Source organism: Pseudonaja textilis, chromosome 10, assembly GCF_049901715.1.
Source record: "Pseudonaja textilis isolate UNSWEBS1 chromosome 10, rPseTex1.2, whole genome shotgun sequence".
Lineage (NCBI taxonomy): Eukaryota > Metazoa > Chordata > Lepidosauria > Squamata > Elapidae > Pseudonaja > Pseudonaja textilis.
The window spans coordinates 22,163,229-22,304,584 of NC_141999.1; the positions used below are offsets into that span (position 1 = coordinate 22,163,229).

At 46.7% G+C, this 141,356-nt stretch overlaps 4 protein-coding genes and 1 long non-coding RNA gene across 6 annotated transcripts; 4 read left to right on the forward strand and 1 right to left on the reverse strand.

Moving 5' to 3' along the window:
* The first annotated feature begins 14,553 nt into the window (after nt 1-14,553).
* Nucleotides 14,554-92,995, forward strand: NECTIN2 (nectin cell adhesion molecule 2). Of its 2 annotated transcripts, XM_087940177.1 has the most exons (9): nt 14,560-14,922; nt 55,971-56,324; nt 61,478-61,771; nt 63,608-63,725; nt 65,697-65,845; nt 86,495-86,639; nt 87,867-87,930; nt 89,179-89,283; nt 90,954-92,995. In XM_087940177.1, the coding sequence occupies exons 1-9, from the start codon at nt 14,865-14,867 to the stop codon at nt 91,155-91,157; spliced, it is 1,491 nt and encodes a 496-aa protein (XP_087796303.1). In that variant the 5' UTR covers nt 14,560-14,864; the 3' UTR covers nt 91,158-92,995. The 2 variants fall into 2 exon arrangements, with proteins under 2 accessions (XP_087796304.1, XP_087796303.1); XM_087940178.1 differs by lacking the exons at nt 86,495-86,639; nt 87,867-87,930; nt 89,179-89,283; nt 90,954-92,995 and adding an exon at nt 66,541-68,083 and having other exon boundaries at nt 14,554-14,922.
* On the forward strand, nt 69,015-73,662 carry LOC148124976 (uncharacterized). Its single transcript, XR_015744709.1, has 2 exons — nt 69,015-71,152; nt 71,191-73,662. It is a non-coding gene; the product is annotated as an uncharacterized LOC148124976 (long non-coding RNA).
* Nucleotides 92,996-94,708: 1,713 nt separating the features above from the next.
* Nucleotides 94,709-112,857, forward strand: TOMM40 (translocase of outer mitochondrial membrane 40). The gene is made up of 10 exons (XM_026715442.2): nt 94,709-94,858; nt 98,882-99,094; nt 100,068-100,135; nt 101,793-101,885; nt 103,191-103,292; nt 105,721-105,826; nt 106,016-106,138; nt 107,563-107,639; nt 110,162-110,264; nt 110,857-112,857. Exons 2-10 carry the CDS (start codon nt 98,890-98,892, stop codon nt 110,994-110,996), a joined length of 1,017 nt encoding a protein of 338 aa, XP_026571227.1. The 5' UTR covers nt 94,709-94,858; nt 98,882-98,889; the 3' UTR covers nt 110,997-112,857.
* A 5,471-nt stretch (nt 112,858-118,328) lies between these two features.
* Nucleotides 118,329-125,977, forward strand: LOC148124977 (uncharacterized). Its single transcript, XM_087939407.1, has 3 exons — nt 118,329-118,431; nt 123,053-123,200; nt 125,469-125,977. Exons 1-3 carry the CDS (start codon nt 118,389-118,391, stop codon nt 125,797-125,799), a joined length of 522 nt encoding a protein of 173 aa, XP_087795533.1. The 5' UTR covers nt 118,329-118,388; the 3' UTR covers nt 125,800-125,977.
* Nucleotides 125,978-128,077: 2,100 nt separating this feature from the next.
* Nucleotides 128,078-132,081, reverse strand: LOC113445966 (uncharacterized). The gene is made up of 3 exons (XM_026715373.2): nt 132,014-132,081; nt 130,127-130,274; nt 128,078-129,211 (listed from the first exon to the last, which is right to left on the reverse strand). The coding sequence occupies exons 1-3, from the start codon at nt 132,048-132,050 to the stop codon at nt 128,671-128,673; spliced, it is 726 nt and encodes a 241-aa protein (XP_026571158.1). The 5' UTR covers nt 132,051-132,081; the 3' UTR covers nt 128,078-128,670.
* Nucleotides 132,082-141,356: the final 9,275 nt, after the last annotated feature.

A 141,356-nucleotide genomic window follows, 5' to 3' on the forward strand; every position in this document is an offset into this window, starting at 1 on the left:
ATTGGCCAGTTCTCCGAACTACTCAAAATGTCCACTACTGGTTCTCCAAGAACTGGTCAGAACCGGCTGAATAACCACCTCTGCAACCCACCCACATGCTTCAGGCTGTCCTCGATTTACAACCATTTCATTTAGGGACCGTTTGAAGTTACAACGGCGTTGAAAAAAGTGGCTTATGTTATGGCTGTTTTTCAGACTTATGACCGTTGCAGCAGCCCTCAGGGTCACGACAACAAAATTCAGACGCTTGAAAACCGGCTGCTGTTTATGACGGTCGCCGTGTCCCAAGGTCATGCGATCCCTTTGGGACCGTCTCACAAGAAGAGTCAATGCGGGAAGCCAGATTCATTTAATAACCGTGTTACTAACTTAGCAAATGCAGCAATTCATCTAACAACTGTGGCAAGAAAGGCCGTGAAATGAGGCAAGACTCACTTAACAACTGACTCGCTTAGCAGCAGAAATGTTGGGCTCAGATGGGCTCCTAAGTTAAGAGAGAGAGACGGGGGGGAGACAGAAAGGAAGGACGGGAGAGGAGGAAGGAAGGAAGGAAGGAAGAGGAAGGGAGGAAGGGAGGGAGGGAGGAAGAAGGGAGGAAGGAAGGAGGGAAGAAGGAAGGAAGGAGGGGAAGGAAGAAGGGAGGAAGGAAGGAAGAAGGAAGGAAGAAGGGAGAGAGGGAGGAAGTGAGGAAGGAAGGAAGGAAGGAAGGAAGGAAGGAAGGAAGGAAGGAAGGAAGGAAGGAAGAGAAAAGGAAGAAGGAAGGAGGGAAGGAAGAAGGGAGGAAGGAAGAAAGAAGAAGAAGGAAGGAAGAAGGGAGGACGGAGGACAGAATAAGGAAGGAAGAAGGGAGGAATAAGGGAGGGAGGGAACGAGGAAGGAAGGAAGAGGATGGGAGGAAGGAAGAGGAAGGGAGGGAGGGAAGGAGGGAGAAAGAAGGGGAGGAAGGAAGGAAGCGTTGCTTAGCAAGAGGAGTTTTGGGCTCAGTTGTGGTCGTAAGAGGAGGACTATGCAACTATCTGGGGAAGGTATGTCTATGCCAGATCCTTTGTCCGTTCCTGCCCAGGAAAGGAATGCCTGATATTTGGGCAGAGACCCATTTGTATATCTGGGGAGGAGGGGACATGTGGGCAAGACGTGTGCTGGGGTTATGGGCAGAGTGGCTGGCACGCTGCCAATCCTTAGCGGGTCCTCCAAAAGAATTTCCCCTCCCTGGGCACGCTTTTCTCAATACCAGTGTCCCTCCTCCTCCTCCTCCTCCTCCTCCTCCATTCCTCCAGTGTCCGTAAACTGAATTGGAGGTTTTGCCCATGCTCAGGGCCTGGCCCTGCCCTATTCTTGGTCACAGGGACTAGCGCCTTGAAACAGGCGCGATGCATGATCAGAAAGGCTCAGGCAGAGGCAATCCAAGTTCTACCTGTTTTTTTTTTCCCTTGCGGGTGGCAGAGTTTCCGCTGTGCACAGGAGCCCGTGGCCATTTTGACTTTTTTGACCACCCTGGAGCCAGGCCACCAGGAAGATCCAGCACCGGTCACCCCAAACCACCGAGGGAGCGTGGGGGTGGCGCAGGAGAGAGGCCGGGAACGAAAGCAGGCCTGTTCTGAGAAAACGCAACCTGCGGTTGTGTTTGTGCAAGAGGTGAGTTTGTGCAACCTGTATATTCTACACTGTGTGTGTGTGTGTGTGTGTGTGTGTGTGTGTGTGCAAGGGCAACAAAAACAGGATTCAGGGAAAATAAAAGGAAGCACTTTCTCAATACACCCAGGGTTCTCCTCGCAACTCGGCTGGAAGAAAAATGGGAGTTGTAATCCGATGTGCCCATAGTGCACCACCGGGTCAGAACAGCCAACAAGAGGACCTGGGCGTGGAGTTTTAAATGATGGGGGACTCCTTTGGAAGAAAGACCCCGAAGTATCCATGCTTGCTTTAGTCGGGGATCTCAAAGTGGCTGATCAATTTTCCCAATAAGTCCGACCGAGGCTGTTGAGTCCCGGAGTTAAAAGTGGCACACTAGAAACAAGGAGATGGTGAGTTCCAGTCCTACCTTACACATGGACACCTGACTGGCTGACTTCGGGCCAATCAGCAGGCGGAAGTGAGTTCCAATCCCACCTTAGGCATGAAAGCTGACTGGGTGACTCTTTGGGCCAATCACCAGGAGACGGTGAGTTCTAGTCCCACCTTAGTCATGAGAGCCCGTTAGGTGACTTTGGTCCAATCACCAGGAGACGGTGAGTTCTAGTCCCACCTTAGTCATGAGAGCCAGTTAGGTGACTTTGGTCCAATCACCAGGAGACGGTGAGTTCTAGTCCCACCTTAGTCATGAGAGCCAGTTAGGTGACTTTGGTCCAATCACCAGGAGACGGTGAGTTCTAGTTCCACCTTAGTCATGAGAGCCAGTTAGGTGACTTTGGTCCAATCACCAGGAGACGGTGAGTTCTAGTTCCACCTTAGTCATGAGAGCCAGTTAGGTGACTTTGGTCCAATCACCAGGAGACGGTGAGTTCTAGTCCCACCTTAGGTACAAAAGCTAGCTAGGGGACCTTGAGCTAGTCATTCTCTCCCTCAGCCCAACTCACCTCACAGGGTTGTGGTTGTGAGGAAAACTCAGAGGAGGAAGGAGTATTAGCAATGCTCACTGCCTCGAGTCATTTATAAAAAAAATAATAAAAGGCAGGATTAAAAAGCGTAAAAAACAAAAACAAAAAAAAACCACCCCACAGGCACAGGGTGTATCAAGGCCTTACCTCCCCCCTCCCCCCCCCATACACACCCACCCAGAAACCAGCATTATGCGTCACTTGTGGTTTCTAATTCTTGGAGAGCACCGAATGTGTGTGTGTGTGTGTGTGTGTGTGTGACACTGTTGCTCACTGAGCTGCCCGGCAGCCGGAGAAGCCTTGTGCAAACACACCCACTTCATTTCACTTAATTGGCGTGCCCATCGTCCAACCTGGCCCGGAGGCAACCAGTCTCTATTTCTCTCTCTGTCTCTGTCTCTCTGTCTCTCTCCCCGACCGCAGACCTGATCTGCCTGGTATCCACCTTCCGCTCAGAGCCAGGCCTGTCAGCAGCTGCCGGCTGTGCCGTGAGCCAGACCAGGTTCCCGGGGTTGATGGATGGAACGTAGTGGCCGCCTGTCAGCTCCACCACATTCCACACCTTGGATTGGGCAAGAAGTCAGGTGCAGGAACGAGACCTGGTGGGTTTCTCACGGCGAGAGATACAGCAACCTTCCAATATTTTCAGGGGTTGCACAAAGAAGACGGGGTCAAATTCAGAGGTGGGATTTAGCTGGTTCAGACCGGTTCTATAGAACCGGTAGTGGAAATTTTGAGTTGTTCGGAGAACCGAACAAATCCCACCTCTGACTGGACCCACCAACTCCATCTCTCCTCTGGGGATTGTACAGTATCCTTCCCCTGCCAAGCCTGCCAAGCCATGCCCACCAAGCCACGCCCACCAAGCCACACCCACCAAGCCACACCCACAGGACCGGTAGTAAAAAAAAAATGGAATCCCACCACTGGACGGAAGAGAGGAAAGAAAGGAGATGGAAGAGAGGAAGGAAGAGAAGGAAGCAGAGGTGGTGTTCAGCTGGTTCGGACCGGTTCTGGAGAACCGGTAGCGGAAATTTTGAGTAGTTTGGAGAACCGGCAAATATCACCTCTGACTGGCCCCGCCCCCATCTATGCTCTGCCTCTCGTTGAGTCCCAGCTGATTGGCTGGGTCTCCTTTGGTTGCCCTGCACAGGAGAACGGAGCTGGAAAGCAGGTTAGTGGGGTAGGGAGGGAAGGGGGATGGCATCAAATCAGAAGTATTTTAGATTAGATTAGATTAACAGAGTTGGAAGGGACTTTATAAAGGTCATCTAGTCCAACCCCCTGCCCAAGCAGGAGACCCTACACCATTTCTGACAAATGGCAGTCCAATCGCTTCTTGAAAGTCTCAAGTGATGAAGCTCCCACAACTTCCGAGGGCAACTTCTGTTCCATGGGTTGATTGTTCTCACTGTCAGAAAGTTTCTCCTTATTTCCAGGTTGAATCTCTCCTTGTTCAGTTTCCATCCATTGTTTCTTGTCTGGCCTTCAGGTGCTTTGGAAAATAGCTTGACCTCCTCCTCTCTGTGTCAGCCCCTCAAATATTGGAACACTGCTATCCTGTCTCCCCTGGTCCTTCTCTTTACTAGACTAGCCGTGCCCAGTTCCTGTATAACAGTTCTTCATATGTTTTAGTCTCCAGTCCCTGGTTGTTCCTGGTTGTTCTTCTCTGCACTTTTTCTAGAGTCTCAGCATCTTTTTTATAGTGTGGTGACCAAAACTGGATGAAGTGCTCTAAGGTGTGGTCTTACTAAGGCTGTATAGAGTGGTATAAATACATCATTTTCTTTGCTCATTTTCTTTCTTTTTCATTTTCTTTGCTCATAAAATCTTTCAACGCTGGCAGGAGAATCCCAAAATTCTGGCCCAGGAAGTACATTTTGAGTTGGTTCCTTCTTTGCAATTCATTCTGTTGAGAGTAGGCCGGATGTTTTTCAATAATAATAATGACAATAATGCTTGCATCCTACAATAATACTTTTCATGCCATCGAATAATGCTGCTTATCCCAGGTCCTTGGAAGGACTAAAAAAAAAAAGGTAGATAAAGATGCCAAATGCAGTCTGAACATCTGGATGGCTGTGCAATAAACCGTAATATTAATAATAATCCCTTTGCATCCCATCAGAGGGAACGCAAAGCATCTGTGAAAAATTGCAAAGGAGAGGAGGCAGGTACCAGAAAGGCCAAAATCCTTTTAAAAAGGTAAAAAGATAACCCCCCCCTTCCAACCCCCCCCAACCCAGACCAAACATCTTCGATGTGCTTTTGACACAGACACCAAAGTGGCAACCGAGACAATTTGCATTTTATACCCTTAAATGGATGGATTTTCTTCAAAACCTGAAGCTGCAAAATGACAGTTATTGGAAACTTGATTCCCCAAAAGAGATCGTTGGGATTTCATGTCTCTGGCTGAAGTGCTACGTCCAGACGTATAAATCTGATCCATAATTTGTTTTCTGAGAAAATCTTTGCCTTCCTTCACCCCCCACCTTCATTTATGACTTAACTAGCTCGATACTTGTGCTTCCTACGAAACTATGTGGTGGGGCTTAGTTTTGGGGGAGGAAAATAAGGGGGAAAATTCTGCCTCTGCCTACCAGCATCCAGCGGTATTCATCTGGCTAGCGTCCTGTCAGTGTGTGAGACAATTGAGGGCTGTTTGGAAACTGAAACAGTACTTGCTGTGTGAGCAAGAAGGAGACAGCAAGGAGCCTGGGTGTGGCTTAGCTCAACTGTTCTGTACTAAAGCTGCTTGGTGCTGTGAAACTGAAGCTCCTCTGCTTGTCTTTTGTATTTGGAAGAGATTTCTTTCCAGGTGGGGAGGGGGAGTAGAACTCCTTAGCATCAGAGCATGTTAATAATAATAATATACGAAATATTAATGCTCTGATAGTCATTTTGAAACATCCTTTCTTAGCGAGCACCTAGAAGCCAAGAATAACATACATGCCAAATTTCAAGTTTGTAGGCTTTACGGTTCTGGAGATTTTGAGATGATGCATAAGTGGTATTTTGCTTTAAATATATATATATAGAGAGAGATTAGCTGTCCATAGGCTTGGCGGGTAGGAGACCAAGCACTGAATTTTTCTGATCAAGAACTGGATTAATATGAATGGTAGCTAGTTAAATTTGTTCATGTATAATAGAGAATTGTTTAGATTGAACAAAGATAGAGATGAAGATAGAATAACAAAGGAAGGAATAAGGAAGGAAAGTAGAAAAAGGAAAAAGAAAGAAAAAGAAAGAGAGAGAGAAAAAAAGAGGTGGCAATTGTGTTTATAATTTGTTTTTGTCCTTTGCATTGATTCTTCAGTAACACAGCATTCCAGATTAGGCCAGAATCGTTCAATGAGACGTTGGTAGCCCAACCTGTTGAGCAAACCAGGTTTTCACCTTGAGCTAAAATATGGGGTTGGAATAAAAATCCTTCTGGGTTCAGTTCCAAGTGGTGAAAAAGACACTGGAACCATGGAGGCTGTTTGGAAGGTTTAATGGTGGACAGGACCACATGGCTTGAAGCTCCAGAGTGAAAAGGAAGGATGATCACATGCTTCAAGGTGAAGGAAGAGATCAAGAAAGAGCTAAGGTGCTGGGAGTGCCTGGGTTTTATAACCTTTGTTGGGATTTGAATTGGAGCTTGTATTCTGATTGGTTGTCAGACTCCCATGAGGCCATGCAGGGGCAACTCTGTAGGCTGTCCTGAGTTCCAGGCTTGGTTGAGCCTTGCTGGATAATGATGCAATGAAAAGGGCTTTGGGCAATTGCTATATAGCTCTACCTGGAGTAGATCTTCGTTATGTAAAATAGACTGTCCCAGGCCTTAATAGCCCACCCATTAACAAAGGCGGGGGTGAGTGTCTGCTCTTGAGTTTCAACTCTTTTTTAGGGGAAATATTCTGCCTTTTTAATATTTCCCAGGATATTTCATTTTTCTAGGAGAAGGGTGGTTGCTAACTTCCTACAATGGTTTATTCACGTTCGGACGTAAAACCCGTGGAATTGCCGATGTTCCTTATTTTCTTGGCTTCTCGAGAGGATCCCGGGCTGGGAACAGCCTGCGGTAAATGGGGCCGCCTTTCACAGAACAGCCTGTGATATGTTGACGGGAAAAAAAATATATCAACATGTCTCTTGGGGTAGAAAAACAAATCCCACCGGATCCCTCTAGCCTTTCGTTCTCCAAAGTGACTCTCTGGATTCCCGCCACGGATTTTCATAACTTTGGCACCTGTTCTTTGGGAATCCATGCTGAGAAAGCCTACAGTTACAGATGTGCGTGTGGAGGCGGGGCGGGAATTCACCCATTCCTTTAAAAAAAAAGGGGAAGAATTTGACTTGGGTGGAGTGGAAAAATGGGGTGGGCTTAGAGCGAAACTTTGGACATGGTGCAAAGTTAGTGGTACAATTCTGAAGAAATGGATCAGTGTTTCTCAACCTTGGCCCCTTTAAGAGCGGTGGACTTCAACTCCCAGAATTCCCCAGCCAGCCATGCTGGCTGGGGAATTCTGGGAGTTGAAGTCCACCGCACAGAGGATGCCAAAATCTCACACAGGGGTGCGACATAACTGGCTGTGTATTTGCCATCAAGTCTCTAGATTTGAGAAGCGAAGTCTTCTTTTGCGCTCCGTTCTCACCCCTTTGCACAAGGGTGGAGGGAGGGTCTCCTTCAGGTGCCTGGTGAGAATTGAGGAAGGGATGATAGGTGGTGGTGGGGTTTGTAACTGTCTAGTAAGCTGGCCGTGGCTTTTGTGGAATGGCAGTTTCTCAGGGACGTTGGCTGTGGTTGGCAAAGGAAGATCGGAGGGAGAAAACACGACGGCGACGAGGTTTCTAAACTTCCTGTGATCAAAGCAGTGTGTCTTTTGTTTTTCTTTCTTTCCTTCTTTCTTTCCTTTTCTCTTTTCTCTCTTTTCTTTTCCTCCCTCCCTCACCTCCCTCCTTCCTTCCCTCTTCCAAATAGTCCTTCCTTTTTCTTTCTTTCTTTTTCTTTCTCTTCTCTCCCTGTCTCCTCTTCCTTCCTTTTCCTTTTTCTCTTTTCTTTCTTTTCTTTCTTACCTACCCATCTCCTTTCCTCTCTGCCTTCTTTTTCTCCTCCCTCCCTCTGCTTTCTTTCTTTCTTTCTTTCTTTTCTTTCTTTCTTTCTTTCTTTCTTTCTTTCTTTCTTTCTCTTCTTCCTTTCTCTTTCATTCTCTCCTTTCTCTTCCTTCTTTCCTCTCTCTGTTTCTCTTTTTCCTCCCTCCCTCCCACCCCTTTCACTCTCTCTCCCTCTCCTCCTCTCCCTCTTTCGTTCTCTCTCTTATCTGTCTCTCCTTCCTTCCCTTTCTCCTTCCTTTTTCTTTTCTCTTTCTTTTCTTTCTTGTCCGTCTCTTTCCTTCTCTCCTTTTTCTCTTTTTCCTTCCTTTCTCTCTCTTTCTCTCTCCTTCCTTCCTTTCTCTTCCTTTCCCTCTTTTTCTCCCTCCCTCCCACCTTTCACTCTCTCCCCTCTCCTCCTCTCCCTCTTTCGTTCTCTCTCTTATCTGTCTCTCCTTCCTTCCCTTTCTCCTTCCTTTTTCCTTTTCTCTTTCTTTTCTTTCTTGTCCGTCTCTTTTCTTCTCTCCCTCCTTTTTCTCTTTTTTCCTTCCTTCCTTCCTTTCTCTCTTTCTCTCTCCTTCCTTCCTTTCTCTGTCTTTCCCTCCTTTCTTTCTCCCACCCCTTTCACTCTCCCTCTCCCCTCCTCTCTCTCTCTCTCATTCTCTCTCTTTCCCCCAATCCTGCGTCAAAAACAGTTGAAACCCATCTGAGCAATAGAAAAGGACAACAGGCACCCAGGAAGAGGAAGCAAGAGAGGTATAACCTTCCATGCCACCTGTCCCCAAAGGGGATGCAACACACTCCCTTAGCTCTGGTGGGCCTGTGGGGCGGGGAGGAGCCAGACTTTCAAGATTTCTCTAATCAAGGTTAGGACAAGGGCCTGTTTGGATTTCAGAACTGGTCTATGAGACCCTGGCCGATAGAAAACCATAAACGCTGAGCCAGCAATTGCACACAGCACTGGAGGCGAGCATCAAAACATTGCAAGGAGAGGTGTTCGGAGCAGTGGTGGGATTCAGATTTCTTTTTTACTTCCGGTTGTGTGGGCATGGCTCAGTGGGCATAGCAGGGGAAGGATACTGCAGAATCCCACTCCCTCCCCACCCATCTAACCTGCTTTCCAGCTCCGTTCTCCTGTGCAGGGCAACCAAAGGAGACCCAGCCGATCAGCTGGGACTCCATGGGAGGCAGAGAAGAGATGGGGTTGGCGGGGCCAGACAGAGGCGGTATTGGCCGGTTCTCCGAACTACTCGAAATTTCCGCTACCGGTTCTCCAGAACTGATCCGAACCGGCTGAATTCCACCTCTGCTTTGGAGGCAGCTGGGTTGATCTACAGCAGATGCCTTTCACCCAGTTGGGGTTATAAGTCAAGGACTATCTATACACTAAATACAGCTCCTATGATTGACTTATCACTACCGCTAAGAAGGGGAAGATAAGGAACAAAAACCAATGCAACATTTATATTTTGGGCAATTGCGTCCTCGTGTGGTCAGCATGCAGACTGCCAAGCTGACCTGCCAATAAGCCATTTTTAGAATTTTTGCACCCATGCTGAATTCCACCCCATTTTTCCTGGAAAAATGTTCCCACTTCATGCTCTTAAGAACACTTAAAATACTCTCCGAATGAAGTCCTCCAGCGTCAGTGGGTGGGAGGGGTAATAAACATGGCAAATTGCACGGAAGGTCTTCACCGTTTTTAATCTACTACAGGTAGTCCTAACTGAGCCCAATTTTTTCGGTTGCTAAGCGAGACTAGTTGTTAAGTGAGTTTTTGCCCCCATTTTACGAAGTTTCTTGCCACGGCTGTTAAGTGACTCACTGCACCTGTGTTTCCCCATTGACTCAGAAGGTCGCAAAAGGAGATTGCCTAACCGTCCGTCATAAACACGAGGCGATTGCCAAGCGTCTGAATTTTGATCATGTGACCAAAGGGATGGTACACCGGTCATAAGTATGAAAAACGGTAATAGCTCACTTTTTTCCAGCGCTCTTGTAATTTCAAATGGTCACTAGGTGAACTTGCAAATGGAGGATTATCTGTTATTTCGGATGTTTTCCTGGATCCAAACAAATTCCAGGGGATTTATGCGTATTTTATTCATCTTTTCTTCTGATTCAAGGATGGAAAAATTCCTCTGAACCCAGACAAAAATGAAATGCAGTGAAGATGAGACAGCACAATAGAGAAATTAACAGTGAAAAACATTATGCACTTGAGCATGGAAATCTCTCAAATAATATAATTATTTGTAACCTAAAAATCATTTTTCTTTCTAAGATTATGTTTCTCAATTTTGGCCATTTTAAGATGTGTGGATGTGATGACCCGGGGCGTGGCACAAGGGCAACACAGTCAGATAAGCAATAAGAATCGCTTTATTATCTCCAACTTTGCCCCCAATGTCCAGGTTATCTTCTGGCTGGAGGAAAACTCTCCCAGGAACAGCCTTTGACTGCAGAGAATTCAGTCTAAAACATGGTCAACACAAACTGTAACTTAAAGTCCAAACAAGCCAAACTGAAGCAATTAGTTTGGCAGGGCAGGAGCAAGAATTTCAAATTTGAAGGCACGGCAAAACTCACACAGTTGGGAAGACGCCAGGAACACAGATAAGCCATGACAACACAGGATAAAGTCATGTTTGCTCCCAGCAGCCTGCCAGACTCAGCTTGCATCTCTTTTAAACTCTATTCCCAGCTGTGGCTAATGAAGGGAATCAGGGCCCTTTCCTCTCCCGTAAGCCATGCAACCCACATTGCTCTCTTCTCCATTTGTCCCTGCATGCTCTAGGATGAAAAGGAGTTGGGCTGGTCTTCCTTTGAACTCCCTCTCCTTTGTTCTACCTCTCCCTTGTTCTACCTCTTCCCTGCTCTGCCCAGATGGACTTTTCCCTTCCCGTTTCCTCTGCAGCCAACGGAGCCACACTCCCACTCCCTGTCAGCTGTTCGTCTTCCTCCTCGGATTCAGACTCCAACAGGGCCATGACAGTGGACTTCAACTCCCAGAATTCCCTCATATACAGTCCTTGATTTATGACCACAATTGAGCCCAAAATTTCTGCTGTGAAGTGAGACATTTGTTAAGTGACTTAGGTCCCATTTTATGACTTTTGTCACCATTGTTAAGTGAATCACTGCAGTTGATAAGTTAGTAACAATGTTGTTAAGTGAATCTGGTTTGCCCATGGATTTTGCTTGTCAAAAGGTTGCAAAAAGAGATCGCGACTTTCGGACGCTGCCACGGTCATAAGTATGAACCAGCTGCCCAAGCTTCTAAAATTTGATCACATAAACTACAGTCGTAAGTGTGAAAACTGGCCATGTCCATTTTTTTCAGTGCCATCGTAACTTTGAACTGTCATGAAATGACTGTTGTAAGTTGAGGATTACCTGTACATGCGAAAATGAACCATCGCTAGGTAGCCAGGTTTGAAATTCAAATTAAAAATTGAATCAAAACTGAGAATCTTTGTTAGTAATATACCCTAGGCCATCATTTTATGTGATCGTACTTCCTTGATCACATTTGTAGGTATTTTTACTGGCTTAAAGCTTAAATGAGGATTTGAGACACTTAAAGCAACCTGTTGCATTTAATCATTCATAATAATTTATCATGCATCGGAAAAACTCCTTGATTTATTTTTGAACTTTTGTTTACTCATTTCTGCTTTATTCTTTTAATGTTTTCCAATTTCTATTTATGTGTGATTATATACTTTACCTATAGAATTAAATTAAGAGACAGTTTGCTCTCGTGGTGAAAGTACCAGGGTAGAAACCCGGAGAGTGTGAATTGTAGTTCTACCTCATGCATGAAAGCCAGCTAGGTGACTTTGAGCCAACCACCACGAGACGGTGAGTTCTAGTCCCGCCTTGGGCATGAAAACCGACTGGGTGACTTTGGGCCAGTCATTGTCCCTCAGCCCAACCCACCTCACAGGGTTGTTGTTGTGGGGAAAATAGGAAGGAGTATTAGATCTGTCTGGAGTGATTAACAAAAAATAAAGGCAGGGTGGAATTAATAAGTAAAAGTTAAAAAGTAAAAGGATCTCTTTCTTCAACCGGCAGCCCTGGTTGTTCCCCTGTAATTGTAATGGGGGGGTTTCAGAGAGGGGAGGCCAGGTGAATGGAAGGAACTGGTGACTGAGCCTGAAAAAGGGGAGGTGGGGGGGGGGGAACAGCCTGATTTTGAGGAAGTGAAAGGAATGTGAGGTTTTGAATTGCACACGAATAGCATCTGGAATAAGAGACTCGCGCCCGCAAAACATGCCAGCCAGCTTCATTCTACATTATTCATGTGGGTGCCTGCTGTTTGGAGAGATTCCAATTTCCATGAGGCTGGGCGATCAGTAGGAACAGGGGAATTGACAACCAGCATGCTGGGGTGGGTGGGTGGGGGGAGAGAGAGACAGAGAGGAGAGAGAAGAGAGAGAGAGAGAGAGAGACACCAAGAGGAGAGAGACACAGAGACAGAGGAGAGGGAGAAAGACAGAGAGATGTGAGACAGAGAGAAGTGAGACAGAGGAGAGGAAGAGACAGAGAGAGAGAGACAGAGAGGAGAGAGAGAGAGAGAGAGACACCAAGAGGAGAGAGACAAAGAGACAGAGGAGAGGGAGAAAGACAGAGAGAGAGGAGACGGAGAGAAGTGAGACAGAGAGGAGAGGAAGAGACAGAGAGAGAGAGACAGAGAGGAGAGAGAGAGAGAGACACCAAGAGGAGAGGAGACACAGAGACAGAGGAGAGGGAGAAAGACAGAGAGAGATGAGACAGAGAGGAGAGGAGAGAGACAGTGAGAGAGAGAGGAGAGAGAGGCAGTCATATACAACCCACCATGACGTCATTGTGGAAGTGGCAAGAAAAAAAAACGCGCCCCTAAATTATTCTGATTTTAATGTGAATTTTATTGTTTATTGATTGCATCTGAAGGAGAAGGGCTGTTTAGAAATAAGAAATATAAATAAAAATGATTGGCAACACCTAGAGGATCATTTCTCAACACACACACACACACACAAAAACACAAACACACGTCACTTGCCCCCCCACCACCACCTTTGCAGTTTGTATGGAAACTCCCTCCTCCGAAGAGCAACAGGTGGAGGAAAGCAATTCTAAAAATAGAATAGGATGTAATTATTTTCCAACTGGGTGTTTGTATGCATGCATGCATGCATGCAAAGACAGACCACTAGAGGGCGTTGGATGATTGTAAAATCAGCTAGATGTCTCCAGAGTGACCAAAAGAGGTGGAAAAATGAATTTTATTCAGATTCCAGAAATAAAAATTAATACTCTAAGAAAATGACCTGCAGACCTCTTGAGACAACCGTTTCCCTCCCTCAACTAGCATTTCTGAAGATTGCCCTGGGTTGAAAACCAGTCCCAGTGTGGAAATCTAGCTTATCAGGGAGAACACGTATCGGTCACCCAGCTTCCTTGCTGTGCTAGTTTTTCTACTTGCAGGGAAATGGAAACAGCGATGTGAGAGTGTTAGAAAATGCTACTCTCCGTAGTAAATAACTAGGGCAACTTGGTCTATCCTGTAGGAACGTTGTCAGGAGACTAAATCTTGGAAATGTTCCTTGGTGCCTGGCAGGTAAATTTTACACTTGTGTGCCTCAGGTTTTCTCAACTTTACCAACTTGAAGATGTCTGGACTCCAACTCCCAGAATTCCCCAGCCAGCTGTGCTTCGAAGCTCGCTAAACGGTCCTAAATCAAGGACAATCTGTATAATTCATTGTTGCAAACGCATTCCTTTGGCCCGGTAAACCACGACAGAGCGTGGCTTAGCATGCAAACCCAGGCAGATTGTTGGGGGCAAGAGGCCAACTCTGTAAATCACTTAGGGAGGACTCTAAAAGCACTGTGAAGTGGTATATAAGTCTAAATGTTATTGCTGTTCCTTTCCTTCCTTCCCTCCCGTTGTGCACAATGATTAGAAAGCAGCATTGCAAGCTAACTCTGTCCACTGCCAGCAGTTTGATCCTGACCGGCTCAAGGTTGACTCAGTCCACTTAGAGAGGGCTGTAAAAGCACTGTGAAGTGGTCTATAAGACTAAGTGCTAATCCTTTTTCCTTCCTTCCTTCCGAGGTGGATAAAATGAGGACCCAGATTGTTGGGGGCAAGAGGCTGACTCTGTAAATTGCTTAGAAAGGGCTATAAAGCGCCGTAAAGCCGTATGCAAGACTTATTGCGCTTCCTTCCTTCCTTCCCTCCTTCCTTCCTGTTAGAATGCAGTATTGGAGGCTAACTCTGCCAACTGCCAGCAGTTCGATTCTCACCAGGCTGAAGGTTGCCCTCAGCCTCCCATCCTTCTGAGGTCGGTAAAAAACACGAGGGCCCAGATTGTTGGGGCCAGAGGCCGACTCGGTCTATAAAGCAGTCTATAAGTCAAAGCCCTGTTGCTACCCACCTACCCAACCCCTGAACAAGGCCAGGTGCCTCAAACACCGCGGCCGGGTCCCCGCAGCCGGCCAACAAGCTCACCTGCCGGCTGCCCAGGTGGACTGGCGCTGCTCCGCAAAGAGGGAGGATATATATGTGTGTGTGTGTGTGTGTGTGTGTGTGTGTGTATGTGCGTATGTATATATATATATTATATATATATAATCACTCTGAAAAGCAAGAGCCAAAGACAGAGGCCTGATGATGATGAATGAGACTTCATCGAAACGTTGCCTAGATACTTTGAATCTTCGCGGGAGAAAACCGAACAACCAAAGATCCACATATATATATATACATATACATATATATATATATATATATATACATATACATATACATATACATATATATATATATATATATATATATATATATATATATATATATATATATATATATACACACACACACACACACACACACACACACACACACACCCAGCGTGCGGAGGGGTGGGGGGGTGGCACCTGGGGTGGGCGTGGCCTCCGCTCCGCCCCGCCCCCCTCCCCACGGAGGGGTGCCCGAGGCGCCCTGAGCGGCCAGAGTTGCTCGCGAGGCAGAAGCGGCGGAAGCGGCAACCCAGCTGGGAAGAAGAAGCCGAAGCAGAAGCGGCCGCTCCGGAGCCGAAAAGACGCGGCGCAGCTCAGCCTCGCCTCGGACCCGGCCGCAGAGGACCCGCCGCCCGCTCGCCGCCTTCTCCTCCTCCTCCTCCTCCTCCGCCGCCGCCCCATGGGCTCGCCGCGGCGGCCGTGCGCTTGGGCGAGCCTCCTCTGGGGCTGCCTTTCCGGTGAGTGAGCGGGCGGGGGTGGGCGAGCGGGTGGGTTCGGGGGGCTCCGCCAAGGCTTCCTTCGGCTGCTGCCCGCCCGACGGAGGGAGAGACGGACGGAGGGACGGACTGACCGTCTCTCTCTCGGTCTGTCTGTCCGTCTCTTCTCTCCCGCTGGCGGCTTCGCCCTCTCCCCGAAATGGCCGGCCGAAGTTTCCCCCTCGCCGTCCCCCCGCCAAGATGGCCGAGGGCCCAAGAACCTGTTTCCCTGGACGGCCGCCCTGAGCTGGACTTGCTGGGCGGGTGGCGACGCCCTGCGCGGCTCTCACCTGGCCGGGCGCTCCCCGCCGCCGCCGCCGCCGCCGCCGGACCCCGCTGGGAGGGAGGGAGGGAGGGAAAGGAGGAAGACGGGGGGAGAGAGAGTTTCAGGCGAAACTGGGGGGGGAAGGGGAGGGCGGGCAGGGGAGGGGCCGCCGGGGATCAGGGAAGCGGAGAGCCGGCTGGCGGGGGGTTGGATCTCTTTGCGGTCCTTTTCCCGAGGGAGCTGCGGCCGGGGTTGCCTCCCCTTCTCCCGCTGGCTGCCTTGGCCGAGCGGCGGAAAATAAAAAGAGGAAGGGGGAGGAGGAGGAGGAGGGGGAGATCTTGCTTCGGAATGCCCAGGATCGGGAGGAAGGATGGATAGGATTTCCCCGCGGGTTTTCTTCTCGTTTTCTTATTCGGAGAAGTTTAACAAGCAGTTGTTTCAAAAATAATAATAATAATAATAAGGGGGGGTGGGGACTCTTTTGAGACCGGATCCCGGGCCCTGAACAAGCCACGATCTTCCAGTGGGGCGCCTAAAATCCATTCGTTTCACATCGGATCCCTGGCACTTACGAACACCACGATCTAGCTAGGCACCTAAACTCCATTCATTCCAGGACGGATCCCTGGCACTTAACAAGCCACGATAACACGGGCACCTAAAATCCATTCATTTCGGACTAGATCCCTGGCACCTACAAGCCACGATCACCCAGTGGAGCACCTAAAATCCATTCCAGGCCAGATCCCTGGCACCTACAAGCCACGATTTTACAGTACAGCACCTAATATTTATTTCAGACCAGATCCCTGGCACCTACAAGCCACGATCACCCAGTAGAGCACCTAAATTCCATTCCAGGCCAGATCCCTGGCACCTGCAAGCCACAGTTTTACAGTACAGCACCCAATATTTATTTCAGACCAGATCCCTAGCACCTACAAGCCACGATCACCCAGTAGAGCACCTAAAATCTATTCCAGGCCAGATCCCTGATACCTACAAGCTACGATCACCCAGGTGGGCACCTAAATTCCATTCCAGGCCAGATCCTGATACCTACAAGCCACGATTTTACAGTACAGCACCCAATATTTATTTCAGACCAGATCCCTAGCACCTACAAGCCACGATCACCCAGTAGAGCACCTAAAATCTATTCCAGGCCAGATCCCTGATACCTACAAGCCACGATCACCCAGGTGGGCACCTAAATTCCATTCCAGGCCAGATCCCTGATACCTACAAGCCACGATCACCCAGGTGGGCACCTAAATTCCATTCCAGGCCAGATCCCTGGCACCTACAAGCCACGATTTTACAGTACAGCACCTAATATTTATTTCAGACCAGATCCCTGGCACCTACAAGCCACGATCACCCAGGTGGGCACCTAAATTCCATTCCAGGCCAGATCCCTGGCACCTGCAAGCCACAGTTTTACAGTACAGCACCCAATATTTATTTCAGACCAGATCCCTAGCACCTACAAGCCACGATCACCCAGTAGAGCACCTAAAATCTATTCCAGGCCAGATCCCTGATACCTACAAGCTACGATCACCCAGGTGGGCACCTAAATTCCATTCCAGGCCAGATCCCTGATACCTACAAGCCACGATTTTACAGTACAGCACCCAATATTTATTTCAGACCAGATCCCTAGCACCTACAAGCCATGATCACCCAGTAGAGCACCTAAAATCTATTCCAGGCCAGATCCCTGATACCTACAAGCCACGATCACCCAGGTGGGCACCTAAATTCCATTCCAGGCCAGATCCCTGATACCTACAAGCCACGATCACCCAGGTGGGCACCTAAATTCCATTCCAGGCCAGATCCCTGGCACCTACAAGCCACAGTTTTACAGTACAGCACCTAATATTTATTTCAGACCAGATCCCTGGCACCTACAAGCCACGATCATCCAGTAGAGCACCTAAATTCCATTCCAGGCCAGATCCCTGGCACTTAATAAGCCTCGATCACCCAGTGGGGTACCACCTAAAATCCATTCATTTCTAAAATATCCCCCCTCCCACAAAGAGTTCATCCTATATGTTTTTCTCCTCCTTCTCTCCCCACCCCCCCCTCCCAGCTCAAATGTTTAGGGCTACCTTCCACCTTTCTCCTTCCCCAACAGCATTTATTCCACGCACACAGTCAGACAGCCCTCCTGGGCGATGTGGCCTAGAATTGTGTCTCCAGAAATGACGAGGTTTACTTCCTTCTGCCTTGTGGGGTTGAGGATCAAAAAGGCAGCCGAGATTCTCCCCCCGCCCCCCCTTGTGTTTCTCAGCCTCTGGACTAAGTAGTTGCTAAGCTGCCCCTTCTTGCATCTGTCAAAAGGAGGGAAGATGCCCTTGCGAAGCCCCCACCGCCTGTTCACTCGCTCCGGCTTTTGAATCCAGACCTTCTGGGTCACCACAGCCCTGGAGGCTCTCCCGTTCACACCACCTGCTAACTCCCAGGGGCACCGGTATTATGGGAAACCCGTCCTCCCATTGCAGGTTGCCCGAGCATGGCAGCGGCCTTCCGTTAACCCTGGTTTAGCAGCTAACCACTGTTAGGTGTCTAGGCCAGGGGTCCTTGGACAGGGGTGGAGAATCAGAGAAGGAATCTGGCGCCACCTTTTCAGTCGAAAGTATTTTATTAAAAGGTAAAACAGGCTTTGGCGAGCTGGGGTGCTCTTCCTTGGCACGCCAGTGGGGCTTTTTCAAAAGGCGGCTGGGCTTTGTTTTTCCTTGAAGGCTTTTCGCTTGTCGTCCAAGAAGCTTCATCAGTTCAGGAAGAATTGCCTTACATGTAGTAAGAAATCCTCAAGCCGCACTGGGACTTGCTTGACTATTAAGGGGGAAAAAAGGGGGACTGCTTTTAAATAGTCTAAAGTCACCTGTTTGAATTCCTGCAGGTGACCCTTCCTTCCTTCCTTCCTTCCTTCCTTCCTTCCTTCCTTCCTTCCTTCCTTCCTTCCTCTCCCTTCTCCTTCCTTCCTTCCTTCCTTCCTTCCTTCCTTCCTTCCTTCCTTCCTTCCTTCCCCTTTCTTTCTCTCTCTCTATTCTTCCTTGCCCTTTCTTTCTCTCCCTTCTTCCTTCCCCCTTTCTTTCTCTCCTTTCTCCTTCCTTCTTTCTTTCCACCCTCCCTTCTTCCTTCCCTTCCTTCCTCTCTCTCTCTCTTCCTTCCCCCTCTCCCTCTCTCCCTCCCTCCTTCCTTCTTCCCTCCCTCCCTCCCTCTCTCTCCCTTCCCATTCCTTCCCTCCCTCCCTGTATCCTGAATGGGTTGAACCAGATGACCTCTAAAGATCCTTTCCAACTCTTTCTTTCCACGATTAAAAGCTGTCCTGTTTTCTCCCACCTGTCCCACCATATCCTAGCAGAGAATCTTGGGGTGCTTTCTCGGGTGTGGAAATGCAATGCGTCTGAAAGGTTCTAGATTCGAATCCTTAGCTTCAGGATATCCGCCCCCATTTTCTTCTTTATGGGGAAAGTGGGTCACGGAAGCTAAACTACATCCCATAGGGGACCGTTATGAGAGAGGATGGGATCGTGGAATGGTATGTTCTCCAAAAAAAAATTCCAAAAAACCCCCCAGTATTTCTCAACCGTGCCAACTTTTAAAGGCAGGTGGACTTCAGCTCCCAGAATTCCCCATCCCGGACACCTCTCTTCAAGTCGCCAAGGTTGAGAAATATTGTTCTAGACCCTAATCTCGGTTCCCTTGCAACCTTTTCAAGGGAGTTAATTTCTGGAACATTCTCTTCTCATATTGTTGCAAGTCTACATAGCTGAGCTGCTGATTTTTCTTAAAAGCTGGCATTTGATAACCGTTCGTGTTATGTACGGAATTTGTTTTTCTGGAAGGAAACTTATTTTTGGCCTGGCTCACGGCATCATGCTGAGCCCTCAGTATCTGGTTCTTCCTGAGCAAGAGCCCAGGTGTAGAGAGGCGTAGAGTCTATAAACCATGGCTTATAGTTAGCCATTATGCGCCAACTCTGCTGGTTGTGGTACAGGTTGCGAGTTTGCACTTTCCTTTGTGATTTCCTGCGAGGTCCAGTTGCATCACTGTATTTTGTTAGGAAGTGCCTGAGGCTAGGTGGATTTAATTCACTAAGGAAACTTGGAATTGCTAATTAAAACAATTGGACATGTTAATCTGTTTGTTTTGCATTCCATCCCGTTGTCCTTTAAAAAACCGGATATAAGTATTTAGTGGTACTTGCTGCCTTATCAAAAGCAGAAGCAGAATTTTTAAAGCTTGCCTTCCTAAATAAACTTAAACTACACAAAAATTGGAATCTCCTTTGTGAATTACACTTTCCATGCTCTCAATGCTTGGTTTACAAGGGAAGGAAGGGGGGAAGAGGGAATGGAAGTAGAAGAGAGAAGAAAGAATGAGAAGGTAAGGAAGGACGAGAGGGAAAGAAGGAAAGTAGAAAGGAAAGAAAGTAAGAAGAAGGAAGAGAGAAAGAAGGGAAGGAAAAGAGGAAGGGAGGTGAGAGGGAGAGAAGGAAGAAAGAATAGAAAGGAAAGGGAGGAGAAGGGAGAGAAAGAAGGAGAGGTAAGAAAGGAAAGGAGGGAGGAAAAAAAGAAAGAAAGGGAGAAAGGAGAAGGGGCGAAAGAATAGGAAAGTAAGGCACAGGGAACGAAGAAGGGAGAAGGAAGAGAGAAAGGGAGAGAGAAGGGAGAATAGGAAGGAGGAAGCAAGGAAGGAAGGAAGGAAGGAGAAGGGAGAGAAAGAAAGGGAGAAGGAAGGAAGATCACCTGCAGGAATTCATACAGGTGACCTTTTAGACTTTTCAGAAGTTGGCTCTTTCTTTCCCTACAAGTCCTACAGTACAGCCGTGAGGATTTCTTACTCCATGGGATATAAGATAATTCCCAACTTCTGGAAATGCAGGGATTTTAGGCAAAGCCAAGGCCCGAGGCTCCCTTAAGGTTCAGCCAAGGAATTCTCCTTCGCTTCCCATCTAAGAACCAGTAACTTAAAGATGGAATTTTCTCCTGTAACATTTTCAACTCCCCCAGTAAGGAAGAACAGCCATCCGAAATGCCCTTTCCTGCGGAAATAGATAAATTGGGAGCAGGAGTGCAAGGTGAGCTATACCTGTTTGGCATTTTAGGCAGTGGTATCATTATGGGATATCCTGTGCAGGCGCCTCTCTCTTTTTTTTGTGTGGAGATAATTGTGGGGTGACAGCGTGGTTCTCTGAAGGGAAAAGGTGCTTTGTTTTTGGATCCCTCATCCGGTTTTGGGATCCCTGCAGGCCCTTCCCTTGACACCAGGAAGCGTTGCAGGGTGGCCACAAATCCTACTTCGAAGGGAGGGTTTTTTATTTTGCCCGCCCTGCTTGGTTGTTTTGGAAATTTGGAGAGCTGTGGTGGATTTGCTCCCAACACTGGAAGTTTTGAAGAAGAGATTGGACAGCCGTTTGCCTGAAATGGGATAGAGCCGTGATGGTGAACCTGTGGTGCACGTACCAGAGGTGGCACAGAGAACCCACTCAGTGGGTTTGCCCGCCATCGCCAGCTGGTCTTCTGGTTTCTGGCGCACACGTGCGCGCCGGCCAGCTGGTCTTCGTGGGCACCAGAGCAGCAGAAAACAGCCCGAAAATCTCCCAAAAAAAACAGGGCATTTTTCAGGGCATTTTCTGGCCCCAAAATTGACCAAAAATGACCAAAAAACAGGCATGCGCACACCGTCCAGCTGGTCTTTGGTTTTCCAATGCTCCAGCATGTGTACATGCGTACACATCCATGTCTGTTCTGGTTTGGGCATTCGTTGCCAAAAAGGTTTGCCATCACTTGTATAGGGTTTCCTGCCTAAGGAGAGGGTTGGACTAGAAGACCTCCAAAGGTCCCTTCCCACTCTGTTTTTCTATTCTATTTCCGGTGGCTGAAAAGTCATGGTTATTATCCTTTCACCGGCCCAGCCCTTTTGGAAGAAGCTTAGCTGCGCCTTGGCAAATAAAGTCAACGCTGATGGATGTTGGCATCTACCTATTTAAAACCTCTGCTTGTCAGATAGCAATTAAGATCCTGGTTTCGGATGTGAGCGTTTGCTGGCGTTGCTCGTTTTTACGTGGTCTATTTTATTTTTTATTTTATTTTATTTTTATATTTGTGGGGCACAGGTGTTCCTCAGCTTACGACCACAGTCGAGCCGAAAGTTTCTTTTTTTTATTTATTTTTTCATATGTGTTTTATTAATACATTTTTTAAAAAAATCTATCACCTAAAAAAATTCCATATCTATCTGAACAACGTGATGTCTGAGCCCAATTAGTTTGAAGTAAGAAATGCAACATTAATCAATACTCAACACCATCATAAGCATCCTAAAACATCTCAGCAAATAGCCGCAAAATAGTAATACGATAGTTTTACATCTTACAAACTTTTCAGTACACACATTTTTTTATTATCCTTTTTGCTCTTCGATTCTAATCTCTTGATTCTGTTAGTTAACCATTGGTTAAAAAAAAAAAAAACCAACCCAAGTCCCGTGTTAAAAAGTTCCTGTTGTATTACAGGCAGGGCTGGGCATGGCTATGGTGTGGGCGTGGCCTAGTCAGCCTCCTGCACCACGGTTTTTGCCCTCCCCGGGCTCCTGAGGCTTCCCTTGAGCCTCCATGAGGGCGAAAACGGCCTCCCTGGGCTCCGGAGGCTCTCTGGAAGCCAGAAACAGGCCCATTTCCGGCCTTCCCAAACTTCCGTGAGGGCCATTATTTCACCCTCCCTGAGATTCCACACGCGCCCTGCACATACTTGCCTCCCAAACGGGCCATGTGGGGACTCCGGGGAGGGGAGGGGTGGGGCGCGGTCATCCAGGAGTGGGATTTTGGGGTTTTCTGAACTGCACAGAATCTTAGCTAGGGGATCTCCCGAACCCCTGTGAACCCCCAGCAGCCCCACCCCTGGTTACATGTATTTTGCCTCGTTTTACAACCTTCCTCGCCAGAGTGGCAAAGGGAATCCCAGCAGTTGTGAGTATCACACAATTGCGAAGTGAATCTGGCTCCCCTCTCCCCCCCCCTTTTTTTTTGAACTATTACCATCTGGCAGACGGTACAGGAGAATAATAAAAACAAGGACAAATAATCTGAAAAACAGCTTCTGTCCCACAGCAGTAACTTTATTGAATCCTGCTGCATAGGGCAATATTAATGCAATATCAGGGGTTTGCAATAGCCAAGAGGAAAATACGTGCCAAATTTCAATTTGTAGGTTCTGGAGATTTTGTGATGATGCATGCGTGGCATTTTGCTTTTATATAAATAGCTGTATAATGTACATTGAAGATAGCATTTAATTTCGTTGCATGAGGTGCAATGACAATAAACTGAACTAAAACATTGGGTGTCAGATGGCATATACATTTAATAACCTAATTCTTTTCCCTTCACATTAAAATATTCTGATGTGACAATTATTGGGAAGCAAACTCAACCCCAGATAGTTATCAACTTACCACCATTTATTTAAGAATTCCTTTAGGGGAATTCTGGGAGCTGAAATCTACACATCTTATAAAGTTGCCAAGTTTGAGAAAGACTGATATAGTCCGTGCTTTTGCCATCATGGAACGCTCAGAAATTATTATTTACGGGGCTGTGCGTGTGAAAATGTTTTTAATTTTCATTTGAGTGTCCTTTTCCCCTTTGTGAAATTGGATGATGTCACCCAGAATATATTTTTCCCCCCAGAGGGAGATGATGTGTTGGTTTTAAAGGGAAGCCCAGAGATAAGATGTCAACAACGCCGAATGATGTTTTAGTAAGATGCTCTTCCTGTTGAAATTTAAAATTCGCTTCCCTCCCAAAAAGAAAACAGCCTCTCGAAAAAGTTAACCTCTCTCTTTTTTTTAAATATCCCTTTGAAATCAGTTAGGACACAATGCCTGCCAAAGAGTAGAGAAATCTGTTCTGTGCATGCTCAGAGGTGCTATAAAAAAGAAGGTGATATGATAGCAGGGTTTCAATATTTGAGGGGCTGCCACAAAGAAGAGGGGGTCAACTTATTTTCCAAAGAGAAGGCTGGACAAAAAGAAATGGATGGAGACGAGAAGCAATTTAGCACTAAGGAGAAATTTCCTGACTGTTAGAACAATTAATCAGTGGAACAACTCGCCTCCAGAAGTTGTAAATGCTCCAACACTGGAGGTTTTTAAGAAGAAATTGGACAAGCATTCATCTAGAATGGTATAGGATTTCCTGCCTGAACAAGAGGGTTGGACTAGAAGACCTCCAAGGCCAGTTCCAACTCAGTTATTCTGTTATACTAATTTCAAAGGAAAATACCTTGTTGACCAATCTAGCTGAAAAATAAGCAATTTACTTCTTTTCTTTGAAAACCTTAGCTTGGTCAGGCTGGTCAGACTTCCAACCTCTCCTTGGTACTTTAAACTGCTTTTAAGGGTTAACTGTGTGGGTGTGGAGCTTTCTTGTTTGCCAAATTTTGCCCGCCCTTGTAGTTCTTCTGAGCTGCAGGGAAATAACCAAATTCGGATAGTTTGTGAACTTTTTCAAGGCTGCGCTGACAAGGATCTTTATTCCCCCTTTCCATGAATAGTGCTTTTATGAAAGAAAACACAAAGATCGCTGTGGCATTCCCTGAGTCAACAACCTCCTTATTTGCACTTGGTTAGTGCTCTTATTTGAACTCCAAAAAAAAAAAAAAAAAACCACCCAAAAACCTATCACAAAAGTTTTTGGGAACTCTCACAGATAGAAGTAGCGAGGAAACCTCAAATACCTGGTTTTTAGAGCTTCCTGCTTGCTTTTATTTTTTATTTTTTGCAGCTTCCTTGTTTTCTTCCTCACCATCACAGTCCTAACTGAAATACAGTCCAAACTCTGCATTTCAGACTCACTTTAATATCTCTGTAGAGCAGAACCCCTCTTGGTCCTGCTACATCAATCAGTCATAAGACAAACTTTTAAAACAGAAAGCTGAATTTTAATGTGAGTCCCTGGCTAAACAGCTTGCTTCTTTTTGTACATGGCGACAAAGATTGTGTGCTCACCGTGCATAACTTTAGAAAGTCTCCAAGGTGCACTGATTATGTGCAAATAACGCTCCGAGCTGGCTGTCTAGTAAATTTTATAAGCTATTCACAGGCTGCCCCGTTCCCAAGTAGTAAAAGAAGTTTATTAATAGCCCTCTTCTTTTTTTTTAAAAAAAAGAAAGAAAATCAATTTCCCTGGAAATCCATTGTCCCTGTGGGCTTCTTGGTGTCAGCTAACTTGAAACATTACAGAAAAAAAATAATGGTGAAAAGTTCTGGCTTTCTTTCTCCAAAGAAAACTTTTACAGCTGGTCCTCAGCTTAGAGATCTCCAAACTTGTCGGCTTTAAGACTTGTGGACTTCAACTCCCAGCTGGCTGGAGAATTCTGGGAGTTGAAGTCCACAAGTCTTAAAGTTGACAAGTTTGGGGACCCCTTAGGATGACAATGGAGCCCAAAATTACTCTGTGGCTAAGTGAGACATCTGTTAAGTGAGCTTTGCCTCTTTTTATGACCTTCCCTGCCGGAGGCGTGAAGTGAACCACTGCAGTTTTTAAGTTAGGAACACAGTTGCTAAGCGAATCTTGGTCTTCCCCGTTGACTTTGTTGGTTGGAAGGTGGCAAAGGGGGAATCATATGACACACACCCCTCCGGGACGTTGCATCCATCATAAATACGAGTCGGTTGCCAAGCTTCTGAATTTTGTTCCTGGGACTGTGGGATGGCTGTAAGTATGAAAAACAATCATAAATCGATATTTTTTTCAGTGCCGTAACTTTGAAACCGTCCCCGAGGGAACTGTTGTTAAGTCAAGGAATTGCAGGACCTCTTGGAAAAATGATTCTGAATTGCAGACCGTATTTTTCCCACAATCAAAATTAATTTGAGGTGATCCCAGAGGTTTGTGCTTCTTGCAGCTTCTTCCCCCTGGGGTGTAAATGGGTGGGCGCTAAATTTAAATACTCTTTCCCTGCCTCCCCCCCCCCAAAAGGAACATTGGACAGGACTTTCCCCTCCTAACTCCCATTACCCTACTCTCAGCCTATTTCCAGAAGACCCTGCCCCTGTTCAAGGAAACTATTTGAGAGGGAGAGGTGCTTAAATCTTCCTTGGAGGATAAATAGAGTCAAACTGTCTGCATTCCAGACTCCTGGCTTCATCTATTAATGGTGCATGCCTGCATGGCAAGGGAGCAGCAGCCCCCCCCTCTTTCTCCCTCCTCCTTCCCCTCCCTCTATCTAATCTGTCTCTATCTATCTATCTATCTATCTATCTATCTATCTATCTATCTATCTATCTATCTATCCCGTTTCTCCAACAATACGGCCTCCCCCAATAGGAAGTCCCAGCATGTTTTATAGGCATGAAATGAAATTAAGCCCCTCCCCCAAAATTAATTAAATGTTTATTAATTAAACATGCGAAATGGGGGGGGAATGGCGGGGGGGCTTGCCGTTAGGAAATACTTTTGTTGCACACCCGGATATGGTACTGACTGCGTTGACCCCGATACGAAGTGCCCCACCAACGCCGAGGTCAACATCCAAGCTGTTGCCACCCGCCCGAAGACGCAAGGGGGGGGAGGAATTAAGTTGCCCCGAAAAGACGGCCTAGCCATTTTGGGGGGGGCTCAAAAAAAAATAAGACCCGGCCTTATTATATGAGAAACACGGTATCTATCTATCTAATCTCTATCTATCTGTCTGTCTGTCTGTCTATCTGTCTATCTAATATCTATCTATCTATCTATCTGTCTGTCTATCTGTCTATCTAATATCTATCTATCTGTCTGTCTGTCTGTCTGTCTATCTGTCTATCTAATATCTATCTATCTATCTATCTATCTATCTATCTGTCTATCTGTCTATCTGTCTATCTGTCTATCTAATATCTATATCTATCTGTCTGTCTGTCTGTCTGTCTGTCTAATGTCTCTATCTATCTATCTATCTATCTATCTATCTATCTATCTATCTATCTATCTATCTATCTGTCTATCTAATATCTATATCTATCTATCTATCTTTCTATCTATCTAATATCTATCTATCTAATCTCTCTCTCTCTCTCTCTCTCTATCACTCTCTCTCTCTATCTAAACAAGACTGATAAATCTTTCTCCTTGGACACCCCCCCCCCTCCATTCTTCCTGTCTAGTCCTTCTCTCTCCTCCCCCCCCCCGCCCCCAGCAAATGTGGTTGGACATATATATGCTTATTTCCAAATCTGTCTGATTGCATCTCTCCCACCCAGCCCTCCCCAGCCTAGCTGCGTCTGCCTAGGAGCCAGGATCTGACATTAGCATAAGAAAGGCTGTCTGCAAACCACTGCCGGAATTAACCCTTTCTGCCCCCGGATGGGCTAGTTGGTTAACTCTCCCTGGCAAAGCTTCAAAGAGAGTAGGAGGTCTGTTGGACTATGAGAAACTCAAAGACACTCTCGGGACTTAAGTTCTGTCAGACAGACGGATTAACAGAGTGGAAAGGGACCTTGTAGGTCATCTAGTCCAACCCCTGCCCAAGCAGGGGATCCTACCCCATTTCTGGCAAATGGCAGTCCAGTCTCTTCTTGAAAGCCTCAAGTGATGAAGCTCCCGCAACTTCTGAGGGCAACTTCTGTTCCGTGGGTTGATTGTTCTCCCTGTCAGAAAGTTTCTCCTTATTTCCAGGTTGAATCTCTCCTTGTTCAGTTTCCATCCATTATTCCTTGTCTGGCCTTCGGGTGCTTTGGAGAATAGCTTGACCCCTTCCTCTCTCTGGCAGCCCCTCAAATATCGGAAGATGCTCTCCTGTCTCCCCTGGTCCTTCTCTTCCCTAGACTTGCCAGGCCCAGTTCCTGCAACCGTTCTTCGTAGGTTTTAGCCTCCAGTCTCCTCATCATCCTAGTTGGAGGGCATCTGCCATCTGTCCATTTTGCTCTTCTTCTCCCCGGATGGCTCTAGGGCTGAGGATTGAGATTTTTAGTTATTTATTTACGGGCAGGCAAAACACAGGGCATCCTCCACGTACGACTAGCGTTGTCTCAACATTTCTACTGCTGAGGGAGATAATTGTTCCGTGAATTTTGCCCCCATTTTAGCAAGAGCCCTTAGACTCGCATACCGCGTCACAAGTGTTTTTACAGCCCTCTCTAAGCGGTCTGCAAAGTCAGCCTCTCGCCCCACCAACCATCTCGGTCCTCATTTTACCAACCACAGAAGGAGGGAAGGCTGAGTCGACCTAGAGAGCCGGTCAGGATCAAACTATGGACAGTGGGCAGAATTTTGCCTGCGATGCTGCATTCCAATCACGCCCCCCGGCTCCTCATACGATCTTTCTTGCCGCTGTTAAGTTAGTCACGTGGTTGCTAAGCGAATCTGGCTTCCCCACGGACATTGCAACCGTCATAAACAGGAATCAATTGCCCAAACATCTGGATTTTGATCATGTGACCCACAGGGATGCTGCAATGGTCATAAGTATCTGGGGGGGGGGGGAAGGTCATAAGTCACTTTTTGCAGTGTCGTTGTAACTTAATGGTCACTAAATGAACTGTGGTAGCTCGAGGACTATCTGTAAAAACACACAAGAGACTCTGAGTGAGTGAGTGATGCCCCACCTCCTAAGTTTTGTGTATAATTTCTTGGATTGTGTGTCTGTGTTTACTTGTCATGTCCTTGTTATAGGCTAAATAATAAGGATGGATGGATGGATGGATGGATGGATGGATGGACGGATGGATAACAGATAATCAGAGTTGGAAGGGACTTTATAGGTCATCTAGTCCAAGCCCCCGCCCAAGCAGGAGACCCTACACCATTTCTGACAAATGGCAGCCCATAGATAGATAGATAGATAGATAGATAGATAGATAGATAGATAGATAGATATGAAAAAAGAACATCCAGAGGTTAGATTTTACTAGCTCAATACCCATGCTTCGCTATGAAACTATGTGGTCGGGCTTAGTTTTTGAGGAGGAAAATAAGGGAGGGAAATTCTGCCTCTGCCTACCAGCATCCATCGGTATTCATCTGGCTAGCATCCTGTCAGTATATGAGAGTTGAGGGCTGTTTGGAAACTGAAGCAGTATTTGCTGTGTGAGCAAGAAGGTGACAGCGAGGAGCCTGGGCAGTGGCTTAGCTCAACTGTTCTGTACTAAAGTTGCTTGGTGCTGTGAAACTGAAACCTAGACTGAAACTCCTCTGTTGTGCTTGTCTTTTGCATTTGGAAGAGATTTCTTTTCAGGTGGGGAGGGGGAGTAGAACTCCTTAGCATCAGAGCATGTTAATAATAATAATAATATACGAAATACTAATGCTCTGGATGGTCATTTTGAAAAATCCTTTCGTAGTGAGCCCCTAGAAGCCAAGAGGATCAGACATGCCAAATTTCAAGTTTGTAGGTTTTACAGTTCTGGAGATTTTGTGATGATGCATGAGTGGTATTTCGCTTTTAGATATATAGATTGATGGATGGATGGATATGAAAACTAAAAAAAAAAAACACTCAAGATTTAATTGATTGATGGGTATCCTGGATGGTATAAGAACTGCCTTGGGCAGTGGGGGGGGGTTGACTAGAAGACCTCCAAGGTCCCTTCCAGCCGTGTGTGATTCCATGACTAATTTCTACTGCCAAGCAAGGCAGTCAATTTGCACCTTTCTTGCTACGGTTGTTTAAGTGAATCATTGCAGTTCTTTAAGTGAACCACCCTTGAGCGAATCTTGGCTTCCCCCCTGCTGGTTGAAAGCTAGCTGGGAAAGTCCATAAGTGGCATTTGTGTGACCGCGAAGACACTGAGATGGTCATAACTGCGAGGACCGGTCGTAAGTCACTGTTTTCTTGTGCCGTTGTGACTTCAGTCGGTTAAATGAATGGTTTTAAAGTAGATAACAGTGCAAACTCAGCAGACGACAGCATGGCTAAAACGCGATGCGCGATTCCTTTGGAAACAGAATTTTTTTCTGCATTTGTATGCTGACAAGTGAGTTACATCAATTTTGTCGTGGGAAACGGGCCGTCTGCTTTCATCTTCCCATCACTATGGTAACCGGGAACCTCTTCTAGGGCTTTTCCTACATCTCTCTCTCTCTCTCTCTCTCTCTCTTTTTCTTGCAATTAGGAGCTTCCCTTTGTGTCCCACCTGGGGTGCAACTGTCTCCAAATTTTAAGAAATTTATGGAGGCAGGAGAGGAAAAAAAAAATAACAATAATCCAGAAACTCTTTTTAAGATGGATATGGAAGAGTTATGTAGTCTCTCATCTCGTGCTGGCTAGGGAATTCTGGGAGTTGAAGTCCACAGGTCTGAAAAGTGGCCAGGATTGGACCTTCCTGATCTATATTTTTTTTTTCATCAGAATCCTGAGATCCACAAAGCCAGATCCTTTGCCCCAAAAAACATGCTCAAGAATCATGATTTAATTGAAGCGATCGCTGGAATTCTGACACGGGCATTTAGAAGTGAACAAATTTGTTTGGTGCAATTAGAGAATGGGATGGATACAGATAATCAGAGTTGGAAGGGACCTTGTAGGTCATCTAGTCCAACCCCCTGCCCAAGCAGGAGACCCTACACCATTCCCGACAAATGGCAGTCCAATCTGTTCTTGAAAGCCTCCAGTGATGACTCTCCCACAACTTCCGAGGGCAACTTCTGTTCCATGGGTTGATTGTTCTCCCTGTCAGAAAGTTCCTCCTTATTTCCAGGTTGAATCTCTCCTTGTTCAGTTTCCATCCATCATTCCTTGTCTGGCCTTCGGGTGCTTTGGAGAATAGCTTGACCTCCTCCTCCTCTCTGGGGCAGCCCCTCAAATATTGGAAGGCTGCTCTCCTGTCTCCCCTGGTCCTTCTCTTCCCTAGACTAGCCAAGCCCCAGTTCCTGCGACCGTCCATTGTATGTTTTAACTTCCAGTCCCCTCATCATCCTGGTTGCTCTTCTCTGTACTTTTTTCTAGAGTCTCAACATCTTTTTTTATAATGTGGTGACCAAAACCGGATGTTTTTTGTGGGGTGGGGAGGCAGATGTACTCCAGAAAGTGGAAAGGCCAGGACAGCCTTTAAAGTTGATTTTAACTTAATTGCTTCTGTCTGTTCATGGGATTATGACCTGGTGCATTTAAGAATTAAAAGTAGAATGGCGTTTTCTGAAGGGGCCCACACCCCAGCTTAGTGACGGGCAACAGAAGGAATTCATTTAATCCGTTGAAAAATTGAACCTTGATACCCTTCTGTGCACACCCCCGTTGAGTGGGAAGTAAGAGAGAGGACTATAAGTATGCAAGAAACGCTATTTGCAAAACTGCATAAAAGAGGTGCTAGATTAGGAGTTGCTTTCTTGATCCGTTTCTTTTGTGGCTTGGCACCAATATTGGCTAAACCTTACAGGTAACTCCTCGGTCTGCGATGATGTATCCTTACCCCACCCCAAGAATTTATAATCCAATTTTGAAGTTACAGTGACTGCATGTGCACGGACGCGGACACACACACACACACACACACACGCACGCACGCACCGTGGTCATATGATTATATTTTGGGTACTTCCTGTCAAGCGGAGGAAATCAGGAATCCGGGCAGTTCAATTGAATACAGATAGCATTCATTGGGTATCATGGATTCATTTAGCGACCGTCACATTCATTTAACGGCGGCCACATTTGCTTAACGACCGACACAAAAAAAAAGTGCCAAGAAATCGTGTCCCGGTCACAGGGTACCTTGATTTGCTTTCAGAAGTTGTGGGAGTTTCATCCCTGGAAGCTTTCACAAGAAGAGACTGGATTGCCATTTGTCAGAAATAGTGTAGGGTCTCCTGCTTGGGCGGGGGGTTGGACTAGATGACCTACAAGGTCCCTTCTGACTCTGTTAATCTGTATCTGACTTACAACTGCCACAACTCGGAACCATAATTCCAGGTTCAATTATGGTCATATATCTAGGACTAGTTGTATGGGCAAGTCCCCACTTACAACAGTTCATTTAGTGGCTGACGGCGCTGAAAAAGTAACTTATGACCATTGCAGCCTCCCCACAGTCACACAATTTACATTTGGATGCTTGACCAGTGGTTCGTATTTATGATGGTTTCAATGCTCCAAGGCCATTTAATCAAAATCCAGATGCTGGCCAATTGACTCGTATTTACAACGGTTGCAGCGTCCGGGGGGGGGGGGTGAGTCATCTGATCCCTTTTTGTGACCTTCTGACAAAAGCAACATCAATAGAGGGAAGTCGGATTTGCTTAATGGCGGTGTTCCTCATTCAACCACGGCAGTTGGTTCACTCAACAAAGGTGTCCAGAGAAGTTGTGCAGTGGGGGTGCTCAGAGTCTTGCTTAGCGATGTAAATGTTGGGGCTCAGTTGTGGCTGTAAGTCGAGGACTACCTGTGGTTGTGCACACAACGAGATTTCTTGCAACTGGTTGTAAAACGAGGATCAACCTGTGGTCGTTGACACGAGATTTCTTGCAGGCGGGTCGTAAAACGAGGACTAACCTGTGGTCATCCACACGAGATTTCTTGCAGGCGGGTCGTAAAATGAGGACTAACCTGTGGTCGTCCACACAATGAGATTTCTTGCAGGCGGGTCGTAAAATGAGGACTAACCTGTGGTCGTCCGCACAACTAGATTTCTTGCGAGCGGGTCGTAAAACGACTGACCTGCGGTCATCCACACAAGGAGTTTTCTTGCGAGTGGGTCGTAAAACGAGGAATAACCTGCGGTCATCCACACAACGAGTTTTCTTGCGAGCGGGTCGTAAAACGAGGACTAACCTGTGGTCATCCACACGACGAGATTTCTTGCGAGCGAAAAGTATTGTCAGGTTGAGAAACCGGCATTCACGGGCGGCAGTGAATGTAACGCACAAAACCTTTTCCCTCTGTAGCAGTTCGAACTGGCCAGCTGCTGTGAATTCGACTCGGTGACGTGAGGCAATTCCAAGAACGCTAAACTATAATTTAAAACCGGCTTGTCCAGCCGGGCTGCTGCCAGTTTGGTAAAACGCTTGGGTGGAGATTTGGCTCTTATAACGTGTCTTCCCTTCCCCTGTGCATAGGGACCCAAACCCAAACAATCCTCGTTTTACAACCTGCAATTGAGCTCAAAAATGCCTGTTGCCAAGTGAGACTGTTGTCGAGATGAGTTTGGCTTCCTTTTTGCCACCTTCCTTGCTGGTAGTTTTTTTTAAAAAAATAAATAAATATTTTATTTTTAATGCAAAGAATCCATCCTCCATTAAACATCCTCGTCTGGGTGCAAATACCTTGTGCAATAACGAAGTTTACAGCCCTATTTGTTATATTAGCATGAATTCTCTACTCTTAATGTAATACTGGTAATATATCTAATTATTATAACAACCCTCACCTTAATTATTGAATTCTACTATACTATTTTCTGTACTTCATTCGTCTTTCATTGCTTGCAGTTGCTACGGGTGGGGCAGAAAGTAACGTGGTCATTATGTAGTTGTTAAGGACAGTTGTTTATAGCAAGTAGCTGGGTTGTTAAAGGGAATCTGGGGTGTCACCTTTGCCTTTTGCTTCCTGGAAGGTCACAAAAAATCACACGACCCTGGGATACAGCGACCGTCGTAAATATGAACCAGTTGCTAGGCATCTGAATTTTAAATCACGCAACCACAGGGATGCTGCAATGGTTGTAAGTGTGGAAAAACTGGTCATCGTTCACTTTTTTCCAGGGCTGTTGTAACTTCAAACCCTCACTAAATAAGCGGTTGGAAGTCAAGGACTGGCTGTGCATGAAACTGGTGTCCTGGTACACAATGCACAATGGTGCACAATGCAGATCTTTCTTGAGTCAGGTGTGTGTTTGTGTGTGTTTGTGTGATGGAATCACACCGGAGGTTTTTAAAGAAGAGATTGGGCAGCCATTTGTCTGGAATATGGTGTAAGGCGGTGATGCCTAACCTTTCCCATGTTGTGTGGCCAAAAGTGCGTGTGCATGCCTGCACCCATGATGCAATGCACGCGTGACTCCCCCTGCCCTCCCTGTGCATGCACGCATGACCTCCCCCACACCGCACACCTCTGCATGTGTGCACGCAACCCCGCCGCATGTCTGTCTGCGCATGCACTCACGTCTCCCTCTGCGCATACGCAGCAGATACCTGACAATCGGCTGGTGCAGTGGGGCTCTTCCGGGCAATCTCTTGCGTGCCAGAAGAAGACTTCCGCCATGCATACCATAGGTTTGCCATCATGGGTGTAAGGTCTCCTGCCTGAGTCGGGGGGGGTTGGACTAGAAGACCTCCAAGGTCCCTTCCAACTCTATTCTCTTATTTTGTTATTCTGTTGTGGGTGCGCCATCCCTGGAGGTTTTCAAAGAAGAGATTGGGCAGCCATTTGTCTGGAATGGTGTAGGCCGTGATGGCGAATCTATGGCACGCGTGCCACAGGTGGCACGCAGAGCCATTTGTGCTGGCACGCAAGCTGCAGGCAAAGGTACCTACTGCCCATGTGCGCGCTCTCACAGCTGATTTTCGGCCAGTTTGAGGCCTTTTTCGGCCTCCCAAAGGCTTGAGGAAGGCTTCTGCAGGCTTCTGCAAAGTTTGCAGGCCGAAAACTAGCCCCGTTTCGTCACTTCCGGTATTTTCGGACAATCAGGAAGTGATGAAACAGGCCTAGTTTTCAGCCTGCAGAAGCCTTCCTCAAGCCTTTGGGAGGCCGAAAAGGCCTCAGATGGGCTGAAAATCCACTACGCGGTGCAGGTAAGGGGGTGGCTGGGGGAGGGTGGAGGATTGTGCGTGCATGCGTAGGAGGCATGGGGAGGGCGTGCAGTGCTGACATGCGAGTGTGCAAGTGCACGCACAATTTTGGGCACAGGAGCCCCAAAAGGTTAGCCACCACTGGTGTAAAGGTCTCCTGCTTGAGCAGGGGGTTGGACTAGAAGACCTCCAAGGTCCCTTTTCCAACTCTGTTCTTCCTCGTGTCCTTTTTCAGTTCTTCCCTTCGTAGCAAACTCCAGAAGTATCTCTTCTCCTCATTTGGTCTGGTCTTCAAGGAAAATTCCCCCCGGGGTGGGGGGGGGAGAACGGGGCCAAGGTCTGGCTCCTTCTCGTCCCAAAACCTCCCTTTCATTCCCCCCCTCCCCCTCTTTTTGCTTTTCCACCAGCTAAACGTAAAAGTCATGGCCTTGTCTTGTTTTGCGGATAACGTTCCTCAAGGAATGCATCCTGGGGAATGTTTGGGTTTGAGGAATCCACCCACTCCTCCCTCTCTTTCTCATTCTTCCTGATGAGTAAGGGGGCCTGGCACTGGCCTTCCCTGGGGGTGCTGAGGGGAGTTGGGTGGGGAGAAGCAGGCAGGCAGGACTCTGGCTGCATGCAAAAAGTGACTTTGGAGAGAGAGAGAGAGAGAGAAAGAAAGAAAGAAAGAAAGAAAGAAAGAAAGAAAGAAAGAAAGAAAGAAAGAAAGAAAGAAAGAAAGAAAGAAAGAAAGAAAGAAAGAAAATAAAAAGCAGGCGGGGAAGGGCCAGGAGTGGGTCTCTGGCAGCCCCCACCCACCCTGCCCCTTTTGCAGGAGAAACTCCGTGCCCCATAAAATACAAAGGTGGGAAGTCTCCAGTTTTGACCCTAAGAGGAGAAGCCACAATAAAACTCGAGCAGCGTCTGCCTCCCTGCATTGGGTGGTTTTACAACTCATCTCCGCAGGCTGACAGCCAAGTATTTGGGTTGAGGGCAAAGGCCAGCCGAAGATTGAGAAAGGGGCAAATAGCAGGGGAGGCTCCTCTTGTTATGCAGCCCCAGCTAATCCTTGACTTACGACCCCAATGGAGCCCAGCGCTTCTCTTGCTGAGCTGCGGAGGAGCCAGTTTTGCCTCATTGTGCAACCTTCCTTGCCAGAATTGTTCAATCAAGCACCACCGTTGTTAAGTCAGTAACCTGGTTGTTAGGAGACGCTTGTCTTCTCTATGGTCAGAAGGTCGCCAAAGGGGGCGGGGGGGATCCTGGGAGCCTGCAACCGTCATAAATATGAGTCGGTTTGCCAAGCAGCTGGATTTGGACTACGTGTCAATAGGGAAGCTGCCAACATTGGTTAGAACAGAGGTCTCCAAATTTGTCAACTTGAAGACTTTGTGGACTTCAACTCCCAGAATTCTTCCTCCAGTCATGTTAGCTCAGGAATTCTGGGAATTGGAGTCCACAAGACTTAAACTGGCCAAGCTTGAAGACCCTTGAATAAGATGGATAGATGGATGGATGGACAGAGGGAGAGGGAGATAGATACTGTAGATCAGGGGTCTCCAAACTTGGCAAGTTTAAGAGTTGTGGATTTCAACTCCCAGAATTCCTCCTCCAGTCATGTTAGCTCAGGAATTCTGGGAGTTGAAGTCCACAACTCTTAAACATCCCAAGCTTGACCCTTGGATTAGATAGATAAGATGGACGGATGGACAGACAGACAGACACAGACAGACAGACAGACAGGGAGAGGGAGATAGAAGATAGATACTGTAGATCAGGGGTCTCCAAACTTGGCAACTTTAAGACGTGTGGACTTCCACTCCCAGAATTCCTCCTCCAGTCATGTTAGCTCAGGAATTCTGGGGGTGGAAGTCCACAAGTCTTAAAACTTGCCAAGTTTGAAGATCCTTGAATAAGATAGATGGATGGATAGATGGACGGAGGGAGGGAGAGGGAGATAGATACTGTAGATCAGGGGTCTCCAAACTTGGCAGAGTTTAAGAGTTGTGGACTTCAACTCCCAGAATTCCTCCTCCAATCATGTTAGCTCGGGAATCCTGGGAGTTGGAGTCCACACGTCTTAAACTTGCCAAGTTGGAAGACCCCTGACTTAATCCTTCAAGAAAAGATGAAAGGCAAATGAGGTCCAGGCAGAGGAAGAACATCATGGCCTCAAAATCGAAGGGACCGGTTTGGACAAAACTCAGCAGCCCTTTTTTCGTGCGGCTGTTGATAAAATAGGATAGCCAACAACATGATCACAACGTCTGATGGAGGATATGGAGGAAGAAGAAGAAGAGGAAGGAAGAGAGGAGGAGGAAGAGGAGAACTTGAATAGGAAAATAACCCGGAGGAAACTTTCAGGCAGCTTGACTTCCTAGCTTACATCATGCGCCTGTCATGCCTGAATGGTGAGAATTCCAGTCCCAGCAAAAGAGAAATATTTGTGGCTCAGGGTTAAAAGTGTGGCGTCCTTGGTGCTCTCTCAGCTTGGTGGTTTCCAGGCTGACGTTTCGTGACTCAACCGGTAGCATCATCAGCCTGCGCAATAAAACATCTGCAGTGCAGCTGCCAAGCTCCGAGGGCACCAAGGTCTCCTCAAAGAATTTCAACCCTGGATTTCTTCATTTCCTGTCATATTTGAACTACAGGCTAACCATGGAACATGTCGAGCAACAGGTTCAAGGCTCGTAAGAAAAAAAAAATATATTTGTAATCAGCTTGTGGAATACTCCTCCAAGAAGATTTTTGTAATTAAGTTGTTTTTTTTTAAAGTCTGCCTTTATTTCTTTATAAGGAACTCAAGGAGGCAAAGTTATCTAATACGCTCCTCCTCCTTTTCCTTCCAACAACACCCTGTGAGGTGGGCTAGGCTGAGAGAGAGAGAGAGAGATTAGAGTCACCCAAACAACTTCCATGTCTAAGGTGGGACTAGAACTCACAGTCACCTGGCAATTGGCCCAAAGTCACCCAGCTGGCTTTCCTAGCTAAGGCAGAACTAGCAGTCTCCTAGTGATTGGCCCAAGATCACCTAAGCGGCTTTCATCAAGCCCAAGGCAGGACTAGAACTTACTTGTTCTGACCTAGGCTTTCCAAAAGCATGAATCCGATTCCTCGTCCCAATAAAAACCCCTTTTATTTAGTTTAAAGTGAATTCCTCTCGGCCAACAGTCTTTAAAGTGATTTCACAACTATACAGACCTTTATCAGGCTTGGAGAGCTGCCAGGCCGATGTCTTCCAAATGCCAGGCTGTAACAGCCATTACTTGGCAAGAAGCCAGGAACAGAACTTCACCCTAATGAATTGAAAAAATTGTCTCCCGCAAACACCCCTCCCTTTTCGCTCCTCTTTATTCCCAATGGGAGGGGACATTCACCATTCGCCTGAGCCTTTACTCCTGAGTCGACCCTTGTTCCTTAACTGTTCCCTTCCCCTGGTAGCTCTGTGCATGCGCGGACTGGGAACAGGCTCCAGCTGTTCTTCTTCCTCGCTGATCTCCGACTCCTAAGGTAGCTGATAACTGTCAGACGGCCCTGGCTCCATCTCTGCCTCCGACGCAGAGCCCTCGTCAGAGCCTTCCCCAGACTCCAGGACTGGCCCAGGTTCCTCCCCAACCTCCTCACTGTCTGAGTCTGCCGCCAGCTCCACTGGCAGGCCACAACATTGCTGTCTCCTGGCGATTGGTCCAGCTGCATTTCCTACCTAAAGTGGGACTGGAACTCACCGTCTCCTGGTTTCTCGCCTGGGGCCTTAACCACCAGACCAAACTGGCTTTTGAGACTTGAAAAATGACGAGGCTGCTAGGTTAAGAGAGCGTGAAAAGAGGTCCAGGAAGGTTCCTGGAGGACAGTGGTGAGACATTACCAGCTTTAATGGCTGGTCATGCCCCCTTGGCATGGGGACCAACCTTCTATCTATCTACTGGCAACAGGAACAGAGGGAGAGAAAGTATTTTGACCTGGTAGACCCAAGATATAAGGCTGAATGCAGGCTCAAGTTGGCCCAGAAGGGCAATTCTTACGTTCTCACGAACTTACTTCACCTTCTTACCACTCCCTTTCTTCAGAAGATGGAAAACCTGCCGTTCTCCAACATAGTTCTGAAACAGGAAGCATGACATTCTCTTGTACTGGCACATTTAACCATTTCTGTCAGTGGTTCTCATCCAGATTTTGCAAAGGGGACAAGGGGGGCACGCAGAAATTTTTTACTTTGAAGATGCAACTTTTGCAGGAAATGTTGAATCTTTTTTTTTTTTCCTTCTGAAAAGCTGCAAATGATTTCAGCCAGCCTATTCATCACGGTCACAAGGATTCAGGGAGTTGACGCAAAAAAAATAAATCCAGCCTATTTTATGAGAGTTGAACAGTTCTGAGAAATGAAACACTTGGACATGCAGTGGGGGAGGGGTGGAAACCGTGTTGCATTTTGCAAGTAAGGGGGTTGGGCAGTTGGAAATAAATTAATAGGCAATTGTAGTTTATTTTCCATCTGGTTTTTGTTTTTAAACAATCGGCTGAAAACTTGCTTGAAGTGGAAAATTTTGACTCTGGGGAAAGGTTCACCCCGATATCTGTTTTATACTTTAAATCAGAGTTTCCTAACTGTGGCAACTTCAAAACTTGTGGACTGCAACTCCCAGAATTCCCCTTTTCTGACTGGCTGGGGAATTCTGGGAGTTGAAGTCCACGGCTCTTAATACTTGTCAAGGTTGGGAGACCCTGATTTAAATGCACTGAGAGAGACCCAGTTTCCTCTTATCAGCTTCAGGATGTTGCCATCTTTGGAAATTCAAGGCTTCCCCCTCAGTTACACTGTTGGAAATGCTTTTACTTACTCTTGTTATTCCACAATTGTAATTATCCTTTTATGTTCAGTTGAGTTGCTAATAGGATAATTAAAGAGCTCCTCTTCCAATTCTTTGGAATGATGTTTGTGCAAAGGGCAGCTCCTCCCTGGATTAGCAAAATTGGGGAGATTGTGAGGGTTGTAATATCTGCATTGCAAACGCGGAATTTCTTAACTAATCTCCCTGGGCTGCAGATGGCCACTCCAACACCAAAATTATCCTGTTTTCTAAACAGAAGATTGTGCTGTTTGCCTTGCTGTGTTTAGTGTGGCAAGATTTTGTTAACCCCAGGATTCCCAACAAAGTAAAATTTACCGTAGTGGTTTTAAAGCTGTGATCATAAAGTCCTACCAGAAGAACCCGGATCTTAACCATGATAGAAGCAAAATGTCAAGTTTTTTTTTCCAAGAAGAGAGGAAATACAGGTAGTTCTCAACTTCCGGCCACCATTGAGCCCAAAATATCTGTTGTTAAGTAAGACATGAGTTTTATGAGCTCTTACTGCAGTTAAGTGAAACTGACTTCTGCGTTGACTTTTCTATAATTCATGTTTTTTCTATTTCACAGTTTTCCTTTCAACACCATACATATTTTGTGGACAGTGTACTGACTGCGTCAATGTCCTTTTTAAGCAATGCTAACAATGATAATACAAATAAGCATATATAATCCTAATCTTCCAACTTCTCTTTACAGTTCTCTCTTTCCATTAATTTATTTAAGCATAAATAACATTTCTTATTTATTGTCCCCTATTAAGTCACTTATATTTAATACTAGCTGGATATCCCGTGCTTCGCTACAAAACTATGTGGTTGGGCTTAGTTTTTGGGGAGGAAAATGGGGGAGAATTCTGCCTCTGCCTACCAGCATCCATCGGTATTCATCTGGCTAGCGTCCTGTCCTGTGGGAGAGAGTTAAGGGCTCTTTGGAAACTGAAAGAGTATTTGCTGCATGAGCAAGGAGACAGCAAGGAGCCTGGGCGTGGCTTAGCTCCACTGTTCTGTACTAAAGCTGGTTGCTAATGTGAAATGGAAACTCCTCTCCTCTGCTTGAGTTTTGCATTTGGAACAAGTTTCTTTTCAGGTGGGGAAAGGGAGTAGAACTCTTTAGCATCAGAGCATGTTAATAATAATATAACGAAATACTGATGCTCTGATGGTCATTTTGAAAAATCCTTTCTTAGTGAGCACCTAGAAGCCAAGAGGAACATATGTGCCAAATTTCAAGCTTGTAGGCTTTACGGTTCTTGGAGATTTCGTGATGATGCATGAGTGGTATTTCGCTTTTATACAGTATATATATAGATTTTTAAAATTACTCATTATTTCACCATAATTTCAATATCCCCAATATCTAGAACTACTGATCAGACCAAATATTAACAAAATTTAATCAATCCCGGGATGGATTATATCTCAAAATCCCCACAATTTCTAACCCGTAAAAGTTTTTAAGTTCACAATATATTTTAACACACAGTTTAATATTAATAATAAAATTAAATTACCTAATCCTAAACTTCCACCTTCTACTCTCAGCTCACTTTTAAATATAATAAATTCTATTATCTATTAGTATATACGCTACTGTTTTTCCCTATTTTCTACTTTTCCATTTCATTAATATATTTTATTAGCCACCCATCACCTCTTAATCTTTTGGGAGTTCCATCACAGCAGCCACGGTTAATTGTCAACAGTCAAAGCTATCACACAGCTGGGTGGCTGGGTTCACACACATGTGGAGTTGTGGTTTAAGGATGGCAGTTAGGCAAACCTCATCTTGTGTTGAAATACTCACAACAGCCGGCTCTCTCGCTTTGATTTGCTGCTTTCCCCCCACCCTGCCCCCGGTTTTAGGTCTCCTCTTGAGCAGGAGGGAGGCAAGGAGAAGACAAGAGCAAAAAGCTCTCTGCAGAACAGGAAGTTGAAAAGATGAGCTCTGAAGGACTGTCTCTGCTTGTCAAAATCTTCCCGTCGACTCTGTGGCGCTTTGGGCTCGGTGGATCTAAGAGAAGGGTAATTCCTATGGACGTGGAATTTACTCAGGCTACGTAAAAACCCGCCCGCGGTTCTTTTTTCCCTCTGCCACTGGATCCCTATTGATTCCAGTGTTGCTTTTTTAAAAACGGCAATCGGACTTTTGTTTTCCTTGAAGAGGTTTCCCTTCCCATTCCAGAAGCTTCTTCCGTTCTGACGGAATGGCGGGGAACGGAACGCCTGCAAGGAATCTTAATCCTTCCATTCTAAATATAAATCCTTCCCTTCTTCACCGAACAAGTCAGAACGGAAGAGGCTTCTGGGATGAGAAGCAAAACCTCTTCAAGGAAAAACAAAGTCCAGTTACCTTTTTTTTAAAAAGCACCTTTGAGACAACCGTGATTTGGATGATGGTTGACTGAATGGGTCGGTTGTCCATGGACTCTTGAATGTCCATGGTAGCTTGCAGAGGAGAAGCATCTGGCCAGTTTGAATGGTGGGCAAAGAGAAGAAAGCAAGTGTAAAATCCATCTGTCAGCATCTTCACTCGTCTAGCGCGAGAATCTGGTCGCCTATGGCAACCGGAGAAGTCATAAAGTACCAGATTACTATGCAGTGCTCCGGGTAGGTTGTAATGACTCTTTATCTGGGTAGAGATGGCATCAATCTCTCAGCAGAAGAGGACAGTTTGCTCTCTTCCATTGGATCTTTGGGGACTAATTAGACCCCAACAAAGGTTTCTCCTTTTCCTTCTGCAAGTTAGAAGCCGAATACAGGTTGGTGAAGACCACTCTAAAATCTGATAAAAACAAAGAGCTGCGTGACAAGAGGGATCTAACTCCTCTGGAACTACAGTTAGTACCGCCTGGCATTTTGCCCTCCAGGTTGGTGGGCTTGGGTGGGCGAACAAACCAGTGGTGGGATTCAAAAATTTTTTACTACCAGTTTTGTGGGTGTGGCTTGGTGGGCGTGGAAGTGTGAAAAGGGGCCACAAGCCCCTTTTTTCAGGGCTGTTGCAACTTTGAACAAGCAAATTATTGTAAGCAAATTATTGTTAGCCAAGGACTACCTGTAAAACAAAGATGCTCAGGTTCTTTGCAGTCAGAACACAGCCAAGCCCCCACCCAATCAAGTCACACCCCCGCTAGCAGTTAAAAAGAAGAAGCAGCTGCAAGCTCACATTACTCTGAGAAGCACAGAGCTGAAGACACAAGCCTGAAGATGACGAATGAGACTTCATCGAAACGTTGCCTAGATACTTCCAAAACCCGAATAACCAAAGATCCATATACATACATACATACACACACACACACACACACAAATTTACTTTTACACTTTTACATTATCTTTTCTTTCTTTTGTCTCACCAGACATACCATTTTTCCCAGACCATATAGTGTTCTTTTTCTTCCCTCTCCTGCAATTCCATTGTAAGTTGGTTCATTTCTGCGCAATCCATTACTTCCTTTATAGTAGTGGATTTTTCTTTTCTTTTTCTCCAGCCCCCGTCCTGGTCTCCCCCATTCTTGTTTCTTTGCACAGCCTGTAAGGATCAGGGTGGTTGAGTGACCTACTTAATTCTCCCAGGCAATTTGCATGTATATTAAGGGTATATAAAATCCATCCCCTGCGGGGATACTTGAATTCTGATTAAATTTTATTGATTGTCTCTCAGCCTTTTGTAGTCACCATCCTTCCTTCCTTCACAAGCGTCCCTGGCTTACACATAACCTCTTCCGTTCTCCTCCTCGCTCTTGGCTGAAAATTTCCACAGTGGTTTTTTGCCTAAAAATGCTAGTTAGCTGGCTGGCTAGGAAGGTTGAATGCCAGGACTTCTTACTATTATTATTCTTGAGTTTTTTCAGGCGGGGGAAAAAAATGTTTCTTAATCTGGTGATAAAAAGCTGGGAAAATTGGAAGGTAAAGAACTGACTTGGGCAGCAAAAAGAAGGGGAAAAAACAGGCTTTGAGTGATGTTGGAGAAGGAAAATCAGAGTTGGTGAATTCTTGGGCAGGAGACCACTAAGGGATCCCATAAACTAGATTATGGGAGTAGATCTCTCTCTCTACTTCTTTCTCCTTCTCTATCTCTCTCCCTCTTTCTATCTATCTACCTGTTTCTCTCTGTGTCTCTCTCCTCTTTCTCTCAGTAGCTGTCTCCCTCTCTTTTTCTCTTTCCTCTCTACCGCTCCATCTCTATCTACCTCTTTCTCTCCTCTCTCTATTTCTTTCTCTTCTGTTCTCTCTCTCTCCTCTCTCTCTAGCTCTATCTCTTTCCCTCTATGTAGCTCTTTTCTTTCTCTCCTCTCTGTCTAGCTATGTCTCTCTCTCTCTCTCTTCTTCCTCTTGTTCTCTCTCTCTTCCCTCTCTCTTTCTGTCTCTCTCCCTCTATGTACCTCTCCTCTCTCCTTACTCTCTTTTTCTCTCTCCTTTCCTTCTCTTAGTTATGTCTCCATCTAATTCTCTCTTTTTTCCCCTCTTTCTCTCTCTCTCCCTCCCTCCCTCCATCTCTCTCCCAGGCAACAACAGTGGTCAGCCCCTTTCATATGTTTTTGTCAATGGAAACTCATCCCCGAGGGGATTTTTGCCTTTTAAACGTACGCCCCCAGAGGCTACCGAATTGTCAGTAAAAAGTTTGATATCAATATTCCTCTGCCTAGCACCGCCTAAAATTAGATCAGCCTCAGACGTACCAAGTGTTTCATGCTTGACTTCTCTGCCCTTTTGGACTACTTCATTTTCATTTTTTGCCTCCAGTGCCAGGTATGAGTATATTCTTGGTGTGATGAACTCGTTGGCTCTCCCACCCACCCCTTTTTTTGAGGTTTGCATGGCACATTTTCCCTTAACTTGGGAGCAGATCCCAAACTGTGGTTGGGAATGTGAGCTGGTGGCTTTATCAACTCCTGTTGTTACTGTTTTTATTAAGCTTTTTAAAAAAAAAAAATTTTTTTTTTAAATCAAAGTATTTAATACTACTTTAGCACTTAGACACATACTAAGAAATACCTTCCAAGAAAAAAAAAGTGTAATGAAATACAGGTAGTCCTCAACTTACAACCATTTGTTTAATGACGGTTCAAAGTTACGACACAGAAAAAAGTTACCGGGTTTTGCCTCGTTTTAGGACCTTTCCTGCCACCTGTGGTTTACGTGAATCACTGCAGTTGTTAAAGTTAGTAACCAGGTTGTTAAGTGAATCCGGCTTCCTCATTGACCTGGTTTGTCAGAAGGTTGCAAAAGGGAATCGTGTGGCCTCAGGACCCAGCAACGGTCATAAGTATGAACCTGTTGCCAAGTGTCTGAATTTTGATCATGTGACCATGGGGATGCTGCAATGGTCATAAGTGTGAAAAATGGTCATAACTTACATTTTTCAGTGCTGTTGTAACTTCGAACGGTCAGTAAGTGAACTGTTGTAAGAAGGAGTACCCTGTTTCCCTGAAAATAAGACACCCCCCCAAAAAATAAGGCCTAGCATGATTTTTCAGGATGCTCTTAATATAAGCCCTACCCCCCAAATAAGCCCCAGTTAAGATTGTCAGCCAGACAGGTGCATTTTAGTACCGTATTTCCCTGAAAATCAGATATAACTGGAAAATAAACCTAAAGTGTCTTTTGGAGCGAAAAATTAATATAAGACTCGGTCTTATTTTGGGGAGAACACGGGTCTGTAGTTGAAAAATGTGGGCTGGTTGTTCTCTTGAACGTGGATTTTGAAGTGGATTCTGGGATTACACCAGTCTTGCTTCATATGGATTAAAAAGCAAGGAGTGGAACAGATGAAAGAGGTGATTAAAGTGTTTATTCATCCTCTGGACCTGGTTAAACCTTGAATCAGAGTTTACCCGGAAAGCCAAGGGTGTAATCTAGGCAGGGAAGCTAAATTCCCAGACGAAGTTAAATGCTTTGGTAGGTTTGTCAAGACCATTATCCACAATAAACATTGCCTGTAAATATTAACAGAAGTGAGCCTTGACCTGTTTCTCAATCCTTCTTAATCTGGTACATCTGGATTCTACAACATGAGAAGGTTTAGACCGGCTGTTCTCATTGTCGGCCTCTTGAAAATGGGAGGACTACGACTCCCAGAATTCCACAGCCAGCATGTTGAGTGGAAGTCCACACATCTTAAAATGGCTGAGCTTCGGAGGCCGTACTTCAACAGAAGGCAACAGAGGCCCCCAATTCCCTGCTCCGTGGCACGGTTTTGCTTGAAGAAATCTCACTTCTCCTCCAAGAAGCTTCTTCAGTTCTGATCGAATGGTGAGAAATGGAAGGATTCATATCTGTAGGATTTATATTTACAGAATAATAGAAAAGATTTGTATTTATATGATATCAGTCAGAACCGAAGAAGCTTCTTGGAGGAGAAGTGAAATGCCTTCAAGGAAAAAGTCCAGTTACTTTTGGAAAAAGCAACTTTGGGGAAACCATGACCCGCATGACTGAGAATCTCCATAAACATTTAGTTCCTATTGTCCGATTGTAAAGCTCAGCCATTTTAAGACGAGTGGACTTCCAATCCCAGAATTCCCAGGCTGGCTGGGGAATTCTGGGAGTTGAAGTCCACTCCTCTTAAAGTGGCCAAGGTTCAGAAACACTCAAGGAGAATAACGTCCTCCAATGTTGTTGAGGTAGGAGTGGAAAAGGAGTGAGATGAGCAATACCTCATTTAATCTTCCAGATTACGACTCTGTCTAGTTTTTGACAAACATTGATTCAAATATTTCTTCCATTTCCAAGGCCGCATCCCTTATAATGGTTTGATTCCTCCTGAGAAACCATAAAAAGCTGTGAGGGGTGAGTGAAGCGCAGGCTTGGGTTGGCAATGTGGAGGCAGGTGTTGCCTTTCTTAACAGATCTTGAGGGCCAGAAACTTGCCACGTCCCTTTTAATTAAAGTTGCCTTCCCTGCCCTTCTTGAAAAAAAAATTAAAAAAAATGCAGCGCGCACGCCAAGCTGCTCTCGCTGATCCACATTAACCTAATTGTGCCTTCAAATATGGATTTTTCTCTCTCTTTCTCTCTCCCCCACCCCAAATACAAGGGAACGAGCCTGCTTTGGAAACAGCCGATCCAGGAAAAGCGAGCGAACTGTTCCCACCTCTGCCCTCGTTTTAAACTTGTTCCTTTAAAAGGATTTTTTAAAAAAAAAAAAAAAACAGGCCCTTTTCCATAGACAACATGCGTAAGCTGAATTCTTAATGCTTCCACTTCACACTCGATCTGTTTTCTTATCAAATTAAGCGGCCTCATTCATGCTGTGCAAATTGCCATGACTGAAACACAGGACTTGGGATGGGAATGTCACTTCCCATTAGGAGCAACTTCTGCGTTCGGCTCTCTGGGAATAAATTGTCCTGGGCCGCTTAAAATAAAACTTGAAACCCAACAAACCCTATCCAAATAAACCCGTTCCGATTGCAGGAACTGAAAGGTTTTGGAAAAGAGGCGGGGGTGGTGGTGGACTTGCTGACTATTTTTATATTTTTTTAAAAAGAAAAACCCAAAGTGCTTCTTGTCTGCTTCCTGAGCAAAATCTTTCCTTCGGAGCAGAATCGTCTAGCAAAACCTGCCTGAAGCTTTCTTCTCTTTTTTTTTTCTTCTTCTTCTTTTCTCCTGGAATGCAGAATAACATAATTACAGTCTATTTTTAAAACTATCCTTCCAGAAACGAGACTGCAGAGCAAAGGGGGGGGGGGGGGGGGAGGGAAACCATCTTCTGCTGCCAATTATGGCCTATCATCGTTACAGGAGGCTGGCAACTTGTGAATCGTGGTTTCTGAGTCATCATTTGCACAGGATGAGGGGGATTGGAGTGAAGTGGGACCTTCATTGGGACCTTCAGCTTAATTGGCCTTTTAGAAATAATTTAGGCGATGCGGTTCCTTAATGGAGGAATTCTTGGTGGGGCAGTCTTGACCGGATGGGATGCGGCTGCTTTTACAGGAGCAACATGGCGGCTTTAAGGCTCCCGGATCTTCAAACTTGACAGCTTTAAGACTTGTGGACTTCAGCTCCCAGAATTCCTCCTCCAGTCATGTTAGCTCGGGAATTCTGGGAGTTGAAGTCCACAAGTCTTAAATTTGCCAAGGTTGAAGACCCTTGGATTAGACAGACAGACAGACAGACAGACAGACAGACAGATGGAGATAGAAGATAGATACTGTAGATCAGGGGTCTTCAAACTAGACAGCTTTAAGACTTGTGGACTTCAGCTCCCAGAATTCCTCCTCCAGTCATGTTAGCTCGGGAATTCTGGGAGTTGAAGTCCACAAGTCTTAAACTTGCCAAGGTTAAAGACCCTTGGATTAGACAGACAGACAGAGATGGGATAGAAGATAGATACTGTAGATCGGGGGTCTTCAAACTGGACAGCTTTAAGACTTGTGGACTTCAACTCCCAGAATTCCTCCTCCAGTCATGTTAGCTCGGGAATTCTGGGAGTTGAAGTTCACAAGTCTTAAAGTTGCCAAGTTTGAAGATCCTTGCTTAAAAGCCTCCCTTCAGGGGGAAATTAGAATAATAATAACAGAATAACTGAATTGGAAGGGACCTTGGAGGTCTTCTAGTCCAACCCCCGATCAGGCAAGAAATCCAATACCATTCCAGATAAATGCTTGTCCAATCTCTTCTTTAAAAACCTCCAGTGATGAGCACCCACAACTTCTGGTGGCAAGCTGTTCCCTTGGTTAATTATTCTCACTGTCGGGAAGTTTCTCCTTAATTCCAAGTTGCTTCTGTCCTCGGTTAGTTTCCATCCCTGGGCTTATGTGCTTCAAAACTACCCCTCCCTTCATTAATTCCCAGATATAAAATATTCACAACTTGGAGGACAAACGAGAAACAGCAGCATGTGTGTCATGTCTGATTTGCCTGGGACAATGTGGATGGCCTTTTGCCCTCCTTTTCCTTTCCTTTCTCTTTCAGTTTCCTTCCTTTCTTCTGCTTAGCATGTTTGGCTGGCCCAGCTGGTGTGGATGGATGAGAGGCCAAAATCCAGCAGCCACTACCCGGGAGAGTAACTCAACTGAAAATACCTGAGTTTAAAGGGGCAAACCCCCAAACCCCTGAAGCTCCAGATGGCTTAACACTGCTTTGTTTTAGAAGTTGAAACAACAGTTGAGTTCCCGTAAGACATTCGGCCAAATATTACACCACCTCAAATTAGCCCAGTTTGGTACATTGTGTGAATGTGGTCAAACCCTGTATCAAACATTTTTTTTTAAAAAAAAAATAGAATATCTTATTTTTATCTCACAAAATTAGTAGTATTCTCAATTGCAAATGAAGAGAAAATTTTGTCTGCAGCTGAGCCAGTTCAAATGCTAAGAAGGTGTGTTGTCACCTAAGAACTTTCCATCCTATGTTGTTGTATAAGGGAGTCCTTGACGTAGTTATAACTATTCGTTTAGCGATTGTTCAAAACTACTACGGGCATTGAAAAAAAGGCCTAGCAACCAGGTCTTATCACCCTTAGGATGGCCATAGCATCTCCCACAGTCATGTGATCAGAATTCGGATTCTTTGCAACTGGCAGGTCTAGTGGTTAAAGCTCCAGTCTAGAAAGTGGGAGGCTATGAGTTCTAGCCTGCCTTAGCCATGAAAGCCGGCTGGGTGACTTTGGATCAGTCACCAGGAGACTGGGAGTTCTAGTCCTGCCTTAGGCATGAAAACCAGCTGGGTGACTTTGGATCAATCACCAGGAGATTGGGAGTTCTAGTCCCGCTTTAGGCATGAAAGCCAAGTAGGTGACTTTGAGCCATTCCCTCCCACCTCAGCTCAACCCACCTCACAGGGTTGTTGTTATGGGTAAAATAAGAGGAGGAAGGTGTGTTGGCTGTCTTTACTACTTTGAGTTATTTATAAAGAATAAAGAGGGAATAGAAACCAACCAACCAATAAAATAAACAGTGTCCCGTCATTAAAGTGCCTTTCCTGAACTCCGCCGGTATGTGAACATGCCCAGTTCTTGGCTCCGGTAAGGAAATTCGTGATGGTGGGGAAATAGAGCTGAGCTTTTTTTGTAGAATCCAACTCCTACGGGGGTCTCAAAACGATCTGAGATGATAATGCGGTGGTAAGTCAGCATTCTTGCATCCTGTGGGTTCATTCGGCACTGTTCTCCATCCACGCCAGATTACAGGAGATGGTTACCACGCCAGATGTTCTGTCCTTGATGTGACTTTTATTCATTTCTCTCCTTCCAAAACATCCCCCACCCCCCAAAAAACCCAACCTCAGGCCTCTTCATTCTCCCCCCGCCCTTTCCTGCTCTCTACATTGTTCTAAGCACCCACCCACCCCTCTGTTTTAAAAAAGCACCTTCCAAATAAAACAGGAAGCCATCTGTTTGGAAGGGAGCGGGAGGAACAATAGAATATGAATAATATATTTTAAAAACTGCCAAACGGGATTGACTTTCCTAAAGGCTCTGGACCCATCCGCCAGGTAACCTTTGAGCTTCTCTATCCTGGAACACACAGGTGTTCTCAGACCCTCAAATTCACTTTATTCCTCCGGTGCTGATTGACGGCCTTCCGGTATCTCTTAATCTACCCTCCCTCCCTATTTTGCAATGCTGGGAAAACCACGTTCAGCACTGGACGTTGTACGTGGCCGAGGGCTTCTCCTCTTCTACTATGGGCTCCCTCGCTTACATCTCCTGCGATTTTTTTTTCCCCCTCCCTCTCCTTTCCTCAAATTGGCCTGACTTTTTGCAAATCGCTCCGGGCAGAGCTGTAAATTAGGGTAAACAAGTCATGAATTCAGCTACCGCTTTCTTTCTTACTCGCTCCCAAACGCTGTTTCTTTTCTTTCCCCGTTGCCTCTCCAATTCGGCTTGCATCGAGCATTGAAATCCTTCGGCTAGGAGGGGAAACTCTGAATTAAAGGGCAAATCTGAGAAGGTTTGACTGTAGGAAAGAGATCCCGTCTAAAGCATTCAGTACCAAAAAAATGTTAAGCTTCGCCATTTTTCTTCTGTAACTCGATAACAGAATAACAAGAGTTGGAAGGGACCCCCTTCTGCTGAGGCAGGAAACCTTATACCATTTCAAACAAATAGCTGTCCAGTCCCTTCTTGAAAACCTCCAGTGATGGAGCAGCCATAACTTCTTGAGGCAAACTATTCCACTGATGAATTGCCCTCACTATCAGGAAATGTCTGCTTAGTTCTAAGTTGGTTTTCTCTTTGATAATCTCCCGCCCATTGCTGCGTCTTCTGCCTTCAATTGCTTAGGAGAATAGCTTGTCCCCTCTGCGACACGCCCTCAGATATTGGAAGCCTGCTATCATGTCTCCCCTAGTCCTTCTCTCCTTTAGACTTGACATAACCAGTTGCTGTGACTGTCCAGCGTATATTTTAATCTCCAGCCCTCTGGTGTTACTCTATTTCTTCACCCCATTTAGGGTTTTTTCTTGGGGGGGCGGGGAGGGATTCCTGCCGTTTAAAAGATTTTTGGATGGCATCAGATCAGAACATCTCTGCCAATTTTATCTGGTGACCACTGCTGCGGAAGAATTTTTCGGTGCATGGAATAGGCCAGGGGTCTCCAGCCTCGGCAGCTTTTAAGACTTGTGAGCTTCAGCTCCCAGAATTCCTCAGCCAGCCATGCCGGTTGAGAAATTCTGGGAGCTGAAGTCCCTAAGTCATAAAGGGGCCATTGTTTCCCATCTTTGCTTTAGGACATTCCCAACTTTCCTTGAACCCAAGGCAGGAGATGCTCAATTGGTGCGTGACTTACAGTACTGCTCCCCTTCTCCCCCCAATTCCTTGTCTCTCTGGATTAAAACTTGGATGCGGGCATTAATTTTAATGAACAGCCCAAATTGGCATCGCTGGTGCTGTCTAGGCTTACGTGCAGATTGCTTCTGACAAGGATGGAGGGCAGAAGCAGACCCCGCCACCTGAAGAGAAGAGAAGAGAAGAGAAGAGAAGAGAAGAGAAGAGAAGAGAAGAGAAGAGAAGAAGGGACTTAAACATTGCTTACAATCTTATTTTCTACTGTGTTCTGACCTAGGCTTCCCAAAAGCATGAATCCGACTCCTCGTCCCCATAAAACCTCTTTTGTTTAGGTTATAAAGGGAATTCCTCTCCAGCAAAGTCCCAGAAAACAGTCTTTCATGAGATTTCATAACTACAGACTTTTATCAGGCTTGGAGAGTTGCCAGGCTGACATCTTCCAAACGCCAGGCTGTAGCAGCAATTACTTGGCAAGAAGTCAGGAACAAATCTTCAGACTAATTAAACAAACTAATTGCCTCCTGCAAACCCCACTCCCCTTTTGCTCCTCTTTTATTCCCTATGGGAGGGGCCATTCACTGTCCACCTGTGCCTTTACTCCTGAATCTGCCCTTGTTCCTTAGCTGTTCCCTTCTCCTGGCAGCTCTGTGCATGCACAAACTGGGAACAGTCTCCAGCTGTTCTTCTGCCCCACCGATCTCCAACTCCAAAGGCAGCTGATAACTGTCAGACGGTCCTGGCCCCATCTCTGCCTCCGATGCAGAGCCCTCATCAGAGCCTTCCCCAGACTCCAGGACTGGCCCAGGCTCCTCCCCACCCCCCTCACTGTCTGAGTCTGCCGCCAGCTCCGTTGACTACTGGCAGGCCACAACATCTGTCTCTCTCTTTCTCTTGAATGCTGGTTTCGGGCTTTCTGGGACAAACATCCATTTCCACCATCCATTGGTGCTAAACGAATTGGGCACCGTGTGTTTGTATGTGTGTGTTAAATGGAGCACGGCCTGATCCGTTACTGTAATAACGGGACCCAAATAGTAGCGCTAAGAGATCCTCTTTGTCCTGTGAATCCTTCTTGCTGCATCCTGTGGCACAGTCTGGAGAGGTCACCTCCCTCTTGGGGACACAGCATGCTAGATCCTTTGCAAACAACCTAAATTCTCCTTTGGCTTGTTCAGATGCCAGATGGGCAGCTGTGCTTCACTCCCCTGCAAAGTGGAGGAGGTTTCATGTGGCAGGTCACTGCTCTGGCCCCAAACTCCCTGTGCCACCAAGATTTTTGAAAAAGGTCCCTTTGATGGATGGAGAGGCTGCCTGCTGCAAAGCAATGCCAGATTCTAGCAAACAAGTGTGAGTCTAGTGGTTAAGGGACCGGGTTAGAAAGCAGGAGATTGTGAGTTCAAGTCCCGCTCCGGGAGATTTGGGGCTAATAACTAGGAGACGGTGAGTTCTAGTCCTGCCTTAGCCATGAAAGCCAGTTGGGTGTCTTTGGACCAATAAACAGGAGACAGTGAGTTCTAGTCCCGCCTTAGCCATGAAAGCCAGTTGGGTTGTCTTTGGACCAATAAACAGGAGATGGTGAGTTCTAGTCCCGCCTTAGTCACGAAAGCCAGTTGGGTGTCTTTGGACCAATAAACAGGAGACGGTGAGTTCTAGTCCCGCCTTAGCCATGAAAGCCAGTTGGGTGTCTTTGGACCAATAAACAGGAGATGGTGAGTTCTAGTCCCGCCTTAAGCCACGAAAGACAGTTGGATGTCTTTGGGTTTGTCCCTCTCAGGCCAACCCACCTCACAGGGTTGTTGTTGTGGAGAAAATAGGAGAAGAAAAGTGTGTTGGATATATTTACTGCCTTGAATTATTATTTAAAAGGTGGGATATAAACAAATAATAAAGCAAGGCGGTGGCACCTTTAAGGCGCTTAAGAAAACAACCAGAACATCCAGGGCTTGTTCAGCAGAAACAAACCTTGGAACTGCTGGTGGGTTCTCAGTGCTTAAAGGGATCCTGGATGGTCACATGTCAGAGAAGCTGTAGCAGTGCTGCGCTCTGCCAGGAGTTGGACTAGATGACCTTCAAGCATCCCTGCACTCTGGGATTCCAGGTCTCCATTGGACGGCAGAAACTAGACGGCTGACTCGATGGCATTGAGCCAATCTTCTCCCAATAGAGAAGCGCGAGCCTTCTTTTTCCCCGAGGTCCGTTCTCCTAAACTTCAAATTGGATATCGAGAGGGGCATCTGCATAAATATTTTAAATAAATAAATAGATATTTACTGCTAATCCGGGTTGGGAGATCAAGTCGCTTTTCTACCCACAGCTCAAAACAAAACAAAACTAAACTACAAGAAGTCCTGCCAAATGTTTACACTCATAACCTGACAAACAATCCAAGGGGTTTGTTTTGACTCTGGAGGTGACATCCTGCTTTCCTTGAATCCGTGGCTCCATGCAGAGTCTGAACAATGCAAGGTTTCCTTTGAAGCTGCAGGGCCACGCCGCCACACCTTCCTTAAGAATTGGGCAGGTCCACCTCCACTGGCTGAGTTGCCTTTCCCTCAATGATGTCACTCTTTAAGTGACAATCTTACTGGATTTAATTCAGGAAGTGACAGAATTAAGAGTTTCTTTGTAATCCAGGCTGCAGTGGGTGGGCGAGTGTGAAACCTGTTTTCTTTTAGGATCTAAAACCTTGGCCCCTTTAAGATGGGTGGACTTCAACTCCCAGAATTCCCCCAGACAGCATTGTTTCTCAGCCTTGGCCCTTTAAGATGGGTGGACTTCAACTCCCAGAGAGTTACTGAATTCTGGGAGTTGAAGTCCACTCATCTCAAAGTGGCCACGTTTGATAAACATCGATTTAACCAATGAATAAATATAAGAGCAACCTACTAGAGTAGAGTTCTCCAAACGTGGCCGCTTTAAGACTTGTGGACTACAACTCCCAGAATTCTCCAGCCAGCATAGCTCGCTGGAGAATTCTGGGACTTGAAGTCCACAAGTCTTAAAGTTGCCAAGTTTGGGGACCCCTCTACTAGGCTGCCTTGTTGCAACTGATAAAAGTTCATAAAACATCTTTGCTGAAAGCATGGTACAGCACATCAGTGGCTTAATTTATCCCTGCAGCTGGAGAAACACCCATTATTTCAATTTGGGTGGCAGTGCCGAAAGAAGAAGAAAGTCCAACTAAAAGAACATGGTAATAATTAAAGGCTTGAGTTATATGAGATTCATATCCCAGTCCATTCTCATTGAGGGAATGGCTTTGGGTCAGCCCAAATTATCTCTCAGGGTGGTGACAGTTGAAAAGCAGGTTAATTGATTGACTCAGGTGTGCTACCCCATGTACATATTAGCTTCAAAGTTTTTTTTTTTAAAGTAATATTTGCAATTAACAGTGCAGTCCTTGGGAGGCATAATAAGATTATTAACAATTCTGGCCTTATTAGGGAAAAATTACAGTGTAAAACCATCTGCCAATGTACTTAAATAAACTTTTAACAAATCAGGTGGTTAAAAAAATGAGGTGGTCATTGCTTTTAATTTTGGCATCAAGAGCCTGTTTCATATGGAAAATTTGAGCCATTTTTCTAAAATTCAGAAGAAGGGGGCCCAAGAGCTGCACATTTCATGCCTCACAAAGCTATGTAGAAAGAAGCAGATAAAAATAGAAAGGATAAGACGGTGATGGGTGCCTATTGTAGTAAATATAGAAAAATACGACAAATAAAATCTTAGCCGCACAGAAACATTCTTCAGTTAGCAACATAAATATTGAGCTCAATTGTGGCTGTAAGTTGAGGACTACTTCATAAATAATCTTTTACGACAATAAAGGAGTGAGTTTGAAGGGAAAGAGGCTAATCCTGTACCTTCACTCCGAGACTTTAGAGCCTGTTTTTTCAATAAAGTGAAACAATCTTTTTAATTGCTCTCTATGCTTAGGGCATTCAGCGTTCTTCCCAATTTACTAGGGTTTCAGTGTGTTAATTCAGCACCACATCAGTATGTCTATGTCTAAAGAGCTGCTTTCTGTTCTCCCCAAAAGGCTATTAACCATAAAGAGAATTGTAGGACGAGCCCAAATCATATGTGTGTCTAAATAGGATGGTTTTAAGATATAGTGATTTTTCAAACTGGACAATTTTAAGATGGGTGTGGATTTCAAATCCCAGAATTCCCCAACCAGCCATGCCGACTGTTAGAAAGGGTAGTTATGGAAAGAAGGGAATTAAGATGTAATTTTAAAGAGAGAGGGTAAAGATATAAATCTGTGATCACTCAAAAAGATTTCAAGCTGGTTCTTTATCGTTTTTCTCGTTTCTGTTTCTTTTCATTTCTGTTTCTACTTTCTTATGCATTCCATCTTATTTTCTTCATTGCTTTTTTAATTTTTGCATTGTTTTTATCTCATTAAAAACTTCCTCAGTTAATGTAAATTTTGCTGCCATCTCCTTTTTCACCCCACACTCCAAGTGTACAGGATTTCATTTTAAATATTTTCCTTTCTGATAGGATGCCATTTCTCATTTCAGTTTTTCACTGGCTGGGTTCACACAACATTCTAGACTAGGATAAAAAAAGTAGTTGTATGTTGTAGGGAAGCAGCCATTGTCTTAGTCTGGGGTGCAAAGTGGGGTGCAAACCATAAACCGTCGTAAGTTTTATTTCTTTGGGCATCCCTGGTGAGATCACAATCTTTTAACCCCTTGTGGGGTGGATTCTGGGCAACCAAATGAAGCTGAGTGTTTACTGGCCCGATGCCCTTTCTGTTGCCAGGGTGGAGTTTTATTCAGCGGATATATAGTCTCATCCTGCCCAGAGAGAGAAATATCTGCCTCTCCCTAGGATCGAACTCACAGCCTCCTAATTGTGAGGTGAGAGCGCCACCTCTACCACACCACTCAAGATGAGATGAACTGAGCAACTGTTTGCTCCACTCACTTTGGGGTTTATAGCGTGTCGTGTGAACCCCATCCGTGTCAAGATTTGGCAAGCGCAGCCAAATCATTGCTCCTTTAAAAGATGAAATAACATTTTGCGGTAAAGGTTCCCCTCGCACCTACGTGCTAGTCGTTTCCGGCTCTAGGGGGCGCTGATGCTCATATCCGTTTCAAAGCCAGAGAGCCAGCGCTCTCCAAAGACGCCTCCGTGGTCACGTGGCCAGCATGACTAAACGCCTTCGAAGGCACACGGAACGCTGTTCCCTTCCCACCAAAGTGGCCCCTATTTTTCTACTTGCATTTTTTACGTGCTTTCGAACTGCTAGGTTTGGCAGAAGCTGCTGGGACAAGGAACGGGAGCTCACTCCGGTATGTGGCGCTAAGGGTTCGAACCGCCGAACTGCCGACCTTTCTGACTGGCAAGCTCAGCGTCTGAGCCAGTGCCTCCCTCCTAGGTAGCCTTTAAAAGTGCTTCTCAATTACCAGAAAGTGACACCGTGCAGGCACTGACCCGTCACTCAACATTCTTGTATATTCCTTCTCTAGTTGTCCTTGCCCAGCAAGTGACGGTCCACCATGAGGTCACCGGGTTCCTGGGGAAGAAAGTGGTTTTGCCCTGCAGTATTGCGCTAACTGGGCCTGACGTGAAGCTCAGTCAAGTGACCTGGGTGAAGGAGATCGGAGGTCGAAGGCAGAATGTGGCCGTCTACCATCCGAGCCATGGACAAAACTACCCAATGGAGAAGAACAGCAGGAGGATCCGTTTCCTTGTAGACTCCTTGACGGATGCCACGCTGGTCATTGAACACCTCCTCATGACGGACGAGGGCACCTACTCTTGCGAGTTTGCCACCTATCCCTACGGCAATGAAGTCGGCACCACCAACCTGATCGTCTTAGGTAAGACTTGCTGTGATGCCCCTGTCGGAAATCTGATTCGGAGGGGGAGGCCGAGCAGCTGACAGGGAGTGGGAGTGTGGCTCCGTTGGCTGTGGAGGAAACTGGGGAAAGGCAAAGTCCGGCTGGGCAGAGCAGGGGAGAGGGGGAACAAGGGAGAGGGAGTTCAGAGGAAGACCCAGGCCCATCCCCTCTTCATCCTAGGGCACGCAGGGAGGAACGGAGGAGGGAGCAACATGAGTTGCATGGCTTACAGGGGAGGAAAGGGCCCTGATTCCCTTCATTAGCTGCAGCTGGGAACACAGTGTTTAAAAAGGGAAGCTGCACGTAACAAGTTGTTGGGAGCAAATCGTGAATTTATTTGGTATCGTCGTGGCTTATCTGTGTTCCTGGTGTCTTCCCAACTGTGTTGAGTTTTGCCATGCTTTCAAGTCTGAAATTCCTTCACCTGCCCTGCCAAACTAATTACTTCAGTTTGGCTTCTTTGGACTTTAAGTTACAGTTTGTGTCAACCATGTTTTAGACTGAATTCTGTGCAGACAAAGGCTGTTCCTGTGAGAGTTTTTCTCCTGCCAGAAGATAACCTGGACATTGAGGGCAAAGTTGGAGATAATAACGGGATTCTTATTGCTTATCTGACTGTGTTGCCCTTGTGCCACGCCCCGGGTCATCACAGTTGCTTTCCATCAGCAGGTGAAAGCCCTCCGGCTAACACTTTGCAAGGTTCACACACACACACACACACACACACACACACACACTCCCAAACGAAGTTGTGAAACTCTGAGTTGCAGTTCATGGAGGAGCTCATAAGGCATGTGAACCTGTATGGGCAAGGGTCTTCAAACTTGGCAACTTTTGAGACTTGTGGACTTCAACTCCCAGAATTCCTGAGCTAATATGACTGGAGGAGGAATTCTGGGAGTTGAGGTCCACAAGTCTTAAAGCTGTCAAGTTTGAAGAGCCTAGCTGTAGGGGAACACAGAGGTGTAAGGTGAATGGCAGCCATTGGTAAAACATGAGCTTAGCCCAGGAAATCGGAAAAGCATGACAAAGAAGCTCAAAGATTAGCCAGCTTTGATTCTCTTTGGTATAAGAGGTTTTCAAGTACAGTATAGGTAGTTCTCAACTTACAGCAGTTCATGTAGTGACTGTTCAAAGTTACAATAGCATTGAAAAAGGTGACTTACGTCTTTCACACATATGACTGTTGAAGCAACCCCACAGTCACATGGTTGGATGCTTGGCAACTGACTCATATTTATGACGGTTGCAATGGCCCAGGGTATGTTCACCTTTCCGACTTTCCGACAAGCAAAGTCAATGGGGAAGCCAGATTCAGTTAACAACTGTGTTATTAGCAGCTGCAGTGATTCACTTAACGACCGGGGCAAAATTCACTTAACAACTGTCTCGCTTAGCAATGTTGGGCTCCATTGTGGTCATAAGCCGAGGACAGCCTGTATTACAACCTAGATCAAGAAAACAGAATTTTACTATTCCTTGGGTCTGTTTCCTAATTGACTGACCCTGAAGTTGACTTTTGAATCCTGAAAAAAAATCTATATCGAATATTTTCAGCTCATACCCGGTAACATTACCCCTGTGAGTTTTATCTATATATATAAAAACGAAATACCCCTCATGCATCATCACAAAATCTCCAGAACCATAAGGCCTACAAACTTGAAATTTGGCACATATCTTCCTCTTGGCTTCTAGGTGCTCACTAAGAAAGGATTTTTCCAAATGACCACCAGAGCATCAGTATATCCTATATTATTATTATTAACAGGCTCTGATGCTAAGGAATTCTACTCCCCCTCCCCACCTGAAAAGAAATCTCTTCCGTATACAAAACACAAGAGAGGAGTTTCAGTTTCAGAGCACCAAGCAGCTTTAATATAGAACAGTTGAGCTAAGCCACGCCCAGGCTCCTTGCTGTCTTCTTGCTCACATAGCAAATACTCTTTTCAGTTTCCAAACAGCCTTCAACTCTCTCACACATTGACAGTAGGCTAGCCAGATGACTACCGATGGATGCTTGTAGGCAGAATTCTCTCCCCCCTCACCGCCTATTTTCCTCCTCAAAAACTAAGCCCAATCACATAGTTTCGTAGCGAAACACGGGTATCGAGCTAGTAATTTTATAATTTTTGAAAGGCGACACAACAACAACAACAACAATTGGTTAAATAAATGAATGGCTGTTCGTAAGTGAGAAAGAGAATTTTAAGAGGCCAACACCCACTCTTCTGAAGAACCCAGTCGGCTGCTTAAGAGTTTATTTATTTATTTGCAAAACTACCCCGGCTTTGCCCGAGTCCTCTGGCGTTGTGGGCCTTTAGCTCCCCAAATGAGTGAAGCCAACCACATCTGTTTCTCTGTACATCTGGTACTCAAGTGTTCCTGACGGTTTTGAGTGACTTCCTGGGGGCTGTTGCGCACTTGAGCAGATTTGCTAGGTCATGCATTCTAGGACCGCGAGATAGCGGTGTGTCCCCATTCTTCCAATTAATTACGGGCCACTCATTTTATTGCAGGATGAATTCGGCTAATGACACTAGTAATAGGTTCTTTTGCGGAGCAAAATTAACACACACTACCCCCACACACAAAAGGCTGGAGTCTGCTCAGACCTAACACTCCTTCGGAATCATTTCTCCAAAGGTTTCCTGCAGAGATATTTGGTAAGGGGCTCCTCTTTAGAACTACGGAGAAATTTCCTGACCGTTAGAACAATTAATCAGTGGGACAACTTAACCTCCAGAAGTTGTGAATGCTCCAACACTGGAGGTTTTTAAGAAGAGGTTGGATAACCATTTGTCTGAAGTGGGTTTCTTGCATAAGCAGGGGGGTTGGACTAGAGGACCTCCAAGGTCCCTTCCAACTCTGTTATTCTATTCTATACCTTAAGAAGGCGGCTGATTTAAAATGCAAGGTTTCTGCATTTTGCAATTCTGCAGGAGCGCAGAATATGGGACCGGGCGAGGCCCTCTTCCGGAAGTGAGCTTTGCTTTTCTTACTTTAAAAAAACAAAACCAAAATGAGATAATCCTCCACTTAGGACCACGATGGGCACCGGAATTTCTGATGCTGAACAAGGCGGCTGCCCAGGGAGTCGTTCCCACGTTTTAATACCTCTTTTGCCACTGTTGTTAAGTGAATCGGGCAGTCATAAAGCCAATCTGGCTCCCTCCCGCCATCATTTACATCGGAAGTCAGCTGGGAAGGTCGCAAACGGGGATCACGTGACCTCAGGATGCTGCAACTGCCACATAAGTCCATGCCAGTTGCCAAGCACTTTGGACCACGTGACCATTAATTGTAACTACAAGGATTGGTCGTAAGTCACTTTTTTTTCCCCCTGTGCCAATGTAACTCAGGACAATCGCTAAATGAACATTCGTAAGTTGAGGATTACCTGTGATGTAGAATTACATAATAATAGTAATAATAGTAATAATAGTAATAATAATAATCAGAGACGTGGAGTTATTTCTTGAGCAACGCCTGCTTGAAATTTTTGAGACCCTCTGGAAGGCTGTGCAAAAATTTTCAGCAGTTTGGGGTAGTACCAATTCATGTGGCAGCCTGTTCCACTGGCTAATGAATAGTTCAGTCAGGAAATACCTTTGGACATCAAGCCTGAAATTCCTTCCTGAAACTCTTAAGGTGTTCTTGCCCTTTGAGTAAGCAATGAATGAGACCCCGCTTTTTATCTATGTGGCAACCAGTCAGATATTTGAAGAGCGCTTCTCCTATTGACTGAATGCGATCAATGCAAGAAAGTTTCCAGGAGTCCACATTTTTGTACAACTATTTCTGAAACAAAAAGTTAAACCTCCTGGACAATAGTTGAATCCCAACCTCCATCTTATGTCTCCCCCCCTGGCCCCTGTTTTTTTTTTTTTTTTTTTGACCTGTAAAACTCAGGTATCTCCTGAGAATGATTTTGCACACGTTGTAATTACAAACAATTATAGGGATTTTTGCCCTGTGCATTCTACACAGACTCGGATGCTTCTTTGCCCTGAATTTCTTATGATTACAGGGGGAATCTGTGGGAAACTTCCAAGAACCTCCCTTTCTCTTTTATCTGGAGATCCCATTCATTTTACTTCCAAGCATGGCAACCCCTCCGGGACTTTCTCTCCGAAATAGATGGCACCTCTGGGTGGGGAGATCTGGCAAACGATGAGAAAATGTTGTCCTCTCCTTTCCCTCCCACCCACCCGCCCCCAAAATGTTGTGTTTACGCTCTGCAAATTACTTGCAAACAAAGGTCCCCGGATACTATCTTTGAAACTAGCATAACTAGCTCTCTCTTCAGAGAGATTGGGTGATGCAAAGAAAACATTAGGCTCCCTTTAGAAACCCATAAGTCCTGGCCGGGAGAGGGGCATAATCCCCATAATTTAAACCAGGGGTGTCCAAGCTTGGCAACTTTTAAGACTTGTGGACTTCAATTCCCAGAATTCCCCAGTCAGCAGGCTTGGAGTTCAACTCCCAGAATTCCCCAGTCAGCAGGCTTGGAGTTCAACTCCCAGAATTCCCCAGTCAGCAGGCTTGGAGTTCAACTCCCAGAATTCCCCAGTCAGCAGGCTTGGAGTTCAACTCCCAGAATTCCCCAGCCACATGAATGGACTTCAGCTCCCAGAATTCCCCAGTCAGCAGGCTTGGACTTCAACTCCCAGAATTCCCCAGCCACATGAATGGACTTCAGCTCCCAGAATTCCCCAGTCAGCAGGCTTGGAGTTCAACTCCCAGAACTCCCCAATCAGCAGGCTTGGAGTTCAACTCCCAGAACTCCCCAATCAGCAGGCTTGGACTTCAACTCCCAGAATTCCCCAGTCAGCAGGCTTGGAGTTCAACTCCCAGAATTCCCCAGCCACCATGAATGGACTTCAACTCCCAGAATTCCCCAGTCAGCAGGCTTGGAGTTCAACTCCCAGAACTCCCCAATCAGCAGGCTTGGACTTCAGCTCCCAGAATTCCCCAGTCAGCAGTCTTGGACTTCAACTCCCAGAATTCCATGCAGCTGAAGTTCCCATATCTTAAAAGCAACCCTGGGTTGAGAAATGCTACTCATAAAGCCTGGCCTTGGGGTCAGGCATCTTCCGCCCATGCAACCTTCCCCTCTCTTTCTCCTCCAGCCAAGCCCACAAGCAGTGCTGAGGCCCTGGAGGTCAAGGCCAGCAACGTGGAGCAGCCTGTGGCCGTGTGCACCTCCTCCAACGGGAAGCCGCCGGCTCGCGTCACCTGGCAGTCGAGGCTGAACGGCAACTCCAGCGTCAAGCAGACCAACAACTCTGACGGCACCGTCACCGTCACCCAGCACTATACCATGATCCCCACCAAGGAAGCCAACGAGCAGCAGATCACCTGCCTTGTCGAGCACGTGGCCCTGCCACAAGCCGAGTCCTTCCCTGTCCGGCTTTCCATATTGTGTGAGTTGCGGCTTTGGGGGCTGAGGAAGGCTGTCCCCCCGGGAGTTTATTTCTGGGTTAGAACGTTAGGAATACAAGCCAACATGCATCGCGTTCCTGACTAGCATTTCTGTCCCTCAGTCAGAGGTGGGATTCAGTCGGTTCTCACCAGTTCTGGAGAACCAGTAGCGGAAATTTTGAGTAGTTCAGAGAACCGGCCGATACCGCCTCTGACTGGCCCCGCCCCCATCTATTCTCCGCCTCCCGAGTCCCAGCTGATTGGCTGGGTCTTCTTTGGTTCACAGGAGAACGGAGCTGGAAAGCAGGTTAGTAGGGTGGGGAGGGAATGGGGATTTTGCAGTATATCCTTCCCCTGCCACGCCCACCAAGCCACACCAACCTACAGAATCGGTAGTAATTTTTTTATTTTTTATATATATTTTTAAAAAACTTCATGAAACAAATTCTACAATTAAAAAACAATTAAAAACATATTTCCATTCATTGCAGCATATTTGTAGTAGTTTTCACTCACTTTGACATATTCTTAACTATATAAAATATTACTAAATACTGTTACAATTATTTTACATTTGATTTAATGTCATATTTTCATATACCTACGTAGTTGTTTGCATATTTATGCATAAGTATACATAGTTATGCCTATTCATACCAGGTAGTAAAAGATTTTTGAATCACTGTACCACTGCAATGACCATCCTATGTCCATTTTATGTGGTGGGCTGGACGGAGAGAGTGGGAACAACGGGTCCAAGGTCCTCCCAGCAGCTTCTGTGGCTGAGGAGGGGGATTAGAATCAAGATCATTTGAAGTGTCCATACCGCTTTGTAAAGCCTTAGTAAGGCCACACTTGGAATTCTGCATCCTGTTTTGGTCACCACTTTATAAAAAAGATGTTGAGGCTCTGGAAAGAGTGCAGAGAAGAGCAAGCAGGATGATTAGGGGACTGGGTAAAACATACGATGAACGGTTGCAAGAATTGGGCAGGTCTGGGGGCTGCTGGGGGTTCATAGGGGTTCTGGAGAGCCCCTAGCTAAGATTCTGCACAGTTAGGGGAACCCCCCAAACCCTCTCCTGGCTGGCCCGGCCCACCCCGGCCCTCCCAGGTGTCCTCATGCAGCCTGTTTTGGATGCACGTAAGTGCAGGATGCGCATGGAGGCTTGGGCAGGCCAAAAAAACAGGCCTCCCAGAAGTTCAGATAGAAGGGGAGGTTAAGATTATGCCGCAAGGACTCGAGGCTAGTTCCTCGCTTGACCCCTCCTTCCAGGCAGTTTTCCCGACATCCGTGTGGAGTTGCTTGATGTGGAGAAAAGTCAGACCTTTGGCAGCAGCAGGTCCCCAATCCCCAGGCCACGGCCCACTACGAGCCTTGAGCTGTTCTGATCCGGGCCCCAAAAGTTCTTGCCACCCCCCCCCAACCCAACCCCCCCCCGCCACCCCCACACACAAACACAGTGGAAGCCACAAAGCAGTGGAGGTTTGAAACCAGAGTTTCCCTTCTCCTTGAACCCTGCGCACGCTTTCGGCACACCACAACGAAAAGGTTCGCCATCACGGTCCTAAAAGACGGTTCTACTGTTTTATCTTCCGTTGGGGCATAGAGACCTCTTCCGCCTTCACAACTGTTGACCATCTTTTCCTGTAACCCTGGAAAGGGGCCCTTATGAGGTGCTACCAGCCGGGACAGCTGGACCAAGGTTTTTTAAGGGGGTATTACTCTTCCAGCACTCCTCCTCACTCCAGGACGCCCGACTCGTCTCCGTTTGCAGTGTCCATTTTCTTCTCAGCCAAGCGTGAGCTTTTTTTTCTATTTTTTTTTGCTTTCTTTGCAGATGCTCCCGAGGTTTACATAGAAGGCTACGACGACAACTGGTATTTGACCCGCAGTGACGCCGTGCTCATTTGCAACGCGAGGGGGAACCCCACCCCGGTAGATTTCTCCTGGACCACGTGAGTCCTACTGAATCGTTTCCTGTTTTCCCTCGTCAGCTCTGGCCCCAACATAGCACAGTTCTGGCTTCTTTACCGCCTGTGGACTTCAACTCCCAGAATTCCTCAGCCAGCATGGTTCTGGGAGTGGGCTCGGGAATTCTGGGAGTTGAAGTCCACAGGGGGGTAAAAGGGGCCAGAGTTGAAATGAGCCAGCAGAAATGTTCTTCCTGCCTTTAAAAAAAATCTGCACTCCCATGTTTTGGGATGATCCTGGGCTCCTCCAAACGGATCCCACCATGCCAGTTGTTTATATCTTTAGTTCTCTTTAGTGGTTCTCGCATTGAAAATACAGATAGGCCTTAACTTACAGCAGGGGCTCCTCAAACTTGGCGAGTTTAAGACTTGTGGACTTCAACTCCCAGAATTCCTCAGCCAAGGAATTCTGGGAGTTGAAGTCCACAAGTCTTAAACTCGCCAAGTTTGGAGACCTCTGACTTACAGCCATTCATCCGAAGTTACAATGTCGTTGAAAACAGTGATTTCACCACCAATCCTCACACTTATAACTGACAGAGCATTCCCCCAGGTCACATGGTCAGAATTCGGGTGCTTGGCAACTGGCGTGTATGGGTTGTAGCATCCTGAAGTCATGTGATCACCAATTTCCAGCTTCCGAGCTGACAAGCGAAATCAGAAGCAGGATTCATTTCATGAACCGTGGGATTCACTTAACAACGGCCAATGTTCCACTTAACAACTATGGTAAAGTGGGTCGTAAAATCAGGTGTGACTCCTATAGCAGCGGTTTTGCTTTGCAGTGGAAACTTTGGTCTCAGGTATGATGGTAAGTCGAAAATTCCCTGTACGGAAGGCCCCTAGAGAGAGCTTACTTTGAACAAGAAGGGCGTGTCCATGCTTACCCATGCAGCCACCCAGCCACCCATCTATCTGTCAATCTTACTTTATCTATCTATCTGTGTTCATCCATCCATCCAACATCCATCCATTCCTCTATATACTATCTGCCTGCCTGCCTGCCTGTCATCCACCCACCCATCCATCATTTACGTATCCATCCATTGCTCTTTCATCTATCCATCCATCCATCCATCTTTTATATATCTATTTACCCATCCATCATGCATTTATCGTTTATGCATCCATCCATCACTCATCCATCCATGTATCTATCTATCTATCTATCTTTCTATCTATCCATCTTTTACATGCCTATTTACCCATCCATCCACTCATCCATCCCTCCCTCCCTCACTCACCCATCCATCCATCCATCTATCCATCCATCCATCTTTTACATATCTATTTACCCATCCATCATCCATCTATTGTTTACGTATCCATCCATCCATCACTCATCCATCTATCTGTCTGTCTGTCTATTCATTCATCCATCCATCCATCTATCATCCATATCTATCTACCTACCTACCTACCTATCATCTGTCTGTCTGTCTGTCTGCCTACCTACCTATCTATCATCTGTCTGTCTGTCTACCTACCTATCTATCTATCTATCCACCTATCTATCTATCTATGTCTATCTATCTATCTATCTATCTATCTATCATCTGTCTATCTATCTATCTATCTATCTATCTATCTACTCTATCTATCTCGTCTGTCTTCTTCTTCATCTGTCTATCATCTATCTATCTATCCATCTATCTATCTATCTATCTATCTATCTATCTATCTATCTATCATCTGTCTATCTATCTATCTATCTATCTATCTATCTATCTATCTATCTATCTATCTATCTGTCATCTGTCTGTCTCTCTGTCTGCCTACCTACCTACCTGTCATCTGTCTGTCTGTCTGTCTGTCTGTCTGTCTATCTATCTATCTATCTATCTATCTATCTATCTATCTGTCATCTGTCTGTCTACCTACGAACCTACCCGCCTACTTATCTAACTGATTCCTGGACTTTCTTTATGGCTTACCTGCCCTTCCTTGATTTCCCAGGTCCAGTGGGCAACTTCCGAAGTCCGTAGAGGTTCAAGGTGAACGCCTCCTCGTGAAAAGAGTGGATTACACTGTGAATACCACCTTCATCTGCCAAGCCACCAACCGTGTGGGGCAGGTTTCGACGCAGCAAATCATCCTCGTCCGGGGTAAGAGCTCTGGGCTTTTGGCAATTTTTTTCAAAATGTGTGTGTGGGGGGTCGGCTAACGGTGTGTGGGGGACGAAGACGAATTAAGATTTTTCGGTGCCGCTTCGCTGCTCAGGGATGGGAGGGCAGGTCGGGCATGTTAAGCAGATCCAGCTTGGGGCTCATCCGGAGTCTTGTCAGCTGCACGGTGGAATAATTGAGGTCTTAAAAAAAAAAAAAATACTCAATCTGGGGGACTAAATAGTTGAATTCTTCCTCTTCTGTCACCAATTCAGCGTGTGGTGCTTTGCGCAAAAGGATGGTGGGAAGCCATTGTGAGGTTTAATCAGCCCGAGGCATGGTGGTTCAAATGCTTTCAAATGGTGGCTCAGATAGGCCAGGATTGTGGGTGTACATTATGGGTTCAGAGCAGGTTGTGGGGACAAGGATAGCTGGGGTGCCTCACATGTGGGACGAACGGGCTTTTCTCAACTCTCTGATACCCTAGTTTCTCTTTGGACGTTCGGGGCCTCTTGGCCCCCTGCGCGAGATGGTGACAGTGATGATGATGGATGGATGGATGGCAGGGTCCCCGAGGAGCCCCCCAGTCTTCTCTTGCCTGGATCCAGTTGAGGCTCTGCCCCTTCCCCAGTGCTGGTATTACTAACAACTGGCATTTCTCGGAGTGACTTCCCCGTCTTCCTTTCTTTACTCAGACCAGCCGGTGAAGAGTCAGAGCCGCAACGTTGGAGCCCTGGTCGGGGGTATCGTGGGGGGGATCCTGGCCCTGGCACTTCTGGGGATCATAGTCTTCTTCATCCTGCACCGCCGGCACCTCCGAGCTTCCAAAGGCTCCTTTGATGCCAAGGCTCGGGCCTTGGGCAACGGCACTGCTCAGCCCCCGACCCACGACTTCACCGAACTCGACCAGCCACTGAAACCCGCCATGGGGCGAAAACCAGAGGACGACGAGGAGGACGATTACAGAGAGGAGGTTATGCGCGAGGAACGGCGGCACCCTCCCTACGGCTACGCCCCGCGGCACCGGGAAGATGAGGAAGAACGATTTGACCAGCTGGGCCCCATTCTGCGATTCAGCCCCGACCCGCATGGCTACGAGTACGACGACATGGAATCGCAGCACGACGGTTCTATCATCTCCAAAACGGCTGTCTATGTGTGAGCTCCGTCTGGACAGTCATCCTGCAAGAGAAGGGCCCAAAAACTCTCGGAGGCTCTCTGTAGGATTTTTAATGCTCCCTGAAGGATTTTTAATTTTTTTTTAACTGACAGACTCGGCCGACAGTAGCCCTGCTTAAGGAACGAGAGGCAGCTGTCAGGGCAGCTGGGCATCGGAGGAAGAACAAAACGGGGGTTTGTCCCCAGGAAAAGGGAAACTGACAAGAAAACTATCAAAGCCTTTGAAACTGTCCCTTCTGGAGAGATCTTTTCGGTACCGCTGCCTTAGAAGGATTTTAAAATCTTGCCTTTGTTTTTTAAACGTTGGAGGATATGAGAACCGGATGGGGATCCCTGGTACTCCAAGCTTTTCAGGAAAGGAACGAAACTGATCCAGCGTCCCCCGTGAAATGGGACTTCCGGTGGGGGACAGAGACTTCGACGCCCTCTCTGACGGGACTCCGCTGAGATTGGTGCTCTCGACTTTGACTGCAAAGAGACTCGGCTGCTTTCAAAGGCTGGGTTTTCCTCGGCCGTCCCTTGCTCCAGGAAACTGGGACTTTTAAAATATCCTGTTGTTGTGTCTTATAGTATCCTTGGAGGGTTGGGAGAAAGGAAGGGGTCCCGGTGGCGATCCCTGAGGTCTCTTTTTAAAAAAACAAAAACAAAAAAAACTCTTGGGTTAAGGAATTATCCGGGAATTGCTTGAGGTTGTCCGTCTTGTGGATTCCATGGTTTGGCTGTGTACCACGTCCTCCTTCCGTCTCCGGAATGGTCCCGCGTGGAAGGCTGAAAGTAAGGAATGGCTCTCCCATAATGGGAGCCAAGCCATTTCTTGGGTCTTCCATGTTCACACGCTATCTTCCTTGTGCTCTACTTTATATGTCCTCTCTCCGTTGTCTGTAAATACCCAAACTTTAAAATACAAAACGAAACAAAAACAAAAACCCCAACAGCAAAAAAGCACAAAGAAGATATTTTCATAGTAGGTTTGGCTGTGCCTTCCCTTGTCCTCTTCCCCCCATCTCAACATCAGTTCTGCTTTTGCTTGTGTGTAATTAAATGCTGTCTCAAAACCTACCTCTTATCTTTGCTCTCTCGCTCGCTCTTGTCTTCGATTTGGCCAGCAAGACTTGGATGGGTGCCTGGAATGGTATAAAAATAAATATCAGCATTGCTGGAGGTGAAATTGAAATGGTTCTTAATAGACTGACAAGGAGGTTTTTGTCTCGACCTTATTATGTTTGGCAGATGCACTTGGATTTAGAAAGCGGCGATGCAGGACCGTTGGCAAATAAGGTGTCCAGGGAGGTCAGGTGGAGAAATGGATGCGTAAGATGGGGTGGGAAATTATGTGTGGCCCCTTTAAGACTTACGGACTTCGACTCCCAGAATTCCCGAGCCAGCCATGGCTGGCTCGGGAATTCTGGGAGTTGAAGTCCACAAGTCCTGAAGGGGACACACTTCCCACCTTTGGTTGTTAGAGAAAATGACATTTTGGCGACAGGAAAACATCTCATGTCTGTTCAGGTTTAGCCGTGGTTTACAATACAGGTAGTTCTCCACTTACAACAGTTCATTTAGTGTCCGATGGCACTGCAAAACATGACTTACGACCATTTTCACACTTACGACCGTTGCAGCTGCATCCCCGTAGCCACATGTTCAAAATTCAGAGGTTTGGCCCCCAACTCGTAATTACAACGGTTGCAGTGTCCCGAGGACATTGTGATCCCCGTTTGTGACCCAATGAGCAAAATCAATGGGGAATCCAGATTCACTGAACAATCGTGCTTGTAACTTAACAACAGTGCTACTCACCGTTGTAACGTGGAATGGCCGCTAAACAAACTTATTGTAAGCCGAGGACTACCTGTGTCAACATCTTCTTTGAATGACCCCATAATCAATGCGGGGTGGAGTCTGGGCAACGGAATGGAGCCGAGTGTTTACTGGCTGGATGCCCTTCCTATCACCAGTGCAGAGTTTATGTTCAGGAGATATAATTCTCAGTGTGCCCAGAGAGAGAAATATCTGCCTCTACCTAGGATTGAACTCACAGCCCTCCTGATGGTTGAGGCGAGAGCTCCATCTCTAGGCCATCCCACCACTCATTTCCATTCCACAGTGTGCCCCCAAATTTGAAAGGCAACTGAATGGAGCTGAGTGTTTACTGGCCAGATGCCTTTCCTGTTGCCAGTGCGGAGTTCTATTCGGCAGGTATAATTCTCATTGTGCCCGGAGAGAGAAATATCTGCCTCTACCTAGGATCGAACTCAGCCCTCCTGAGGGTGAGGCGAGAGCTCCACCTCTAGGCCACCGCACCACTCATTTACATTCCACAGTGTGCCCCCAAATTTGAATGGCAACTGAATGGAGCTGAGTGTTTACTGGCCAGATGCCTTTCCTGTTGCCAGTGCGGAGTTCTATTCGGCAGGTATAATTCTCATTGTGCCCGGAGAGAGAAATATCTGCCTCTACCTAGGATCGAACTCACAGCCCTCCTGAGGGTGAGGCGAGAGCTCCACTTCTAGGCCACCGCACCCCTCCAACACTACCTGTATATGGAGATTCAAAAGGGCAGGTCCCTTTTGGGGTAAACAGACACTTAAGGCTGCCATCGATAACAGGAGAAAACCCAACTTTGGTTTAACGCACATTTACATTTCATTCAACAACTGTAGGTACAGAACTGACAGGTGTTCTCGTTACTTCACCACCCAGCCTCAGCCTCACGCTCCCAAATGGTTTTCGAGGCGTCTCTCTTTCTCTCTCTGAACCTCTCCAAGGTTGCCAGCAGATTTTGCAATTCTTAATGTGATATGAATAGACATTTTCTGCATGTATTTAATAATGTCCTCCGGGCATCTGGGAGCCGTGGCAGCCCAGTTGATGCAGCCTTCGCCTGACATTAAGAAGCCTGAATGGTATTTCCTTCCTGCAGGAAAGTAAGCCCAGAATTTTCCCTCCACCCCCACCCCCAGCCCCCCACTACCGACAGCTACCCCGCCACAATGCAAAACAACAAATATTTCCAGATTAATAAAGGGGCTCCTCGACTTAACGAACCACAACTGAGCCGTTGCTAAGGGAGGCCTTCACAAAGTGAGTTTTGCCACCCTATTGCGACTTTTCCCGCCACGTTTCTTCAATTCTTAAAATTAGTCGCTCGGTCGTTAAGGGAATCCTGGCTTCCCCCGTTGACTTTGCTTTTTTGGAGATGGCCTTTATTTTTAAGTTTTGTCCGTTGCTGCTTTATCGGGGCGTTCTCTCCCTCCGTTTTTAAACTCCCTTCCTTCCTTCTCCTTTATCCTGGGCATAGCCACGGTCGAGTTCGTAGCCTTCCCTGATTTAAAATCTGGTATTTTTTTTTAATTCTGGAACAAGCCGCTCTGTTCTTCAGCGATTCAAACCTGCTGGCAGATTCTCTTTCTAAAATTTAAAAGAACTTGGACAATTTTTTTTTTTTTTAATCGCAACTTCAGCTTCCTTGGCTGCCGAAGCCATCGCTACCTTCCTCCCCTCCTTGTTCTGTGTTTCTGGGTATTGAGCAAACTCCTCTTCAAACATTACATGACAGCAACATGTAAGCAACCTTCAGAGCCACCTTCTGTTGGCGCGAGCAGATGCCTGTGGCTTGCAAACCGTAGGTGCTGTCGACTCCCCACATGTCTCCTCCGTGACCACCTGTCTCGCCTCGGAAAGGAGCTCAGGGTTCTTCGAAGCAGCCTGCCGTACGGGAGACCAAGAGAGGCTGTTTTGAAAAGAAATGGAGCCATTAGGGTTGGGGCTAGGGGCACGGTGCCTTTTTTGTGCTTGCCGACTGTCAAAATTGGGAAGCCCCCTTGTGTGTGTGTGTGTGTTTTGCAAGGGGGGGGCATCTTAACAGGCAGCAGGCAGACAGGTGGAGCTGGGAAACCTGTAGGGCTCCAGTTGCTGAATTGTTTTCATCCAGCATCCTCCCGCTGTCGGGGGGTGAGGGCTGAAAATTGGGAGTTAGAACAGCTTGGAGTGACCCATTTTTCTGGCGGGGTGCAATGAAAGAAGAGAGAGGTATAGGACCGGGGCAAATTCAGAGTTGCTAAAATGCAAGAAACTTAAGTGGGTGGATTGCATTGCATTGCATGGATGGATGGATTGGGTGGGTGGGTGGATTGGATTGGGTGGATGGATGGATGAGTGGGTAGGCTCAAAATAGAATAGAATAGAATTCTTTTATTGGCCAAGTGTGATTGGACACATAAGGAATTTGTCTTGGTGCAAATGCTCTCCGTGTACATAAAAGAAAAGATACATTCATCAAGAGTCAAGAATGATCAGGTACAACACTTAATAATAGTCATAGGGTACAATAAGCAATCAAATCCTACTAGGAAACAGTCTGTGTATAAATCGTAAGGATACAAGAGACAAAGTTACAGTCCTACAGTCACAAGTGGGAGGGGATGGGTGATAAGGAGGGATGAGAAGAAGAATCGCAATAATACAGTCTTACTAAGTAGTTTGACAGTGTTGTGGGAATTATTTGTTTAGCAGAGTAATGGCATTCAGGAAAAAACTGTCCTTGTGTCTAGTTGTTCTGGTGTGCAGGGCTTTTGAGGGAAGGAGTTGAAACAGTTTATGTCCGGGATGTAAGGGGTCTGTAAATATTTTCACAGCCCTTTTTTTGACTCGTGCAGTAGACAGATCCTCAACTGAAGGCAGGTTGGTGGTAATTGTTTTTTCTGCAGTCCTAATTATCCTCTGAAGTCCCCAAACAGTCCAACAGGGTACAAAATGGGCAGTACAGATAATCCTCGACTTATAGCCATTCATTTAGGGGATGTTACAAAGGTTGCAACTGTGAAAAAGTGGCCGTAAGTCACTTTTTTTCAGCACCATCGTAACTTGGAACGCTCACTAAGTGAACTGTTGTAAGTCAAGGACTATCTGTACTTAACACAGTTCCTTCACTAGCTCTCTCCTTCCTTCCTCTCCTCGCGAACCATTCTTGCTTCCACTTCGCAGCAGGGCCTCAACCGTGATTGAAGGAAAACCCCGTCTTTTATTTCCTTCCCTCTTGATGTCTTTCTCAAGTTTTTATCAGCCGCCCCAATCGGCGGGGCTTTGGGTGGTGGTGGGATGAAACCTTTTAGATGGAAGCGTAAGAAATCCCATCCACCCCCGGCAAGATTTTGATGGCTTGCAATTTGGGGGTGGAAAAAAGCAAACTCTCTCTGCAGATTCCCGGTGGATTATTTTGCGTCTGATCTCGATCCAGTTCTCTTAAATACCCATTGAAAGCAATTGCCACCGGAAAAAGCTTGGTGAAGTTTCAGCATAATTGCCGGCCGGCAAAAGTCATCCTTGTTGTGAAGGGTTTGGCTGGAGATCTTGGCTAATGTGCCATACATGTGATCCAGTTGTTTCTTCCTGCCCAGCTGTTGACATCTCTTTCCACATCAGGACCGGGTCCCACTAAAAACCCTTGTTGTGAATTGTGAATCTCTACAGATTTGGGATGTGTTGTTGAAACCCATAATTGATTATTTTCATCCTTTGGCCCAGCTGGGGCTGCGGTCTGGGAAGACACACTTACCAGCTGTTGCTACTTAAAAGGCTATTAAAATGGCTTAGAGGGCTAAATTTTGGAGAAGGGTTGTAACAAGGTCAGAGCCTGACTCCATATCCTTGTAAGACTCAAAAGTCAAGTATTAGATCCATAATGTCCTCATAAATTGTTTGGTCTGCTGGCGCAGGATCACAATTCACTCTAGATCGGAGATATCCAACATTGGCAACTTTTAAGACTGGTGGACTTTCAACTCCCAGAATTCCCCAGCCAGCCATTCTGGGAATTGAAGCCCATAGCTCTTAAAATTTCCAAGAGTGGACATCCCTAGACGGAATTAACACAACATACTAGGCCACAAATGGACTCCTTGGTTTGTGGTTTCATGACTTCTGTCAACCCAACACACGATGAACGAATAATTAATGGTGTTGTGTGAATGCAAACAACTGAGTTGATTAAAACCAGCCAGATTCAGCCACACATGGATCGTATAACCGATCTTGGTCTGTGAAGTCAGAGAACCCTGTGAAAATTAAGAAAGACATATCAGTGAAGTAAAATATAGCTAGAAGATAATTCAGTGACAGTAGACTGTCTGGGTTGCAGTAGGAGCAGAAGATCCCAAACAGAAGGAAGTATGAGAAGGTCCTTGGTGGTTTTCTTGCAGACGTTTTCATTACCCAACTAGGTAACATCATCAGTCTAGAAGGGAGGGGTTTATGGGGAGGGGGAGGACTATGAGGTCCTTGGTGCTCTCTGAGCTTGGTGGTTTTGTTGTAGACGTTTCATTACCCAACTAGGGTAACATCATCAGTTCTAGAAGGGAGTAGGATTTGCAGTGAAGAAGAGGAGTCTGAAGTCACCCACTGTGATTTATAAAGCTTGGTGCATGGTTTAGCACTTGCAAACCTGAACTATTTAATAAACCCAATCGACCAACAATAATTTAGTATGAAGCATAAACCCAGTCAATTATTTTTTTTTTTTATAATCTCCCCGATCTTCCCAAGCAAATTCTGAGTTGGTTATGTCTCGGGAGGAAAAGTTGAAATCTCAGGGAGGTGCCCTTTCACCAACAGCAGAATTTACTCACCAGGAAACTAAATCAAGACCCTTGCATGACTGGCTCAGCATGCAAATACCACAGACGAGAAACAAACACTTGCAGTGGTGTTTCATTGGGTATCACGTGGTCCTTCTTCCAAAGTGTGGAACAGTTCATGGAATATTAATAGCCAAATCAGGATGGCGTTTATAATTAGCTCAGTGTCGTTGCAAAGCTGGCAACAGATTAACATGGGAGATTTTCCAAACAGCCCCTGGTAGGAATCTGGTTCCTTCGTCTGACTTGGGAAAAACCTAGCCATGTTTACATGGATTTCTGATACGGGCAGACCAAAGCTGTGATGACAATTTTGGGGTGGCCAAGTCTGCTCTTAAAATGAGTCACTGCTGTAAATGTGCAATCATCCACTGCAGAAGGAATCCAGATTTTCTAAGACTCTCCCTATTCCATGGCAGGGTTTCAAATGCTTGGTGTTGACGCCACATGGCAGGCTTTGAGAAAAATGTGCTGAAAGAATTGAACACGTTGCCAAGGTCTGTTTTCTGGACAAGAAAGTGAAATTACAAGCTCCCCAACATTCTCCAAAATATTTATCTGTTAGATTTTCACCTCCCACGTCCTGTTGCCATCCCATAGTTGTCTTAAAAAGATATATTTACACAACGTTACACCAACACAGCACAGTTTGCACCTCTGGACAAAGTGCACAAATTCAACCGTTGTACTCTGTAGATTGAGTTGGTGAGTTGGTGAACTCAACTAGAAATGGCTTAAACCAGTGTTTTTCGACCTTGGTAAATTTAGGATTTTGGGGGAGGGGTGGAACTGCAGCTCCCAGAATTCTGCAACTATCATGGCTGGCTGGGGAATTCTGGGAATTGAAGTCCACATGCCTCAAATTTGCCCAGTGTTGAGAAATACTGGCTTAAAGGAAATCATAGCTGCGTGGTGAACAAAAACGTAAGAAGAGTAGCATAAACTTTATGCTAAGGAATTGTCTATCATAAACTTCTCCCAGCAAAATTAAGGAGAACTTTCCTGACATTTAGAACAATTAAACTTCTGTCTTCAGAAGTTGTGGGTTCTCCATCACTGGAAGTTTTGAAGAAGAGATTGGACAATCATTGGTCTGGAATGATACATGTTCTCCTGCTTGAGTAAGGGGTTGGACTAGAACCGTGATGACAAACCTATGGCACGCATGCCACAAGTGTCACGCAGAGCACACGTGCTGCAGGCAAACGAATTATAGGCCCATTTTGTCATTTCCTATACCGGAAGTGATGAAACGGGCCTACAATTCATCCTGAGAAGTTTTGCAGAAGCTTTTTCCAAGCCTCTGGAGGCCGAAAAATGCCTCAAACCAGCCGAAAAATCAGCTGTGAGGCGCAGTGCAGGTAAGGGGGTGGGAATTGCGTGTGGATGCGCAGGGTGTGTGGGGATGCGCATTGCATTCTGGGTGCTGGCATGTGAGTGCGGGCATGCTGGCTCACTTTGGTACAGGAACCCCAAAAGGTTAGCCACCACTGGACTAAAAGACCTCCAAGGCCCCTTCTAACTCCTTTATGCAGAAATTCTGCAAAGCACATCATTTTCCTTCGGTTGTCCTCTTTTCATTTCAACCCTGGTGGTTATATGTGCAGAGAAGCTTGTTTCGGTCGAGATTTGGAAAGGGGAAAAAGATAGCACGAAGTTAATTTTTAATCGCGTTCTTTGCAAAATGAAGTCTCTGTTGACGCCGGATTTAGGAAGGTGAAACTACCAGGATTTAAAAAAAAAAAAAAATCAGGATTTATTTTTTTTCATTAATGATCCTAGTCCTGGAAATTTTAGAGCTGAACCAGTGAGAAGAAGGAGTTGGAAGCCATGTTGGAGAATCTTAATTTGTATGTTGGGTTTTTTTTTTCCTCTGAAGGGTGACGAATAGGCCAAGCAGAATATTTTCCCACTCTTGCCTAGTGACAGCCAACTTATTTTTGTCCCCGCGTTGTTTCCAAAGAGCTCAGATAAAGATCTCCTGATCCTATTATGAGTTGAGTGCTGCTTTCTGATTATTTTCCACAAGCCGCATTCAGGTTAAAAGGGATTCTCTCGGCAAAAAAAAAAAAACCCAAACAAACCAGGAACAGACTATACATTCTCTTTCCTTTCCTTTCTTCTTTTTCTTCTTCTCCTCCTCCTCTGACTGTGGCTTAGCTATTGAAGGGGATAATACAACTCTGAGAAAATTCTGCACCCAGTAACAACCCTTCCCCTACACACACACACACACACACACACACACACACACGTTCACCCTTACAAAAAAGCCACATTAAACAGTGCACAATCTATCGAGCTTGGAAATATTTCTCATATTAGCTCTGCAGCGTAGGAGCGGAGAGGATTATTTGACTCTTGCAACGGCAGTAAAATATAAAATAAAATAAAAAATACTCTGAGATTGCAGGGGGCAAGAAACGACTTGTGCAAAAGCCAGATTTTTGGGGGGTGGGTGGGGGCATTGGCTTCTTTTGAAGTTTGACTCTCCTTTCGATTCGGGATTACGAGTTCTCGGGTTCAGTGATTTCCCCCTAACTCCAGGGGTGGCCACCTCAGTTCATTTTTCCTCCCGAGGCCGAAAGTACAGTCCGTTTCTTTCTTTCTTTTTTTTTCCTTCCCCTTTTGTCTAGTTTCATGTAAACATGCGCAAAGACATTCCCGCGGGAGGGGCAGGAACTTTGGAATGAAATACAGCAAGAAGCCAGCTTTTCCCGTAGAAGGGTTGGCACTGCCGTGAGATCTTCTTTCGGGTTTCTCTCGCGTTCCTTGCGGCTGACGTGAAATGGAATTCGGAATTGGGAGCAAGGGGAGCGGCTAGATGAAGAACGAGGGGCACCAGCGACCAGGATATTTCCCCCTTCCCTAAACTGGGCCTTTCCCGATGCTTTAAGCTCCCATCGGCCTCCCAAACAGCAGCCTCGGGGTGTGTGAGGGGGGGATGATATGGTGGTCTGGGAGAAGGACTCAGTTTGTCCAGTGGTTAAGGCACAAGGCTAGAAACTAGGAGACGGTGAGTTCTAATCCTGCCAGGCAGGGAAGCCAGCTGGGTGACCTTGGGCCAGTCACTGTGAGCTCTAGTTCTGCCTTAGGCATGAAAGCCAGTGAATGATTTTGGGCCAATCACTAGGAGACTGTGAGTTCTAGTTCTGCCTTAGCTATCAAAGCCAGTTAGGTGACTTTGGGCCAATCACTAGGAGGCTGTGAGTTCTAGTTCTGCCTTAGCTATCAAAGCCGGTTAGGTGACCCTGGGCCAATCACTAGGAGGCTGTGAGTTCTAGTTCTGCCTTAGCTATCGAAGCCAGTTAGGTGACTTTGGGCCAATCACTAGGAGATTGTGAGTTCTAGTTCTGCCTTAGCTATCAAAGCTGGTTAGGTGACCCTGGGCCAATCACTAGGAGGCTGTGAGTTCTAGTTCTGCCTTAGCTATCAAAGCCAGTTAGGTGACTTTGGGCCAATCACTAGGAGATTGTGAGTTCTAGTTCTGCCTTAGCTATCAAAGCTGGTTAGGTGACCCTGGGCCACTCACTAGGAGGCTGTGAGTTCTAGTTCTGCCTTAGCTATCAAAGCCAGTTAGGTGACTTTGGGCCAATCACTAGGAGGCTGTGAGTTCTAGTTCTGCCTTAGCTATCAAAGCTGGTTAGGTGACCCTGGGCCACTCACTAGGAGGCTGTGAGTTCTAGTTCTGCCTTAGCTATCAAAGCCAGTTAGGTGACTTTGGGCCAATCACTAGGAGATTGTGAGTTCTAGTTCTGCCTTAGCTATCAAAGCTGGTTAGGTGACCCTGGGCCAATCACTAGGAGGCTGTGAGTTCTAGTCCTGCCTTAGCTATCGAAGCCTGTTAGGTGACCTTGGGCCAATCACTAGGAGGCTGTGAGTTCTAGTTCTGCCTTAGCTATCAAAGCTGGTTAGGTGACCCTGGGCCAATCACTAGGAGATTGTGAGTTCTAGTTCTGCCTTAGCTATCAAAGCCAGTTAGGTGACTTTGGGCCAATCACTAGGAGATTGTGAGTTCTAGTTCTGCCTTAGCTATCAAAGCTGGTTAGGTGACTTTGGGCCAATCACTAGGAGGCTGTGAGTTCTAGTCCTGCCTCAGGCACGGAAGCCATCTGGGTGACTTTGAGCCAATCTGGGAGTTCTAGTTGTTCCTGAGCCAGCTGGGTGACCTTGAGCCAGTCCCCCGCCCCCCAATCCCCACCCACCTCGCAGGGTTGTTGTTGCGGACAAAATAGGAGGAGGAAGGCGTTGCTGGGTATGTTCACTTCAGAGCTGCTTATTTAAAAAAAATAACCAGCAGGATGCAACTAAAAGAAAACAAAAAAGAATTCGGCAGGTGCCACGTTGGGAGCCCTGCCAGGCATCGGGACGGGCAAGCAGCAAAACAAACCCTAAACTAAAAAGAAAGCATGCAAGGTTCCAGTTGGAGCCAAGCTTTGGTTCCTTCCCTCCCCCGCTTCCTGTTTTAGTGCCCTGCGTTGGGCGTGGGTGGGCGCCTGCGTAACTTTCCAGCACACACATGTTGTCACGCCTGCAGAATTCGAGCTTGTTCCCTCCCGGAAGCGAGGCTCGGACTCTCGTTTTTCCTTTCTTTCCTTCTCCCTTTCTCCGAAACCCCTTTTCTCTCCCCAGAGCGGCCAGGTTTCATGCCCAGGTTTCACTCCCGTTCGTTTCCCCTCCCCTCCTTCCCTGCCCCACCCATCTGTTGCCTTCTCCGTGCCCCGCCTGGCTTTCCGCCCCAGTTCCCTCCTGACTCAACCTCCCCAAAGTGCGTTTCCTAGGAACCACCTGAGAAAAGTGGATTATCCGGGCAGATAAAGTGGATTAATCACTCCGGTTTGGCCTGTTTGGCAACAACGGCGGCTTTTCTTCGGCAGCCAAAGGCTTCCTTTCCGTGCCAGGCTCACCAACGGCTCCTCTGGGCAAGGAACCGGTTTGCCACACAGCCTCAGCCTGGACCGCAGGGAGGCACATCAGGGTTTGGGTCCAAGGCTTGGCCATGATGCTCCCACTACTTCCGGGGGTTCCATGGGTTGATTGTTCTCCCTGTCAGAAAATTTCTCCTTATTTCCAGGTTGAATCTCTCCTTGTTCTGTTTCCATCCATTATTCCTTGTCTGGCCTACAGGAGCTTTAGAAAATAATTTGACCCCCTTCCTCCTCCCTGTGGCATCCCCTCAAATATTGGAAGGCTGCTCTCCTGTCTTCCCCTGGTCCTTCTCTTCCCTAGAGTAGCCAGGCCCAGTTCCTGCAACCGTTCATCGTACGTTTTAGCCTCTAGTCAGTCCCTTAACCATCCCGGTTGCTCTTCTCTGTACTTTTTTTAGAGCAGGGGTTCCCAACCTGGGGTGCTCGCACCCCCTGCGGGTGCGAGACGATATTCCAGGGGGTGCGAGAAAAGTCCAGGTAAATAATAGGATATTGGCTATATGTTGGCATTTTTATTTATTATTTATTTCAGGGGGCGCGAGGTTCGAGTGAAATTTCTTTAGGGGTGCGGGGCGAAAAAAAGGTTAGGAATCACTGTTCTAGACTCTCAACCTCTTTTTTTGTAATGTGGTGAACAAAACTGGATGCAGGACTCTAGGTGTGGCCTTACCAAGGCTTTATAGAGTGGTATTAGTACCTCACTTGTACTAAGTACCTCACTTATACTCTTGGTTGTATCCCTGTGTTGATGCAATTTAGGATTGCATTGGCTTTTTTGGCTGCTGCTGCACATGGCTGGCTCCTATTTAGCTGGTTGTCCACTGAGACTCCAAAATCCTTCTCCCAGTTACGGCTATTAAGAAATCTGGTTTCACCCAGTCTGCATGGGTACTTTTGTTTTTTCTTGCCTAAGTGTAGGACTTTACTTTTCTCTACATCGAATTTCATTTTGTTAGATACGGTCCAGGGTTCGAGTCTGTCAAGATCCATCCGGAGAAGCCCCCCCCCCGCCCAATGTTTACTTGATTGACATCCAGATTTGAGCCCCAAACTTCCCCTGCTAAGCAAGACGGTTGTGAAAGAGAGCCCTGCCCCCCCATTTTATGACCTTTCCTGCCACCGTTGTTAAGTGAGTCGCTTCTGTTGTTGACGTAGTAACACAGTCGTTAAACGACTCCGGCTTCCCCATTGACTTTGCTCGTCAGAAGTTCGCAGGAGGGGGAATTGCGAGATCCCGGGATGCTGCAACCGTCATAACGATGAGTTGCCAAGCATCCGGATGTTAATCACGTGACCACGGGGGCCGGTGCTGTGGGTGGGAAGGGTGAAGGAGAAAAGTCCCTCTCTTTTTTTTCATTGGGGCTTCCTGAGCTGGGTTGCTTTCTTGCAGACGTTTCATTACCCAACTAGCTGACATCATCAGTGCAGCGGGTTTGCTCTCTGTTTATAATACATTACAGCAAAATCTCCAGATTCATGGCCGATAGATAGACAGAGAGAGACAGAGATAGATAGGATGGAATGGAATGGAATGGAATGGAATGGAATGGAATGGAATGGAATGGAATGGAATAGAATAGAATAGAATAGAATAGAATAGAATAGAATAGAATAGAATAGAATAGAATTCTTTATTGGCCAAGTGTGATTGGACACACAAGGAATTTGTCTTGGTGCAAATGCTCTCAGTATACATAAAAGAGAAGAGACATTCGTCAAGAGTCAAGAATCATAAGGTACAACACTTAGTAATAGTCATCGGGTACAATAAGCAATCAAATCATACTAGGAAACAATATGTATTCTACCTGTTGTGTTTTAGTATAACTGAAGTTTTCACTCTGGTCCGCAATTTAGGCGAGGAAAGCTCTTGAATATGATTGACTGGCCTGTCTGACAGCCCTTATTAAAAGGGGAACTGTCAGACAGGACCAGTCGTTCAGTTCTCACTGTTAACTGAATAAACCAGTTTGACGGCTACCTTCGGCTGGCTGTGTGTCTTCCTTCACCCACAACAGAACACTACCTACCTACTTAATCTATATCTATCCATCTATCATCTGTCCATCATCTATCCACCTACATACCTACCTACCTATCCATCCCTCTAGGTACCTACCTGAACACACACACACACACACACACACACACACACATTAATCACAGATAAAATAGAACAGAATTCTTTTTTGGCAAGTGTGATTGGGCACACAAGGAATTTGGCTTTGGTGCAATTGCTCTCAGTGTACATAAAAAGAAAAGATACATTCGTCCAGAGTCGAGAATCATAAGGTACGACATTTAATAATAGTCATAGGGTACAATAAGCAATCAAATCATACTAGGAAACAGTCGATATAAATCATAAGGATACAAGCAACAAAGTTATAGTCATACAGTCACCAGTGGGAGGAGATGGGTGATAAGGAGGGATGAGAAGATTAACAGTAATAGTAATGCAGACTTCGTAAATAGTTGGGCAGTATTGAGGGAGTTATTTATTTAGCAGAGTGATGGCATTCGGGGAAAAACTGTCCTTGTATCTAGTTGTTCTGGTGTGCAGCACTCTATGGTGTTGTTTTGAGGGAAGGAGTTGAAACAGTTTATGTCCGGGATGTGAGAGGTCTGTAGATATTTTCACAGCCCTCTTTTTGAGTCGTGCAGTAGACAGGTCCTCGATTGAAAACATTGCAATCAAGGCAAGCCCGAAGCTTCAGCTTTGCCTCATCAGTCCAAGTCCTGACTGATTTAATTGTTGGTTTCATGGTTTTTAAGTCTTTGTCTGTAAGCAAGTACAAGGTGAATCATGCAGTGATCAGAGTGTCGCACAGCTGCTCGGGGTAAAGACCTAGAAGCATCTTCTACGGTTGCGTAGCGATGGTCTAAAGTATTATTATTATTTTTTGCCTCTGGTGGGACAATTGACATGCTGGAAATATTTGGGGAGCTCTGTCCTTAAATTTGCTCGATTGAAATCTCTTGATGGATTTGATTCATTGTGACTTGAGATGCTCTCTTCAACAAATAAGTCATTCTGGGGTTTGAAAGCCACCCCTCTCCCAATGGCCGGGGTTGAGTTAGGCAAGGCAACTACTGGTTCCTCTTTGAGTGACATCAGCTCGTTTAATGACCGTTCCAAGTTTTAGCAGCACTGAAAAAAATGTGACTTAGGGCTGCTTCCCGTAGTTACGACCGTTGCCGCATTCCAGTGATCGTATGATCAAAATTCAGTCGCTGGGCAGTGGGTGGAAACCAGGCTCACTTAACAACCAGGTTACTAACTTATCATCTGCAATGATGCACTTAACAACAGGAGTGGGGCAAACCTCACTTAACAACAGGAGTTTTGGGCTCCACTGTGGCCATAAGTCGAAGATTACCTGTAATCATGTGAAGAGGAAGGAGGAGGATCATTCCAGGCAGATGTTTCCTCCTGACACTGGTCCTTTGCCCCCCCCCCCGTGACCAGCTCATCCCTCCTTCCCCCAAATTGGTCCCGGAAGCTAAAAAAAAAAGCCCCTTCATTTCTCAGATTGACCTTACTTCCTCCTGCAGGACGAGAGGTGTCAGACTCTGACGCATGATCTCGTGTCCTCCCAGGTGGCCTTTGAGCTGGCTGAGTCACCTGCACCAGCCTTGCCCTTTCAGCCCTCCTCCCTTCTCCTCTTCCCTTCCTTTCTTCCTTTCCTCTGCCCAGCTGGATGGAAGCCGCGCTGGGTGGAGACTGGGCAGGGCATACACTGCAAGGGGAAAGTAAACGATGAGGGTAGAACAAGGAAGGGCGGAAAATGACATCACCCATGCCGCAGGTGTGCACGCACCTATCCTTCGGGGACCAAGTGTGCTGGGGAGGACAAGAGATTGGAACACGGCATCCAGCTTTGGTCACCACAATTATTAAAAAAGGAGGTTGAGACTCTAGAAAGAGGGCAGAGAAGAGCAACGAAGAGGATTAGGGGGCTGGAGATCAAAACATATAAAGGACAGTTGCTGGAAGTGGATATGTCGAGTTTAATGAAAAGAAGGACTAGTAGGAGACTTGACAGCAGTCTTCCCATATTTGAGGGGCTGCCCCAAAGAAAAGGAGGGGGTCAAGCTATTCTCCAAAGCACCTGAAGGCAGGACAAGAAGCAATTGATAGAAGGAGAGAAGCAACTTGGAATTAAGGAGGAAATTCCTGACAATTAGAGCAATGAATCAGTGGAACTGCTTGCCACAGGAAGTTGTGAAGGCTCCAACACCGGAGGTTTTTAAGAAGAGATTTTTATGGAGGAAAAAGTGGGGGGGAGGAGGAGGAGGAGGAGGAGGAGGAGGATTTAGAGTCTGTTAGCGTTCCAGGGAAAATCCCCCTACTACTCTTTAATCTGGCTTGTTTTCTTGCAGACATTTATTTCCCAAACTTTTTATGGAGGAAAAAGGGAGAGGGACGAGGAGGAGGAGGAGGAGGAGGAGGAAGCCCACAAGTTTTAAAGTTGCCACGTTTGGGGACCCCTGTCCTAGATGGAGCCAGGGGTCTTGTAGGTTCGTAGCCCAGATATGCCAGTCTGTCCAATTTTCTTCATTTCTTGACTTGGAAAAAAAAAGAGACGAATCTTTCTCTACAAAGGGAAGCCACTATTTCTCCTCCGCCTGTCGCCCGTCTTTCCTTTCCTCTTCTTTCTCTCGCCTTCTCCTCCAGATTCGGCGTATCCGTAACTGGCTCGACTTCTTGGCATTCGAGCTGGCGTCAGAAGAATTCCACCGGAAACCTTCCTCTCTCGAATCTAAAAATAAGAATTTGGAGCTGCTGCGAATGCTTGCTCCCAGCGCCTCCATGCATAATGTATGGGGCTGTGTGTAATTATGGCTTTTCCCAGGAGGGCTGTCTGTGTGTGTAAGGGGGGAAATCTGTTGTGGGAATGAACGTGCCAGGCTGGCAGCCGTCAGGTGGCCCAGGAAAGGTCACCTTTCAGCTTCCAGGTGTGCCAGGTGAGAAAAGGACCTCAACCTGAACTGCCCACCTGGGCTTTTCATTGGAGCTCAATGCACCGTGGGGAATGCCTACAGAACAGGATGTTTATTATTATTATTATTTGTTTATTATTTGCATCCGGCTTTTATTGTTTTTAGAAATAACTCAAGGCGGGGACCATATTTGACACAGCTTCCTCCTCTTGTTTTTCCCACAACAACAACCTTGTGAGGTGGGTTGGGCTGAGAGAGAGGGATTGCCCTAAAAAGTCACCCAGGTGGCTTTCACAGCTAAGTGGAACTAGAACTCTCCGTCACCTGGTGATTGGCCCAAAGTCACCAAGCCATCTTTCGTGTCAAGGGCGGGTCTAGAACTCACAGTCTCCTGGTGATTGGCTCAAGATCATCCAGCCATCTTTCATGCCTATACGTGGGACTAGAACTCACCGTCTCCTGATAATTGGTCCAAGATCACTCAGTTGGCTTTCATGCCTAAGGCAGGGCTAGAACTCATTGTCTCCTGGTGACTGGCTCAAATTCACACCCAGCCAGCTTTTAGGTCTAAGACAGGACTAGAACTCGCCCTCTCCCAACGTCAACCTGGTGCCTTAACCACCCAACCAGGTGAAGGAACAGATACCCATGTAACAACGCTAAGCCCTAAATAACCGAATGACTGCACCTGCTGCTGGCGAACCACAACCCATTCAAAGTTACAACGGCGCTGGGAAAAAAAGGTGACTTACGACCGTTATTTCACAGTCGTGACCTTCGCAGCATCCCTGCGGTCGCGTGGTCAAAATTCAGAGAGGTGGTGACCGATTCGTACTTACGACCGTTGTCATGGGATCCCCTTTTGCAACCTTCCACCAAGCCAACGGGGGAAGCCCGATTCCCTTAACAGCTGGTGGCAAGGAAGGCCGTAAAAATGGGGCACTGCTCACTTGACCAACGCTCTCCCTTAACGACGGAAATGTTGGGCTCGCTTGTGGTCGGAAGTCGAGGGCCACCCGTACGTTCCGTTCGTGCCGTTCTTAGCAAAAGGCAAAGAACTAGACTTGAACTCCCCTTTTCTGGTGCCTGGGAAGTTGGTCTGAGCTTTCTAGAAATCCCTCCCGCTGCTGACATGTTCCTTAAGGACTAGAAACTTGATGTCAATAAAGGGAAAACACAAGCTTAGGGTTTGGGGTGTTTTTTTTTTCTTCTTCTATTGAATGTTGACTCCTGTGTCCAGCACCAACGCTGGCTCCTGCGTGGTGCAGTTGCTTAGGAACTAAGAAAGCCGATTCCCTCTGAATTCCCACAGCGCCTTCCTTGCCTGTCACTATTCCAGAACGGTGGTATCTCTATTCCCATTCTCACCGCCAGCCACCCAGATGTTCCCAAGGCCCAAGAGCTGAAGATATAAGAGGAGGCAGCCAATAGAAACGTTCCTCCCTGCTGTGCCCCCTCCTTCTCCGTCCCTGTTTGCAAAGGGGTGAATAATAAGACAATCTGATATATATTCAAGGCAGGTTCAACCCCAACAATCCTGGGAACTAAACTGAAAGGTTGCCGGGCAGGGCTGAAGCGCCATCTAGTGGCTGAAAAGTGCAAAAGGCGAGCCAGAAGTAGCTTTACTTAGCCAAGCAAAGTGGTTAGCGGTTTACTTTATAAGCCCTTTGCTGTTTCCTGCTTTCTTGAAACTAATCACGTAGGAGAAAGTGGGTGTCTGAGGTCGATTCTGACCCACAAAAACACATTTCGGCCTAAACCGGTTAGTTTCTCTAAGGCAGTGTTTAACACAGTGTTTCTCAACCTTGGCCCTTTAAGAGGGGTGGACTTCCACTCCCAGAATCCCTCAGGCGGCATTGTTTCTCAACCTTGTCCCCTTTAAGAGGGGTGGACTTCAACCCCCAGAATTCCTCAGCTGGCATTATTTCTCAACCTTGGCCCCTTTAAGAGGGGTGGACTTCAACTCCCAGAATTCCCCAGCCAACATTTTTCAACCTTGGCCCCTTTAAGAAGGGTGGACTTCAACTCCCAGAATTCCCCAGGCAGCATTATTTCTCAACCTTGGCCCCTTTAAGAGGGGTGGACTTCAACTCCCAGAATTCCCCAACCGGCATTGTTTCTCAACCTCGCAACCAGCATAGCTGGCTGAGGAACTCTGGGCGTTGAAGTCCATCTCCTCTTAAAGTGACCAAGGTTGAGAATCAGTCGTTTATATCCTCACTGGAGGTTTTTAAGAAGAGATTAGATGGCCATTTCTCTGAAATGGTGTAGGGCAGCTCAAACTCGACAGCTTTAAGACTTGCGGACTTCAACTCCCAGAATTCTTCCAATCGCATTAGCTCAGGAATTCTGGGAGTTGAAGTCCACAAGTCTTAAAATTGCCAAGTTTGAAGACCCCCCCTGCCCTACACCATTTCAGAGGAATGGCCGCCTAATCTCTTCTTAAAAACCTTCAGCTTGAGCAAGGGGGTTGGACTAGAAGACCTCCAAAGGTCCCTTGCAACTCTGTTAATCTGTGATGCCAGAGTATTATCCGAGATTACCCAACATGCGTAGCTATGAATCAAACACACTTCTTGACGGCTGAACCCAGCGCCAAATGAAGGAACAGGCAGAATTATTTTGCATTGCAGCTCAATACGCGGGGAAGGAAAGAATTAACTAATCAAATTAAGAGAGACGCCCAATTTAATTGACTCTGGGCGACACCACAAAAACAATCCCCAGGCAGGTGTCAACCCCTGATAAAAGTCTAAGATTCTGGGAAACTGAGGTAGGCTCGCTTAATGGGCGGCAGAGGTGGGACAATGCTGGGGATGAGAGTGGGAAGGAGACATTCTGGCGGGGAAGCCCCAAGGCCAAGAAAGCTGGCTTCCTTGGTCCCAGACTGCTTGTTGGATGAACCTTTGAGCAGAATTGGGTTGTCTTTTACTGAGGTTATGCTCTTTTATTCCCTGATCCAGAGAAGCCCAACCCAGCGGGCGCAGCCACCACTGGGGGCATCATCGGAGGCCTCATAGCCACCATCGTAGCCTTGGCGGTGGTGGTCACCGGAATCCTGATCTGTCGGCAGCAGCAAAAGAACCGGATGGGTCCTGAGGAGGACGAGTAAGTGAGCCAGTTGGCTCTGGGAAGTGGAGTGGGGTAGTAGGGGCTGGGTGCAGGGAGGGTATGAGGGCCCCCACCCAGCCACCCTGAATTTCCTCGCAGCGGGAACAGGCCTCATTCGGCCAAAGCTTGCATTGCTTTGAGTAAAAACCAGAAGTGAGCAACGATGGCACCTTTACGACTTGTGGACCTCGATTCCCATGCTGGCTCAGGAATTCTGGGAGTTGAAGTCCACAGGTCATAAAGAGGCCATCTTTGCCCATTCCTGGTTGGCTCAGGAATTCTGGGAGTTGAAGTCCACAGGTCGTAAAGAGGCCATCTTTGCCCATTCCTGGTTGGCTCAGGAATTCTGGGAGTTGAAGTCCACAGGTCGTAAAGAGGCCATCTTTGCCCATTCCTGGTTGGCTCAGGAATTCTGGGAGTTGAAGTCCACAGGTTGTAAAGAGGCCATCTTTGCCCATTCCTGGTTGGCTCAGGAATTCTGGGAGTTGAAGTCCACAGGTCGTAAAGAGGCCATCTTTGCCCATTCCTGGTTGGCTCAGGAATTCTGGGAGTTGAAGTCCACAGGTCGTAAAGAGGCCATCTTTGCCCACTCCTGACTTAAACCCTGGAGCGGAGCTGCATAATGAGTGGGTGGGGCTTCAGCTCTAAACAGGAGGGTTGGGGCCAAAAGGAGGCGGGGCAAGTCTTACATCCTCCAATCAAACCGAATCTGTTAGGATCAAATAATTCAAGGAAGATCTGGGATCCCCCAATTCTCCCCCGATTAAAAATATATCCATCTCTGATTCTTACCTGTGGTGAAGATGTTGGACTGTCACCAAGGAGAGCATGTTTTTTGAATCACACAAGCCCCCTGGGTGACTATGAGCCAGGTGCTCTCTCGTCTCATCCTACCTCACAGGGCTGTTGTGAAGATAAACGGCAGGAAGGAGCTCTTCGAAGCTCCTGAACTAAAGGCAGTGCAAAAATCATAAAACGTGAATCAATATAGGTGAGGCTGCCCAGGCCCTTGGTTCACCTGCCGGTATCTCCATGCTGCTTGGAAGTGTGTGGTGTTGGAATTGGACAACGTCTGTGGAGCCTCCGCGCCCCCCTCCCTACCCCCACAGTTGTGTGAAAGCAACCACTCCCAATCTCAACCTCCACCCCCCCCTGTTGGTTGGCACCGTGCATAAATGCAAAACAAATGGCTAAACAGGCTCTCGTTTCTTGCTGTCTCTTCAGTTTGGAAGGACCCCCAGCGTACAAGCCGCCACCTCCTTGCCAACTGTCAGAAGAAACGGAGCCGGTAAGTATCAACCCTGCTCCCAGCATGGTTTGCAGGCACCTGCTTTTGGAATTACGAGAGTTGGAAGGGACCTTGGAGGTCTTCTAGTCCAACCCCCTGCTCAGGCAGGAGACCCTGTACCTGTGATGACCCAGGGTGGGATACAAAATATGCACAGTCACAAAAACAGGTGAAGCCCCTTTTATTCCTTCACTTTGCTTCCAAGCTCCAAATATCCTTGACCGGAGTAAAAAAAAGACTCCCCCATAAGCAGTTACGAAATGCCGTTTAAACTAAAAATGCCTATAAATTATAAAGAGTAAAAACAACACAAACCACATTGAAGCAATTAAGGGAACCAGGCAAGATCAGGGCTTGAAGACGTCCACAGATATCGGAACACACACTGGGAAGGACGCCAAACTCAGAGAGGAACGACAGACTAGAGATATTTCCATGCTTTGTTTCCAGCATTAGCCCATACGCATGTCCGTCCTTTTAACCAGTTGTCACAGCTGCAGCCCACGAAGAGGATCAAGGCCCTCTCCTCCTGAGTAGGCCACGTCTCTCCCTGATCCTCTCCTACCTGCGTGCCCTAGGATGGAGAGGGGATGGGCCTGGGTCCTCCTCTGACTGCCCAGCTGGCCTCTGCCCTTCCCCAGCCTCCTCCACAACCTCCGGAGCCACACTCCCACTCCCTGTCGGCTGTTCCTCCTCTCCCTCAGAGTCAGTCTCCACCAGGGGCATGGCAGTACCATTCCAGACAAATGGTTGTCCAATCTCTTCTTAAAAACCTCCTGGTGGCAAACTTTTTCCCCTGGTTCATTGTCCTCACTTTTGGGGAAATTTCTCCTTAATTCCAGGTTGCTTCTCTCCTTGATTAGTTTCCATCCGTTGCTTCTTGTCCTGCCTTGAAGAGTGCTTTGAAGAATAGGTTGACCCCCTCTTCTTTGGGGCAGCCCCTCAAATACTGGAACACTGCTTTCGTATCACCCCCTAGTCAATTTCGTTAAACTAGACATACCCAATTCCTACAAAATTCGGGCACTTGGCAACCGACTCACATTTATGACGGTTGCAGTTATGACCCCCTTTTGCGATCTCCTGACAAGCAAAGTCAGTGGGGAAGGCCAGATTCCACCGTCTTACTAACTTCACAACTGCAGTGATTTGCTGAACAAGAAAGATCGTAGCACGGGACAAAACTCACTGAGCCAGCATCTCACTTAACGTCTCCTGCCTTTCAACACCTCTCTGGTTTTATTCCAGGTTGCTAACGCCACCGGGGCTGAATGTATCCCGTTCAAAGCCCCCTACTATGAACCCAACGTCGCGGACAATCTCTTTGGAGGCACCAGCCCCACCGCGAAAGAGGTGAGGGGAATCTGGGTGAACAAACCATCTGAAACGGGTTTAATGTGGGCCTCTGGGTGGGCGTTACGAGAATCTTCACATCAAAACTCTAGGTAAACGTAGTCCTCCCAAATTTCATCTTGCGAATCAGAAACCAGACCTCAAAGCGTGGGTAGTCAGGGAGGCGCGTGTAAGAATTCGGAGAGCACTCCTGGCCCTCTTTTTTTTCTTCAGAAACACAAGTTTCTAGTCCTCATGGCAAGGGGAAAGAAGACCTACCTCTGCCAAGTATGTAGAGGCTGAAGAAGGCGGCGTCTTGCGTTCTCCCTCCTTAGATGAGATATGGTTGGTGCCACAGTGTTCTCGGGTTACAACCGTAACCAGCCACGCCTTTTAACTCAGGATTATTCTGCTTTCTGCAGTTCAGGCCCGGCTGCTGGCTAGGTTCACACAACACACTTGGCTGTGGCAAAATGTGATTGGGCACTTTGTAGTCCAGTGTAATGTGCGAAACCTCTGCCATTGGTCTTAAGAGGTTGTGTGAACCAGGCCAAGCAGAGTCGGGTCAGACATAGGGTCTTCTGGGCGTCGTGGGGAAGTTGCTGGCCTAGAAACCAGGTTCCTGTGAGTTCCAGTCCCACCTTAGACCTGAAAACCCATGGATGACTTTGGGCTAATACCCAGGAGACGGTGAGTTGTAATCCAGCCTTAGGCCTGAAAGCCCAACTGGGTGACTTTGGGCCAATCGCTAGGAGAAGTGAGTTCTAGTTCTGTCTTACCCCTCAAAGCCGGCTAGGGGACAGTCCCCCTCCTCTCTCAGCCCAAATCCACCTCACGGGGCTGTTGTGGTGGTGGGAAATAAGAGGAGGAAGGGGTATTTGGTATTTCCGCTGCCTTGAGTTACTTATCAAATAATTAGCTCAATACTCATGCTTTGCTACGGAACTATGTGGTTGGGCTTAGTTTTAGGGGAGGAAAATAAGGGGGACGGGAATTCTGCCTCTGCCTACCAGCATCCATCAGTATTCATCTGGCTAGCGTCCTGTCAGTGTGTGAGAGAGTCCAGGGCGCTTTGGAAACTGAAAGAGTATTTGCTGTGTGAGCAAGAGGGAGACAGCAAGGAGCCTGGGTGTCGCTTAGCTCAACTGTTCTGTACTAAAGCTGCTTGGTGCACTGAAACTGAAACTCTTCTCCTCTGCTTGTGTTCTGCATTTGGAAGAGATTTCTTTTCAGGTGGGGAGGGGGAGTATAACTCCTTCACATCAGAGCGTGTTAATAATAATAATATAGGAAATATTAATGCTCTGATGGTCATTTCGAAAAATCCTTTCTTTAGTGAGCCCCTAGAAGCCAAGAGGAACATACGTGCCAAATTTCAAGTTTGTAGGTTTTACGGTTCTGGAGATTTTGCGGTGTTGCGTGAGGGGTATTTTGCTTTTATATACTGTATAATAAGATGTAAGATAAGATAAAGGTGACATTAAAAAAAACTAAGATATAAATAAATAAATAATCAAATGTCAGCTCAAATATGTGGTGGGAACGCAGCCTCTGGGTGCTTCATCTTCAGAGCGCTACAACAACAACAAAAAAGCAAAGCCACTCTGCGGCCCATCATTAGTAGGGACTGCATTATAGTCCCGGTTAGTGACCGCCTCCTCTCTCTCTCTCTCTCTTCCCCTTTTCTGCAGGAGGTGCCGCGTTACCACGAGCTACCCACGCTGGAGGAACGAGAGGCGGCAGGCGAGGCCGGCCCCAGTCTGGAAGATGAATATTTAGACCAGATCAACCCCATCTATGACGCCTTCTCCTTTGCGGCCACGGACGACGACGAGGCGTTAACATCCCTGCCCACGGATAAGGCCTTCGTGATGTCCAGAGCCATGTACGTCTAAATCTACCGGATAATCTCAACAGCCACAGTCCAAAAAAAAATATATATATATGGGATGCTGCTAAAAAAAGATATCCTGTGTTGGTCCTGGAGAGAAGCAATCTCCATCTTAGGTACCTGTCTCTGTCTCCTGGGCCTTCCAGCTTTCACACACACGCTTTAGGTGGGCAAGAATCTACCTTGCTCAGAAAGGATTCACTACTTGTATGCCTTCCGCTTCAATCCAGCCAGAACCAGTATTTCTTCCAGCCTTCCAGTAGTTTTGACAAATCTATCCTCTTGACTTCGTAGACTTTCCATTCCAGATCTTTCCTCCGAGGGTTCCTGGATCGAGATCTAGTAGAACTTCTAACTGACCTGTGCTGCTTCTGAACCCCACAAAGGATGTTGCCATCCCGGGGGGTGGGGAATGTAGTTGAATGCTTGTGAATCTGTTTACAGTAACGTCGAAGCTCTCTTGATACCCGGACGTACTGTGGGGCTTCTCACTCTGTAAGTGCCTTGCACCTTCACCTCAATGGGGGGGGGGGGGGGTGTCTCCCATCTTCCCCAGATTTTATCCACTACCACGAGGCTCCAGGCAATCTTGTTAAAAGATTCACAGGAGTCAGCCTCAACTAATTCTGGACTCTGAATGCTCTGGATTGCAGGGTTGAGCAAAGCATGTTTAAAAACTGCAGTGACGGGCATCATGGGGTTTATTTTTTTGCCCCCAATCTGTATAAAAGATGACTCAATTAAGCCTAATTCTTGAACCCTTCAAAAAAACCTTCTTTTTAAAAAAGTCATATGCAGAAAGCCTATACCTGAGACCAGGTATAAAGATTGGGCCTTTCCATGCATGGAGAATTCCCCAAAAAAGGGAAACAGATGCACTGAGGGAATTCTGAAATGAATCGTGCAGAAATAGTTTTATAAAACTGCTTATTAATCCTGCCCCTAATTCCACTGCATTGCATGGAGATATTCTGTTTGGAGCAGGCTAAAAGCACAATTAAACTCTGCTAGGGAAAGGCTTATTCTAAAGATGCAGCTTTGAAAAAAAAAAAATTCCTTGGAGGCACCAGCATATACACTCCCCAAAATCGTTGGGAATTGACCAGATAGTAAGGTTTCCTGTGTATTGCACAAAAGTGGCCTCCAAAATTGGTACGAGGCACTAAGTCTGATCTGGATTCTCCCTCACTGTGGTTCCCAATCCAGAGGGAGTAACCTTTCAACTTTCTAAATGGAGAGTTTGCTCCATTTAGGAAAATCGGTGTGCCAAACTGTTCCTTTTTTTTTTTTTAGCATTCTGACACAGGCTCCGGTCGTTACTTGAATTGTGATTTTTTACATCCCCAGATCTTCAGTTCTGCTCCATTAATACTCTAATCCTTTTGGGCTCCTGACCTGAAAATGTGAACGTTTTTTTTTTTTTGGTTTGTTTTTCGATCGCTGTTCTTGAGTTGGATGTTTTTAAAACTACATTTGTAAATGAGTCGATTTAGCATTCCGAGGCAAAGCCTTCTTACACTCTTGCCACTACTGCTGGTTTTTTTTTCTTCTAAATGCGGGTACCAATTGGCACTGTGGGATTTTTTAATTATGTTTATGATTTTGTTGTCAAAGCTGTTGCTCACCTCTCTTGCTTACAAGACCTGAATCTCAGGGTTAACGGGAGGGAACAATTGTCATACGCACTACTATGCCTTATTTCTCCCACCCCTTCTAACCTATATGTGCCTCAATCTGACACTATCGAGGGGTTGAACTTCAGCAGGAACACAGAGGGAAAATTTTATACTCCGGATGAATGTTTGTTTAAAAAAATAAAATAAATACAATTTTCCAAATCTATGTGGCTGCCACAAAGTGTTCTGTTGATGCGGAGAGGAAACACAATGTCCCGTTTTTAGCTTTGTAAGTCTTTCTGAACTTGATGCCTTCCAAATGTGGGACCCCAATTCCCACCCTGCTCAGGCAGCAGGTTCATTGTATTTGTAGCCTGATACTTCAGGAGGATTTTGGAAGAATGATAGCTAGCAACCTTGAAGGGGGAAAAACTTGTACATGGTTCATTTTGCCTTAATTTCAGGGAAAGGACAACAGAATAAATGCAGATGTGTTCTGAGCCTGGGGACATTTTTTATACTGCAAACACACAAATGCAAAAAACAACATCAGAAGTAGGTGCATATTTTGGAACAGCAAGTCTGTGCAGAATAACAGAATTGGAAGGGACCTTAGAGGTCTACTAGTCCAACCCACTGCTCAAGCAGGAAACCCTATACCCTTCAGGACAAACGATTGTCCAAATCTCTTCTTAAAAACTCCCAGTGTTGGAAAATTAACAACTTCTGGAGGCAAGCAGTTCCACTGGTTAATTGTTCTCACTGTCAGGAAATTTCTCCTTAGTTCTAAGTTGCTTCTCTCCTTGATTACTATCCATTCTTTGCTTCTTGTCCTGCCTTCGGGTGCTTTGGAGAATAAGTTGACCCCCTTTTTTTGTGGCAACCTCTCAAATACTCTATTACTGCTATCATGTTGCCCCTAGTTCTTTTCACTAGACTAGACCCAGTTGCAAACCCAGTTTGCAAGAAAACTTGGCTGGTCGGTCTTCCAATGATTTGCAAGGAGAGGCAGAGGCTCCAAATATTTGCATGTTTTTCCGTGCCCATTTCGTTTCTCGTGGCCCAAGGGACCAGAATATCACAATTTGGCTTTTAGGGGTGCAACCTTCCCCATTCAGATGCTTTCCCAGCATGTTGGACGAGTTAGTCCTAAAGAACAAGCTGGCTGAGAGTGATGGGAGTTGTTGTCCTCCTAGAGAAGTCCAGGATGAGGATAGCTTGCTTCTACTAAGGACCAGGCAAAGAGTGACGACTTTGCCCTGAGGACAGGATGCACTAGATAGATATTCCACCCCCCACCCCCCCAAAGGGGGTCTCAGAAACCATCATTTTCTGGGGTGCAGTGAAAATAGTGTGGAAGTCCCATACTGCACGTGCGGTTGCAAAACTGAGAGCTGTTGCAACCAAATTGATGGGAGAGAAATTATTCCCTAAAGGAAAACATATTTAGCCTGGATGCTCCTCCTGAGGAGGAGTCTAGAAATCGTCTAAAAGGGTTTCCATGGAAACCGTTGGGCGGCCGAAAGGATTTCTCAAGCCACGTCTCTATGGTTTCCGCGGGCGCTTCTGGCCCAAAAACTCATTGGTGGCCGCGCTGCACTTCGGGATAGCCACCTGACCTTGCGCCCGCTCTTCACGGCTGACCTTGTTCCTACAAGCCCGCCCCTTTCCAAGGCAAAGACCCGAGGGACGCTCCAAGTTCCCCCTCCGCACGTAAAAAGCGACCAATGAAAATGCAACCCCGGCGCGACCAATCGTCCGGGAGGAGCCCGATTTATTCCAACAATCAGCCCAATCGGCGGCGCGTGACGTCCCGGCAGCCAGCCAATAGAAATCCCTCTTTGAGGAAGGAAGCGGCGGGACCTCGGAGGAGGCCTTCAAACTCCATGAGGGCTGCATGGTCCCGGGGAAGAGGGGCGCGGCTGGACGGAAAGCTGGCCAATCGCGGATAGGCCAGGCCGGACAAGGGCGGGGCCGAGAGCCTCACGGGCCAATGGCAAGCGGCGGAGGGGCGGGCCCGAGAGCAAGCGGGTTCAGGTGTCTCCCCGGCTCCAGCCCTCGTTGCCGCTGCTCCCGCTGCTGCCGCCGCGTGAGTGGGGAAGCCCGAGGAGGAGGAGGGTCCGCGCGGGCTGGAGGAAGGCCCGGCCTGGACGGGGAAGGGAGGGAGGAGCAGAGGAGGCCGGGCAGGGGCCGAGGGAGCCCGCGGGGACCAGGCGGAGCGGCGGGGAGAGGAAGCCAAAATGGGCCCGGGGGCGGGAAGGGAGCACGGAGCCCCTCCGGACAGCCGGGAAGGCCGAGCCGAGCGAGTCCGCCCCCCCTCCCTGCAGCCGGGGAGGGTCAGCACCTGGCGGCCTTGGCTCGGAATCCGGCCCGGAGATCGGCTCCTTTTTGGGGGGTGGGGGGGACCACCCTGGCCATGCCTGACTGCGCTTGGTCCGTGGAGCCCTTGGCTCGCCCGGGCGGAGGCTCCTCTTGGCGGCCCGGTGCGCAAGCCCTGGCGGGAGCGGAGGGTGAACGCTTTTTGCTTTTGGAATGAATCGGATAGGAAGCTTCGTTTGGACCCAGAGGGTGGGATTGATAGCCACCGGGTTGCGGGTGCAGCAGCGGTCATGCAGAGCCCCGGAGGAATCGCCAGTCCGTCAGAATAACACTGCTGGAAGGGACCCTAGAGGTCTTCTAGTCCAACCCCCTGCTCAAGCAGGAGACCCCACATCAAATCCATCAATCAGAATAAAAGCTGGAAGGGACCTCGGAGGTCTTCTAGTCCAACCCCTGCTCAAGCAGGAGACCCTAGATCAAATCCATCAATCAGAATAAAACTGGAAGGGACCTTAGAGGTCTACTAGTCCAACCCCCTGCTCAAGCAGGAGACCCTAGATCAAATCCATCAATCAGAATAAAGCTGGAAGGGACCCTGGAGGTCTTCTAGTCCAACCCCCTGCTCAAGCAGGAGACCCCACATCAAATCCATCAATCAGACTAAAGCTGGAAGGGACCCTAGAGGTCTACTAGTCCTTCCCCCTGCTCAAGCAGGAGACCCTAGATCAAATCCATCAATCAGAATAAAACTGGAAGGGACCTTAGAGGTCTACTAGTCCAACCCCCTGCTCAGGCAGGAGACCCTCGCTTAGACCATTTCAATCAATCAGGAAGTGGTCTTGTCCTGGGTTTTTTATCTGCCCCTCCAGTTCTGTGTTCGGTTCTCTGTGTTTTATGGTGCGTTTTATTTATTTAAATAAGCTTCTGTTGGACGGTTGAGGTGGGTTGGAAGCAAGTCTGGGACAAGCTGCCTCTCAGAGTCACTGGCGCATTTGGAAGCTTGGGCGAATCTCTTCGACATAGCAGCGTTTCAGTGTTGGAGGGGCTGCCCCAAAGGAGAGGAGGGGGTCAAGCTATTCTCCAAAGGACCTGAAGGGAGGACAAGAAGCAAGGAATGGAGAGAAGCCACTTAGAACAGGGGTGTCAAACTGGTGGCCCATGGGCCAGATGCGTCACCTGCAGGCCACGGCCCCCCCAGCTCCACGAAGGGGAAAAACTGTCACGAAATGTCACGTGACACAGCGAGTTCGACACCCGTGATCGAGAACTGTGGCAAAATCTCCTGACAATAAAAAGTTTTATCAGTTGAATGACTTACCTACAAAAGTTGTGCGTGCTCCATCACTGGAGGATATTTTTAAGAAGAGAATGGACTGGAATGTGGTATAGAATCTCCTAGTTGAGCAGGGGTTGGACTAGAAGACCTCCAAGGTCCCTTCCGACTGTTCTGTGAATCAAGGGTCTTCAAACTTGGTAAGTTTAAGACTTGTGGGCTTCAACTCCCAGAATTCCTGAGCTTACATGACTGGAGGAGGAATTCTGGGAGTTGAAGTCCCACAAGTCTTAAAGCTGTCAAGTTGGAAGACCCCTGGAATAGAATAGGAATAGAATTTGGAATAGGAATAGAATTTGGAATAGGAATAGGAATAGGAATAGAATAGAATAGAATAGAATAGAATAGAATAGAATAGAATAGAATAGAATAGAATAGAATAGAATAGAACAAGGGTCTTCAAGCTTGGCAACTTTTAAGACTTAAAGACTTCAACTCCCAGAATTCCTGAGCTAGCATGACTGGAGGAAGAATTCTGGGAGTTGAAGTCCACAATTCTTAAAGCTGCCAAGGTTGAAGTCCCCTGCTGTAAATCATGAATAGTCTCCCAGTTTGAATTTTGCCCTTTGTTCCAGTTCTGCTTCTAGTGAGTAACTTCACAGAGTCATTTTCAGAGTCCGCTCATGTTGATTAATTGTTATTACACACACAAACGCACACCTCTATTTAACCAGAAACAAAGATGAAGGAGCTCTGGCATGAAGGATCTCAAACTCATAACTCAGATAAGTTAAGTTGATTGACAGCCTTGCCCGAATTGGCGGCCATCGTTTCTTCTGAATGTACACTATAAGCACCTGGCACCTTTGCTGGGCTGACGCAAAATTGAGACTAGTGGCATTTTAGAAAGGGGGGGCCTTTGCACGCGAGAGCAAAGAAAGGGACGGTGAAATTTCCTGACAATAAAAAGTTTTATCAGTTGAATGACTTACCTACAGAAGTCGTGGGTGCTCATCACTGGAGGTTTTTAAGAAGAGACTGGACAGCCACTTGACTGGAATCTGGTATAGGATCTACTGCTTGAGAAGGAGGTTGGACTAGAACGGGCCTCCAACCGTGGCAACTTTAAGACTTGTGGACTTCAACTCCCAGAATTCCTCCTCCAGTCACGTTAGCTGAGGCATTCTGGGAGTTGAAGTCCACAAGTCTTAAAGCTGTCAAGTTTGAAGACCCCTGCAGTCTATACATTTATCACTCTATCCGTTTTAGTCACGTACAGTTTAATCGTAATATTGCTTACAGCAGGGGGTCTTCAAACTTGACAGCTTTAAGACTTGTGGACTTCAACTCCCAGAATTCCTCCTCCAGGCATGTTAGCTCATGAATTCTGGGAGTTGAAGTCCACAAGTCTGAATTCTGGGAGTTGAAGTCCACAAGTCTTAAAGCTGTCAAGTTTGACGACCCTTGTGATAGATGATAGATTGATTGATAGGTAAATAGGTAGGTACGGAGAGAGATAGGTAGGTAGGTAGGTAGGTAGATAGATTGATCGATCAGGGGTCTTCAAACTTGAGAGCTTTAAAGACTTGTGGACTTCAACTCCCAGAATTCCTCCTCCAGTCACTTTAGCTCGGGAATTCTGGGAGTTGAAGTTCACAAGTCTTAAACTTGACAAGTTGGAAGACGCTTGCCCTAAATCCTACAGAAATCCCAATTCTTGTTAAAAACCTGCTAAATCAGAGGTCTGTAAACTCGGCAGCTTTAAGACTTGTGAATTGAAGTCCATAAGTCTTAAAAGTTGCCAAGACTGGAGACCCTGACTCTCTTATTCTTGACATGCTTTCTGTTCTCCCAGCCGGTCTCTGCTCCGTTGTTTTGCATGAAGCGTTTTAAAAAGGGCGGCCCTTGAGACCCTCATTGTGGAAGGCACAAAACAGTGGGCTCTTCTGAAGGCCTAAACCAGGGGGTGTCAAACTCAAGGCCTGGGGGGTGGGGGCAGCTTGGTAGTCCCAACTCTGGGACCTTGGAGGTCTTCTAGTCCAATCCCCTGCTCACGCAGGAGACCCTACCCCATTCCAATCAATCGGTCCATCAGAATAGAGCTGGAAAGGGCATTTGAGGTCTTCTAGTCCAACCCAGGGGGTGTCAAACTCAAGGCCCGGGGGCTGGATCTCACCCGTAGGGTGCTTAGATCTAGCCCGCAGGGCCGTCCTGGAAGCAGCAAAAACAGGACTGTGTGCAGCCCTCCCGAGCTCCGTTTTCACTGGCAGAGGGCTGCAGGAGGCGGTCGCAGCCGAAAACGGAACTCGGGAGCCTGTTTTCGCTGGCAGAGAGCTCGGGCCGCCGCAGGCGCCCCCAACACGAGTTGAGCTGGCCCTGCTCCCGCTGTCCCACCTCCAAAAGAGGTCAAACACAACCCTGATGCAGCCCTCCATGAAATCGAGGTTGACCCCCCCATCCCCCCACCCCGTTTTAAACCCTCTGCCCTGTAATAAGCAGCTCTTTTTTCCTACACTCTAGTTTACACCATGGGCAACGTCCTGGCTGCCAGCTCTCCGGCCCCCCCTCCTACAGTGTCAGGGCCAGGCTCGGGCTTAGTATCAGTGCCGCCGGGCTTCACCATGCCTCCGGTCACCGGACTGGTTCCCCCTGTGCAAGACCGCAGCGCGGAAGAAAAATGCGACCAGCTCCCCAACCCTGGCACTTTCGAGGAATGTCATCGGAAATGCAAAGGTAAATCACCTTGTTGTTGGCGTCGTGCAGTGCAACTGCTGCGTCAGCCACAAGCTAAACTTACTTTATCCGGAGGCATGGACCCCTTATGAGCCACGGTGGCGCAGTGCTCAGAATGCAGGCTACATCTGCTGGCTGCCTGCACTTTGGCCATTCGAATCTCACCAGGCTTAAGGTTGACTCAGTTTTCCAGCCTTCTGCGGTTGATAAAATGAGGAGCCAGATTGTTGGGGGCAAGAGGCTCTGTGAACCGATTAGAGAGGGCTGTAAAGCACTGAGAAGCTGTATTGCTTCCTTCCTAAGTTCTGTTGCTTCCTTCCTCCCTCCCTCCCTCCCTCCCTCCCTCCCTCCCTCCCTCCCTCCCTCCCTCCCTCCCTTCCTTCCTTCCTTCCTTCCTTCCTTCCTTCCTTCCTTCCTTCCTTCCTTTCCCTTCCTTCCTTTCCTTTCCTTTCCCTTCCTTCCTTCCCTTCCTTCCTTCCTTCCTTCCTTCCTTCCTTCCTTCCTTCCTTCCTTCCTTCCTTTCCTTTCCTTTCCTTTCCTTTCCTTTCCTTTCCTTTCCTTTCCTTTCCTTCCCTCCCTCCCTCCCTCCCTTCCTTCCTTCCTTCCTTTCCTTTCCTTTCCTTTCCTTTCCTTTCCTTTCCTTCCTTCCCCTTCCTTCCTTCCTTCCCTTCCTTCCTCCCTTCCTTCCTTTCCTTTCCCTTTCCCTTTCCCTTTCCCTTTGCCTTTTCTTTCCTTTCCTTTCCTTTCCTTTCCTTTCCTTTCCTTTCCTTTCCCTCCCTCCCTTCCATCCTTTCATGGATGACATCCCCCGAAAATAAGACCTGGTGCCTTTTTTTGGTGGCAAAAAAACCAAACCCACAGAAGACTGGATCTTATTTTCGGGGAAGCACGGTAATACCCGATTTTGCAGAAGAAAAGGGCTCAGCAGGAGAAAAGCAACCCCCCACCTCTTTGTTCCTTCTTTCCTTTGCAGAATTGTTTCCTATCCAAATGGAGGGGGTGAAATTAACGGTAAACAAAGGTCTCAGCAATCACTTTCAGGTAAGAGTATGACTGTGTCACTTCTGCGGCTTGGCCGATCAGTGACGGAGGGGGTCAACCTGTAACCCTCCAAATGTTCAGTTCTGCCCTCCCCTTCTGCCCCCCAGCGGCTTGGCAGACGTGGCAAGATCTGGAAGGGCGTGGCTCCGAGGGCCTGGAGGAAGGATTAAATTCTTTCCCTATTTTCATTCAGCTTTTTGGGTGGTCTTGCTTTCTTCAAAATTGTCTGCGTGCGACCAACCAATCCCTCATAAACGCAACAAAAACGCAGCATTCTTAAGTGTCCTCAATACACCCTGGGGTTCCTAGTCCCTAATATTTCCTTTTCCTCTCGGCTTTTGTCCACAGCCTTCAACTCATTAGTCAACCAATAATATTTATTCCATCAAGGGCTAGCAAAATGGTTTAAAAGAACAAAAACAAAGGCAATAATATATCACCCCCCCCGGTTGGTATATTCATTCGTTCGTTCGTTCACTCAATGCCGGTCGGTATATTGTTTTTATATCTTCTCAGCTCGGGCCAGCACAAGCAGGGGTGAGGGATGATAGACTTGGGAGTCCAACTCTGGGACCTTAGAGGTCTTCTAGTCCAACCCCCTGCTCAAGCAGGAGACCCTACACCAGTGGTGGCTAACCTTTTTGGGCTCCCGTGCCAAAAATTGTGCTTGGGCTTGCAGGCTCACACTCGCGTGCCAGCACCCAGAAGGCAATGCATGCCCCCCCCATGCCCCCTAGGCATGCGTGCGCAATCCCCACCCACCCATTCCGCGGGCCCCTTACCTGCACTGCGCCTCACAGCTGATTTTTGGCTGGTTTGAGGCCTTTTTCGGCCTTCCAGAGGCTTCAAAAAGGCTTCTGCAGGCTTTGCAGGCTGAAAACTAGGCCCGTTTTGTCATTTCTGGTATTTTCAGAAAAACAGGAAGTGACAAAACAAGCCTTGTTTTCGGCCTGCAAAGCCTGCATGCGTGCCATAGGTTCGCCATAACGGCCCTACACCATTCCAATCAGTCGGTCGATCAGAATTGAGCTGGAAAGGACCTTGGTCTTCTAGAGGGATGATGGGCTTGATAGTCTCAACTCTGGAGGGCCATGCATTGCCCATTTCTGCTTTCAGGGTTCCATTTTTACATTGCACAATGGGGGAATAACGTGCCAGTGAGCTCCTGTGCATGTTTACTGGAAAAACCAATGAGTTTAGGGTGGCTTGACTCCCAAGTAGGAATTCGCACGTGGCCAGCGAGTTCAAAACAGGTGATGGTTTTCAGTCTGAGATAGTTCTCTTCCCCCCCCACCGCCCCCCAGGTTTGATTTATTTGACTCCCTCACAGCTTTTTTTTTCGGAAACAAAGTCGCAGAGGGATTGGTGAGCTCTGATGTAGACATGGCTGCGTCTCTGCGTTGACACGGCTGTGAGCAAATCGTATTTGTTTGTATGTTTTTCCCCAGTGTGTTTGTCCAGGGTCTTCACCGTCCTTCAGTTGAGGCGCATTGGCTTTTATTATATAAGCACGCTTCGTTCCAAGGATCTTGCTGTGTGATCACCTGGTGGTGTTCCTTACCTCGCCTTGGCTAACCTGGTGCATGTCTGCTTCGACACCTGCTCCTAGGTGTCCGGTTCTGACCTGAAAGGTTTTCCCCTTGTTTTCTTTCTTCAGGTCAACCATACGGTGGCGCTCAGCACAGTCGGGGACTCCAATTATCACTTCGGGGCGACGTATGTCGGGACAAAGCAGCTAAGCTCCACAGAGGTAGGTTTATATACCGTAATTTTTTGGAGTATAATATGCTCCGGAATATAAGACACACCTAGCTTTTGGGGAGGAAAACAAGGGGGAAAAAAATTCTGCTTCTGCCTCCCAGCAATTTTGCAACAAACAGCCTGTTTCAGCTTCAGCACAGCCTGATTAGCACAAGCAGCTGATCGTTGGTTGGCTCGGCCTCCCCACAATCAGCTGTTTCAAGCTGCAGCAGGGCTGGGATTCTACCGGTTCGGACCGGTTCTATCGAACCGGTTGTTAATGATTCTGTGCAGTTCAGGGACCTGGTAAATCGTGCCCCTGGCTGGCCCCGCCCCTCTCCACCCGCCCCGCCCCTCCCAGTCAGTCCTTACGACGCATGCACGACATCACATGCATGCCCGACATCGCTGATGGGTTCTCCCTCACCAAGTCACTCCTTAAGGTATTACTTTTTCCCCCCCCTCTCACCCAACAATCAGCTGTTCCGATGATCAGCTGTGCTGGGATCCCCCTTCCTGTCTTACTGCTTCGCCCAGGAGGCTTCCCTGAGGCCCAGGAGGCAAAAAAAATGGGGTGGGGGTGGGGGGTTAGCTGCAAAAATGAAGCCATGCCCACCAGTCACATGGCCACGCCCACCTAGCCACGCCCACAGAACCGGTTGCTACAAAATTGGAATCCCACCCCTGGGCTGCAGGGATTGCCATGGCCTATTGCTGCCTCTCTGTGCCCTATTTTTGGCCTTCGCATCCCGTTTTCGGGCTCCGCGTACCCCATTTTCGGCCCATTCCAGGCAGCAGGGATTGGAACGGGGAGAATGTGGGGGAGGGGGTCCGGAGGCGGCAATAGGCGACAGCGATCCCTGCAGTCCGCAACAGCTGATCGTCGGGAGGCCGATCCAACCCGACGATCAGCTGTTTGTGCGAAATCAGGCTGTGCTGAAGCTGGAACAGGCTGTTTGCTGCGAGGAGGCAAACGGCTGGGAGGCAGAGGACGAAGAGTGTTCACTGTTATAAGACCCACAGACATCTCCATCTTTTGTGGGTGGTAAAAGTTCATCTTATAGTCCGAAAAAATACAGTACTACTTAATCAGGATGTGACTTACGCTAATTTGATGCCTATTGAGTAACTTCGTTGGCTCGCTGTTTTCCCTTGTGCGAGCGTCTCTCTCTTTTTTTGTTTTTAACTTCCAGTCTGAGCTGTTCATTTCAGCTTTCGAGTAGTTCTTCTCAACCTGGGTCATATAAAGTGGGATCTTGAGGACTAGAAGACTGCCACGGTCTCTTCCAACTTATATGCTGCTTCTTTTTCTCAGGCCTTCCCGGTGCTGGTAGGGGACATGGACAACAGCGGCAGCCTTAATGCACAGATTATCCACCAGCTCACAAATAAAATTCGGTCAAAAGTGGCTTTTCAGGTACGTGTCCTTCGGACCGACACCGATCTCTTCTTTCCCGTAAAATTGAACCACGATAGTTTCTTCCAGACTAGCTCGATAGCCGTGCTTCGCTACGAAACTATGTGGTAGGGCTTAGTTTTGGAGGAGGAAAATAAGGGCGTGGGGGAACTCTGCCTCTGCCTACCAGCATCCATTGGTATTCCTCTGGCTAGCGGTCTGTCAGTATGTGAGAGAATGGAGGGCTGTTTGGAAACTGAAAGAGTATTTGCTGTGTGAGCAAGGAGACAGCGAGGAGCCTGGGTGTGGCTTAGCTCAACTGTTCTGTACTAAAGCTGCTTGGTGCTGTGAAACTGAAACAGAAACTCCTCTCCTCTGCTTGTGTTTTGCATTTGGAAGAGATTTCTTTCCAGGTGGGGAGAGGAAGTAGAACTCCTTAGCATCAGAGCATGTTAATAATAATAATATACGAAATACTAATGCTCTGGATGGTCATTTCGAAAAATCCTTTCTTAGTGAGTACCTAGAAGGAACATATGTGCCAAATTTCAAGTTTGTAGGCTTTACGGTTCTGGAGATTTTGTGATGTTGTGTGAGTGGCATTTTGCTTTTATATATATGCTGAGTTAACATGGAATCCGTCCCTTCTAAGCCACAGGGACTGTTCCCCAGGATTGTGTATTGTGTTGTACACAGGTGCCACCTTCCATTTTCCGAAGTACCTGCAGGAAACACCTGTACATTTGTCGTTGTGTCCAATTGTTTATTGCAAGCATCTAATTGGCTCCCCCTGCTGGTCAATCTTGGAGTATCGCAAATAAAAGCATGCTTAACATTTATTTGGAGCTTGTATACGGATACCTGGTATTTGCATTCTCTTTGCCTTCTATTATACAGTCACATTTTAATGGCCCTTGATAGATAGATAGATAGATAGATAGATAGATAGATAGATAGATAGATAGATAGATACATGATAGATACATGATAGATAGATAGATAGACAGACAGACAGACAGACAGACAGACAGACAGAAAGAAAGAAAGAAAGATAGATAGATAGATAGATAGATAGATAGATAGATAGATAGATAGATAGATAGATAGATAGATAGATAGATAGATAGATAGATAGATAGATAGATAGATAGATAGATAGATAGATAGATGGATGGATGGATGGATGGATGGATGGATGTTTGCCACTTTGAATATTTCCCTGAATGGAAAGCTAGCTGTGAATCCTACTAAATTTTTAGATTGTTAGATTGAGCTAAATGTGTCAATTTTTTTAAATTTCTGTAGCTGCAAACTGCATACCTCTTAAATTGGAGGTGAGTAGCAATTTTTTGGCAGGGCTTTTTTGGCCCAAGCTGTATTATTGGAACCATTGAGTTTCTATCAGCTGTGATCTCCATTTCTTGGCAAGGGAGCGGGGGATGTTTTAATCCAGTGGAGCCCTTTGCTAGAACCCTGATGGCAACAAGCTTTAAAACACTAGACCAGGATTAAAATGTGAGGCCCTTGGTGCTCTCTGGGCTTGCTCTGTCCATCTTGGTAGGAGTTTTCCTTGATTAGGCTGTTGTGCACTGTTTGATTATTTGAGTTGGTGGTTCCTGGATTGGATAACTGTTTCCTGCTTGATTGATGTTAATCTTGATATTAATCTTTGCTTATCTGGGGAATCGATTGATAGTAAGGAGGTGCTTTGGTCTTTTTGTTACCTTTTGGGCTTTTTGATTGTTTCTTTTGAAGGTGTGGGTGTGGTTTACCAAAAAAAAAAAAACCCCAACAGTCAAGCAGTAAACTACCTCAGTCAAGGAACTACCAAACCCCAACTCCCTTCTAGCACTGATGATGATACCTAGTTGGGTCCCGAAACGTCTCTAAGAAAACAACCGAGCTCAGAGAGCACCAAGGACCCCACGCGTCCTCCTCCTCCTCCTCCTCCTCCTCCTCCTCCTCCTCCTCCTCCTCACCACAACCCACTACCATCTAGCACTGATGATGATACCTAGTTGGGTCCCGACGTCTCTAAGAAAACAACCGAGCTCAGAGAGCACCAAGGACCCCACAGTCCTCCTCCTCGTCCTCCTCCTCCTCCTCCTCCTCCTCCTCCTCCTCCTCCTCCTCACCACCACAAACCCCACTACCATCTAAGCACTGATGATGATACCTAGTTGGGTCCCGAAACGTCTCTAAGAAAACAACCGAGCTCAGAGAGCACCAAGGACCCCACCCTCCTTCTCCTCCTCTTCCTCCTCCTCTCCATAAACCCCACTCTCTTCTAGCACTGATGACGTTACCTGGTTGAGTCCTGAAACGTCTCTAAGAAAACAACCCAGCTCAGAGGCTACCAAGGATCCTACCGCTTAACCCTAAGCTACAAAATATTCTTTCCCGTGAGTATTGACACGCAGGACAAGTCTTCTTTGCTTACCTTCTCCAGACGCAGCAGGCCAAATTTGTGAACTGGCAAGTGGACAGCGAATTCCGAGGTACAGATTTCACCGCTGCCGTCACGCTAGGGAACCCCGATATTTTAGTAGGCTCAGGTGAGCAACTTCCATCCTCTTGATTCCTCTTCTCGCTGTTGCCTTCTTACTTGGCCTGGCCCGTAGATTCAGTCCCTGACCTTTCCTGGCAGGGCTACCCAGTATTGGGGTGGGGGGGAAGGACCAAGAAACCCCCCCCCCAGGGAATGGTGTTAAACAGCCGCCTCCCTCCCCATCTGCATTCCACAGGGATCCTAGTGGCACATTACCTGCAGAGTATCACGCCGTGTCTGGCGCTGGGCGGTGAGTTGGTGTACCATCGACGGGCAGGAGAAGAGGGGACCGTCATGTCATTAGCTGGAAAGTACACAGGTACCAACGAGAGGTTTTTGGGTGTTTGCCTGAACCCAGGTATTGGTGGGCTCTGGGGAGGGTTCAGTTCAGCCTGGATACGTTGGTGGTTTAGTGGGAAAGTGGAACTTGGCAGCCGGATCAATGTCTCTTAAGAAGGGAGACTAGAACGGGAGTCCCCAAACTTGGCCACTTTAAGACTGGTGGACTTCAACTTCCCAGAATTCCTCCTCCTGTCACATCAGCTGAGGAATTTTGGGAGTTGAAGTCCACCGGTCTTAAGCTTGCCAGGTTGGAAGACGCTTGCGCTAAATCTTACAGAAATCCCAATTCTGTAAAGAACCTGCTAGATCAGAGGTCCCCAGACTCGGCCACTTTTAACACTTGTGGACTTCAACTCCCAGAATTCTCCAGCCAGCCATGCTGGGAGTTGAAGTCCACAAGTCTTAAAGTGGCCGAGTTTGGGGACTACTGCTTTAGAGGGTCTACAGGAGGACCCCAAAACTCAAAAAGCTACAGAAAAGAGAGTGTGTCCCTCATCACTCCTAGACCTGCTGTCCGGAGTGGGTGATGGGTGCTGTAGTTCGAGCAGACTTAGAGCTCCACCCAAGAAATACAGTGCATAGCACCCTAAAACGTGAGCGTTGGTTCTGAGCCTAGCTATGGAGGAGAGCCCAGAGCCGGCTCTTCAGCTCTGCAGGGCCAGCCCTTCCATTAAGCAGCGGGAGCTCCGTCTTACAACTTTTCTTGCCACGGTTCTTTAAGTGAATCCCTGCAGTTGTGAAGTTAGTTGCATGCTTATTAAGTGAATTTGGGTTCCCCATTGACTTGGTCTGTCAGAAAGTCACAGGAGGAGGAGGAGGAGGAGGAGAAAGGGAGAAGGGAGGGAGGGAGGGAGGGGAGGGGAGGAAGGAAGGAAGGAAGGAAGGAAGGAAGGAGGTGAAAAGGAAGGGAGGGAGGGAAGGAAGGCAAAAAGGAAGGAAGGGAGGGAGGGAAGGAAGAAGGTGAAAAGGAAGAGGGGGAAGGAAGGGAAAAGAGAAAGGAAAAGAAAAGGGAAGGAAGGAAAAAGGTGAAAAGGAAGAGAGAGGGAGGGAAGGAAGAAGGTGAAAAGGAAGAGGGGAAAGGAAGGAAGGGGGAAGGAAGGAAAGAAAGGAAGGGAAAAGAAAAAAGGAAGGAAAAGAAAAGGGAAGGAAGGAAGGAAGAAGGTGAAAAGGAAGAGAGGGAGGAAGGAAGGAAAGAAGGAAGGAAGGAAGGAGAAAAGGAAGGGAGGGAGGAAGGGAAGGAAGGAGCTATGCTGGCTGGAGAATTCTGGGAGTTGAAGTCCACAAGTCTTAAAAGTTGCCAGGTTTGGAGACCCCCCTGGTCTAGAGCAACTTGCCCGGCCAAGTTGGGCAAATTCAGGCAGATCTTGGTCCTCCAAGGAAAACCTTTCCCATCCTCCACAGCGCCAAACTGGATCGCGACGCTGACAGTAGGACAGGCTGGAGCCCATGCCACATATTACCACAAAGCCAGTGACCAGGTGAGTGGCTTTTGGGAGGCGACGCGCAGAACAAGGCGGAGTCCCGCTCTTTAAAGCAGCTGCGTCCTTCTCCCCTGGGGATTGCAGAATGGAACGATCTCAGGATAAGGTGCAGCTTGCTTTTAAAAGAGCTGTAGGAAGGGCGGGGCAGATAGCGTACAAAAAAGGAGGAAAAAGTGGTCAATTAAATGTGATGTTTGGCACTCTGGTGTCCTAATCAATCCATTTCCTAGTACAGATTCATCTGTAAGAGCTGTGGTGGCGCAGTAGTTCGAGTGCAGTACTTCAGGCTAACTCTGCTGACTGCCAACAGTTCGATTTTCACCGGCTCAGGGTTAACTCAGCCTTCCAGCCCTCCGAAGTCGGTCAAATGAGGACCCAGATTGTTGGGGGCAGTTAGGCCGACTCTCTAAACCACTTAGCGAGGGCCGTAAAAGCCCCGTGCAGCAGTATATATATAAATCTAAGGGCTGTTGCTATTGCTTGTAACAGCTACACTGGGGATGGGATTTGAACCACGTGGTCAAGATTTGAAATCTGGTTGTGTGTCCCCTGGTTTATACAATGTTAAAAATGCCCTTTAAAATGCTCAGAAATACTTCTGAGCTACTATTTCACGAGTCCTTCCCCATTTCCCCTATCCTAACCCTGCCTGTAGGTTTTTGGGAGCATCCAGCTTTCTATGATGGCCATTGACCGGCTGGATTAGATTGGCTGATCTAGAAATGGACCCCCTTCTACGATTTTCTCCATTTCTCTCTTCTTTCTCTCCCTGCCCCCATTGCTTTAAATCAAGGGTCTTCAGACTCGGCAAGTTTTAAGACTTGTGGGCTTTTAACTCCCAGAATTCCTCCTCCAGTCATGTTAGCTCAGGAATTCTGGGAGTTGAAGTCCACAAGTCTTAAAGCTGTCAAGTTTGAAGACCTCTGATCTACAGTATCTGTCTTCTATTTCCGTGTCTGTCTGTCTGTCTGTCTGTCTAATCCAAGGGTCTTTAAACTTGGCAACTTTAAGACTTGTGGACTTCAACTCCCAGAATTCCTGAGCTAATATGACTGGAAGAGGAATTCTGGGAGTTGAAGTCCGCAAGTCTTAAAGCTGTCAAATTTGAAGACCCCTGCTTTAAACAAATAGAGAAAACAATAGAGAATATGATATGATTAGATTAGATTAAATTAGATTAGATTAGATTATTGGCCAAGGGTGATTGGACTCAAAAGGAATCCCGTCCCCGGTGCAGAAGCTCCACAATCTACATACAAGCAACAAGTGATTAAATTATGATCCTAATCATAAAATACAACCCTCATAAACCATAAAATGCGACACTCGGGGATAGTCGTAGGATGCCAAACTTGCAATCAACATAAATCCTAATAGGATACTAAATAAAAACAATCAACGTGAACCATAATACAACCAAGTCATGAGAAGCTAAGGAAAGAGGTACTAAGAAAGATGAGAAGTGTAATAGTAATACAGCCCTACTAGGTGGTTTGACATCCCAGGGCATCAGACAGTGTGGTGGGAATTAGTTGTTTAGCAGAGTGATGGCACCGGGGGCGGGGTGGGGGTGGAATTGTCCTTGTGTGTAGTTGTTTTGGCATGCAGTGCCCTATAGCGGGGGTGTCAGACTGGATTTCCTTGAGGGCCACATTGGGTTGTGTTTGATATTGGGGGGGCCCAGGGGGCGTGGCCAGCTTGACGTCACTCGTGTCGGGGCGCCCATGGTGGTTTGAGCCCTCGGACAGCCCATACGGGCTCCCAAGCTCCATTTCAGCTGCAATGGCCTCCTGCAACCCCTCTGCCAGCGAAAACAGAGTTCGAGAGGGCCACGGGTGGCACGCCCAAGCTCCGTGTCGGGACTCCGACAGATCCACCCCCATTCAAATCATAAGTCTCTAGCCGCATCTCTCAGAGAAAATAAAATTGGATTTATTAGGCGTGGCCATGTTGGCGTTATCTGGGTGCAGACGACACTAAAATACGTCATTCCTTTCCCCCTTGACCCTGGTCTTCCCCCCCCCCACCCCCTGCCTGGATGTATATTCTCCAATGGGACACCTCCATAGCCAAGAGTCATCAATCATGCTCTCCAGTAATAATCTTGCGTGCCAACAGCTTTGCCTGCCTAGCAATTATCTGAGGCATTTAAGGAATGCACTGCTTTCCCCACCCCCACTCCCTTTCTGCTGGCAGCTAAAAAGATCAAAGAAGTATCTTTTTAGTTGACATTCCGTTTTCATTGGCAGAGACATTGCGAGCTGGTCCTTCACTGTGTCCAGGGCGGGCCAGATCTAAGCACCCCGCGAGCCTTGAGTTTGACACTCCCACCCTATCGTATCGTGGTTTCCCTTCCTTCCAGGGCTCTGATAACCTGTAATTGAAACTCACCAGGCCTGAGGCCCGGAAAGGGACGCAGAGGGTGTATTTGGGGGGTTGGATGGGGCAGGGCTGCAGTGGGGCCCAAGCGCCACGGATGGACCTGGCTCTCATGTCTTCTCCGCGGTCCGGCTTTCCAGTTGCAGGTGGGTGTGGAATTCGAAGCCAGCAGCCGCATGCAAGACACCAGCGCAACCTTTGGATACCAGCTGGATCTCCCCAAAGCCAACCTCCTTTTCAGAGGTATGGAACTGGGTGGGGTGGGTTTATCTGGGCGGGGGGTGTGCGTGTTTTGTTCCTTCAGTGAAACGAAACACAACGATGACTGCAGGCAGTCCTCGGCTTACGACCGTTTGTTTTGTGGCTGTTCCAAGTTAACGACGGCCCTGGCCGAAAGGACTTTTACCACCCAGTCCTTGGGCTTAGGATGGCCGCGGTTCACATGATCACAATCCGGGCAACCGGCTCGCTTTTAACAGCGGTCAGGCTGGGCTATTTGAGAGAGGGGAGACCCTTAAAAGAAGCTCCCACACCCAGCGCACATTTGTCTGTCTGTCTGTCTGTTCATCCATCCCTCTATCTCTGTCTTTCTATCTGCCCATCTCCCCATTCATCCATTTATCTCTTCCTGTTTTTCCATCTCTATCTGTCTCCTATCTGACTATCCATTCATGCATCCAGTCAGCCATCCCTGTCTGTCCGTCCGTCCATCCATCTATTTATCCTCCTGTCTGTTTTTCTATCTGTCTGTCTGTCTCTCTCTCTCTCTCTCTCTCTCTCCCTCTCTCCCTCTCTCTCTGCCTAGCCATTGATCCGATTCCTCTCTCTCCTCCAGGCTCCATCGACAGCAACTGGATCGTGGGGGCGGTCTTGGAAAAGAAGCTGATTCCGCTGCCCCTCACACTAGCTATGGGCGCCTTCCTGAATCACCGCAAGAACAAATTCCAGTGCGGCTTTGGCCTGACCATTGGTTAAACTGCCCTTCTCCTTCTCCCTCCTCTTCCTCCTCCTCCTCCTCCTCCTCCTCCTCTTCTTCAGTGCAGTGCGTGGCCCCGTTTTCCTCCCGCCCCGCATCCTTGTCTGGCCAGAGGTAGCTGTTGGGGGTGGGGTGGGGGGAGCAGGAAGGATGCCTTCCGCCTCCCACCCGTAAGGAGGGGTTGGCGGTTCTCGGAGGAACTGGAGGATGGGAAGGGGGGGAGGCTTTGGCCTAATATACGGTTCACAAGATTCCCCCCCCCCCGGGCAACGCTTTGCCACCTCCTGCCACCAGGGGGTGCTCTAGCCTCGGGAATGGGGGAAAGGCGTCCTTTCCCAAGGATGCCAGGGGGCTGAGGGGAGCTCGCCCCCCCCTCCTCCTCCCACCCATCAACCTGCCCCCCCCTCCCCCCATTTCCCATTTCCTCCCGTTTTATTTCCCCCTCCATCCATCCATCCAGGAAGGAGAGAGAGCCAAACTTTTGACGGTTTTCCAAAGAGAAAAATCCATAGGACCTGCATTTTGGGGTTTTTTTTTTTTTAAACTTCCGTTCCCACTCTACCAAACTTTCCCTTGTTTTTGTTTATGGGGGGGATGTGGGGTTTGGGGTGGGGGTGGGGTGGGTTCTCGCTTCCCTCATGGGTTTGCCAAAAGATTAGCGGCAATCGTGGTTTTGTCCGGCCTGTTTTGGGGGGCGCCCGGTTGCACCCTCCTTCCCTCTCTTCCTGTTGGGTTTGCCAAAAGGTAAAATGGCAATTGTGGTTTTATCAGGCCTGTTTTGGGGGCACCCTTCCTTCCTTCCTTCCTTTCCTCCCTTCTTCCCTCCCTCCCTCCCTTCCTTCCTTGCCTCTTCAAAATCCTCCCTCCTTCCCTCCTTTCTTTTGGGTTTACCAAAAGGTAAACGGCAATCGTGGATTTTATCAGGCCTGTTTTGGTGCCTGCCTTCCTCCCTTCCTTCCTTCCTTCCTTCCTTCCTTCCTTCCTAAGCCAAGATTACCTCCTCCTTCCTTTCCTCCCTCCCTCCTTCCCTCCTCGCTCCTCCCTCCCTTCCTCCCTCCTTCCTTTCCTCCCTCCCTCCCTCCCTCCCTTCCTTCCTAAGCCAAGATTTCCTCCTTCTTCCTTTCCTCCCTCCTTCCTTTCCTCCCCTCCTTCCTTTCCTCCCTCCTTCCCTCCCTCCCTTCCTTCCTTCCCTTCCTCTTCAAAATCCTCCTTCCTCCCTCCTTCCCTCCCTCCCTCCCTTCCTTCTTCCCTCCCTCCCTCCCTTCCTTCCCTCTTCAAAATCCTCCTTCCTTTCCTCCCTCCCTCCTTCCCCTCCCTCCCTCCCTCCCTCCTTCCTAAGCCAAGATTTTCTCCCTCCTTTCCTCCCTCCCTCCTTCCTTCCCTCCCTCTTCAAAATCCTCCTTCCTCCCTCCTTCCTGTCGGGTTTGCCCAAAGGTAAACGGCAATCGTGGTTTTATCAGGCCCGTTTCCCCCACCCCCGCCCCCACCCCAAATCCTTCCTTTCCCCTCCCTCCCCCTCCCTCCCTGCCGCCTGGGCCCTCAAGTTCTGCAGGAGCTGCCATTGTCTCTGCCCGTGTTTGCTGGACGTACGAAAACAGTGTTTCTCCGACCTCCCCCCACCCGCAACACAGACGCCCCTCTTCCATTGGAGCCCCTGTCCTGCGCATGAAAAGGAGCTTTCAGGGACCATCGGAGCAAGAGAGAGAGAGAGAGAGAAAGAGAGCGAGAGAGCTGCTTTGCCTGCTGCCACTCCCAGGCCCTACGGAGTTTGCGGGGGCCCGAGATGCCTGCACCGCCCTTCCCTCCCGCTACCAGAGACTGCGTGTAAATCATGTTTATAAGTTATGGGGAGGGGGGGGGGGAAGGTGGATCTTTTACAAATGGAAAAACAAAGCAACCTCAAAAGAGGAGCGGCTGCCCTCCTCTGCAAAGTTCAGAATGGCTGGTTTCAATAAAACTCATCTACAACACTTCCCGTCTGGTCCTTTCCTCGTCTTTCCCAGGATGAGAAGAACGTTTTGGACTTTCTTAAGGCAGCGGGAGCTCTGAAGCTCTTCCAAAGAGGGGAGAGGGCAACTCAGGACGATCTGCGCAATGACATTCACCCTCTGGAGCGCCGTCCTATGTGCCCCTGTGCCATGGGCAAACCCTACACAGGTGTGCAGGAAGTTAAGATGCTCTCTATGGTGGTAGAAGGTCACCAGCAGTTTTTCATTCAGTTGTTGTTTTCTGAGAGGTCTCAGGTAGTATAATCTCTGCTGGGCCCTTTTGACCAGGGCTGCAAGGTGAGCCCCCCAGGTCAGGTCCTTTTTTAGGGTAACACCCAGAAACTTAAAACTGGCCACTTGCTCCCTTCGGTCTCCACTGATAAGCGAGGGCTGGGTGTCTGATCTGTTCCTTCTATAGTCCACTATAAGCTCCTTGGTCTTATTGGTGTTGAGGACCAAGTTATTGTCCCCACACCACAAAAGCAACCAGTTCACCTCATCTCGGTAGGCAGACTCATTTCAACCCACCCCCCGCCCCGAGATGAGTCCCACCACTGTTGTATCATCTGCAAATTTAGCAATAGTATTGCTAACGTGAGTGGGAATGCAGTCATGCACGTAAGGAGTATAGAGTAAGGAACAATTACTATAGAGTAATTTTTCAAAAGGCAGCTGGACTTCCTTGTGGGTTTTTTTTCACCTTTTAATAAAAGTTTTTATTTTTATTCTTTACACATCTCTTCACGTGAGCAACGTGGTTCCAGATTACAACATTTATGCATAGTCATAATTACATTTTCAACTTTCTTGATAAACATCACATCAAGTCATTATTCATTCCACTAATCTTTAGATAAGTTTCCATTTCATATTTCAATTCATTAGTTCAATATCAGTATCATTTCATCCTCGCGTGTTGTGGCTCCGGGGAGTCATAACACTCACGTATATTTTCAGTTCTTTATCCCCTATTATTTCCATTTTCAGCTTACCACCTATTTTATTTTACACTATACATCATTATCATCCTTAGCTTTCTCTAGGCCAGTATATAATAAACAATCTAAAAAGAGTAAAAATAAAATGAAACTAATATAATTAGGATCCACATGGTATATCCCCCAATCTACGTCATATCTTATATTTATTAACCATTTCATATTTTTTCTTTATTTTTCTTTATTTTCACTTAGCCAAGATTTACCTATATAATTTTAGTAAATTTTCATTCTCCTACTTTTCATCATAATAAAATACTTTCATTTTAAATACTTTGTATTCCAATATAATCCCTTTTTTTTTCACCTTGAAGACGTTTTGCTTCTCATCCAAGAAGCTTCTTCAGTTCTTTTTTTTTTAAAAAAAATTATAACAAAAACAAACCATCTTTCAGTTATATAATGTGTTGGTTGGGTACATATATCTTGTGCATATAATAATATTGACATACATTTCTTATTGGGTTTACATTCACATTGTATTATAGTCCACATTATACATCCTCTTAAATCATGATTACATTGTCATTAAGTTTTTATTTCAATTTCAAACTGTCCTTTAAAGCAAATCCCAAATCTTACTAAATTATTATATTAAAGCTTAATTCAAAAATAATCAATTTTAATATATATTAATATGATATCCTTTAATTTCTTACTCTATTTTCTAGCCATCCATAGAATAACTCCCAAATCTTATAATACTCCTTTTCTTCTTGTTCTCTAATTGCTAATATTAATCTATTCATTTCTGCACATTCCATTATTTTGAAGCTTCACTTCTGAGGGAACTTCTGACTGACCTGATTTCTTCCCTCAGAACTGAAGAAGCTTCTCGGATGAGAAGCAAAACATCTTCGAGAGAGAAAAAAAAACCCAAAAATCTAGTTGCCTTTTGAAAAAAAGCACCTTTGGGATAAGCTTTTTGGAACCCCGTGAAGATGGATGAACACCCCAAGTCCTATGCTTGACACACACATCCCCCAAAAAAGAATTCCCTGTTCAAATTTGACAGAATAGTAGCAAGTGAGAAAGAATGATGTGGGGTTAAAGGCCAACTCTGGGTTGGCTTGTCTTCAGATCCCACCGAAAACAAACCCTGGTTTAATTCCTGGCTTAGATGGTATCAAAGATTGGGAAGAAACAGTCAATTGGAGCTGAGTTTGAAGGGCGTCTTTTCAAGCAGGCCATCAATTTATATTCCGGAGCGGATAACTGGATCTCTTTATTTCATTATCCTTGGTTGGACTGGTAAAATAATATAATAAGATTGCCCTCCCAACTCACTTTCAAAATGTTTGAAATTCGATCAAAGGTAGAGTGCTAAACTTCAGATGGAAGCCATCCAGGTGATAAGCTAAGTAAAAAGTTATTGTGATCCAAGAGACAGGTCAAAATCCCGGTTGGCCGAGAGTGATTGTGTGTCAATGATTGTACAATGTCTTAGGTACACATCTTTGTGCCTAAGTTCAACAAAGCCTGCAACGCTTGGTTGGCTTCAGCCCTTGGAGCTACAACACTGCAAACACGTGTTGAATGAAGGCAAGTTAATCTGGTTAATTTAAGGGTCAGGCATCCCGAAAATGGACTAATCCTATTAGTACTAAGCAGTGGGTTGGAGTAACCCTCTAGTGAAGCTTCTCTAGAGAGAACCAACCTGTAATTTTAAGGAGAAACTTAAGAGAACAATTAATAAGTGGAACAGCTTGTCACCAGAAGTTGTGGGTACACATTTCTAGATCTGTCCAAAGATCACTAAATGAACTGTTGTTAAATTGAGGACTATCTGTACCTAATTGGATTGATCAAGGACCTGGTCCTTAGGTATGAGTGGTGGGTTTTACTGATAGGTGGCATCAACGCATCCTTTGAGGGTCGTTCTTGACTAACGTCCATTTAGCGAGGTCTGAAGTTACAACATCACTGAAAGAAAGGGCCATTTTCCACACTTAATGACCGTTGCAACACACATACACACACATGGTCACGTGATTGAAATTTGGACGCAACCGACTTGTATTTATGACGGTGGCCATGTCCCAGGGGGTCATGTGAAACTCCTTCCCCTTTTGCAGTGGACAAGCAAAGTCAACGGGGAAAGCCCGATTCACTTAACAACCCTATGACTCGCTTAGCAACTGCAGTGATTCACTTAACAACCAGGGCAAGAAAGGGGATAAAACGGGGCAAAACACACTGAACTCCTGTCTCACTTAGCGACATAAATTTTGGGTTTCCTTGTGGCAGGAACTTGAGGCCTGCTACCTGTACCTTTGGACAAAACCCTTTTTGCTATCCCATTTACAAATCTCTGCAAGGCTGATAAGATCTGTTTGCCAAGATGGCACAGAGTGAAAAAATCTCTGGAGAGTTTGAAACTGTTGTTTCTTTCTCATTTTTCCCCCGCTTCCTATTTTCTTCGTATTTCTTCTTTTCACCCGGCAGAGCAGAAGAAACTATAAATGCTTTATAGGAGCTTAAAGCAGGGGTCCTCAAACTTGGCAACTTTAAGACTTGTAGACTTCAACTCCCAGAATTCTCCAGCCAGCCATGTCTGTTTCTTTTTCTTCTATCTCCCAAAGAGGAGAGATTGCAGAGGAAGGGATTGCAAGAGAGTAAGCTCTGCTGGTGCTGGAGAATTCTGGGAGTTGGAGTCCACAAGTCTTAAAACTTGGAGGACCCCTGGCCTAGAGAATCAGAATAGCAGGTGAAGGTTTTTCGGCTCCTCAGAAAAACTTGAATTTGCCCAAAGTGGGTACAGGGGGTCCTCGACTTACAACCACAACTGAGCCCAAAATGTTTGCTGCTGCTGTTAAGCAAGATATTTCTTAAGGGAGCTTTGCCCCCCCGCCCCCATTTTACTATCTTTCCTGTCCCTGTCGTTAAAGTGAATTGCCACAGCTGTTAAGTGAGTCACACGGTCATTAAGCGAATCTGGCTTCCCCCCTCCTTGACTTGGCTTGTTGGAAAGTTGCAAAAGGGAATCGCGTGACCCTGGGGACACTGCAACAGTCATAAAGAGGAGTCTGTTGTCAAGTGCCTGAATTTCAAGATACAGGGATTTCATCAGTGCTAGAAGAGAATGGGTTTTGCTTTGATACTAGTATATAAAATGAGAGCAAATCCTGCTCTCTTCGAGCACTGATGATGTTACATAGTTGGGTGATGAAAGGTCTGCTGGAACACAACCAAGTTCAGAGAGCACAAAGGACCTCACGATCCTCTTCCTCCTCTTCCTGCTCCTCCTCTTCCTCCTCCTCTTCTTCTTCCTCCTCCTCCTCTACCTCCTCCTCCCTATAAGCCTCTCTCCCTTCTGGAACTGATGATGTCCCCTAGTTGGGTGATGAAAGGTCTGCAGAAACACAACCTAGCTCAGAGAGCACAAAGGACCTCACAGCCATCTTCCCCCTCCTCCCCCGCTCCCCCTCCTCTCCTCCTCTCTGCAAACTCCTTTCCCTTCTGGCACTGATGATGTTCCCTAGTTGGGTGATGAAAGGTCTAAAGGAACACAACCCAGCTCAGAGAGAACCAACGATCCCAGAGACCTCCTCCTCCTCCTCCATTCTGCAAACCCCTCTCCCTTCTAGCACTGATGATGCTACCTAGTTGGGTGATGAAAGGTCTAAAGGAACACAACCCAGCTCAGAGAGAACCAACGATCCCAGAGACCTCCTCCTCCATTCCGCAAACCCCTCTCCCTTCTAGCACTGCTGATGCTACCTAGTTGGGTGATGAAAGGTCTAAAGGAACACAACCCAGCTCAGAGAGAACCAACGATCCCAGAGACCTCCTCCTCCATTCCATTCAAACCCCTCTCCCTTCTAGCACTGCTGATGCTACGTAGTTGGGTGATGAAAGGTCTAAAGGAACACAACCCAGCTCAGAGAGAACCAACGATCCCAGAGACCTCCTCCTCCTCCTCCTCCTCCATTCCGCAAACCCCTCTCCCTTCTAGCACTGATGATGCTACCTAGTTGGGTAATGAAAGGTCTCCAAGGAAACCACCCAGCTCAGAGAACACCCAGGGGCCCCTCAAGCCAACCCTCAGCTACAAAGATTCTCTTCCATCGGCACGATAAGATGTACGGACTTCGAGGGGTTGTTAGAAAATTGAAACAAAACTCTTTCGATATAGACAGCTTCGTGTGGCTGTTTTTTCCGAGAATCAATGACGGTATGTGTGTTTATACATCTCGGGTTATGAAAGCATGATATGTCAAGCAAAAGGTAGAGAAAAAAAGTTTTAAAATCCCCTTCCTTGTCCCATGACTCCTGGAGCCCAGGTTAATAAATGATAGCACCAGATGGTCACTGTGTCCTACAACCCATAAATTGGTCCTTAATTCCCTGGCAGACAGTCCTATTTCTCTCATTTTTCACAAGAACCCTGGCTGATAGCACCACCATGAAGTCTATTGCCATTCTCTTTTTCCTGGCCTTCATCACAGGTAAGTCTTCTCAGGTGACTTCCCATCTTTTCCTACCAGCAATCCTTGCAGGAGGAGAACCAAGTTAGTTTATGGTAGACCAAGATCGGAAGGTGATGCTGTCAGGCAGCTCTAGAAGAACCTGTCAGCTCTAGAAGAACACCTTACAGGTATGGTGGCTTCATCTTGCTGAATCCTAGAGATCAACCCTACGAATCCTTTTCCAGCCCCTCAATCAGGGGTCCCCCAAACTCGGCCACTTTCAGACTGGTGGACTTCAACTCCCAGAACTCCTCCTCCTGTCATGTTAGCTGAGGAATTTGGGGAGTTGAAGTCCACAAGTCTTAAACTTGCCAAGTTGGAAGACGCTTGCCCTAAATCCTACAGAAATCCCAATTCTGTTAAGAACCTGCTAGAATTCAGGGATCCCCCAAACTCGGCCACTTTAAGACTTGTGGACTTCAACTCCCAGAATTCCTCCTCCTGTCATGTTAGCTGAGGAATTTGGGGAGTTGAAGTGCACAAGACTTCAACTTGCCAAGTTGGAAGACGCTTGCCCTAAATCCTACAGAAATCCCAATTCTGTTAAGAACCTGCTAGATCAGGGGTCCCCAAACTCGGCCACTTTAAGACTTGTGGACTTCAACTCCCTGAATCCATAGCTGGCTGGAGAATTCTGGGAGTTGAAATTCACAAGTCTTAAAGTGGCCAAGTTTGGAGACCTCTTTGCTAGATATTTCTCCAGGCTCTGGGTTCAAGAAAAGCCCTGCACCTGTTGTAATTTCAGCCTGCCACGCAGATACCAAAGATTGAGCTAGGCTCACCCAGGGATGTAATTGGTTTTTATTTACTGCATCGACTGGGCTTAGCTATCTTGGTCAATAAAGAATGCATTCACCCATCGCTGCTTCATCGAGTGTGCAAATTTAAGGAACAAATTGTGAGGCTCCATAAAGTAAAATTCGCTTGGCTAATTTGGTCAGCAGAGGAGAGGAAAACAAAGAGAGACTTAGCTACATTTCCTTGCCAGGAATCTAGAAAGGGGTGGGGGAAATATCTGGGTGTTTTTATTCACTTTTTGGGTGGTTGGGCTCAATTATTAATTGGATGTTCCCTAGGATGAGTGTCAGTTCTATTCTACAAATGGGGTAGTCCTTGACTTATTGCCACAATTGGGACCAGAATTTCTGTTGCTAAGCAGGGTAGTCGTTAAGAGAGCCAAAGCTGCTTGAATGACCCCTTTATTTTTTTTGCCATGGTTGTTAAGCAAGTAGCTGCACTTTGGTGGACCGCTTGGTCATTAAGCGAATTTGGCTCCCCCCCCAACGACGTCGCTGATTGCAAGCCAGCTGGGAATGTCACAAGTGGTGAATCCATGACCCCCCAGGAAGCTGTAACCATTGGCATTGCTTGCCAGTTGCCAAATGCCTGAATTTGGATCCCACGATGCCAAGATAGTCATAAGTGTGAGGACTGGTCATAAAACACTTTTTTTTCTCAGTGCTATTGTAACCTTGAACTAAACGAGCAGTTGTAAGTGATACCTTGCTCAGTAGTAGTAACTGTGAGAGTGATCTCGGAATCCTAGTGGACAACCATTTAAATATGAGCCAGCCGTGTGCAGCAGCAACAGCCAAAATTCTTGACTCTTGACGAATGTATCTTTTCTTTTATGTATACTGAGAGTATTTGCACCAAGACAAATTCCTTGTGTGCCCAACTACACTTGGCCAATAAAATATTCTATTCTAAAAAAAAAGGCCACTGCAATCCTAAATTGCATTAACAGAGGGATATAATCAAGATCAGGGGAGGTACTAATACCACTCTATAAAGCCTTAGTAAGACCACACCGAGAGTACTGCATCTAGTTTTGGTCACCACACTAGAAAAAAGATATTGAGACTCTAGAAAGAGTGCAGAGAAGAGCAACAAAGATGATGACGGGACTGGAGGATAAAACATATGAAGAACGGTTGCAGGAACTGATGAGGTTGGTCTCCCAAATATATTTCCAAACTGGGAAGCCAGATTTCACAGCTACATCTTCAGCGAGACCTGTCTACTGCGCTGAGTCAAAAAGAGAGCTGTGAAAATACCTACAGACCCCTCACATCCTGGACATAAACTGTTTCAACTTCTACCCTCAAAACGATGCTATAGGGCACTGCACACCAGAACAACTACTAGACACAAGGACAGTTACTAAGACTGCACTGCTATTATTCTTCTCATCCTTCCCATGATGTAAAAAAGATGTGGAGACTCTAGAAAGTGTGCAGCGAAGAGCAACAAAGAGGATTAGGAGACTGGAGGCTAAAACATACGAAGAACGGTTGCAGGAACTGGGGATGTCTAGTCTAGGAAGAGAAGGACCAGGGGAGACAGGAGAGCAGTCTTCAGTAATTCCATTTCCTATCATTTTTTAGTGATTCTCTTTTCTCTGCTCGACTTACGACCAAAATTGTTTGTTGTTAAGGGAGGCATTTGTTAAGGGAGGTGTGTGTGCCTCACTTTATGACCATTCTTTCCACAGCGATTAAGTGAACCACTGCCATGCAGAAGTTAGTCGCTCGATGGTTCATTTTAACTTTTTTTTTATTAGTTTTCTTCATTTAGTTTTCTTTATTTTCTTCGTTTATCGAAGTATCAAAGGGGGAAAAAAAACCATGGCAAAGTAAAAAGAGAGGAAAGGAAAAAGAAGGGTTATAGAGTGATGGGAGGAAAAGAAAAAGGGCCCAACTTCCGACCCTTTCTGGCACAGTCAAAGGTTTGCAACCACAACTTTTTGCTTTTATACAACAGTTACGTCATTCGGTTGTTTCAGTGAATCTGGCTTTTCCCTCCCATTGACTCGGTTTGTCAGAGGGACGCAAAAGGGGAATCACGTGGCCTTGGGATGCAGCCACGGTCCTAAATGTGAACCAGTTGCCAATTTTGATCGTATGGGGGGATGCTGGAAAGGGCGTAAATGTGATGACCCAAAGGGGCATGCCACAAAGGCAACCATCAAACAAGCAAGAAGAGTCTCTTTATTATCTCCAACTTTGCCTCCAATGTCCAGGTTACCTTCGGCTGGAGAAAAACTCTCCCAGGAACAGCCTTTAAGTGGAGGAAATTCAGTCCAAAACATGGTCAACACAAACTGTAACTTTAAGTCTAATCAGGCCAAACTGAAGGAATTAGTTTAGCAGGGCAGGAGAAGGAATTTCAGACTTGAACGCACAGCCAAACATACACAGTTGGGAAGATGCCAGGAACACAGATAAGCCTTGACGATACCAGATAATTCACAATTTGTTCCCAACGGTTTGCTGTGCACAGTTTCCCTTTCTAAACACTGTGTGCCCAGCCGCAGTTAATGAAGGGAATCATGGCCCTTTCCTCCCCTGTAAGCCACGCAGCTCACGTTGCTCCCTTCTCCGCTCCTCCCTGCATGCCTTAGGATGAAGAGGGGGTGGGCCTGGGTCTTCCTCTGAACTCTCTCTCCCTTGTTCTACCTCTTCCCTGCTCTGCCCAGCCGGACTTTGCCCTTGCCCACTTTCTTCCACAGCCAATGGAGCTACACTCCCATTCCCTGTCAGCTGCTCGGCCTCCCCCTCCGAATCAGATTCCAACAGGGGCATGACGAACTGTGTGAAAAATAAGTCGTAAGTCCCATTTTTCATCTAGTCCAACCCCCTGCCCGAGCAGGAGACCTTGCACACCATTTCTGACAGATGGCAGCCCAGTCTCTTCTTGAAAGCCCCCAGTGGTGAAGTTCTCACAACTTCTGAAGGCAACTTCTGTTCCATGGGTGGATCATTCTCCCTGTCAGAAAATTCCTCCTTATTTCCAGGTTGAATCTCTCCTTGATCAGTTTCCATCCATTACTCCTTGTCTGACCACCAAGGGCCCCTCATTTCAACCCTGAGCTACAAATATTCTCCTTTATCGAAACTCTCTTTGGCTGAAATGCTTCTTCCTCTTTCTCCTAAATCCATGCCACCCCCACCCCACCCCCCGCCTAATCATGTTGGCCTTGTCAAACCTTTTTCTTATTTTTTTTTGTCCCTTCTTCCTTTATCTTCACATCAACCCTGCAAGGTAGGCTAAATGTTGAAATAGACGGAGCAGCCCAGGTTTCTACTAAACATGCAGGGCAAACCGCAACAAGAAACTGCGTCCTGGGTTTATTTATTTGTTTCCCCCTGTAGTTAATTACAGTGCCCTTCTACCCTTATGTAAAATGACCTCACTTATCGGAGAGCTTTGTTGTGGCAGGGAGTCCCAGAGGCTAGATGGGAAACAGGAAACAGACTGGAATGGAGACTAATTCAGGCCTGTGGTCTTAGACCCAGGTGTAGGGTCTCCTGTTTGGGTGGAGGGTTGGACTAGATCAGAGACCTCCAACTTTGGCAACTTTAAGACTTGAGGACTTCAACTCCCAGAATTCCTCAGCCAGCAAAGCTTCAACTCTGAGAGTTGAAGTCCGCAAGTCTTAAAGTTGCCAAGGTTGGAGACCCCTGGATTAGATGACCTACAGTACAAGGTCCCTTCTGACTCTGTTAATCAGTTTTAAAAAATGGGGAGGGGGAATATCTTTTCTTTCTTGGTCTATTTGTGGGGGGGCTCCTCATCCATGCTTTCCTTCCCTTCTTAGGTTTTCAAGGTGCTGTCCTCGTTGAGGAGCCTCCTTCATCGATCTCGGAGCCTGAACAACAATCCGTTCTGGAACAGTTGCAAAGCCAAATTGCAAAACTTTCCGATCAAGTTGCCGAAACCATAACTCACAGTCTGAACACAATGAAGTGAGTGAGCAAACATTTCAAGAGCAAACGTGATGCAAGATCTTCCCTCTTATCTCCTGCCCTCCTCTCGGATGTCACAGGTTGTTCTGACCCAGAGTGAATTTGGCACCCCTCAAAGGCTGTGATGACCTTGATAAGGATATAATTCACTTCCAGAGGGGAGGGTGGTTTTTTGGTTGTTGTTGGTTTTTTTTGCCCCTGCTTGAGCAGAAGACCGTATACCATTTCAGACAAATGGCGGTCTAATCTCTTCTTAAAAACCTCCAGTGAGGATATAATTGAAATGAGTGATTCTCAACTTTGGTCACTTTAAGAGGGGATGGACTTCAACTCCCAGAATTCCTCAGCCAGCTATGCTGGTTGTGAGATTGAGAAACAATGCCAGCTGAGGAATTCTGGGAGTTGAAGTCCACCCATCTTAAAGGGGGCCAAGGTTGAGAAACAATGCCAGCTGAGGAATTCTGGGAGTTGAAGTCCACTCATTTTCAGAACATTTGGGAGTCCGTCAAATCAAACCAGGTACAGGTAGACCTCGACTTACAACATTTCACTTAGGGACCATTGGAAATGGGACTTAGGAATTGTAACCTCAAGACGTTGGAAAGGCACCCTGCAAAGACGACATCTTATCCTCAACTTATGAGCAAAGTTGAGTCCAATTTTTCAAAAACTTGCAAAGCAGGACACCTATTAAGTGAGGTTTGCCCCATTTTATGACCTGTCTTGTCACATTTGTTGTTAAGTGAATCGCTGCAGAAGCTAAAACAACGCTGACCGTGTGGCAGCATCCCCATGTCCACGCAATCAAAATTCAGCCGTTTTTGCAACTGATTCGTAGTTATGACGGTTGCAGTATCTGTTGGGTTATGAGATGCCCTTTGGCGACTTTCTGGCAAGCTAAGTCAATGGGGAAGCCAGATTCACTTAACAGCCGGGTGACTAATTTAACAACTGTAATGATTCAATTCACAACTTTGACAAGAAGGATCCGTAACCTGGGACAAAACTCAGTTAACAACTGTCTCCTTTGGTTGTAAGTCACTTAAACTCACTTAACCACTGGTGCAATTGTGCTTGTAAATCAAGGACTATCTGTACAAGAGTGAAACTTGAGATGGAAACCAGCCAGCTGATAAGCTAAGTAAATAAAGTTATTATGCAAACCGTAATCACTGAACTGGTAGTAACGCTGGTTGAATCCCGCCACTGAGTGGAGTGCTGCCTTCGGAGATTGTGGAGGTTGGCATCAGTGATGAAGAGGTCCCTGAGGAGCCTGTGCCCAGTCCGTGTGCACGCAGGGCTGCTTGAAGGGAAGAGCAGCTGCAGCAGCACGGGCAACTCGGGAGTAAGGCTGCAAGGTGATGGCCCCTCCATTAAGAGATAAAAAGCCAGCTGAGAATCTGGAGTTCTTTGCAGGAAGCAAATAAGTTTTTGCACTTGTGGACGTTCGGACTCTCTTAGTTTATGTTTGGAGACTCTTTGTGTTTGAAATACTTCTTGGCAACTTTATCTAGTGTCCTTGGCAGCCTTGCACAACCTTGGCAAGGCTCATTCTTATCAGACACAATTAGTTTGCAACAGCCTTTTAACCGTGAAGGAACAGAATTTGTAAAGAATCCTTAAAAGGTTTTGCTGCTACCTCCATTTCATGTTGGTTTCCTTGGAACAAGGTTTGTGTCAGAACACCCTATTATTTTACGTTCTACATTCTAGTGCCATGCCATTAATAGTTCTAGAAAAGAGGCATATGGCAAATATGGCGGAACTGAATCTAATTTTGGGTGGACAATGGTTTTGAATCAACATCTGAAGTTCTGCTGAGCTGCTTTTTATAATGATACATGATGCTCCAACCTAACATTTCCCATCCTTAGAGATCACTCTATAAGGGAATTGTATCAGGGAAGAGAATATATTATTTTACTTTACGGATAAATTAACAGAATGACGGAGTTGGAAGGGATCCTGGAGATCTTCTAGTCCAACCCACTGCTTGGGCGGGAAACCCAATGGTTGTCCAATTCTCAGGACACTTTTTTTTTTTAAAGACATTTTGGATATCATTAAGGTTTCCCATGTCAGAAGATGATTTTTCAAAACAATGAAATTCACCTGCTGTATTCTGGTCCATGATCGTAAATAAATGTGGTGGTGGGGAAATTAAGAGGATAGAAAGCTCAAGTATGTAATGGCTATGTTGTCACCATTGCTCATATCAGTTATTAAATGTATTGAACGTTAAATAACAATGAGTCTTCTCTTCCACAGAGGACATCTCTCTGATGCTGTGGCCTACTTAGCGGAAACGGGGAAAAAACACATCCCACCCAAACTGTTTAACCGCAAGGCTAGTCACTTAGTCAAGGATGCTCAACAGTACGGCCAGTCTCTTCTTAATCAAGGCAAGGAGGCAGTGAAGGATCAATTACAGAAAGTGGCGGACATGGTAGATGGAATTAAGAAGTTTCCTCCTGTGCAAGCGGTGAATGAAGGGCTTATCGAACCTGCCATTGAGAGGAGCAACAAGTTTATGTCTTTGGCTGGTGAGCAAAGCTTGGCTAGCATTTCCAACACAATACAAAAGAACATGAAGTCCTGAAGGTCCCCCATGGGACACCCACAGCTCTCTGAGACTGTGGCCGTAGGGCATGGTAAACTTAGAAGAAGTGGATAGGCTCGCTTGAGGAAGAACCCTGATATGGCTCTGCTGATCCAGCCCTGCACCTCGTTGTAACTATGATCCACTTTCTGGAACAATAAACACAGCATGACATGAACAGGCCTTGTCTCAGTGTCCTCCTTGTTGAGGGAAATTCCATTGTCCCTGAAGTTCTACATGAGGGGGAAAAAACCAAACACAACCTCATCCCAGATAAGAGAAGATGGTCAATCTTGGGACAATCTTGGGATACAAGCAGGGGTGGGGTTCAAATGTTTTAACAACTGGTTCTGTGGATGTGGCTTAGTTGGTGGGTGTGGTTTGGTGGTCATGTTATTGGCTGAGTGTGGCCAACTCAACATCACTCACATCGAGGCACGCATCTCCTCGCCTGGCCTCTCGTGACTGTGGGGATGCTGCAACAGTCATAAGTGTGAAAAATGGTCATGTCACTTTTTTCAGTGCCATTGTAATTTTGAATGGTCACTCCACAGAAGCAAAGTACCAGCAAAGGAGGGGGAAAAAAACTCCAGAGAAGTTCCAGAGACAGGAAGTCCAGTCCTGCCGAGAATGTAATAAGGGTTAATGGAGAGGCAATTTCTCTAAGCAACACCAGAATGTTTCCTTCCTGCCTTCCTTACAGGATTAGGCCAGTAATTTCTTCTAACAACCGGTTCTTCCAACTGCTTAGAATGTTAACAAGCGGTTCCATCGAATAGGTGCGAACCTGTAGAATCCCACCCCTGGCTACAAGTCGGATCATCCCAAGCATTTAAATCAATGTTTCTCAACCTTGATAGTGTGAAGATATGTGGACTTCAGCTCCCAGAATTCTCCAGCCAGAAAGCTAGTAAACTTTGAGGTGTGTGAACTTCAGCTCCCACAATTCCCCAAGGAGTATGGAATTCTGATAGTTGAAATCCACGTATGTTAAAATTGCCCAAATTGTGGAACATTGTATTAAAATAGCACAATGCTCTTGCAATGACCATTTTGATGTGTTTGTTCGTGTAGAGCAGGGATCTCCAACTTGCAGAGTTCCCATCCAGGGAGTTTTTGCCTTCCCAGGTCAACAGATGAACCCAAGAAATATCAACTAATCCTTGTTTGATTGCTGACGTGGCAAGATCTCCAGTTAGTACTGACTAGCAATAGTTTGACCCAGTGGGGGAAAAACACACCAGAGAGAACTGGGGAGTTAGGAGGCATTTTTCCAAGAAAATATTCATTGGGCTAGAATTATACAAAAGCCACAATTCAGATAAAAAAAAATATTGTGTAAACTTCACTTACTGTGTTGAGTGACCCAACAGAGGTTCTCAAGAACCTGCTTGCTTGAAGGTACAATGGACTCTGAGCTTGTGAAGGCTCCAAAAAAGATAAGTGATGTCCTTTCCATGCCTACCTTCTGTCAATCATTAATGGAGGGTAATGGGGGTGGCTTTCATCATGTCCTTGAGATTTATGGTCATGTTGCCCTAAATGGCCAACAGTTGATGCTGGCCATGAACAGGGCTGCAGTTTGCCAAAACAAGTGACCTGTGTGTTCATAAGCAAAAATTCTTGGTTGTTCTGGGAAAGGATAGAGAATGGTTCCAATGTTCACCGACATAGAATGATAAACATCTCTATATCTGTCCTTCTGTCTGTCTGTCTGTGTAATCCATCCATCTTTTATATATCTATTTATGCATCCATCCATCCATCCACATCCATCTATTGTTTACATATTTATCCATCCATTACTCACCTATTATCTATCATCTAATCCATCCATCCATCTTTTACATATCTATTTACCCATCCATCCACTCATCCGTCTATCTAATATTTACATATCCATCCATCCATCCATCCATCACTCTATCTATCTATCTATCTATCTATCTATCTATCTATCTATCTATCTATCAATCTATCTACCTATCAATCATCTATCCATCCACCCATTTACATATTTATGTACCTATCCATCCACTCATCTATATCTTTATCTCTATCATCTTTATATCTATCTATCTATCTATCTATCTATCTATCTATCTATCTATCTATCTATCTATCATCTATCTATCTATCTGACTCTATCACCTGTCTTTCTGTCTTTCCTATCTATCTATCTATCTATCTATCTATCTATCTATCTATCTATCTATCTATCTATATCTCTACATATTTATGGGCAAAGAATCCTCTGCAAAAACTACACACAGCAGTCTGAAGAGGAGAGGTTACGCTATGTATTAAGTTAGTACATAGAAAATACTTAGAAGCAGAATATAGGAAATATAGGTTAACCTAGAACAATCTTTTCCAAACTGATGGCCTCATTAAATGTTTGGGTCACAACCAGCAGAGACTTTGGGAAGTTGTAGTCCTAACATGTCTGAGAGGAGGCATGATTAGGTGGAGGGATCCCTGTTGTGTTATCTAATGCTGCTTCAATTTGCTTAGGTGTCTCTATTCAGTAGTAGCTCTCATCCTGGAATAAGAAACACGACTTTTGTAACCAAAAGCACCAGCTTGTCATTTCTGGAAATAATTCCATTTTTACAGCAGGGATGGGGGACAATGGCCCTTTTATGATTTGTGGACTTCAAGTCCCAGAATTCCATGCTGGCTCGGGGATTCTGGGCGTTGAAGTCCACAAGTCATAAAGGGACCATTGTTCCCCACTCCTCTCTTTCCTCTATGGCCTGAGAAAGTGGGGAATTACAAACAGCCCTAATCGAAATGGCCATAATCTGTATATTTTATTACCTACTGATTTCTCAGTAGAGATCAGCCAAGGTTCTGCTTGCAGAAACGCAATCACGGTTCAACTGGAGAGGCCTTGGTATATTTTTCAAGGGTTTCAAGAATGGGAGCAATATACGGTTGCAACTCCTCGTTGATTCTCTTCAAGCTTTCCTTCACCTTCTTCTGGACATGGTCAGTAGCTGGTTGTAAGGAAGCCTTTAATTCTTGTAATTCATTCTGGAGGGTTTGGATTAATGGAGCCAACTCTTTGGTCATCTTTTCCAGAAGCTTCTTGAGCTTCTCGCTCAACCTCGGGTTGAGTCTCTCAACTGAGGTGCTGACGGCCCGACGGAGGACCTCAGAATACGGTCCCATCTTCTCCAAGACCGAGTTTGCGAAGGGAGCCACAATGGAGTACAGGGATTCGGCCACCTTGTCAGTGACTGGGGTCACTTGCCTCTTGAAGTTGTTTACGGCATCGATACCTTTCTCCACCAAGCCCATGGACATCGCGAGGGCCGTATAATAGGTTCTCGGGACATCCGGAGGCAATTTGGACTCCAGGTAATTCAAGTGCTCGCTTATTTTTAAGTAGGTGTGGTGAAGCCGGTCTCTGTGAGAGAGAAGGAGAGAAGAAAATGGTTTTTGGGAAACCCAGATGAGGGAGAAGAGCTACGTTAGAGAACAGGAAATTCCTGAACATAGGAAGGTGGAAGGAGAGGGAAGGAAGGAAGGAAGGAAGGAAGGAAGGAAGGAAGGAAGGAAGGAAGGAAGGAAGGAAGGAAGGAAGGAAGGATGGAAGGATGGAAGGAAGGAAGGATGGAAGGAAGGAAGGAAGGAAGGAAGGAAGGAAGGAAGGAAGGATGGAAGGAAGGAAGGAAGGAAGGAAGGATGGAAGGATGGAAGGAAGGAAGGAAGGAAGGAAGGAAGGAAGGAAGGAAGGAAGGAAGGAAGGAAGGAAGGTGGAAGGAGAGGGAAGGAAGGATGGAAGGAAGGAAGGAAGGAAGGAAGGAAGGAAGGATGGAAGGAAGGAAGGATGGATGGAAGGAAGGAAGGAAGGAAGGCAGGATGGATGGAAGGAAGGAAGGAAGGAAGGAAGGATGGAAGGATGGAAGGATGGAAGGAAGGAAGGAAGGATGGAAGGATGGATGGAAGGAAGGAAGGAAGGAAGGAAGGAAGGAAGGAAGGAAGGATGGAAGGATGGAAGGAAGGAAGGAAGGAAGGAAGGAAGGTGGAAGGAGAGGAAGGAAGGAAGGAAGGAATGGATGGATGGAAGGGAAGGAAGGAAGGAAGGAAGGAAGGAAGGAAGGAAGGAAGGACAATAAGGAGCTTTCATTATACCTTTGTCAGAAAAAAAAAAATAAGCAGCAAGCTACAACCACCCTGTCCCCAGCCAGTAGCTGGCAATTGCCAGCAGAAAACCAGCTGGCTGGCCTGATTTTTGCTGGTAAACAAGGAATAAGATGTGCTTTCCTTTATGTCTTTCTCCCCCAGCCCCTACGTAGCATAGTACAATCGGCTTTCTTACAGCATTGCTTGGCTAAGCTCCAGGTTTTGGATATAGTCCACTTTTTCATTCACCATCCTGGTGACATTCTGCATGTACTCTAGGAGCTCCTCGTTTAACTTGGCCAGGTGAGGATATGGCTCATCTCGGAGAACGTACGCTTGGGATGCTGCAGGAGAAAATATAAGGATGACGATGAATGTAACCTTGTTTCTATTGCCCAAAAAAGCAGAGGATTTGGAAACGGGTATTACATCTCTGTCCGGTTTATCTTTGTTGAAATTAAATTGATGGAGATGGTGCGTGTATGTCAACACCTTTCGTTTAAAACATTTACACAATCTTGTTAGACTTTAGGCCAGAGTTTCTAAATCTCAGCAACTTTAAGATGTGCAGACTTCAACTCCCAGAATTCCCCAGCCAGCATGGCGGACTGGGAGTTGATGTCCACACATCTTAAGGTTGCGGAAGTTAAGCATCACTGCTCTAGATATTATTATTATTATTATTATTATTATTATTATTATTATTATTATTATTATTATTATTATTTTAGTGAGATTCACAGCCTTTGGGGCTGGTTGGTAGCTCAGCAGTTTTAGTCCTAACCAAGGACCTAGGAACTGTTCAGGTAGGATTGGAGGATATAAGCTGTTCCAAGTAGGGTGGCTTTTTGTAGAATCAGGGTATTCAAGTCTGATAAATTCAGAATTTCCAAATACCGAGGCAGCCCTTTAGGTATTGCTCCAAGGGCTCCAATTACAATTGGGATCACACACAATTTCTTTTTCCAAAGTCACTCAACTTCAATTTGTAAGTCCTGTACTGTGTGATTCTTTTCTTGCCACATGTCTTCGATTCGTGCATCACCAGGTATTGCAATGTCAATGAACCAACCCTTTTTCTTTTCAACTATTGATATGTCGGGTGTGTTGTGGGCCAGGTGCCTGTCAGTCTAAATTCTGCAGTCCCACAAGATCTTGACTTTTTCATTCTCCAGAACCTTCTCAACCTGATGTTCCCAGTAGTTGTTATTATACTCAAATCCAAAATTTTGGCACAGTTTCCAGGGAATGATTTTAGCAACTCAGTTATGGCATTCTAGGTGGTCAGTTTCTGAAATAATATTATCATCATCATCTTCATCATCATCTAACACAGTGTTCCTTAACTTCAGCAACTTTAAGATATGTGGTCTTCAACTCCAGAAATAATGATAATGATAATGATAGTAGTAGTAGTAGTAGTAGTAGTAGTAGTAATAGTAGTAGTAGAGCTTTCTACTGAGCACCAGCAGAGCCGCAAACGACTGCGCTACTCAGAACAACATACATTTTTATTAATTTATTTTTTCATTTATTTTTTTAGAACAACATACATTTTAAGAAGATATTTGGCTGATACCTAGGATGCTGGCAGCAATCCGTATCAACCATCAGCGCCAGCCAGTGATATTTGTGATACATTTTTAAATGTTCAGTTGACTAAGTTTCATGTTTAATGACTAAAAGAGATAATGATGATGATAATTTTATCACTAGTACGACCACAATTGGATTTTTACGACAAACCAATTGCCATCTACAACACAGCACACAACAACTCAAAGGAAAAGAGGAATGTTGGTAGATGTAGCAATGTCTGAAGATAGTAAAAATCAAAGAAAAAGAATGGAAAGAAACAATAAGACACGGGTATCTAATTATCAAAATGCGCAGATTATATGAAAGGTCTTTGAAGTCATCCCTATAGTTATCGGTGCATTTGGGTGGGACGAGGAAAGATTAAACATGCTTTTGCAAGAATGAAACATTCCAGCTCCTAAGGGGAGAGCCAGGGAAAGAGATCGTCAACCCAGCCGAAAGAAGTTTCAACATTTCCTCTTCCTCAGCCAAATCCTCCACTCACCTGAGAAGATGGCAAAAGCCAGAATGAGGAACTTCATGGTGGCTCCTGGAACTTCTTGAGATGTTCTACCAAGATGAAGGCAGATATTGTATGAGTAGCAAGAGCGCCAACGGGGAGCTTAAATGAAGACGTCAACATCTACTTCCTGTCATTCATTAACACAAGGCAAGGACCTGGATGTGACTGGGTTAGGGAGGGTAGAAGGTCTTCTTGGCTTAGAACAACTGGAATACAAAAGAGGATGGAGTAAACAAGAAGAATCTTTGATAAGGAACGTAAGAGGACATCAAAGAAGGTGGATTTCACTGATCCACCTCCTTTGTCCGATCTGTCTCCATCAAGCAATAACCTTGGAGATGTTAAGCATCAACCTTATGAGTCAACCTTTGCAGAAACCGACATGGGTGGTAGGATTCCTTGTGTCTTCAGTCTGGAATTCAATTCCACCGAATACATCTTCCATACAGCCAATGAGCTTCACCACAATTGATCTTCGGAAAGCCACCATTGCAAAACGGCCACTCAGTTCAGCAGACAGGGGATGGGGAAATCGGTGTAAGATTCTAATGGCACAAGGACACTTACAAAACTGTGGCAGCCTCCCGCATGGTTCACAGATCGAAATTCGGACACTCGGCAACTGGTTCGTATTTACGACGGTTGCAGAATCCCTGGGTTCATTCATGGCCACAGTTTTTGCGGTCTTCTGACAGGCAGAGTTAAACGGGGAAGCCAGATTCAACCACATTACTAACTTAACAACTGCAGTGATTCACTCAACAATTGTGGCAGGAAAGGTCACAAAATGGGGGCAAATCCCACTTAACGAACGACTCATTTAGCCACGGAACGTTTGGGGACTACCCATGTTGAAAACAGGAGAGCTTCTAAACTCTTGTTTAAATAAATTGAATGTTAAATTAAGCTATCCACCACCAGAGGGCACTGAAGACTGAGGTCATCCTGCCTCAATTTACCATAATCCCTTCATTTATTAGCCTTCTATACACATTTTATTTATTTATTTTATTTGTCAATTGCTCACAAGGTACTAGATATAAGTATTAACATGAGTAAGAATACAGGAATTAGGAACTGATAATTGGGGACCATAGGATAGGGACAGTAGGCACGATGGTGCACTTATGCAGGCCCTTTACAGACCTCTTAGGAATGGGGTGAGGTCAATAGTGGATAGTTTGAGGTTAAAGTTTTTGGGTGGGTTAGAGGATGTAACTACAGAGTCAGGTAGTGCATTCCAGGTATTGACCACTCTGTTGCTGAAGTCGTACTTTCTGCAATCCAGTTTGAAGTGATTTACATTGAGTTTGTATCTGTTGTGTGCTCTTGTGTTGTTGTGGTTGAAGCTGAAGTAGTCGTTGATTGTAGCAGGTAATTTTGTGTACTACGCTTAAGTCCAACCATAGTTCTAGGTTGTCCAAGCCCAAAATTTCAAGCCTGGTGGTGTGAGGTATTTTGTCGCAAGCAGAAGAGTGGAGGACTCTTCTCGTGACATACTTGTGGACTCGCTCAATTGTATTAATGTCTGATATACCGTGCAGATTCCAGACTGATGAGCTGTATTCGAGTATTGGTCTGGCAAAAGTTTTGTATGCTCTAGTTAGCAATTCGATATTTCCGGAGGAGAAGCGTTGTAAAATTAGATTTACAACTCTTAATGCCTTTTTGGCAACGCTGCTACAGTGAGCTCTGGTGCTTAGGTCATTTGATATGAGAACTCCAAGGTCCTTGACAGAGTGGGGATCATCAACGAGGTTATATCTGCCTAGTTTGTATTTCGTGTACTGATTTTTTTTTACCAATGTGTAAGACAGAGCATTTGTGGGTCGAGATTTGGAGTTGCCAGATGTTTGACCATTCGGACACATAATCAAGGTCGCTTTGAAGGACAGTAGCATTATCAGTGGTGTTGAACAGTTTTACATCATCCGCAAAGAGGACACAGTTGCTTATAAGGTGATTGCAAAGGTCATTTATATAGAGTATAATGAGTGTGGGTCCTAGAACTTTATATATTAAATAGAATTTTATTTCTATTTATTTCAAAGAAAAATTTAAAGCCTTGAGGGAAGTCAGCCCTCCTAGAAAAATGAAATGTTTTAGGAAAAATTAAAAAGGCAGAATATTATATTTCCCGGGATGATAAAAGAAGAAACTTGTTTTAAAGACAGAAAGCAGCTCCCTCCTGCCCCCAGCAGATATTTCGGTGCCCATTAAGAAAGACTGGGTCAGCCTGCTTACAAGACAAAAGACCTCCAGCTCCAGGGTGATGGGATTAAGACATGATCCTCCAGGACATAATCGGAATTAACCCACCTAGCAGCAGAGCTCACTACATGGCACAATCACCTGGGGACATTGCATCACCTGGCAAACTTCAACCAAACCTGGGGCTTAGACAACCTACAAAGTTAGCTATGGCCCCTACAACAACTAATAGAACTCGTGTTCTTGCGCAGGAACAGGAAGCTCAAATGCAAAGCCCAAGGGAAGGTATAAAACGCCCTCCACTCTCAACTCCATGTGGTCAGCTGCCCAGAACCATGGGCTTGGTGGTTCTGCTTCACCATTAAACCATCTTTCCAATCAGCCTCCATGTTTCCAGTCTCTTCCTCCCGGCTTGGAACTGAACCAGATGGACATTTCTTCCAACCGCCTTCAACCCCAAAGTGCTTGTGACTGCATGGAATACCAGTGGGATTGACTATGTCAATGTATAGTAAGATTTGTGAACTTCAGTTCCCAGAATTCTCCAACCAGGATGCTGGCTGTGGGAATTTTGGGAGTTGAAGTCCACGTATCTTAAAGTTATTGAGGTTGAGAAGACACTGAATGGACTCAGTGTGGTCCAAAGAAAGAGATATGGAAGCTGCTTTGCAAACATCAAATGGGATTTGAGATAATCTCGTTGTCAGGGTGAAAAAAATGAAAATGTAGCTGAGTAGCACAACAAAAGTTACATACTGCCCAGAGAAGTCTGGGAACTGAAGTCCATGCATGCTGGCTGGGGAATTCTGGGAGTGGAAGTCCATGCATCGTAAAATTGCTAAGGTTGGAAAACTTTGCTGTAAGCAAAACTGCATACAAATGCCCATAACTGCACCAAGCTACATCGATGGCCGAAATGTACATATGGGATACAATAGAACACACACACACATACACACACATTAGAAAGTTCACAATTTTTTTGAGCAAAGCAATTGTAAGTGTATGAAATATTTTGTCCCTTTCTAGACACCCCAAACATTTTGCAGTGATTTTCCAGTTCTGCTTTTAAAGATCCCCTGGTCACCCATCAGTACCATCCCAGCCGAAAATGAGGCAATGAAACTTATTCACAAGTACAATACAACACGGTGCCAGTCACCACAATGCAAAATCTGTTTTTTTGCTTAGTCAAATACTCTGGTTTCCCTCACACCTCTTTTTAGTCCTGTTGCAAGGCAGAAGCTGCCTAACAGGGTTGTGTTGTGTGGTTTCTTCTCTGTCTGTCAGGAAGTTTCCCCATCTAGAAAAATCTTCCAGCTTTCAGATTATAATAACTAAAAATCTGTCCGGGACCGCTATGAATCACTCCTTTTATTGACTTGTTTACCAGGAGTCTTATTTCGATTGGAAAGTTGATTTCATAACGTTTTTTTGGGGGGTACAGAACATGTAGGTGCTGTCCCAGCAATCTGGGGACTCATCCAGAAATGAGATTGCCAAGAAAAACAAAGGATAAGTTTAGTTTGGTTTAGTTTATTGTCATTGCACCTTGTACAACGTACAACGAAATCAAATACCATCTTCACTGCATATCACGACTGTGGTAAAATATTTTATTCTGCAAGTCCTTGTATAGCTTTGCATAGATCTAGGGACTAAAAAATGCCCCTGGTGGGGGCATTTCCGCCTGCTATGGGTGTTTTTGTCCTGTTAGGACCTGCAAGCTTAGAGGACCAGATATGTCGGTGAAAGGTCATAGTATATAGTTGAGCCATTCCCATGGGAATAGCTGAGCCATTCCCATGGGAATTTCCGCAGATATATATTCTCATCCTGTTTGTTCTCATCCTATATATCCTGTGGAAATAACATCCTGTTGAGGTCACTTGTTTTCTGTATATGCATTTTGTTCTCAATAAAAGCTGGTACCTGGGTCTACTCAGGGCTGGCATTTGCTCAGACGTTTTCCCTGCGTCTCATTTCAAATGTCAGACCACCACACACGACCATGAAAATAAACACAAACACACATCCTTCACCCTTCACACATTGAACCGGAAACACCGACACCACACCAACAATGCACTATGCAGCAGAATTCAACATAGCTACTGCCCTGGGATAGAAGCTGTTTTTCTGCCTATTTGACCTTGTTTTTATTATCCTGTACCGTCTGCCAGATGGTAATAGTTCAAAAAACAGATTCCCGGGATGAGATGGATCTTGGAGAATGTTTTGAACTCTCTTAAGGCAGCGACAGCTATAAAGCTCTTCCAAAGAGGGGAGAGGGCAACCCAGGATCTTCTGGGCAATGACATTAACCCTCTGGAACGCTTTCCTATCTGCCCCTGTGCAATTGACAAACCAGACAGAGATACAGTATGTTAAAATGCTCTCTGTGGTGCAGCAGTAGAAGGTCACCAGCAGTTTTTCATTCAGTTGTTGTTTTCTGAGAAGCCTCAGGTACTAGAATCTCTGCTGGGCCCTTTTTGACCAGGGCTGCAATGTGAGCCCCGCAGGTCAGGTCCTCTTTTAGGGTAACACCCAGTAACTTAAAACTGGCCACTTGCTCCACACTGTCTCCATTGATAAGCAAGGGCTGGATGTCTGATCCATTATATAGTTCACTATAAGCTCCTTCGTCTTATTGGTGTTGAGGACCAAGTTGTTGTCTCCACACTACGAAAGCAACCAGTCCACCTTATCTCGGTAGGCAGACTCATCCCCTCCTGCCCCCATGCCCCCCAGAGATAAGTCTGTTGTAAGCTACTGAGTAATTCTGTTCAACAGGCCGAGGCTTGTGTGTCTGGACAATTGTAGAGCAAAACAAAACTTAAATCCTTAACTTTTTAGAATAGGCCCATGTTTTCAAACCTGGCAACCTTAAAATGTGTGGACTTCAACTCCCAGAATTCCCCAGTCAGCATCAGAATTTGGGGAGTTGAAGTCCACACATTTTCCATTAGACCTTAGGCCAATATGTTTGTCAACCCTGGCTACTTTAAGCTGTGTGGACTTCAACTCCCAGAATTCCCCAGGCAGCATGGCTGGCTGGGGAATTCTGGGAGTTGAAGTCCACACAGTGTTGAAAGGATCTCTGTTAAGTTTGAGCAATGAGAGGCTGAACCAGAGCATGAGTGCAACAATACTTTATTATAACAATAAAGGGCTGACCGTGCTTGCCACGCCTGGAACTGGCTCACAGCAATCAGCGACTGGTTGGACCCCGCAGCCTGCTTTTATAGCTGGCTGCTGGAGAAGGTCAACCAATGAGGAAAGGGGGAAGAACGCCCACACAAGTGAGTGGACCTGAGTGAGAACTCCTAGAGTCCTCAGGACATAACACCCCTTCCCCCCAGATGCGAACATGCATAGTCCTTGAGGTAGACGGGGGGTTTGTGTTGGCGCCCGGAACGGCGCAGCTCGGGAGCATTGTCTTTCCATTCAGAATCAGTCTGTGACGGTTGAGCCGGCAACGTGTCGCCAACGCGCTCTCCGGATTGGGCATCCTCGGGACTCACAGGGTTGGATACTGGGACCGAATTCCCGTGGGCTGGATCAGGCTGGCCAACTCTCGGGGCGCTGTTGTCCAAGTTCGGGCTGACCGGAACGGCTGTTGGTGCGGACTGGACGTTGGGTGCGATGAGGCTGGGAGGCAGATGAGGCGGTTCCACTGTCTGGTGATTCTGGATTACTGCTGGCAAGGGTGCTGTGGCGCCTCCGTAGTTGGTCTATGTGCCTCCTCCAGACGCGGCCATCCTCCAGCCTGACCCTATACGATCTCGGCCCGGTGATGGCGATGACCTCGCCTGGCATCCATAGTGGGTCCCCGCGAAATTCCTCGCGAATACAGGCTCCTGTAACATAAAATGTCTAACCCCCGAAGTGGAAGCGAGGGGAGAGTCAGGCAGTAATTGGGGTGAAGTCTGTCCAATACAGTCCTCAGGTGCCGGCCCATCAGGAGCTCCGCTGGGGACTTATTGGTGACTGAACAGGGGGTTGAGTGCTGGCTCATCAGGAACCGTGAGAGTTTGTGGTGCCAGTCATCCCTGCTGAACCTGGCGAGGGCTTCTTTGGTGGTCCTGACGGCTCTTTCTGCCAACCCATTACTGGCAGGGTGAAATGGGGCTGTGAAAATGTGGCGGATGCCCAGGTTGGCAGCAAAACGGCTGAACTCTATTGATGCGAACTGTGGGCCATTATCGGAGACGATGGAGTCGGGTAGCCCGTGCGTAATCTAACAGGCGCGTTAACACGTTGGTGATTGCTAGTGTGGTGGTCGTGGATAGCTGTGCTACATCAATCCATTTGGAATAAGCGTCCACGACCACTAGGAACATCTTCCCATGCAAGGAGCCGCCAGATCGATATGGATTCTAGACCAAGGCACGCTGGCGCCTCCCATCTGGTAGGGGTGGCAATGGGGGAGCAGGACGGGATTCCTGACAGATGTTGCAGGAACTTACCCAATTGACAATGTCCTCGTCTAGACCCGCCACCACACGTAGCTGCGTGCTAATGCTTTCATTCTCACGATGCCAGGGTGTCCTTCGTGCAACGCCTCCAGGACTCGGGTACGCAGCGAGGTCGGAATGACCACTCGAGTGCCCCATAGTAGACAACCCTGCAAACTGGACAGCTCCTGCATGCGAGTCTTAAATGGAGTTAATTTGTTATCAACGATGCCACCTGGCCACCCCTCCTCACCCAGTCGAGCACCTGGGCGAGCGTTTGGTCTGCCTTGGTTTTGGTGGCGATGTCGAGGGCGGTGATGGGTAGATCCAACTGGGTGATCTCAAAAATGGCGTTGACAGGAGCGGGGTCTTCAGCTGGAGCGGGTAAGGGCAGCGACTGAGAGCGTCGGCATGGGACAGTGTTTTGCCTGGGCGGTGAATAAGTTTGTAGGAGTAGGCCGCTAGGAATAGTGTCCACCTTGTCATTCTAGGGGAAAGGACCTGAGGGGTCTGTTTGTCCCGGCCAGTAGGCCCAGGAGGGGCTTATGGTCCGTAACCAGTTCGAAAGAATGGCCAAAAGGAATTCGTGAAACTTTTTCACGGCTGCAACAGCTGCTAGGGCTTCCTTGTCGATCTGGCTGTAATTGCGTTCCGTGGCCGAGAGCATTCTTGAGAAAAAGGCGATGGGAGCCTCGGCGCCATTGGGAAGTCTGTGACTAAGGACTGCCCCAATTCCAAAAGGGGATGCGTCTGCTGCCAGTACTAAAGGAAGGTTAGGGTCGAATTGGATAAGCACCGCCTGTGACGTGAGTAGCGATTTGACGGCGTTAAACGCCTGGTCTTCTTTGTGCCCCCAGTGCCATGGTGACTGTTTGTCCAATAATCTGTGAAGGGGTTCGGCTACTGAGGCTTTGTGGGGCAAGAAGGATGCGTAAAGTTCAGCAGCCCCAAAAAGGCTTGCAGCTCCGTTTTGGAGGTTGGAGTGGGAGCCTCGTGGATTGCCCTGACCTTGGACTCCAGGGGGTGAATGCCAGAGGCGTCAATTTTATAACCCAGAAAGTTCACCTGTCTAGTGGCAATGGCGCATTTTTCTTTTTTTAACTTGAGGCCATGCTGTCTGAACCTCTCTAACACTGCTCGCACTCTCTGGAAAAGTTGGGGTCTGTCCCTGGCCGAGACCAAGATGTCGTCGAAGTAGGGTACTACACCAGGGAGGCCCTGTAAAATCCGTTCCATGAGGGACTGAAAAATCCCTGGGGCAACACTTACGCCAAATTGGAGACGCTTACATCGGAAGGCACCCCTGTGCGTGACGATGGTCTGGAGTTCCGCTGTTTGGTTATCAACAGGGAACTGCTGATACGCTTGAGACATGTCCAATTTAGCGAAAATACTGCCCGGCTCGAATGTGTGCAATAAGTGCTGAATGACGGGCACAGGGTAGGCGCTGACTTGTAAATATTTATTGATTGTCGTCTTGTAGTCCGAGCAAATTCTCAGGCTACCATCTTTTTGAGGGTGTGACGATGGGCGTCTCCCACTTGGCGAAATCAGTTGGCTCAATGACCCCTTGTTTTAATAGTTTATCTAATTCAGCGTCTAGTTTTGGCCGAATAGCAAATGGGACTCTACGGTTTTAGTCTGATTGGGACTGCCTGGGGTCCACTGTGAATGAGATGGGGGTTCCGTTATAACACCCCAGCTCTTCGCTGAACACATCTGCGAAATCAGCGAATAAGGAGTCAGTGTCTAAGGTTGAGACAGCATGGACTCCTGTTAGCCCTAGGCCGAGGTGGGGAAACCAATCGAGCCCCAATAAGGTGGGTAAATTGCCGTTAACTACCACTAGAGGTAGGTGACCTTTAAAAGTTCTAAAACTGACAAAAACTTGCCTCTGCCGATCACAGGAATGGTCTTCCCTGGTAGTCCTTCAGGCCGAACTCGCATCTTTGAAGCCGAGTGGTAGATAGGCTTGGGTGGAGTCTCTTGAGGGTGTTCCACGAAATTATTGAGAGCGCTGACCCTGTGTCAACCTCCATGTGGCACGGTTTACCTTCTAGGGAAACGGAGAGAGAAATTTTACTAACAGTGTGGCAAGTACGCTTGGCAAGGCGGTGCGTGCGACAGTTTAATACTTGCCTCTGAGGTCCCGAGTGCGAGGGAGGGAGTCTGTGCGCAGCGCTTTGGGGGTTTGGCAGACTCTCGCGATGTGCCCCTTTTATGGCAGTTGTTACAGGTGGCTCCTTTAAACTTGCAGGTGGCCTTTGATGCGATCCCCACAAGATAGGCACAGTGTGATGTGCTTGGGTGGACCGGTGTTTTCTTGTTTGGCCCCTACCTGCGGCCGTTTGTCGTGGCGAGGCGGTGGACATCGTTTTCGTGCTGAGGGTTTCCTCTGCCACCACCTCCTCGGAATGGACTGGGAACGATGCCAGCTTGGCGCTTGGGCCCTGTATTTCGGTGGCTGAGTTCGTTGCCAGCTCGGCTGCCAGGGCCTCCTCGACCGCTTGTGCGAGGTTGAGGTCTTTTTGCTAGGAGGCGCCTCTGTAGGTTGAGGTCCTTGACCCCACAAACTAATTGATCGAGGAGCATGTCCTCCAGATATGTTCCAAACCCGCAGTGCAGAGCTGCTGTTCTGAGGCGGCCATATATTGATT

What these genes read in the sequence shown, in the direction of transcription:
- LOC113445966 (XM_026715373.2), bottom strand. Translation starts at nt 132,050, where the DNA reads ATGAAGTTCCTCATTCTGGCTTTTGCCATCTTCTCAG. An exon ending in GGCTTTTGCCATCTTCTCAG is followed by an intron (nt 130,275 to 132,013) that starts GTGAGTGGAGGA and finishes TTTCTCCTGCAG; the next exon opens with CATCCCAAGCGTACGTTCTC. An exon ending in GAGCTTAGCCAAGCAATGCT is followed by an intron (nt 129,212 to 130,126) that starts GTAAGAAAGCCG and finishes TCTCTCTCACAG; the next exon opens with AGACCGGCTTCACCACACCT.
- LOC148124977 (XM_087939407.1), top strand. Translation starts at nt 118,389, where the DNA reads ATGAAGTCTATTGCCATTCTCTTTTTCCTGGCCTTCATCACAG. An exon ending in TTTCCTGGCCTTCATCACAG is followed by an intron (nt 118,432 to 123,052) that starts GTAAGTCTTCTC and finishes TTCCCTTCTTAG; the next exon opens with GTTTTCAAGGTGCTGTCCTC. An exon ending in CACAGTCTGAACACAATGAA is followed by an intron (nt 123,201 to 125,468) that starts GTGAGTGAGCAA and finishes TCTCTTCCACAG; the next exon opens with AGGACATCTCTCTGATGCTG.
- NECTIN2 (XM_087940177.1), top strand. Translation starts at nt 14,865, where the DNA reads ATGGGCTCGCCGCGGCGGCCGTGCGCTTGGGCGAGCCTCCTCTGGGGC. An exon ending in GTAGATTTCTCCTGGACCAC is followed by an intron (nt 63,726 to 65,696) that starts GTGAGTCCTACT and finishes TTGATTTCCCAG; the next exon opens with GTCCAGTGGGCAACTTCCGA. An exon ending in GCAAATCATCCTCGTCCGGG is followed by an intron (nt 65,846 to 86,494) that starts GTAAGAGCTCTG and finishes TCCCTGATCCAG; the next exon opens with AGAAGCCCAACCCAGCGGGC.
- TOMM40 (XM_026715442.2), top strand. Translation starts at nt 98,890, where the DNA reads ATGGGCAACGTCCTGGCTGCCAGCTCTCCGGCCCCCCCTCCTACAGTG. An exon ending in GGTCAAAAGTGGCTTTTCAG is followed by an intron (nt 103,293 to 105,720) that starts GTACGTGTCCTT and finishes TACCTTCTCCAG; the next exon opens with ACGCAGCAGGCCAAATTTGT. An exon ending in ATTAGCTGGAAAGTACACAG is followed by an intron (nt 106,139 to 107,562) that starts GTACCAACGAGA and finishes CATCCTCCACAG; the next exon opens with CGCCAAACTGGATCGCGACG.